Here is a 144,179-nt window from a genome sequence, read left to right as displayed (position 1 = left end):
TGAGAGTTGGAGAACTTGTAAGAATAAACTAAGTGTATCTTGCACTGCATGATGGAAATGTACAAGTTTGACACTGCTTAGAGGTGGTGGAAACTTCAAGAAGTTGGGCCTAGGACTGGCAGAGTGGCTCAGGTGGTAGAGCACCTGCCTAGAAAGTGTAAGATCCCAAGTTTAAACCACAGTACCACCAAAGAAAAAAGAAGAAACTGGGTCTAGAGTGAGGTCTTTAGTTATTGGAGGCATGACCTCAACAGGGATTGCTGAGCCCTAGCCATTTCCTCTTCTCTTTTACTTCCTGGTAAGTGAAACAGGTTTATCCACTAAGTGCTCCAGGCATGATCTGTCCCTCACCCGAAGCAATGGGGCCAACCAGTCTTTACCGAAACATCTAAAACTGAGAAGCAAAATAAACCTTTCCTCTTCATAAGTTGATTGATTCAGGTATTCGCAATAGCAACAGAAAGTGAATACTATATTATCTTCATTTACAAATGAAGCAAAAAGTTCTAATTATCTAAAGTTATAGCCAATAATTGGTAGAGTAACATATGGCAATTAAGTGAGCACAGTATAGAAAAAAATATGTTCTTTTTGGTATAAGAAACTTTGAATCTACCTCCACCAGTTATTACCTATGTATATTTCTGTCAGTCACGTTTAATTTAGTTGCCCTGTTTCCTTCTCTGAAAAATGAGTAATATAATACTTCCAGTACCAAGTTATGAGAGTTAAACTGCAAAATATACATAAAGTGCCTGCAGCATAGAAGGTTCTCAACAAATAGTAGCTAATATTGTCTGTTATTGAGTCATACTTACTGCTAAAAATTGGTTCTCTTTTTAGAGTTACCTGTGAGTTCTAGAATGACTGATTGGCATAATTTTGCTGATCGCAGGACTCTCACACTCTTCCTAAATATCAAAAATATTCCAGTAGGAGTTATTTTGGGTGCCCTTAAAATAAATAAGTCAAATAATGGAGGCAATCACTGAAAAAGAGCCTAATTAATTTACTTTGTGAACTCTTTCTGTAGATGAGCTCATAAAGAGGCTGGGAAGAAAGGAGATCCTGATAAACTAAGTTTGATTGTGTGGAAAGAAGATAATGGTGTTTGGTCAGTCAGCCTCAATATCTTCTATAGAAGAGAGAGCGTCCCAGATGTGATAGGGAAACCCAGGCTGGACTCCTGTGTGTCAGGAAGAACTTGAGTGATGGAAGATCATCCTCAGTGATACAAAGCACTTTTATAGTTTGTCAGATTTAGAGCAAGCAAGTATGTGTTTACACTGCATGGTTACCTGAGCAGAACGTCAGCAAGGCTCTATGGATTTGATTCTGCATTGCTCACCAAAAAGTAGCACTAAATAGAAGTCTAGAATGAAATAAATGAGGCTTGTTTCACTCAATAGAACATTTAAGTTGTAAATAAATTATACAGACTGCTTATTTCATTCTATGAGAATTTACAGTTTAGCAGGTAACCCCAATGGAAGTGACTCTATAGGGTAAAAGCATAATGACTAATACATGAGATGAATTATTTGAGCCACAGTATTTAAGGCTTATTCTTAGTTCATATTCAGGGACATTATTACTAAGACCCTTGTACAGGATCTCATTGAAAGTCATATATTCTGAAGGAGGGAATTGAGTATGTAAATATTGTAGTACTATTTTTATTCCCTTCGGTCTACTTATTCCTAAGTTATCAAATTACTACCACTATTTATGTAACAGATATTGTACTGGATGCTTGTCTCTTATAATCTCATTCTTCACATCAGTTATATGGAACAGATAGAATTATATCCTCATTAATGAAAACAGCAAGGCTCTGAGAAAATAAATAACACATCTAAGGTCACACCACCAGTGATATACTGTGAAGGAATTAACAGACAATAAAATAGCTTGATTTATACTTTAGAAAATCTTGCTGGTGGCCTTCCCAGTGGCTTCCAATTGATCTACAATGTCCCCTGGCTCCAGATTCCTCCTGTGACCTTACCTAACACATCTACTTCTCTCATCTACTCTCTCCAGTTGCCCTGTCTTCTTGACTGCTTCTTAAACAAGCCTTTATCATTCATGCCTTAAGACTTTTTTTAACTGCTGTTCCCATTGCTTAATGGTCCTTCTCCAAGAATTTTGAGGAATGATGAAAAGAAGCCAAACACTGACCACCATACTGGTCAGTTTTATTTTTGTGCTCTTAGAACTTTTTACTTATTAATTTGTTTGCATGTTTATTTCAGATTTCTAGTGTTCTTTTTTGGCTTCTTAGGCTAGGTATTCTGTTTTTGTCTCCTTCTCTTTCAAAATACTAATGCCTAGAATAGGTACTCAATGAATATGTATTAAAGAAGAGGAAAAGTTATAATTTGAACCTAAGTGTCCTTAGATTTCCCTAGTATTGTTGCTTCTTCACTCCCGAGAATGTCTGGCTGAGGATGCTATTAACTAAACCTCATGCTCTTTGACCTTCAGCTACCTAAGGTGATCCCTTTTTTGTTATTTTTGTTGTTAAAATGATGCCTGAGAATTACCTGAGACCCTGATTCTTCTATTACAGGAGGTCATCTCCTAGGAATGATGCTGCTTCATTATCCAGTCCACCATGTAAGTAATAGAAATATTCACTAAAGTTAGCTCTGATATCCAGAAAATACAGGAGTCACTACTATTCTGTAGGTACTTATCTAAGTTTAAACATTTATTAATTAAAATTAAATAGGACTGAAGATTCAGTTTTGACCATGGATTGGAGAAGGCACAGTCTATTTAATAGCCACATGTGTCTAGTGGTTGACATTTTGGACAATGTGTATACTGAATATTTCATCATTGTGGAAAATTCCATTGGACAGCACAGTTTTAAAGAGATAATTGGTAAAGTTTTCAGAGATTTAAATGTGAAATAAAAGACTTTAGTTTCCTCATTAATAGAGTGAAAAGGCTAGACTAACTCTCAGTGGTTCTTTTTGGCTCAAATAAGATCTGAGTCTTATTTATTGCTAAATATAAATTTTATTGCCAAAAGAATAGTGCATGCTCTTTTTCTACCTTTATATTCTCTGCTATTTCCAGGACTCTAGGCCTGTCTATTATTGAAACCCACATAAGCTGGCATTTCTCTAAATAGAATTCTCTTTCATGTTTTAATGGCAAATTAGGTACTCTCTGTCCTTTTTCTTCTTGTCCCAAATTCTCTCCCTGGTGTTGTCTTACTAGGTTCAGCTCAAATTATGACGAGTTAATCTATTCTTGTTAATGGTAATGATGTTGTTTTTGTATCATTTGGGTTTGGGTTTATTTTTGTTTTTTGAGACAGAATCTCACTATTTAGACCAGACTGGCCTTGAACTCATGATATTCCTCCCCAAGTGCTGGAATTACAAGTGTGCACCACCAGGTTAGTGGTTTCTTTTTCTAAAATATGTGTTCTTTACAGTCTTTGAGCACCCAGGCCCATGCCCTGGGTCAATCAAGCATGACTTTGACCTTATATGAAAAAAAAACATTATGAGGATGAACAAGAGGTCAAGGCTGAGCTGCAATGGACTCTATCCAAAAGCAACACTGAAATGATGCAGTAGAGAATGAAGTATAAACATCACGCCATCCAGAGTACTGAAGACTTGAAGGATGCCATGTGAGTAGAGCAAGGCTATCTTTGCCCTGAAGTTGATCACACACAGGAATGTGTGAACAATAACTGTGTCTCCAAGACCTCATGCTATGTATTTAACAAATCCTTGCTGAGTACATGAACAAGCACAAGGCCAGTCACTGCTGGCAAGAAGCACATGTGCTAGAAGGGCTAAAAAATTTGTAGTTGAGAATGACAGACTATAAAGAGGTCTTGAGGAAGAAAAAAGGCTCTTTCTAGAAGGTACAAATGAAGCTTTATAGGTTATGTGACTTTGAGGTTTGGTTTGAAAACTGGCTCTCACTTCAAATCCTGCAGTTCATTGGACACATCAAAATGATTGAGTCCATAATATATGTATCTATCCATACATCACAGTCATTGTGGCTCTGGTATAGGACTTGTAGACTACAAAGTCATCTGTGAAGATGAATAGGGAGAGTTTAAAATGTTAGCATCTGTCATCATGACTTATGGGACAAAGGTTGCTTTGAAAAGACATCTCCCCAGGCCACCCATAAGGTTACAATATGTAGCCAATGCCACATAAAAGTTCTAAAATTTTTTTTCTCACAAACTGTAAGTTTGGAGCCTAACTTCAAGAAGACACAGTACCACAGTATAGAACTGAAACATTTTGCTTAGAGGTTGAGAGACTATGTTTGAGAGAAAGTGTCAGACTAATCCCAGCTTATAATCATTAAAGTTTTACTCAAAAGAATGTGTCCCTGGTTCAGTAGCGTGGCAAAGACCCAGGACAGAGCAATACATTTCTCTTTAGTTTCATTCAGAAATAATGTTTCTTCACCTAAATTCAGTTCTTCCCCTAAATCTTTGAGTGGTATAGCTGCGTAGTTGAAGAACCGCTGCTATGTTCTGTCCCAAAAGGGGTACCAAGTGATACATCTCTGTATCCACAGTAACTTAAAAAGGGTTTTGGAATGACAGATACTAAAAACACCTGCAATAGGTGTTTTGCAAAAAAATTTGGACAATAGAAAAATGGGGCTTTGAGTTGAAATACCTCCTGAAATCCATATCTGTCCTGTGCTTCTAAAATGAGATTTTTTTTCTTCTAATTATTGAAGATTTCAAGTGAAAGTGCCTACTTTTTGATGGTTTGATGGTTTCTTTGGGGTTGGGTAGAAAAGAAGGAAAGAATGTGAAGAAAAATAATGGGCAAACATGATTACTATTTGAAGGCATTTTTGCTTTAAAATTATTTGAACATTATGTAAAGTTTTACTGTATCATACTTTTCCTCTAAATCACCTCAGGGAAGTAGGCCACTACAAAAATTCTAGGGTTCTGTGTTTTTCAAATTGTGAAGGTAGAGCTCTACCTGCTTGATTTCCAAGCTGGATGAGTTAGTTTAGCAGAATCAAGCTCACCTGAGACCCAATTATTGCTTCTGTGTTCTGTAAGAATAAGAATTTGTTTTTTAATATTTCACATTTCCTTACATATGCTAAAGTATTAAGTAGGTGCTTATGGTTAGCAAATTAAGGAGAAAATGGGTAGCTGGTATTAAATGTAAAACAAAATTATCAGTAAAACAAAGGTGGCCTATTTGTCTAATTTGCTCTGGAATTTCTCCACGTCAGCATTGAAAGTATCATGTCTAGTGAAATCCCTAATCCCTGGGCAAAATAGCATGATTGGTCACACAAATTAAAGTTCCCAGTCTCTGGTACTAATCAAGTATTCCTTTTAAAAAAGAAAACATTTTTTAGTATGAAAGAGTTGTATAGGGGGGGTTCATTGTGACATTTTCATATAGGCATATAATGTACCCCCAGTTTTGTTCATTCTATTATTCTCCCCCTTCTTAAAATGGCTTCAAAATGTTTCACTATTCCATATTCATACATATGCAGAGAATATATCAACCATATTCACCTTTCTTTACCCTCTTCTTTATCCTCCCCCTCCCACTAGTACCCTGCCCTAACATGACCTGCTTCACATTCCTATTCTTCATTGTTTAAGTGTCTGTTCACTGTTCAGTGGGGTTCTGCCTTGGCATTTTACCTGTAAATATATTGTACTTAATTCAGTCTAACACCCTTTATTACTCTTCCTTACTCTTTCAATGCATGTACCTACCTTTAAAGATACCTGTTTTAGGTTGGGTGACTTATCAGAATTTCCTCTTAGGAAGAATGAAGTAAAGGAGTAATGGGAATGGGACATGTGGAGAAAACCAGTGAGCAAGGAGTTGTTGTTAGTGCCCATCCTGGATGCTGAGCACAGACTGGGTTTTTTGCAGGATTCCACAAAAACAAAAGGCTGGAGGGGGGGGGGCTTTATTAATCCATTGCTATGTGAGCTGTGTGATGGTTAATCTTGGTTGTTGAGTTGATTGCAATAGATGCCTCAGAAAGATAGAGCACATTTCTGAGTGTGTCTGTGAGGCTGTTTCTAGAGATGACTGGCACATGGTTCAGCAAGCTCCATGGAGAAGATCTGCCCTGAATGTGGGTGGCATTGTCTCATCCATTGGGCTAGGGACTGAATGAAACAAAAGGTTGAAAAAAGGGTAAGCTTGCATATGCTTGGTTTCACTTGAGTGTGTGTGTTTTTGTTTTGCTGCTGCTATCATGCCATCATTAGATTCCAGATTCTTCAAACTTTGAATGCAAACTTGTGCCAGCAACTCTTCAGGGAGCTTCCAGACTTTCAACTTCATATTGGGGCTGCATCATTGGTCCCTCTTGTTCTGAGGTTCCAGCTCTTTGGACTGAACAATTAACTTGTTTTTGCAGCTCTCCATCTTGTAAATGGCCATTATAGGACTATTCAGTTTCTGGTTGTGGAAGCCAATCTAACAGATTCCCTTTTATAATTATATATACAATCTATTGATTCTGTTCTTCCAGAGAACCTTGAGTAATACTGAGTATATTTGTGTAGTGCATTTTAACTACTGAGGACCTTTCTATTTAATAACAGTAGAGCAGAAAAAGCTTTGTTGCATACAAATCCTTTCTTCTAAGAAGTTTAGTGACAGAATAAGAATAGAACAGCCAGCAACCCTGCAGGAGATATAAGCTAGAGAACATATTTCCCTCATTAGAATCCCTAAGAGTGCTATATTATGGGGCAAGGGGGTGGAAGAGGCGCTTTGATAAACTATTCAATTGCATGGGATGCTGGCAGAACACAAGAGCCTAAGGACCACTAAAGAGCAATGGGATGAGTCATTGGGCATCAAGAGGGGTGGATCTGGGATGGATATGAATCTGGGAAAGGAGCTGATGTGGAGAAGACATTCGGAGGGAAGAGAGAATTGTTTCATGTTTTGGAGCTACATAATGAGAGGAAAGGGGAATGAGCAATAGAGCAGAAGACAGTGCTCCTTGGAAGTAGTACAGCCAAGCAACTCTTTAGAGACTCAACATGCCTAAGGGTTTTTAGTTGTTGTTATTTTTTATGACACTGGGGTTTGAACTCAGGGCCTCATGATTGCTAGGCAGGCACTGTTACCACTTAAGCCACACTTTCAGCCCATGCCTAAGGATTTTAAGATAGCTTAGCAATCTTATTTCTTCCATTTCTTATGAAATTGTCAATGAAATATGTATTGTTTATGAAAGATTTAGGGAAAGCAAATGTTTATAGGTATTCAAAGTGATCCTGAGTTCCAAGCGTAGCTTGGCAAAGGATGAGGGAAAATAAACTCCATGTGAATACAGGAGCCAGGGCATCATGGTCAGTAGACAGCTAGATCTGTAGGTTCACAGTGCTTCCTGTGCTTTTCCTATTAAGCCAAACTCAGAGACCCCCTTGCTTTGTATCAACCACTATCTTTAATCCAGGACGGACTTGATGAGCTCTGTGAGTGTTGTTGCCCCACAGGCCCCTTAGGTCTCCTCTTTTCAGGAAGAAGCTGGCAATTAGATTGCAGGAGGCTGCTGAGGCCATGGAGGTGGCCAATGCCAGGAATGCCTCCCTAGAGAGGGCCAGGCACAGACTGCAGCTTGAGCTCGGGGATGTCCTGTCCGACCCTGGGAAGTCCCACTCTGTAGCAACTGCACTGAACCAGAGCAGCAACAGTCTGACAGGGTCCTTGCTGACTGGAATCAGAAGCTCAAGGAGTCCCAGGCTTTGCTGGATGCCTCTCAGAAGGAGGCCCGGGCTCTCAGCACCGAGGTCCTCAAGCTCAAGCATGCCTATGAGGAGAGCTCTGAGGGCCAGGAGACACTGAGGCTAGAGAACAAGAACCTCCAAGGTACTCTCGGCTGGGCTTGCAGTCAAAGCATGCACAATGAGATGGGGACAACCCTGGCTACTTGGCGAGGCTGTCCTCTGCGGGCAGAAAGGCTTAGCATTTTCATAATTTCCACTCATGTTTTAGCTTTTCAAGTGTTATTACTTCATTTTGAGTTTTTTACTACAGATGTTATTTATATTCAATTCATTCTAAAAGTAAGACTAGTTTCATACTTCCAGCAACAATTCCACATCGCAAAGGAAGCCATTGAAGAATGTTTTGAGGAGTGGGTATGGAGGCTCATAGCTGTAATCCCAGCTACTCAGTAGGCTAACATCAGAAGGATTGCAATTTGAGACCATCCCAGGCAAAATAAGACCCCATTTCAACAAATAAGTAAGGCATAGTGACACACCACCAGTTATACAGGAGGATTGCAGTCCCAGGCTAGTCATGGGCAAAAATGCTAGACCCTATCTGAAAAATAACTAAGGCAAAATAAGACTGGTATGGCTCCAGTGGTAGAATGCCTACAGGAAGCCTGAGATCCTTAGTTCAACCCCAGTACTGCCAAAAAAAAAAAAATATTTGATATCCATAGTTTCGCCAAGACTTTCCATACATAATATTCATGTGTATATCTTTTACTTAGATTACATATTGCCCTACACCTTTTTTTATTTATCCATATATTTTAAAATTTAATAAATACTTCCATAATTCATTATGTACAGGTACTGTTCTATGTTCAACTATTCATTTTTCAAGCCTCAGAAAAATCTTGGTGTTACTTTCCTTACCTGAAAAATGGAAATTATACTGGGTCACACAAGGGTAAGTAACTTGTCTGAATTTGCAATCAGGAAGTAGCAGATCTGGGATTTCAGGCCAGACACCTGGGCTCCATCATATACACACTTCACTACTGAACTATGCTATCTTCCAAATACCTTGTGGTTCTTTGCATGCTTATCCATGTGCTTTTAAAAAAGCTATAATGAATATATCCTAATAAAAAATTTTATAATAAAAAAAGCTATAGAGTGTTTCATAATGAGGATGACCAACACTTGTTTAGCTAGACCTTATTCATTTTAGATCTGGTTGTTCATAATTACAGTAATCCTAGATTATATATTTATATGCATATATTTATGCACATGTAAAAAGTTTCAGTGGAATAAATCCCTAGATATGAAATTGCTGTTAGAGGAATGAATTTTAAATTTTGATATACTATATACTGCCAATCAGCAATTCAATGAGGCTGCCTACTTATACTCTGTGCCAATATGATGTGCATAAAAAAGCCCTGGGATGCCTGGAAGCAAGTTCATTACTGTTGGAGGCATAACTGAAACTTCCTCTCTCTGTTGACCTACATCTTCCATGATCAGGACACTAACTGGGCATTTGAGAGATGCTAGAACAGTGCTTAGAAAACTTTACTATGTCCAAATCATCTGGAATGCTTGCTGAAACACAGATGGCTGGGGCCTACCCCAGAGTCTATAATTCTGTAGGTTTGAGATGAGATGAATTTGCATTTCTAGCAAGTTCCCAGATGAGGGCAAATGCCATAGATCTGGGGGCCACACTTGGTCTGGGATGTGGGTTGGGGTTTGGACTTTTTCTGTTCAAGAGCTCTGTAGATGATTGTAAGGTTGCAGAATTGAGGAAAACCTCTTTTCTCCAGGGAACTTCTCTTTTAACAGGGTTTATCCAAGAAGGATTATAATTTCACATAAAAATTCTCATTTAATGTGTCTTTTAAATAATATTTAAAAATTCTTGACTTATCTCATCATAGTCCAGGATCTCAAAATCATAGGAACAGATAAGCTCCCCTTCCTCTAACCTGAGCTACCTGGCCTTATATCATACCTCTCATGTACGAGAGCCATGCTTATTGAAGCCTCAGACCCTAAACAATAACAATACAGTATCAGGTGGCTGAGATTTGTCCCTTCTGAGTTCTTCACTCTTTTAAAGGCCTGTGTTCCTGCAAAACTAGCCAGAATGGTCATGTGCTTGAGCTAAAGCCACTATCTTTCCTAAGCTTAGGATAGGATAGATAAACCTCCTGTTTATCTATCCTATCTGGGTTATGCTTTAGCTGCTGGCAGACAGTGACCTGGTTTAGGCTGTAAGTTCCTGGCCCAGTGTTGAGTAGTAGCTGACACAATGGCAGGCACTGGTGTTGACAGCTAAGCATGTCCACTCAAGTGCAGGGTCTGCATCTGAGAGTACCTCCAGGTAGAACCTGCAAGGCCCTAAGAGGCAGAGCCATCTTGTGAAGTTACACAGACTGTTCAATGCACAAGACTCCAAGAAGCCCCATCCTCACCATCTGTTAAGACATTTTTCTGGCAGATGGCAAAAGAATATGTTGAAGAAGGGATGCCTTTTTCTAATTCTAACAGAGGTCCTCTCTGGGCTAGGAGTGACCTTACCATCAAGTCACCAGGAGCTAAATGATCCCAGTTAGCCTCTAAGAAGAACATGTTGTCCCTGATATCATGGGTCTGAAACTGAGCCCTGTTCTTCCCTCTCTCTCCAGAACAAATTTCCAATCTCATAAACCAGATTAAAAAAGCAACCAAGAACTTAACAGAAATGAAAGAGGCAAGAATGATTGAGCAAGAGAAGACTGAAGCCCAAGCGACCCTGGAAGTAACAGAGGGCTGATCACCAGGGAGGAGAGAAGGTTTTCCCTCAGGCAATGCAGATGATCTGTACTCCAGTATTAACAGCTCAAGCACACCATGACACTTACTCAAGTGATTACTGCATGGGGGCACCATGCCCAATGCTCAGTGTAATAACCCTAGGAAACTTTTACCTCATTTTATGAAGGAGGAGATTGAGGCCGAGAGAACAGGATAGTCACTACTACATGAAAAGTGAAAACAGACACCAGGACTATACTGTTCACTAGTTTATCTCTTACTACTCAAAATGGGAACTTGTCAGAAATTTAGAGTCGAAGCCCTCTCCCTAGCTCTGTTGTATCAGAATCTGCATTTTAACAAGATCCTTGGGGTTTCCTATAGATACTAACATTGGAGAATCACTGGCCTGGGGCAGTCCTGGCCGATAGGAGGGGCTCAATAAATATTTGTCACAAGCTGATAGAGTAAATATCCTCATAGCTCCTCCCTCCTTAAAGAGCCAGACAAAACATTTTTATGCAAAAAAAAAAAAACTTTAGGTAGGTTTTCAAATGAAAATCCAAGTGATGTTCTCCGACATTTGCTTTTGAAAGGTTATGTTTTACAGATTATTGGACAGGAGTGTTTTCAGTGTTATGGATTCAAAGTTCAGGAAAGTTTCTAGCTTTATCCCGTGGTGTGAGCTACTGATTAAAAGAACCCTGAGCAAGACCTTATGCCAAAGAAGAGGGTGAACTAAAAAGGAATTTATCCTGTCATAGTCTTTATGTGGCTAATAGGCCCTATTGTTTCTTCCAGCTGACTTCTGTCTTCTTGATTCAACCTTTGGCTAATCACCCAAACACACTGAAAAACATTTCCTACCTGCACACCAGCCAGTAGAAAAAAAATCATTTCTGAGAAACGCAGAGCAGTCAATTTTGTGTAGAGGCTTTTGGAGGGTGTGGTAATGGAAAACTAGACCCCAAGGACTGCTTTGTACAAGCATTGACCATTGGAGTTACCTCACCACTATAACTCTGTAGGAATCCAACAATGCAGATGTGTCTACATTATACTGGATGCAGTTTTCAAGTGGACAATTCTCAACACAGCTCTTGATTATTTATGTATAAGTGTTTCCTGAGGTATTCTAAATTTTAAACAGAATTACTCTAATTGTCAGTGTGGTGTCCCACAAGGCTGGTTCTTGTACAGTTGGTGAACCTTGTGTTATTTATTTGTTGTCTTTGCTCTCTGGTAATCCAGGCTGGGGGCTTTCTGAAGCTACTATATTAACTAAAAGAAGTAATTTTCTGGTATAAATTTGTACAAAACAATGAGAAATATGAACTACAGGGGCAATTTTGGACCTCTAATGCATGATTTTGTATTAAATCAACCATCAGCCATGTCAAAAATGGGAATGGCATTAATGCCATAACTGTCATACAATGTCGTACCACTAGATGGCAGTGTATTCTAATAGCCTTTTCTCAAGTTTTATATTTTGCCACATCATAAATACTTCATCAGCTTGGACATGTATTTGTAACTTTGGGTTATTTCTTTTCTCAGTGAGCCTTTATGAAAAACCTTATCAGATTTTTAAAGGCATAAACTCAAATTATCCCAGATCACCTTCTCTAAGATTTACTTTCTCAGGGTTAGAGGTAACATTTTCCCCTAAAGAAATTGCAGCATTCCCTCTGAGGAAATTGCTATCCAAGCATTTGCTTTGGGTTTATATTGAAGTTAGTGTTGAGAGAAGAGCAAAGGAGGCTTTATTAAAATTCCCAACATACTTTTTATTTTAAAATTGCTGCTCAGTTTTCCTTTTTTTACCTTTGGCGATATGTTGTTAAACACTCCTCAGAGTAAGCTAAAAAAAATTCCCCTATTTTCAGAAATGTCTAGAGTTAACTAATCAATGGGTTTCATCACACTTGTGAATCCTCTGAATTATTTTTACATCATCAGAATCCTCTGAATTATTTTTTTATTGTTGTCCTGGGGGGGTACATTGTGGCATTTACAAAAGTTCTAAAAATATATCGGATATGTCATATTTGAACTCACTGTCTCCATCATTTTCCTTTAATCCCCCTCCCTCCAACTGTTTTAATTTCTTCTTCTTTTATATACATTTTATCTTTGGAACAGGCTTTAAATATTTCATCAAACTTTCTCTTTTAAGATTGAATCACCTTTATAACATCCTTGACAATAATTCTCTGGTCTGTTCTTAAATACTCAGAGACTCAGGGGAGTTTCCTACCTGTCAAAGCAATTCTCTTGAGGTAATAGTAATAATTAAGGTGATAGTGGCTCACTCTGAGTGTTATGTGTCAACTGCTTGTTAAATTCCTTTATTTGTTCTTTATATGACAGCATTTGGGCACTATCCTGTTGCTTGTTCTCTGAATACATTCAGTTTTTCTTCTTTCCTTCTATGTTTTCCAGAAATAAATACAAAATGCTAGGTAGGAGTTATCACCTTCCTTGTTCTACCTTTGACACTTTTATTGATTCACCACTATGAGGAAATAAGTCAGAAAAAAAATCAAGAGTAATAAATGTAAACATTTAAATATAGTCACAGACAAGATGGAAATTTTCTGTTCTAAAAAATGTTTTAGAATTCTAGTTCGTGAGACCTAAGAATGTCAAAACTGTAAATGAAATGGCCAGTGAAAGCAGTCACTTGTCTTTCATCCAGTTCCAATTTTAGGAACCTGATTTGAACCTACATCTCTCCTAGCAAATCTAATGAGCGCTACACTAGTGACATACATTTTGAGGGGAAAAAATGAAAATTTTGTCCAAAAGGGCATTTTATCTCATGCTTTTTATTTATACATTTCAGAGAGCTCTGGCACATAATGAAAGCAAGATTTTTGTTGCTGTTGTTGCCAGCTTGAAAGAAACTTTCAGAGAAAGAAAAAAGAAATAGAAAAATTTAGTCATTTAAGGTTATTTTGATGAACCACATTACATGTTTCAGAATCCTTAAATAAACAGAACTCATGTTTGATTGCTTTTATGACCCCTTGCAGAACATTACCAAGGAACTCAATCTCACTATGTACTAGGATCTTCTATTAAATGCACCATTATTAATATAAAGGAATGCCCATACCAAGTTACTGACAGCTTTTATGATTTCCTTATACTTGAGTAGCTTCATCTCTCATATGACACTCAATGTAACACACCACAAAACAAGTGTATACATAAGGGCTCTATATAATAAGTCTTTTTCTTGGACATTTAAGAAACTGACTGATAATACTGGACCATGGACAAAAGGACTAAAAATTTGGTTCTGTACATTAAAATTAATATCATATCTGGGATAAGTATTCAATGTTCCTGCCTATTGGTTTGGAGAGAGCAGAGCCAAGAGCTAAGCTGCTTGTGAATCCCTCTTGAAACAGCTGAGTATTAGTACTCAGGCAATTGAATCTTTCTTTACCTTCATGACAACAAGCTGATGGCTTTAGACATTCTGCTTCTTAGCTTCTCAGGGAAGTAAGGGGATAAATGCATCTCCACATATCTTGGAAGTCGTTGAGGAACGTCAGCTGATGTTGGCAAAGTGCTTCACGCTCTATACATCAAAAGCACAATTATAAACACATGGAATTCACAATAAGCATATTATCCACTTGATCACTTCCATTAAGTCAGAGCCACATATCAGAAAAGAAATGAGTGTGAGGTTCAATTGGCAACACTTTCGGTGTGTTTATTAAACAATTAAACAGCAGCAACAGCAACAACAAAAACCCTATTAACCTATTCAATTGAACTGGCCTCTTCCACGTAGCCTATGTTTAGCCAAAATTCCCACAAGGTCAATATTTAATGAGCATGTCAAGCCAAATTTGGTTGTCTGTGTGCTTTGAGTTACCTTAGTGCATACTCTCTGGCACTTTCATAGAACTGACTGTGGCGAGGAAATCTGGTCTACTTAAGAGGATCTGAATCAGTGTCTAAAAGAATTTTTTGATGAAAGGCAAAAGTATTGAGCCTTGATGTTTGTCCTACTTCCTTCCATGAGGAACAAAAATGAATGTCTCCTTTTGCAGTTAACAAAAAAAAAAAAAATACTGACTTCAGGTTACATCAAACCTTCAGGTTACATCAAACCTATGGCTATAAATAAACCCAGCTGAGGAAAAATGAATCCTCGGAGAGTCTGTGTCTCGTCAGGTACATCTGAATGTCGTAGAACAGTTCCTCAATTATAATTATCTTAGTGCAAAGGAAGTCGGAGATCCAAACAGCTGAGGTTAAGAGAAAAAAGAACTGAAGAGTATGAAATGTGATGGGCTAGAAAAAGAAGGGGTGGCCAGAGGCATGGGGATGAGCTCTGTGCAAGTTTTAGTTAATGACTCATAGTAACTATAATAAGTACATCCAGAAAGGAAAGATGAGCATATCTTACAAAATATCACACTTTCCATTCCAGACCCTGTCTGCTCTGTGTGAGTACAGATTGTAGCAAATGCCATGGTTTAATCTGATGGTTAATTCAGGGCTAGGAGGAAATAAAGCAGAATGTCAGGGGAAAATATGTGCAAGCATAAAATTCTTTTTTTTTTAAAGTGCTGGGTATTGAACCCACAACCTCATGAATACTGGGCAAGCACTCTACCACTATGTCACATTCCCAGTCCAACAAGCATAAAATGAATCAAGTATAAACCAAGTAAATCATAGACCTCAAGGAAAATGTTGCCCATGGACAAGAAGAGGTTCAAGTCCATGTCCATACAAATCATGGGCAGCTCCACAGAAACTGAAGCAGTCTGCTAAGACAGGACCCAGCAAGTTGAAGGGAAAAAGAAAGTAGACGAGAGCACCTCACAGGACAAGGCCAAACCTTGATAGTGCAGGACACTGTGTAACTCACTCAACTCACTCTCCTGGTCCAGTTCACTCTCAATGTGGTGAGGACTAATCCTGAGTGAGCCCAGCCTGGAGGACTGTTGGTGGTGAAAAGCCTGAGCAAGTAATGTATGTGTGAGCTAGTTCACTTATTGACAAATATTTGAGAACTTAATGTTGACAATGTATTCTAGTCAAGACTTCTCTACTTTTATGGATGATTCAGCTATCTTATATCTTTATTTCTACAAATGTTGTTATTGGCATAGCCAGAGGGAGGGAATTGACAGGGAATCACTGATGGTGGGGGAAGCAGGAGCTTTCTGCACTGATCTTGATCTCTATCCTTGACACAGTAAGGAGCCCAGCTTCAAAGTCAACTGGTGTGGATGATTGCCATATAAGTGAAGCTCTCCCACCAAGACTGGCTGAGAACAGATTGACAAGTTGTATTAGCTACTATTACTGTTGCTGTGACCAAATACCTGACAGAAACAACTTAATGGGGGAAAGATTCATTTCGGCTCACAGTTTTAGAGCTGTCAGTATATCACCACAGGGAGAGAATAGAAAAACAGAGAAATTCACATCATGGCAGCCAGGAAGCAGAAAAAAAGAAATCAATGGTGAAGCCAGGACAAGATACAGACCTCAAGGATGTACCTCCTGTGATCTACTCCCCAACTCTGCCCCACCTCCTACCTTCCACCACCTCCCAATAATACCACGAAATTATGAATCCATCACAGGATTAATCCACTCATTATGTCGAACCCTCATAACTGAATCATCTATGGAAATGCTATCACACAGTGGCATGCTTTACAAATTCCTTAGGCATCTCTCAATCCAGTCAAGTTGACAATGAAGATTAACCATCATACAGGTAAATCCTGACTCTTCAGGGACCAGCAGCTATTCCAACTATTCCACAAAATGCTGAAATGGGTGAGAGTCAGCACACTGTTCCAAAGCCATGGATTTGCCTGGTCTGTATTCTGCTCTCCCCAGCTACAGCCAAGAAAAGGCATTTGCAAATGAGACACTGAAATTCTTCATTCTGTCAGGATGTATTTGTTTGTTTTGGTTGGAAAACTTTTTGTGTAATGGGTCAGATAGTAAATATTTTCAGATATGTGGGACAGGTGGTCTCTGTGACAACCACTCAGTTGTAGTGGTTACAACTACAATTGTAGCTACAATTATAGCATAAAAGCAGCCATTGAAAATAAAAAATCAAATATGTGTGGTGTGATTTGGCACACAGCCCATGGTTTGCACATCCTGGTAATCAGCCTCAGGTATGTAGTGATATCCCATCATCTTTTTCTTTCAAAAAGCCCACTCCTCTGAACTCAATTATGTCAAACATTGCCACATTGTTTCAATTTATAGGCATCATTTGACTTAAGTTTTTGTCAGAGTCTCTGCCAGAAGAATATGATTAAATCTCTTCCTATTTCTAAGAAAAATATTTTTCATGTGGTATTTAATATAGAAAAATACTCTTAATTATTTGAGGTCAAATCCTATGTATTTTGAATTGAGAAGTCTCTCATATTTTGTGTTGGATGAGAAACATTACAAGAAAACTATGACTTATTGAGCTATCAGTTTAAAATTATTAGCTTTTCAAACTTTCAAGTTTTAATGCTGTTGTTTTTGTTGTTTTCATTTGGTTTCTTTCTCACATTAACAGAACAGAAAAGAATATCTTACTATATTGTCCTTGGTCCTGAGTGTTTCATTTGTCTTTGAAAACCTATACTTGAGAGAATTCTCATTTTAAAGATTTCTTGATTCTACATGCAATGTGTTGATTTGTAATACATTGCATTCTCCAGGACTGAATCATTTCCATTCCTCATAAAAAAATTTTGACTTGTCTTCAGGCATTCATGAAGGTTCATAGACAATTGTGGGGAAACTAGTATTTGAAACATTCTGTTTGTCTGCTATAGTAGAATGTATGTTTGTACAGAGGATTTTGACACTAGGCTCAGGATAGTTTAGCCTTCTTGTGTAGAAAATGTTAAATGTGATGAAAATGAGGGTTTCTCCAAAGAAAGATAAAGAAAACTACTACTGTTGAGTCTGAACATCACTATATGAGTTTTCAAGGGTTGCCAGCACAAAATATACAGGCTGGGTGCTTACACAACACAAATTAATTTCCTCACAGTTCTGGGGACTATAAATCTGAGTGGAGGAGTTGGCAGGTTTGATTTCTCCTGAGGCTTCTGTCCTTGGCTGGAAGACAGATGGTTGCCTTCTTGCTGTGTCCCCACATGATCTTTCATCTGTATCTTTCTCTTCTTACGAGGACACCAGTGTCATTGGATTAGGGCCTAACCATAACAGCCTCATTTTATCTCTATTGCCTCTTTCAAAGCCCTGTCTCCAAATACAGTCATATTCTGAGGTTCTGGGCTTGAAGCTTGGCATGTGAATTTGGTAAACACATAATTCAATCTATTACAGTCCCAATTAAGTTATATATTTGTGGGCCTATAGGATTCAGATCTTGGAGCTGAACAAAAGGCCAGGTACCTAAGGATAGGTATGAAAGGTCAACCTCAGCTTGTGGGTGCTAGGAAGATATGGTTGGTAGAGGAATGGTGCTAACCTTGGACTATGGAACCAGAAAGACTTACTTTTCATGCATATCAGTAATTGCTTCTGAGACCTCTCCCTGCATAAGAGAAAGGTGGTCATGAAAAGTGAACCTCAAAAAAAAAAAAAAAAGAAAAGAAAAGAAAAGTGAGCCTCCCACCTGTGACCCACGTGCAAACTCTGACCATATTTCTACTCACCTGCAGGCTGTGTGATTTCAGGATCAATTTAGGCTAATGATAATTCAATGTGGTATCTAATTCTGACCCAAGGTAAATATACTTTTATTGCTTGTTATGACTCTATAAGGAAGAAGGATAGGAGGACTCCTCACCCCTCTCTTCCATCTTATCTGTGCAGCTCCAGGGAACTGTTTCACAGGTTGAGTTAATAGGCCAGGTATAGTGATACTGTTGAATTGTCCTTATGAACAACATCAAATCTTGATGATAAAACCATAGAAGTTTATTTTCTCCCAAGTCAGGGTCCAATATGAGGCAGAATTGAAAGTGAAACACTATTTGAAATAATTCCAGAAGCTGTCTTCCTTCTACCTAGTGATGACATGTCAGGTTCCTATAATTAAAATTTTGTATGTCCTAGACCTAGAATAGTCACTTCACTAAGGCCCCAGTCCATCATCCAGAATTCAGTCATGCTATCTCCAACTACATGGGGAAATAAAAATTGAAATAGTTTCCCTCAGCTTTTTCACTGCATTCCTAAACACATAGCTATTGTTTGAGGTTCTATTACTTTCCAAATATGAAAAGCTTCAGTACAGTACTTTTGTCTTATAGAGAATATTAAAATAATTTAATAATCTGTAGCAATTGGTTTCTCAAACTCTTACAGAGAGATAACCATGCTATTGTAGGAAAGTTAATGTCTATAGGCCATTAAAGCAGTATTGCTACATTTTCAGACAACACTTGTTACAACCTTGCTAGCTCTGTTCTGCCTTGTTTAGACATTTTTCACCAGCAAAAAATAATATAAAAAGCCAAGTTCTGGTGGCTCACACCTGTAATCCTAGCTACTTAGGATCAGGAGGATTATAGTTTGAGGCCAGCCTGTGCAAATGTTTCATGAGATCCCCATCTCCAAAATAAGTAGAGCAAAATGGACTGGAGGTGTGACTGAAACACTAGAGCACTCGATTGCAAGCACAAAATCTTGAATTCAAACCTCAGTCTCTCTCTCTCTCTCTCTCTCTCCCAGAAATTCAGGTTTTTTTCTTTAGATAATCCTGTAGGGAATTTCAGATGAGGCTAAGGCTGTCCCACAGGAACCTTGAAAAGATTGTTTCTTCAAATAAAACCATAAGAGGATGGGAAATATTAAATCACAGGAGAAGAAAAGATAAGTAATCAGAGAGTAGCATTGAATCAGCTGCACACAATCAAATCCTTAAATAACAAAACAACTAAATAATAGGAATTACCACATACCTATCAATATTAACACTGAATGTTAATGGACTCAATTACCCCATCAAAAGACACTGTTTGGCAAACTGAATTAAAAAGGAAGATCTGACAATCCGTTGTTTATAAGAGACCCATCTTATTGACAGAAACAAACACTGACATAGGGTGAAAGGCTAGAAGAAGATTTACCAATCTAATGGCCACTGATAACAGGTGGGAATGGCAATGCTTATATTTGACAAAGTGGACTCTAAACTTACATTAGTCAAAAGAGACAAAAAAAGATCACTTCATACAATAAAAGGAGCAACACATCAAGAGAAAATTACAATTTACAACTTATATGCACCCAATGTCAGTGTACCCAACTTCATTAAATGTATACTAAAAGACTTAAAATCACATATAAACCCCAACACATTGGTAGTGAGAGACTTTAATATCCCTCTATCACCAATAGATAGGTCATCCAGACCAAAAAAAGTCAACAAAGAAATCCTAGCACTAAATGACACCATTGATCAAATGGACCTGACAGATTTCTACACAATATTCCACCTGGAAACAGCACACTATATACTCTTCTCAGCAGCCCATGGAACTTTCTCTAAAGTAGACCATATCTTAAGACACAAAGCAAGTCTCAACAAATATAAGAAAATAGAAATAACTCCATGCATACTGTCTGATCACACCACAATAAAACTAGAACTAAACAATAAAAGCAACAGCAGAAAACATGCAAACAATTGAAGGTTGAACAGTACATTGCTCAATGATCAGTAGGTCATAGAAGAAATAAAGGAGGAAATCCAAAAGTTTCTGGAATTTAATGAAAATGAAGACACATCTGTCAGTACCTATGGGACACAGCAAAGGCAGTCCTAAGAGGAAAGTTTAAAGCCATGAGTACATATATTAAAAAAACACAGAAAGTTCTCAAATAAATGACCTCATGCTACATCTCAAACTCCTAGAAAAACAAGAACAAGCTAAACCCAAAACAAGCAGAAGGAAAGAAATAATAAAATAATTGCCAAAATCAATGAACTTGGGACCAAAAAAAAAAAAAAAACATATAAAGAATCAACAAAACAAAAACTGGCTCTTTGAAAGAATAAACAAAATTGACAAACCCTTGGCAAATCTGACTAAAATGAGGAGGGAAAAGACTTAAAGTAGTAAAATCAGCAATGAAAAATGGGAGATACTAACAAGCACTAAGGAAATCCAGGGAATCATCAGGGACTACTTTGAGAACCTATATTCAAATAAATTGGAAAAAATCTAGAAGAAATGAACAAGTTTAGAGATACATATGACCATCCAAAACTGAACCAAGAGAATATTAATCACCTAAACAGATCTATAACGCACAATGAAATTGAAGCAGCAATAAAAAATCTCCAAAAAAGGAAAAGTACAGGATCTGATGGATTCTCTGCTGAATTCTACCAAACCTTTAAATAAAAACTAATACCAACACCCCTTAAACTTTTTCAGGAAATAGAAAGGGAAGGAACACTGCTTAACTCATTTTGTGAAGCCAGTGTTACATTCATCTCAAAACCAGATAAGGACACATCCAAAAAGGAGACATACAGGTCAGTTTTCTTAATGAATATTGATGCAAAAATCCTCAATAAAATAATGGCAAACCAAATCCAACAACATATAGGAAAGATCATTCACCATGACCAAGTCAGTTTCATCCCAGGGATGCAAGGATGGTTCAAATACTCAAATCATTACATTAACACAAACAAAGACAAAAATCCACTTCATCATCTCAATAGATGCAGAAAAAGCCTTCGATATGATTCAACAACATTTCAAGATAAAAGTTGTGATAAATCTAGGAATAGAAGGAACGTACCTCAACTTAATCTGGGCTATATATGATATAGCCAACATCATACTTAATAGGGAAAAACTGAAACCATTTCCCCTAAAATCAGGAAGGAGATAAGAGTGTCCACTCTCCCCATTCCTATTCAACAAAGTTCTGGAATTCCTACCCAGAGTAATAAGGCAAGAAGAAGAAATAAAAGGAATATGAACAGGTAAAGAAGTCAAATTATCCCTATTTGCAGATGACATGATCTTATACCTAAAAGTCCTGAAAAACTCCACAAAAAAACTTCTAGACACCATAAGCAGCTTCAGCAAAGTAGCATGATACAAAATCAATTTACAAAAATCAGTAAAATCTATACATCAACAATGAACAGAATGAGAAAAAATATAGGAGAACAATTCCATTTATAATCGCTTCAACATAAAGCAAATACCTAGGAATAAACTTAACAAAGGATGTGAATGACCTCTACAAGGAGAACTACAAACCATTGAAGAAAGAAATTGAAGAAGACCACAAAAGATGGAAAGATCTCCCATGTTCATGGATTGGTAGAATCAACACAGTAAAAGTAGTTATACTACCAAAAGCAATCTATATGTTCAACACGATTCCCATCAAAATCTCAATGACACTCATCACACATATTGACAAATCAACCGTAAAGTTCATTTAGAAACACAAAAGACCATGAATAGCCAAGGCAATACTCAACAAAACAAGCAATGCTGGAGGTGTCACAATACCTGACTTCTGACAATACTACAGAGCCATAGCAATAAAAACAGCATGGCACTGGAACAAAAACAGATATAAAGACCAATGGAACAGAATAGAGGACTTGGATATGAATCCACACAGCTATGTCCACCTAATTTTTAACAATGGTGCCCAAAACATGTGATGGAGAAAAGACAGCTTCTTCAACAAATGTTGCTGGGAAAACTGGATTTCTGCCTGCAGAAAACTGAAACTAGATCCATGCTTGTCACCCTGTACTAGTATCAACTCAAAGTGGATTAAGACCTTAGTGTCAGACCTGAAACCTTGAAGTTAGGACAGGAAAAAGCAAGGAATACACTGGAAGCAATAGCCATAGGCAAGGACTTCCTTAGTAAAACTCAAATTGCTCAGCAAATAAGAGACAGGATCAACAAATGGGACTACATGAAATACAAAAGCTTCTGCATAACAAAAGAAATGGTGAATTGAGGAGGCTGCCCACAGGATGGAGAGAAAATATTTGCCAGCTATATATCTGACAAGGGATTGGTAACCATAATATACACGACACTCAAAAAACTAAACTCCCCCAAAATCAACAACACAATAAAGAAATGGGCAACTGAACTGAACAGAATTTTTCAAAGAAAGAAGTCCAAATGGCTAAAAACACATGAAAAAAATGCTCACCATCCCTGGCCACAAAGGAAATGCAAATCAAACCCACACTAAGATTCCACTTTACTCCTGCTAGAATAGCTACCATCAAGAACACCAACAAGAACAAATGTTGGCAAGGATGCAGGGAAAAAGGAAACCTCATAACTGCTAATGGGAATGTAAGCTAGTAAAACCACTATAAACAATATAGAGACTCCTTAAAAAACTAAAAATAGATCTTCCATATGATCCAGCAATATCACTCCTAGGGATATACCCAAAGGAATATAAGTCAGATCATTACAAAGGCACCTGCACACCCATGTTTATTGCAGCACTATTCATAATAGCTAAGCTATGGAAACAGCCAAGATCTCCCACTACTGACCAATGGATTAAGGAAATGTGGTATTTATACACAATGGAATTTTACTCAGCCACAAAGAAGAGTGAAATTTTTTCATTCACACATAAATGGACGGAACTAGAGAATGTCGTCTTAAGTGAAGTTAGTCGGCTCAGAAGGCTGAAAGCCACATGTTCTCCTCATATGAAGATTATAGACCTAAAAAATGCAGCAATATTATGGGACACGGGTCACACTAAGGGGAGACCATGCACAGGAGGAATAGGGTAAGGGAAGAAAACCAAAAACTTGAATGTGGTTGATGTGCTGGTTGTACAGGAATAAATATAGAAATCTTAAACTGGCCAGGGCCACCATGGGAAGAGGACTAAGGAGGAGTGAAGAGCACTGGTAGAGATGAACCAATTGGGGTTGTAATACATATATGCATGGAAACAACACAAGGAATCTCCCTATATAGCTATCTTTATCTCAAACTAGCAAAAACACCATGTTTCTCTTATTATCTTTTATGGTTTTTCTTCTACAAAATCAGAGAACAAGAGGGTAGAACAGGTTCTGCTTGGGGAAGGGTGGGGGTTGGCACCATTGGGGGAGAAGATGGCAGGGAAAGGTGTAGGAGGATTAATATGGTACAAATAATATATACACATGTATATGAATGCAAAAATTGTATCTGTTGAAACTGTTGTAGGAATCAGCTGAACTGGGGGTTGAAAGAGAGCAGTGGAGGAAGTGAATTCAAGTATGATATATTTGATACATTGTTAAAATCTTTATAAATGCTACAATGTATCCGTGATGCAACACAACAATAATAAAAAGTTGTTTGTTTTTTTTTAAAAAAGATTGTTTCTTCCTTGATTTAGGGGTTGGAAATTAGTCTGCAAATCTTACTAGTCTGTTATGGAGGACACAGATTTCACTATCCTACCACTCATCCACTATGTTTTAAAATGAAAAAACCCTTTAGACTCACACAATTTGAAAGTGTCTACCAAAGGCCCATATGTTGAAGGCTTAGTCACGAGCTCTGAAACTACTAGGAGCTAATGGACTCTTTAGGAGGTGAGGCCTAGTGTCAAGAAATTAGGTCACTATGGGTGTGTCCCTGAAGCAGATATTGGGATCCTAGCTCTTTGCTCTCTCTCTCATTCCATTTCCAAGCTGCTTTGAGATGAGCGACTCATGTGCCACACTCCTGTTGTGATGCACTGTGTGTGCTACCACACTTCAAAAGCAACAGGGTCAAGTGACCATGGACTGAAACGTCTCAGACAGTGAATCAAAATAAGCCTCTCTTCCTTATCAGTTGGCATATCTCAGATATTTGTTACAGTGATGGAAAGCTAACACAAAAAGTGTTAAATCAAAAAAAAAAATCACCCCTTAAAACCAGGAGTAGGGTTATTGCTATAACTATACATGTTGATGTGGTTCTGAAGCCTTGAGAATTGGTTGTAGAAGGAATTTTAAAGAGTTCAGAGAAGCAGACTAGAGAAAGTGTAGAGTGCTATAAGGGGAGCTTAACAGGTGATTCCAGTGAGGGTTCAGAAGACTAGGACACTGATAGGAATATGGAGGACAGTTGATATTGTATTGATAAGAATTCAGATGGGAGTAAGAACTCTACTGTGAATTGAGCTATGGGACATCCTCTGCACTGTGGAAGGAAACTTGACTTCATTTTGTCCATGCTCTGAGACTTTGTGGGAGACTGAGTTTAAGGTGACACACTAATTATGCTAGTGGATGAGATTTCAAGACAGCACAGAATTCAGGCTATGGATTGAGTTTTACTAGCTGCCTTTAGCTAGATTCACAGTGAAATTGGGGGCAAAAAGCAGAGCAAAAAGAGTTTTAAACTTGTAGTTGGGCCAAAAAAAGAAGCATGGTTAAAGTTTCAGCCAAAGAGGGTGCAGTTGCTAAACAGATTAGCACCATTTTAAAGAATCTAACTGCTTTGTACCAGGACAATAGGAAAGATGCTGTGAAGGAATTTCAGAATCAGCAAGACTCCATCCATTGCAGGCTCAAAGATTTAAGTGTTAACTTGTTTCAAAGTCATTCCTTTGAGAAGAGAGCCCTGGAACACACTGTTCTACACAGGGCCACCTACTGAGTTATTTCCCTGGGATTTGTTTCTGTATGTTCAGCTTTCCAAATACTCCAAAGCCACAGGGGTTGATTCAAGTAGGCCAGTATGGCTCACACTTGCAAACAGATCTTGGCATATTTAAGTGATGCAGGTTTTGCAGGTATGCAAATGTTAAGAGTTATAGGGTCAGGGAGGCTTCCACTGAGATTTCAATGGAAAGCCTGGGAGGACAGGCAGTGTGTAGTAGAGTACAAGTCCTCACAAGTAGCCCCTGGCACGGCCATGTTTGAAGTGATGAGAGTGAAGCCGAAGCTGCAGTGGAGACCGCAGAAAGTTAAAGATGCTAAATCGTGGAATGCCTGCCAAGGTAGGTTGCAGGCCAAGGAGTAAAGCCAGGGCAGGAGAGAGACTGCATAGGCTGCAACCAGCAAGGTCAAGGATGAGAGCTGTAAAAGTCCTTCAGAGCTCATGTCATGCCACCTCGGGTCCCAAATGCCTGAGCTACAGGGTTTAGTTTGCCCTGATATTTTCTGATCTTTCTTTTGTCTAATTCCCCTAACTATTTCCCTATTCCTTGGGTTTTTGTTTTGTTTTGTTTTTCATTTTAATAGGTGCTCACATCTAAGAGTTTGCCTTGAGTCACTGAGGAGACTTTGGATTTAGACTTTTGAGCAATGCTGGAAGTGTTAAGGTTATTGGGACTCTGCAAGATGAACTAAATACATTTTGGATAATGAGAAGAATATAAACCTTTGAGGACAAGTATGGAATGCTATGGCTATAAGGGTTTCCTCTTAAAAGCCCGTAGGTTAAAGGCTTAGACTGAAACCTCTGCAACTGGGAACCAAAATAATCCTTTCTTCCTTATAAATTGATTTATCTCAGATATTTGTTACAGCAATGGAAAGCTGACTAACAACTCATTTTGATAATAACCTAGAATTTCTCTTGAATTTTAATTTTTTCCATTTCCTAAACTGCTGTGAACACAACAGATGATTTTTCTTTATTTGGGTGCATGATATTTTCTTCCTAAATGTTATCTAAAATTAGAAGGAAAAAGCAGTGTGCTAGTGACTCCCTGAAATCTAGTCTAGATTCTGAAGTTAAGAGCAGAATTGAGGCTACCAGGCTGAAGAAGAGAATGGAAGGGACTTCAAACATATGGAACTCCAGTTTTCTATGCTAATAGGCCAGTGCCAAAACCAACAAAATCCCTGAGCCAGCTTCAGAATCAAATGAGGGTATTTGTACTGCAATATAGAGTATAATTGGAATGCTTCTGCCTACAATACCAAAGCAACTGATTCCATTGAACAATATAAAAGTGAGGACAAAAAATCTCATCCTTCAAGAGACTTGGACCATGCTCACTTTCAAATAAGTGGAGCTTTGCTCAGAGCATGCATGCATAGTGCACATCCCACATTGAAATCAGGGAGGTATGCATTCCAGACCCATATTTTCACTTGTAGTACATTCCAGTACAGCTGGATGACAACACACACCTGAACAATGACTTAAAAAAACAAATGGCTGTCGCTGAGTAGTGCAACTCTCTTCTTCAGTCTGAATTGAGGTCCTTGCAAGAGCAGGTTGAGCGTGCTTACAGGCTGGCAGATTCCTGGAATCCACAGAAAGAATCCATTTTTTCCATATAAACATGGGGCCCATAAATACTCTACATTAGCTGATTCAGTTGATTGAAGGCTGTGGATCCCGCACTTAAGTCAGCCATAGACCATGCCTGGTTGCCATGTCAAGTTTTAGGTAACACAAGAAACACAGGGAGAGCCCGTGCAGCAGAGCATGGTCATTCCCTTCATTACCAAGTACGTTAGATTCCCAGATGCTGTAACTAAGCACCACAAACTAGGTGGCCCTAAACTACAGGTACTTATTCTCATAGTCTTTGATACTGGACATCCAAAATCGAGGTGTCCACTAGAGAAGCCCCTCTGAAACCTGGAGGATAATATCTCCTTGCCTCTTCTTATCTTCTGGTGGCTTTCTGGCAAACTTCAGTGTTCCTTGGCTTATTGATTTATCAGTCCAGTCCCTTGCCTTTACATGACATTCTTACTGTGTTTCCACATCATCTTCTCTCTGCGTCTATCTCTGTTCAAATTTCCTTTTTTAATAGGCATACCAGCCATAATTTTTTTTTTGTGGTACTCGGGTTTGAACTCAGGGCCTCATGCCTACTAGGCAAACACTCTACCACTTGAGCCACTCTGCCAGCCCAAGAACACAAGTTATATTGGACAGAGCTCACCTTAGTAAAATCATTTTTAATTTGGTTACTTCTTTCAAGATCCTATTTCTAAATAGCATTACACACTGAGAGAAGAGGTTAGAAGCTCAACCCCTAGAACTTTTTTCTGAGATACAGTTCAACCAATAGCACTAGACCTGCTGCTGGAAGAATGGACTGAGAAGGCATCCACAGCTAGAATGTTGCGGAAGGAGGGATAAACAATTTCTCCAGTTCTAGAAACACTTTTTTGCTTCTCCTCTTCTCTCTAAGCCACTTGTACTCCTAGTAGCTCCTGTCCAGAGCCAGGAATCTCTAACAATTCAGAATGGTACTGACAGATATATTGAGCTGTCAAAACTCTTGCTTCTCATGTAAGGTTATGTTAAGTGCCATGGAGCAAAATTCATATTTCCTTCACCATTCTTCTGGAATCAAGAGAAGTCTCAGAGGCTAGAATGAATGTCTGTAGCAAATGTATCACACACTAAGCATTTTCAGGACACCTACCATAACTTGGGAAGGTAAGCCTGGTATAGATACACACTGTCTCCACTCTCCTCAAACTGTGAAGACCTAAGTGGCAATTGTAACACTGCTGTGAGTATAAAGACAGAGGAAGCACACCCTCCCTAAAGATCTTAGACTTAGGCAGATTTATACTGTTCTTCATCTGAGTTGTGGAAGACATGGAAGATGTCAGCAAGGTAGAGATAAGTTTCATAGAAGAGACATGGGGAGAGAGAAAATTCAGAATTTTAAGGAAAATTCACGCACAAGGTAGGTAGGAGAGTTGAGCAGAAAGGATGCTAAGAGATAGGCAGAGCCAGGTCACCAGGAACCTTGAGTCTTAAGACTGATGGATTTGAATTCTACCTACAGATAATGAGGATTCACTAAAGACTTTTGAATAACTGACAATGCAGTTATTAGATTCATATTTTTTTAATTTTATATGGTGATTGTTACGAAGGATAAATTAAAGGGACAGACTACTATACTGAGGGTGTTGAGAAACATCTGTGGGGCCATTTTGGTTGCACAGTGACTGGGAAGTGCCACTGGCATTTAGTGGGCAGAGTCTAGAGAAACTAAAACTCCTTTCAGGTGTCAGAAAATCCCATATCACAAAGAATTGCTATTCCCAGAATGCAGCTGTGCCCCAACTAAGAAATACTACATCAAAGACTATGTAAACAAGAAATGTGCCTGCTGAAAGGTGTTGTAATTCCTTTGTGTCCACTCTGACTTTTGTGTCCATGTGCATGTCACATTTGGGTGCCATGGGTAAAAAACAAATAGGCTATAAATTATGCATAACTCCAAACAGGCTAACTCACTGAAATATTATCTTTCTCCCCCAAAGAAAGCTTATCTAGATGTAATGAGAGAAAGAAAGGGAGAGAGATCAGCTAGAGGAAAAGGCACCCGCAGGGGGAAACAAGAATCAAAAAAGTGCTCAGCTGCTGCCCCTGATCCCACAACACTATGACCCACACTGGTCTATGTGATATTATATCTCTCTCAAAGACCTCTTAGAACAAGCATATGAGGCCAAACTTATCTTTGGCTGAGGACATGTGCTCCCTTTTCAAACCTGAGCAGTGACAACATAGAAGGCCCACTGCAGGACACTCAATAACTTGCTTCCTCCTAAAAAAAGTACCAATCAGAGAGGTATTCAACTTGCAAAGGTTTTAAACATTATATCCCTAGTAGATTTTAAGTAATTCCATGTACAAACAAATCAGTGCTTCTACCTGTCACTTCCGTTACAAAGAATGTTCCTATGGTGTTATATGCAGTGAGCATCCAGGAAACACTCCAGGTAAACACAGTTACCTCTCCCACATTACCCCAGGGTGATGGAAACCCTGGGGTGCACAAGCCCTGACTCCATAGATTGGGGGGCAGTCTTGATGATGCTTACTGCCGTGGAAGAGGCAGGCAGAGCCTGTGAGGCTGGAATGTCTTTCTTTCTTCCTCCAACACTTAATCCTGACCCTGAAAGAGGCCCTAGTTAGAGGAAAGTGAAGGGATAATATGAAAGAAAGGAGAAATAAAAGGTAGAATGCTGTGCCTTTTATATATGCTCCCTGTGCTAAGGTTTCACACCCTCAGAAAAGCTGTGCTTCAAACACAGAGCAGATGCAGCAAAGGGAGCTTTGGCCTCCAGTGTCACAACTCAGGAAGGAAAGAATTAGGGCAGCTCCAGCAATAGAACACAAAGCATCCTCCATTTAATGGGGTCCTAAGGCAGGGGGTGAGGCTTTCCTGAACTACTTTGCCCACCTCCTCCTCACTGTAGAGTAAGCAGGAAGGCAAATGGACAAAGACGAAGAATTGTTTTTCTTCCTGGAGCAGCATGCTGGAAAATGTGACTTTTATTCCCCAAGCCCCTTCTCCCTAGATGGATGTAGGTGACTCTGGGACACTTGTTTCTACCATATTAAAAAGTAGGAAAACATTCCTCAACAAGTTAAAAACCAACCCACATTTGGGCTCTTGGTTACCTGGGACGCTTTTCTCCTTTCTGATTCAGGCTGCCATCATCTTCCTCCTGATGCTCTAAAGAGATGAAATCCCTTCCATCCAAAAGCCACCTAGGGTTGGAAGCCTTGCTTAACTGACTATGACTGATTATGATCAAATTGGCTCCTGACTAGAGCTGCCTCTTGTGTGTCCTGACAGACCAGCTTGCATTAGCATTGCTGGTTTCAAGATGTCTAACAGCAATGCTACCTTTCCTTAGAACACAAGCCTCCTTAGCCAGAAGAAGAAACTGGAGGTTGATGTTATCAGATGCAGAGAGAAGCTGAAGGAGTGAGTGGTGCAGCAGTGTCAAAAGGCAGAAGAGAAGGCCAAGAGGGCAGTCACTGAGGTGGGTGTGTTGACTGCCTGCTGGGTCCTGCCTCTCAGAGGCAGGAATCCATCTGCAGCCCATAAAGTTTCCATTGATTCCCTATGTGATCAGCCAGGGCTGGTTGACCTCTGAGCCTCTGTGTTCTCAGCTTGAACAATTAGGCCAATTAGCTCCTCTCTTCCAACCCATCCTGCCAATGAAAAGGAGCAGTTGAATTGCTATAAGTAGAATATTGTAGATACAAAAGGTTTTTTTTCCTTAAGTTTAGACATTTTCCATTTGTAAATCAATACATCTATTGTCTAGAAACAATTCTTCCTGTGTTTCCTTGCAAATATCTATTTTCCTAGGGCCTATAATGATTTTTTGATGATGATTCAAAAAGAGAGCTTAAGTCGCTTATGTTTTACACCCCATATTGCTGCTTGAGTAGCAAAATCAGGTTGTTAAAGAAGTGTTAAGGGGCTGGTGGATCTCTTATTTTCAAATTTAAAATTGTTGATGGCAGTGCTTATCATAAGTGATACTAAGCTCAGGGTTGGCTGCCAGCCTCAATGTACTCTGTGAGAACTGGGAAAAGGCCACTCTATGGGCATCTCTTGTGGGCAGATGCAGCACTTCTTTCAAAGGTAACACTGACAGAAAGTTTTTGTGGAGGGAGTGTGGAGGGTGAGGTGCATGTGTGGAGGACCCAGCACTGCTGATCATAGCACTTGCCAAGTGGGTTAAGGGCTTGATTTCAATCTCTGCTCTGCTCTTCAAATGGCATCTGCTGAGCACATCAAATGTGTAACCACGGGCAGCAGCCCCAACCCAGCTGTGTGAAGGGAAGTGAATCCACTTTTTAAAAAGAATGCGTGAGCTGGAGATATGGGGCTGATTTTGCACTGATTATTGTAAAATTCAAAAGTAGTAAATAGCCTGCATCCATATTTGCTCACATTGTTTAGCATTTGGTTGGTTAAAACACAACCTTTGCACCAAATCCAAGTTAGAAGATCATTGTAGAATTCAGTCTTCCGCTAGAGAAACAGGTGTATAATACAGTCAATTTTCATCCAGGCAGATACTTCTGCTGTCTGATATAAGTGAGGTGTATGAAAGCTTGGAGATGTTTGGTGACCAAGGAGAAAATAAAATGCATAACATTTATGAAAACCCTCATAGGCAGAAAAGAATAAAAAAGAGTCACAAATTCTGAAGATGCTATCTGCTTAACCTTGCTGTTTTAAGATTTTCTTTTGTAAATTTTATTTTTGTAATATGATTGTTGTACTGGGGGTACTGCAAAAGTGCTTACAATATATCTTAGATTTTCATACATGAGTACATAATATTTCCAATGTTGAAAAGTGAACCTACTTCCTCTTCGTCCACCCTCCAGTACTACAAGAGTTGCTCTGAGCTACAACCCCACATAGCAGAGCCCACAGTGGCCTCTGTAGTTCATTCTTTGCTTCACTCTCTACATAAATTCTTCTACTTAAATTATGCAGATGGTTGGTAACCTACTAGACAGAGAAACTTTGGCTAAAAGGAGTGTGTTCTGACATCAATTGCTCTAAGAGATTAATGAAACAGTTCTTAATAATTGTACAGAGATCCTAAGCCCTTGTACACAGAGCCAAAGCCAAGAGCCTTCACGGTGAGCCTTCCTCGTGCCAGAGTACTGGCTCAGAGGGCATCGGTTACTGCCAAATTCCTGGATCTTAAACTTGTTTCCATTAGTGCATTACAGAATATAGAAGTGAAATGTGGAAATAGTCTTAGTAGGTATGCCTCCATGCCATTCCTGTGTATCACAAGACTTTAGTTACTTTATCTAATAATAAATGATGGCTCTGTACTTTATTCAATCAAAAGCCATTGCTTCAGTTAGTCATCTTTCTTTCCACACAGGTGTTGTGTCATAATGTTTGTATGGTACTTCATCTTTGGTCTGTTCTACCATGACTCACTCTAATCTCTCCTGTGCTGCTGATGTCTCTATTATCTCATTGTTCAAAAACTTTAGAGTGGTTGAGTTTTTGAAGGAAAGCATGGTGAGAAGAGATTAAATACACACAAGCAGAGCATGGTATCTAGTCAAACCAGGAACTGAAACACATTGGCAGAAATTGAAGATCGATTGACTGCTGAACTAGCTCTGACCCTTCCTGTCTTTTATAGGCAGCAAACCTGGCAGAAGAATTGAAGAGGGAACAAGACATCAATGCCCACTTGGACAGGATAAGAAAGAATATGGATCAGACAATAAAAGTCTTACAAAAAGGACTGGATGAAGCTGAAAGAGACTGCCCTCCTGGGCAGGAAAGCAAATACAGAAACTAGAATCTAGGGTAGGAGTTTGCCTGGGTAATTATGGGGGCTTGACAACCCCCAAATCAAAGCCATCTTGTGCTGGAAAGTAACAGCAGACAATCCCCTATCACCCTCTTCACTTTTGCTAATAGCACTTTCAGATGTCTGAGAGCATCTGATCTAAATATTTCCATTCATTGCTGCTTGACTTTGGCAGATAGGACTTTTCTTGGCCTGGATGAAATGTGCCTTCCCTCTTACTGCCAAGTGGGGGTGAATCTCCTCCCACCTCTCCACCTCCAGCTCTAACTCTCCACAGGTAGGGTGGTCCTCTGTATCCAAACACACCCTTGCAGTCTTGCTTCTGTGCTTTTGCTCCTGTCATTTTCTCTACTGAGAATACTGATTTCCTAACAGCCAAAGAAAGGAGAGAGAAACAAACCCATGATCCAGTGCAGATATAGCAAGAGCTGACAGAAGTGATGCAGAATCTGCCTTTAGGGAGCTAAAAACACATTGGAAGACTTGTCTTTAAAATGGGATTTTAAAAGTTATTATACCAATTTCTTTTCTTTCTTTTTTCTTTTCTTTTTTTTAGGGGGGGCATGCTAGGTTTGAATTCAGAGCCTGGGCCTTGCTAAGCAATCACTCTATCACATGATCCATGTACCCACTTCCTTTTATTGCTTTAGTTTGTTTTTCAGGTAGGGTCTTGTGCTTTTGTCAAGACTGGCCTCAGACTGCAATCCTCCTACCTCCATCTCTGCATAACTGGGTTTATAGGTGTGAACCACCATGCCCAAACTGTTTTTTTGAGATCAGATATCACTAATGTTTTGTCAAGACTGGACTCAAACTGCTATCCTCCTATCTCTGCCTCCTGAGCAGCTGGGATTACAGGCATATGCCCCCATGCCTAGCCCAAATTATTAAATCAATTTCAAGGTACACTGCATATGGGATAAATGCTACAAAGAAGGAAAGAATAATATTTTCTAAAAAGACTAGCCAATTGGGATTATATAGTTGAAAACAACGTGTGAAAAATAATGTATCACCTTTCCACATCTATGGTACACCCATAAGATGGAATACCATGGCATATTTATGTCACAATCATACTGTAGAATACTAATGCACACTTGTAATACATTCATACTATTATGCTGATTAAAAAGGAATGAGAAAATGTTAAAGAATATGTCCTGGAGGTCATAACTTGGACACCTAGAAGTATGATGGAAAAAACAGAAGGCAATGTGGAGAACATATTCCATTTTAGACAAGAAAATGGGGAAATATGGGCATGTGTGAACACTTGGTTGTATTTTCAAGAAGAAATATAAATATCCATATAGATATAAGTATTTATATTATTATAAACATTATAAATGTTGAATTTATATATTTTTACATAGAATATTTATATTTTTATAAATCTATTTATAATCAATAAAAATGGCTAACTTAGCAGAACAGAAATAAAATTAGACCTGCTGAAAGCACCCTATTTAGTTGTTTTGATTGCATAATAATATAAATCTTTTAGATGCTTCAAAGTGTAAAAAGCTTAAGTCAAAGAACAAAACACTAGAATCTTTAAAATTTTAGCACCAATTGAAGCAAATGAAGCTTACTATATGTCAAATCAAGAGCATAAAACATACACAAAAAGGAATTATTCCCGGTGGCTTTTAGGCACAGTGCTTTGTCTGTATGTTTTTTATGTTATATATTTTAAGGATTTAAAAAAAAAAAGTAAATTGTGTTTCTATTTCAAAACAATATTATCTTATAAAACTAATAGAATTATTTATTCAACAACATATATTCCAGACTTTAGTGTGTAAGAAAGGCACTCAGGTATAAAAATCAAAGAATTATGTCATTCATTTTTCCCCTAAAAATATAGGAATGATATTGCTATTTCAAACTCTAATTTAAGACTGGATAATTATCTAGAACCAGTGATACCTCAATGACAATGGTCTTCTACATAATCAATTGATACTAAGGAATTATGGTTAAGTATCTTAAAAATATAATCAAAATACCATTGTCTTAGTCAATTTTTTCCATTGCTGCTACAAAATTCCTGAGATCACATAAATTATGTAGAATAGAAGTTCGATTGGCTCATGATTCTACAGAATGAGAAATTGAAATAACATGTCCTAGCTTGTTCTTGGCACATGAAGTGGGCCTTCTTGCAGATCACAGCAAAGTGGAGGGTATTCCATGGTGAGATGGACCAACAATGATAGTTTAGATTTCTCTCCTCTTCTTAGTAAGCCACTAATACCATCATGGGGACCTCACCCTCATGACATCATTTAACCCTGGGTATCTCCAAATACCATTAGCATATGAATTTGGAATTTAAGTTTCCAGCACATAAACTTTTGGGGGACGCATTCAAGCCATACCAGCCATCATTACCTGTTAGAATTACATTTTAAAAAGTGTTTACAGGTGAAATTAAATGACATCTAGGATTTGCCTTAGTAAATCTGTTTTTTACCTTGAGGTAACTTAATCACTTTTAAATACAAAACAAAAAAGACCCCTTAAAAACTACTTTAAAATAGTAAAGATGATGGTTTCGGCTCACATTCCAACAAACAGAACTAGTGTGTTCAGTTCCCAGAGGACAGATGTCCAGAGGGATTTCTATTAATGAGTTTCATTTCCAAGGAACCTGCACACATACAGACACTCCCTCCTCATCTAACCTCTCCGAAGAGGAATCTGGTTCAAGTGGCTGGAAGAAGGTGAGAATAAGAGGTGGGGTCAGCGTACCTGGCATATTCATATTTCAGGGCATCGGGCTTCACAGTTTTAAAATGGTGGTCAGGGAGGGCTCATGGAGAAGGTGGCTTTGGGTCAAAAAGAAAGCATGGAATGGGGCACAAATCTGGGAGAAGAGTCCCTCAGCAATAGTCTGCTGCCTCCCATACCAACTCCTTGACCCCTTTCCTGCCTATTTCTCTCCATAGCACTTGACATCATCAAACATATTTTGTATTTTACTTTGCTTGGTTTGTCTGCTTCTTTTCATGAAAAAAAATGCTTACACAGGGAAGAGATTTTTGTCTGTTTTGGTCACAGCTTTATACCTAGTGTGGTGCAGAGTAGGCACCTTGTTGAATGGATGTTTTATATAGCTCTTCCACAAAGAAGGGCTATAGGGCTAAGTGTGACATGTACGTGACAGAGACTCAGGGTCTGATTTCTTTGGTGTCTGAACTGAACATGAAGAAGAAACTTAAGATCAAGAGTGTATTGGCTGAATCTTCCATGGTTGCAACATGCAGCCCACTCTTTACATCCATGCTATGCACATATGTGAGTATGGGTGCAGTTTTGTAATGCAAGAAGAGAAGCTTGTCCCTCTGGGAAGTATCAGCCTTTGATATCCTTTAGTGTCCTTTTATGAGCTCACATAGTTCAACCATGAGAGTTTTCCCAGAGATGTTGCCCTGCTTAGTCACTATCAGGAAGAAAGAGAGCATATCTTCCCTGGACTATTCCACTGTACTTCAGATGTTTGTGCAACTGGAAAATAACAATGGCAGCCTTGTTACTAGCATGTGGCTAATATCATGGTTAGGTAGCACATGCAGGAACTGGAAAGTGAACTGGATGGGGAGCTGCATCGCAAAGCAGAGGCCCAGGGGAAACTCGCGAACTGGAACAAGGCATCACAGAGCTGACCCATTTGGTACTCCAGGAAACCATGCCCTGTGTATGTGTGGCTGGGCTCTATCCTTCAGCAGTGTGGTCCTTCCAGCCTGAAATGGCCTCTGGGACCCTGCAGTTCTCTTGGAACCTTTGATTATCCTAAGCAGTTGACACAGAGTCCCCTCCCAGGGCTCCTGTGTTATCAGTGATTTGGGTCTGTCCCTTTTCAGAGCTTGCTTAGAACAAAGTGTGAACGGGCAAATGCAATTAGAAGTGAAAGCTATTTATACCATGCTTATTTTTTCACACATAGCATTTTCAGTGCTTTCAGAAAGATGCCTTCCTGTGAGAGGCTGAGTGAGAACAACGTGCAAATAAAGTGTGTGATGGAGCTGAGGATGGCCACCCCCAGCTGATAACATAGGCAATGCTGGCTAATTGAATCAAGGGATAGTTCCACTCCTGTTTTCTGGTTGCACACATACTAAAGGCCACTGAGGACTCTATTCCTGATGCCAGGTGGAAACAGCAATTACTAAGGAGAGGTTGCTGAGGTTTTCTGGATCTAAGCTATGGATTTAACATTGGTCACAAGGAAATAATTGGTGGGAAGATTTTTTTATAAGTAACTAATGAACCCTTAAAGTGTCAGCTGTGCTCTGACTTTATGGCCTTTCTTCCCTTTTCTTTCTAGTGGAGTACATAGACTCTCTGATGGCAGGGGTATTCTCTTGCCCGCACTCTAAAGTCTAGTTCCTCCTTACACACAGCAGGTGTGCGTATTTCAGTTGTTGAACACAGATGCAGAGAGTCACTTTCTAACCCGCTCTCAAAGAACCAGTAGAGCTTCTCCCAGTGCAAAGGCAAACATTTTAGCTGACCACTTTTACAGCTCTTTGACAGTACCAATGCATCTGCAGGTTCTGATTCTGGTTCCTAAGGCTGTTGTAACAGATGTCAAAGTCTTCCTTCTTTGCAGCAGGAGGCATGGTATCGAAAAGAAAGCAGAGTACTTCTGAAGCATCATCGTGGGCTAATTAAGATGAAATGAGTCACTTGCACAGCTTTTATTACTGAATAAGTGGTTCTTTCTCTAAAATGAGTTTGTCTGACACATCTTGCGACCTTATGAGGTATATCAAAGCCACTGAAGAGTGAGCCTATGGTGTGTGCAGCTAAGTAAGTAAACACCTGCAAACATGAAAGTTTGCTATTCTCTTTTTCTGAGGAGGGTGGGGAAGCCACCCATGTTGAGGGTGTTGCTTGTTAATAATTCCTAGTTTTCTTTTAGTTTCCTATTGATTATTCATATTATTTTCTCCTTTAAAAACTTCATTATAGAAAAATATCAAAACTACAATTTGGGGAGTTTCATTCTCCCAAGGAATGCAATGTTGTCCTATTTTGGCTTTCCTTTGTCCTCATTGCAATATTTCTCATGTACTAGTGAAAGGTACATTTCCTAATTCCTTCCAAGTGTCTGCACAATGCTTGGAGTAGGTCCATTCAATTATGCAATGATTTTCCACCACAGATCACATAATACCTACTGATCACTTACTTTATAGAAGATACTAGACTGGACTCTGCAAGTTGAAAGAGACTTTAGAAGGCCCTCCACAGTTCTTGATACTAATACCTGGTTCAGAAATATTCCAGGTCTACGCTAAGTCAATTCAGTCCATCCTCTTCTAATATCACAATGTCCCCCCAACTATAAGGCAGGGTTTTGGGATAGCCTATTCAATAGGTGACATTTGAAAAATGTCACCTGGAAAAAAATACAAAGACGGCTTTCTTTTCCTAGTAAATTCCTCTGGGAAGATTCTGCAACTGTACACTGAAAAGGGAATCAAGTGTGACCTAGCAATAGTTCTGTGACTTCTCTCCCCTGCATATTTTTCTTCTTTATGTCCATCTGGCACTTGGAAACTCATCCTGCTATCTCTCAGGAGTGTGTAAAAAGAGGGCTATAAAACAAAGAAGATAAGGAACTTGTAATTCTTATAGAAGGTAAAGACAGTTTCTGTGCCTCCTACCAGTCTTCACTGTTGATTGCATCCTCTATTCAGGAATCTGTATGTAGATATTATTTACACTTGGCAAATAAATTCCAAAATATAGTGCCTTCATGCTTAGGTGTAGGGAAACAAAATTTGGTCAAGTCACTGGGTTGAGTAGGTTCTCCAGGAACGAGATGCCAGGATAGCATCAGGAGTACCAGAGATTTATCGGAGGTAGCATCTGTGAAAGGTAAAGGGGAGGACCAGCAGGATGGAGCAGAGAAAGTCTTTAGACTGTAATGCAGAGCTGACACTAGTGAAAGGAAAGGATGGCAGGAGGTTGGATAGATACAGCCTTGGACTGCAGGGTAGCTTTGAGTGCATCTCCAGCACAAATATTCCTCAGAAAGGACACCCCTGTTGTGCAGAATAGAAAGACACTAGTTATTCTGCTGTGTCCAGTAATTGCACAGCCTGGAAACTGTGTGGCATAGTGCAAGTGCAGGGGTAGGCTAACAGGAAACAGCACTTCTCACAGCCGAATGGCATGTTCTTTTCTAGAAGGGACATCCAGTGCACAACCATGGCTCCCATAGTTACTTAATGCCTTGGAGCTGAGATGTGAACCTAGGCCTAACATCAAAGGCTTTTCCCTCCCAAGTGGGAGGATTATCACTAAATGAGCACCACTTCTAGATTTTTTTCAGTTTTCTTCTGTCTGACCTCCTTTACCACTTCATTCTCTTTAGTAAATTGTTATTAGCAATTAACTCTGTGCTGATTTAGAAATTACTGCAAACAGAAAAAACCATGAATCTCAGAACTCCAAAGGCTCCATGGAGCACAGATGAGAAACCCTGCCTCACCAGATTGCCTTTCTCTGGCCCAAGCCTGTACTATAATTGAGGCAATGAAAATGGACATACTAACATCGCCATAGTCTGTGGAATTTTCCTCCCTATCATTGCTAATACCCATGCTAGAATTCTAGAAAACTTACCTTTCCAACAGTTCCATTACCAAAAGCCAAGGGCCAATTGGAAAGTTCAAGGTCTTAGTTGTTTTGATTGAAGAGTGATGGTTTCCCATTGCAAAACCGCAGGCAGGGGTAGCTTGGTTGGGATGAAAGGGCTGAAGGTTATATTGAACCAAATGGTTTTTAACTTCCACTTCAGCAAAGGCTGGTAGGGCTGCAATGGGTTCAGCAGAATGGATCTGTCATTGCTCCGAGCTATGTTTACTAATCTCTCAAAACATGAGATAAGTAGAATTAAATTCATTTTACAGTACACAGTTCTCAGATGATATTTAATAAAGTTCCAACCCTTATTTCCTCACATGAAGCCACATGCAATATAGACTGCTGTATACTCCAGATCACTCTCACATGCATACCATGCATTTCAGGCATAGGAGGATAAGAAAAACCTGAACAATATGAAGACTCTTGTGGATAAACTTCAGCTGAAAATGCAGAGTTACAAGCAGCAAGCAGTGGCAGTGGTAAGTGTCAGAGGTAGTTGCAGCCTTGTGGGTTTCCCAGCCATGGTTTTTGGTTAATGCCCTGATCTGGGAGCACAGCTCCTCAGAGATGACCAGCTAGGCTTCATGTCTGCCCTCTGTCTGGTTTTTCTCAAGTTCACACTATCACTCATGGTAAAAATTTATGCTGTTTCTCCCTTGAGGAAGACAGAGTTCTCTCCATCAACCTTGTAGTTCCATCTACACATGTATACTACAAGAAATGAACTAAGGAGGATCAGATTATCATTCAGAGATGGGAAGTTTTGGCATACTCATAACTCTGGGGCCTCCCTCATGCCCAAATCTTGGGTGAACATACTGTCTATTGCTTTTTCCTGATGAGTTTAGACATGATTGTGGACAAAGCCACCACTAGTGAAATGTACTTACCATCTTAGGACTGTATTAGCATCCATAGTCACATGGAATATAGTTGATAAGTACATTTCTTTTGGTTTATGCATAGTATCTAATAAAGGGTTTTGAATTGGTTAATTGAATGATTTGGGCCATTATGTCTAACAATTACTTGGCAACTCACATGATTTTTAAGTCCAGAGCCCTCCATCCAGAGGTAGAATAGGATGTTGAACTGATTACAAACTGTGGTTTGCCCAGCAAATAGCACTACAATCTGTGAAGGCTGTATGAAATGCAGTTGGTGGAAAGTAGCCACAAGGCTCTGAATTTCAGGGACAGCAGTTATACATCTGGGTCATATGCCTGCTACAAAGTTTGAATTTCTATACATAATATCCAAATGTTATATTCCATTCAGTACTCAAAAGTTTAGATTCCTTCACATTTTTCAAGATTTTCATATTTTTCAAGTTTTTGTTCTGTCAGAGCAGAAAGAATTAATTAGGCAGGGATAATAATTTTTTGTATTTATTATTTTTCTAGGCAGTATAGGCCAATTAGTATCTTTCCAAGTATAAGCAAAAGCGACTGAACAAGTGAAGAAAAGGGCAGAGACAGCAAAATCTCAAATTAATAAACTCAAGATGAAAGTGAGAGAGTTTGGAAGAAGAGGTACAACAAATATTGAGCTCTAATTCTTGTAACATTTTGGGTTAGGGCTTAGAACATTGCATGTGGAAGATTCCAAGATGGTGGCTAGAGGTAGGAAGCAGAAAGCGACCCTCCTATAGTGAAATCTTGGAGAGACGCTGGAGACACACTTTGCAGGCATAATCACTGAGAAAAGGCATAACTTTGACCCCTCCACATCTCCAGCCGGTGCAGAGAATCTCCACTTCACGTTAAACAGAGAAACGAGGAGGGCCCCCAGGGCTGCCAGTGGCCGGCGCCCATATGGCGTGGGAAGACACGGACCAGGTGAGCTTCGTGGTACCGCGATAGCCCCACAGACAAGCCTGGGCCAGAGCAGCATAGCCCCCTGGACAGACTGACCTCCACCCGGGAAAAAAAGAGAAACTGAGTAATAAGCAATAAGAACAGTTAAGACACGTTGGAAAGAGGGTGGGGTGCCCTGAGCGCTGAAGATTGGGGGAAGGGAATCCTTCCCAGGACTGTAAATAAACAAGCCAGGCCGGGCCAGAGAGCCTCTGGCGGGAGCGGGGCGCACGCCCAGCAACCAGGAGCGGGGAAGCTTGTGAGAGGAGGGAAGACCCACTTCCCACGTGAACTGTAAACAAACATGGCAGCCAGCAGGAGCAGCAGCACCGCCCAGTAAGCAGGAGCAGGAAAGCTGCTGAAAGTGGCAGTGGGAGGAAGACTTCAGAGGAGAGGGGAGAGGACCCACCTCCCACATGAACTGTAAATAAACACGAAGGCCTGACAACACGGGGCAGTGTCACCTTTCCCAGTGCTTGGAAAGGGGAAAGCCTGTAGCAGAGGCTCCCACACAGGAGAACTCTGAACAAACAAAGCCTGTGGGACCAGGTGAGTGCTAGCTCACCCCAGAGATCTGCATAAATAACACCGCCAGCTACAGGCTGAGAGCAGCAGGCAGGCAAGCCACAGTTGCAGATACCATTCTCAGAACTGTCTCCAGACGCTTTTTTTTCTTTTTCTCCCTACCTTTGATGAGAGAACAACCAAATTACACCTGCAAGCCGAAAAACTTACTGAAACTGTATTGCATTTGAACTGGGGACACTTGGGGGGGCTTTTGTGTGTGTGTGTGTGTGTGTGTGTGTGTGTGTAGTTTTGTTGTACTTCATGCATACCCTTTGATGAGACAACTACAGAACAACATCTGAGGCACCAACTCCAGGACTGGAGATTGAGACAGACACCCAAATTATTAAGACTAAAACTGCATTGCATATAAACTTGGAAGTTTTTTGGGTTTTTTTTTTTTTAATTTTCTATTTTCCATTTTATTTTAATTCATTTTTATATATAGATATTACTTTCATTTACTTATATTTTATTTTTTTATCTTTGATTTTCAGTCCTCTCTCTGTCTCTCTAATGTCTGTTCAGCTTACTGTCGATTAGTACACTAACACTCCCTGTTTATACCTTTGAAACTCTCTTGTCTGATACCTTATTCTGCTTTCTCCCTCTTGTCTGTATATTTGTTTTCCCCTTTTCTTTAACTTCTTGCTTTCCATCTCAGCTCACTCTTCCATTCTAAATATTACCATTGTTATTATTACAAGCTAGAAAATACTTAATTACACACAGTACAGGGACAGTAACAACACCAAAGACAATGACGGGAAGACAGAAAAAACAGGGAAACCAGTTTCCCCACAGCAAAAAATTAGTACAGGAACCAGAGGGGAATGAAGAGAACAGAAACTTAGATCCAGACTCCAACAAAATGAAGATAAACTATGCCAAAGGACCCAATGAAGCCCACAAGAATAATTTAAAAGAAGACATACTACAAGTACTCAATGAGAATTTTATAGAGATGATACTGGATAGGGTCAACCAAAATGTACAGGAGACACTCAAGAAATTCCAAGACAATAAAAATAGAGAATTTGAAAAAGCAAAAGAAGAAATAAAGGAAACCATAGAAGCACTGTATAAACACCAAAGTGAAAGAGAGAACACAATGAATAAATGGATAAATGAACTCAGAACAAAAATAGACAACAATAAAGAAGAAAACTGCCAGGATATGGAAAACCTCAGAAAAAAGAATGAAACAGAACTGCAAAACAAAATGGAAGGCCAATCCAGCAGAATAGAACAAACAGAAGACAGAATCTCAGAACTTGAAGATGAAATGGTAATTAAAGGAAAAACTGAAGAACTATTAATTAAACGACTCGAGACCTGGGAAAAGAAAATGCAAGAACTCACTGACTCCATCAAAAGACCAAACTTGAGAATCATGGGCATCGAAGAAGGAGAAGAGGTGCAAGCGAAAGGAGTGCGTAATATATTCAACAAAATAATAACGGAAAATTTCCCAAATCTAGAGAAAGATATTCCCATACAAATGCAAGAGGCCTCCAGGACACCAAACAGACCAGATCAAAATAGAACTACTCCACGACATATCATCATTAAAACAACAAGTTTAGAAACTAAGGAAAGAATATTGAAGGCTGCAAGAGAGAAAAAACAAGTAACATACAAAGGTAAACCCATCAAAATCACAGCAGACTTCTCAACAGAAACATTAAAAGCAAGAATAGCGTGGGGTGAGATCTTCCAGGTGTTGAATGAAAATAACTTCAACCCCAGGATACTCTACCCAGCAAAGCTATCATTCAAAATAGATGGAGCAATAAAAGTCTTCCATGATAAGCAGAAACTAAAACAATATGTGACCACAAAGCCACCATTACAAAAGATTCTGCAAGGGATCCTGCACACAGAAAGTGACACCCAACTTAACCATGAAAAGGCAGGCAGCACCAAACCACAGGATAAGAAAAAGCAAGACAGTAGAGAGTAACATCAAGTTAGGTACACACAATCAAACCTTCAAATAACTAAGACAACTAAATGGCAGGAATCACCACATACCTATCAGTACTAACACTTAATGTTAATGGACTTAATTCACCCATCAAAAGACACCGTTTGACAAAATGGATTAAAAAAGAAGATCCAACAATTTGTTGCTTACAGGAGACTCATCTCACCGACAGAAATAAGCATATGCTTAGGATGAAAGGCTGGAAGGAGATTTACCAAGCCAATGGCCCCCGAAAACAAGCAGGAGTAGCAATACTTATCTCTGACAAAGTAGACTTCAAACCTACATTGATCAAACGAGATAAAGAAGGACATTCCATACTAACAAAAGGGGAAACAGACCAAAAGGAAATAATAATCATCAATCTGTACACACCCAATGTCAACGCACCCAATTTCATCAAACATACCCTGAAGGACCTAAAAGCATATATAAATGCCAACACAGTGGTTGTGGGAGACTTTAACACTCCATTATCATCAATAGATAGGTCATCCAAACAAAAACTCAATAAAGAAATCCAACATCTAAAATATGCAATAGATCAAGTGGACCTAGTAGATGTCTACAGAACATTTCATCCAACCTCTACACAATATACATTCTTCTCAGCAGCCCATGGAACCTTCTTCAAAATAGATCAAGCCTCAGCAAATATAAGAAAATAGAAATAATACCATGCATACCATCAGACCACAATGCAGTAAAAGTAGAACTCAACAACAAAAGTAAAGACAAAAAACATGCAAACAGCTGGAAACTAAATAACTCATTACTTAATGAAGAGTGGATCATCGATGCAATAAAAGAGGAAATTAAAAAGTTCCTGGAAGTCAATGAAAATGAAAACACAACCTACCGGAACCTATGGGACACAGCTAAGGCAGTCTTGAGAGGAAAGTTTATAGCCATGAGTGCATATATTAAAAAGATTGAAAGATCCCAAATCAATGACCTAATGATACATCTCAAACTCCTAGAAAAACAAGAACAAGCAAATCCCAAAACAAATAGAAGGAGAGAAATAATAAAAATAAGAGCTGAAATCAACGAAATAGAAACCGAAAAAAACCATACAAAGAATTAATGAAACAAAAAGTTGGTTCTTTGAAAAAATAAACAAGATCGATAGACCCCTGGCAAACCTGACTAAAATGAGGAGAGAAAAAACCCAAATTAGTAGAATTAGGAATGCAAAAGGGGAGATAGCAACAAACACCATGGAAGTCCAGGAAATCATCAGAGACTACTTTGAGAACCTATATTCAAATAAATTTGAAAATCTAAAAGAAATGGACAGCTTTCTAGATACATATGTTCATCCAAAACTGAACCAAGAGGAAATTAATCACCTGAATAGACCTATGACACAAAATGAAATTGAAGCAGCAATCAAGAGTCTCCCCAAAAAGACAAGTCCAGAACCTGATGGATTCTCTGCTGAATTCTATCAGACCTTTAAAGAAGAACTGATACCAACCCTCCTTAAACTGTTCCATGAAATAGAAAGGGAAGGAAAACTGCCAAACACATTTTATGAAGCCAGTATTACAATTATCCCAAAACCAGGCAAAGACACCTCCAAAAAGTAGAACTATAGGCCAATCTCCTTAATGAACATTGATGCAAAAATCCTCAATAAAATAATGGCAAACCGAATTCAGCAACACATCCAAAACATTATTCACCACGACCAAGTAGGCTTCATCCCAGGGATGCAGGGGTGGTTCAACATACGAAAATCAATAAACGTAATAAACCACATTAACAGAAGCAAAGACAAAAACCACTTGATCATCTCAATAGATGCAGAAAAAGCCTTTGATAAGATCCAACATCATTTCATGATAAAAGCTCTAAGAAAACTAGGAATAGAAGGAAAGTTCCTCAACATTATAAAAGCTATATATGACAAACCTACAGCCAGCATTATACTTAACGGAGAAAAATTGAAACCATTCCCTCTAAAATCAGGAACCAGACAAGGATGCCCACTATCTCCACTCCTATTCAACATAGTACTGGAATTCCTAGCCAGAGCAATTAGGCAAGAAGAAGGAATAAAAGGAATACAAATAGGTAAAGAAACTGTCAAAATATCCCTATTTGCAGACAACATGATCCTATACCTTAAAGACCCAAAAAACTCTACTCAGAAGCTTCTAGACATCATCAATAGCTATAGCAAGGTAGCAGGATATAAAATCAACATAGAAAAATCATTAGCATTTCTATACACTAATAATGAACAAACTGAAAAAGAATATATGAAAACAATTCCATTTACAATAGCCTCAAACAAAATCAAATATCTAGGTGTAAACCTAACAAAAGATGTGAAAGTCCTCTACAAGGAAAACTATACACTTCTGAAGAAAGAGTTGAGGAAGACTATAGAAAGTGGAGAGATCTCCCATTCTCATGGATTGGTAGAATCAACATAGTAAAAATGTCGATACTCCCCAAAGTAATCTACATGTTTAATGCAATTCCCATCAAAATTCCAATGACATTCATTAAAGAGATTGAAAAATCTACTGTTAAATTTATATGGAAACACAAGAGGCCACGAATAGCCAAGGCAATACTCAGTCAAAAGAACAATGCAGGAGGTATCACAATACCTGACTTCAAACTATATTACAAAGCAATAACAATAAAAACAGCATGGTACTGGCACAAAAACAGACATGAAGACCAGTGGAACAGACTAGAAGATCCAGGTATGAAGCCACACAACTATAACCAACTTATCTTTGACAAAGGAGCTAAAAATATACGATGGAGAAATAGCAGCCTCTTCAACAAAAACTGCTGGGAAAACTGGTTAGTAGTCTGCAAAAAAACTGAAACTAGATCCATGTATATCACCCTAGAGCAAGATTAACTCAAAATGGATCAAGGACCTTAATATCAGACCCCAAACTCTTAAGTTGATACAAGAAAGAGTAGGAAATACTCTGGAGTTAGTAGGTATAGGTAAGAACTTTCTCAATGAAACCCCAGCAGCACAGCAACTAAGAGATAGCATAGATAAATGGGACCTCATAAAACTAAAAAGCTTCTGCTCATCAAAAGAAATGGTCTCTAAATTGAAGAGAACACCCACAGAATGGGAGAAAATATTTGCCAACTATACATCAGACAAAGGACTGATAACCAGAATATACAGGGAACTTAAAAAACTAAATTCTCCCAAAACTAATGAACCAATAAAGAAATGGGCATGTGAACTAAATAGAACTTTCTCAAAAGAAGAAATTCAAATGGCCAGAAAACACATGAAAAAATGCTCACCTAGCAATAAAGGAAATGCAAATTAAAACCACACTAAGATTCCACCTCACCCCTGTTAGAATAGCCATCATCAGCAACACCACCAACAACAGGTGTTGGCGAGGATGCGGGGAAAAAGGAACCCTCTTACACTGTTGGTGGGAATGTAGACTAGTACAACCACTCTGGAAAAAAATCTGGAGGCTACTTAAAAAGCTGGACATCGATCTACCATTTGATCCAGCAATACCATTCTTGGGGATATACCCAAAAGACTGTTACTCCAGAGGCACCTGCACACCCATGTTTATTGCGGCACTATTCACAATAGCCAAGTTATGGAAACAGCCAAGATGTCCCACCACTGACGAATGGATTAAGAAAATGTGGTATCTATACACAATGGAATTTTATGCAGCCATGAAGAAGAACGAAATGTTATCATTCACTGGTAAATGGATGGACTTGGAGAACATCATTCTGAGTGAGGTTAGCCTGGCTCAAAAAACCAAAAATCGTATGTTCTCCCTCATATGTGGACATTAGATCAAGGGGAAACACAACAAGGGGATTGGACTATGAGCACATGATAAAAGCGAGAGCACACAAGGGAGGGATGAGGATAGGTAAGACACATAAAAAACTAGCTAGCATTTGTTGCCCTTAACGCAGAGAAACTAAAGCAGATACCTTAAAGCAACTGAGGCCAATAAGAAAAGGGGAACAGGTACTAGAGAAAAGGTTAGATCAAAAAGAATTAACCTAGAAGGTAACACCCACGCACAGGAAATCAATGTGAGCCAATGCCCTGTATAGCTATCCTTATCTCAACCAGCAAAAACCCTTGTTCCTTCCTGTTATTGCTTATACTCTCTCTACAACAAAATTAGAAATAAGGGCAAAATAGGTTCTGCTGGGTATTGGGGGGAGAGAAGAAGGGGGCGGAGTGGGTGGTAAGGGAGGGTGTGGGGGCAGTGGGGAGAAATGAACCACTCCTTGTATGCACATATGAATAATAAAAGAAAAATGAAAAAAAAAACAGATTTAAACAAGAAAAAAAAAAAAGAAAACAAATAGAGCTGGATAGGGAAAGAAACTTGATGTACAACAAGAAGGGCCAAGTTCACGTTAGAAACTACAAATTTAGAGTGGCACTGATCCAAGAGCTCATGTGACTCCTTTGATCGCTCTGGGCAGCCTCAGGGAAGGGAAAGTGCAGCATGGATCTAAGGCTGGGTTGCAAGTAAGTTCAATAAATGGGCAGTGGGCATGAGAGTTAGGGGGAAAAGAAGAAACATAGCTGGAGTAAGGGATCAAGTGTGATGGGGAAGCAAGGGAAGACAAGGGGAGTTCACAGATGGGATCATGTAGAGCCATCAGCAGACTGGCCCATATGGGGTCAAAGTCACTTTGTCACTATCAAGTGGCTGCATGGTCAGAAAATATCTATCCCATCCAGAAAGTGAGCAATGGAGGTGGGGCTGAGGAAAAAGTATCTGTCTTTAAAAAATAGGGAACTTATCATGGAAAAACTGTACTTCAGCATGGACTGTAATGTACTATATTCTATATGGACTTCGGGCCATTTAGAAATTATAAATAGATTTTATCCAATGTAAAAAAAAAAACCAAGAATCATGTCAGTAGTCAAAATTCATAAACAGATAAAAAGTTATCTTTAGGAAGGGGATACCCATTTCTAGAGATATTCAAGGACAGATTGGAATGTCATGGGGAAGGAGGGATCAGAGGAGGAGAGTGGGGCCTGTGGGATGGACATGCCTCAGAGGAGGCAGGAGCCCAGAGGCAGATGGGAGATGGGGAAGGCTCCCCCTCACTTCAGCCACACAGAGCTACACTGACTTGACTGGACTTCTGTGTAATGTTTTAATAGTGTTTTTGTGTAAGTAAATATTCATACAAATAAAAAAAAAAAAGAACATTGCATGTGAAATGGACCATATAAAAAGAAATCTGTTTTTCTCTTTAAAACCTTTTTTTAAAGCTCAAATCAAAACCTTCCCCTATTTACTAAATATTTCTTCTCCAACTAGTATGGAACTGCTATGCATCTGGGTGGGAAGCAGGCTCTATTGTCACTTCTCAAATGCTTAATTCTATGTTAAGGACAGGCTCTGAGCTTTGGACCTTCAATTGTGTAGAAAATTTGGGAGCTCTTGGAACAAAGAAGATATTGTAAAGCACAAATGGATCTTCCGAAAATTCTCAGTATACTCTTTCCATGGTACACCACAACATGACTTTGTCCCATGTCAATATCCAGTGCAAGATGTTTGAAAATGGGGTAATGAAGCAGAACAAGGAAACAAGAGTCCTGCTCTTTATTCCTAGTACTTCCATAAAGCACAGAGAAAGGACCTTTCTATGTCTCTGTGGTTCAGAGACACAGAGTTAGTTAAAGGCTATTTTGATGCAATAGTAGAGGACAGTGACCTAATTTTATGGAAAAAATGGCAGTGACAATGAACTCTGAACTGAATGTTGGCAGGGCAGGAAAGTCTCTGCTTCTTATTTTTTTCCCAGGAACATAGTTTGTAAAATCTGGCTTTAGGAGAAATTAAAAAGAGATTTGGTGATGTGATGTTAGCTACCCTTCATAGGATCCCCATAAAGCACTTAGAATAGTTTCCAGCAGATGGGCACCAACTTTTCATTTTCAAAATTGAGGGCATGCTTTCCTACTTAAGATAAATAAATTGCTAGTAGCCCTGAAAGGTAAATTGATAGACTTGCCAATAATAAATACTACTTTAAGGGAGGTCACACAATCTGTCTTGAAAGAGAGACTAAAGGTTGGTTCTATTGAATACACTTGGTTCTAAATATGAGAAGCATGCATCATTTGTGGCTCCAGATGATTCCTATTGATCTAAAGTTGCTGCCTAAAGAATAAGTCCTATATGGAGTTCAAACCAGTTAAGTGGTTACAATGCTGACCATGACTTGACAAGTGTTATGACACTAAATTTGGGGTCTTCTATGCAGAGCCTTCCCAACAATGCCATATAAGTACTTGTTTAGGAAAGTAACACTCTGGTGTAGAAATTCCTGGGGCCTACAAAACACATGCCATGCATTTGATTTTGTCAGTTATTTTCACAAATAAATAAAATGAGTGAAGCTGAAATTGTGTCTGGAAGGTCAGAGATGAGCAGGAAAACCTTCCTTGGCAGCACAGTGACTAATTGTTTCCCATTCACAAAAGAAGAGCCTGAGAAACCTTCAGCCATCATAAGCACAAGGAAAATGTTTTCTGATAGAATTGTGTGTGTCAGGGCTGCGGCACAAATTGGTGACATGGCTGTAGAATCTTTTCCTTCATAGGGGAAAGGAAAGCAGGAAATGGAGAGTGACCCAGCATGTCTTTGGGGTGAACTACCAGTGCCTGCTCTCTGTAATGCAGATAATTGCCTCAATTCCCTGCCTCCCTTTGAAGCTAATGAAGAGTTGGCCTGTTTACCACTGGAAAGGACTTGGCATGCGTCTGGGCATATGTTCCATTGGTGAAAGTCAAGGGAATTTTACAGAACATACTGCCATTCTGTTTTTCAGGTTTGTGAATAAGAAGCAGTTTCTTCTTATAAAGGACAATGACTGGAGAAGTAAAAGGAGGGTGCAAATTTATGGCCAAAAACTTAAGTTTAATTTGAAAGAAACATTTCTAGAATACACATTTATATGGTGTGAAAAGCAGTTTAAACAAGGTTATTAGAAAAATGTAAAATTTATTGGAATATCATTGCTTCCAAGATTATTTAAGATTTGATGCATGCGTGCAAATAAACTACCTTCTACTATTTCACAGGAAAGATTAGATCTCTATAAGGAATCTTGTAAATTGTTAAAAGACTGAATATTTATTCTTTTATTCACATTGTCTTTTAATGCATGGAACTCATAAAAGGCTTCATTAATTATGCTCCATGTGGACTGGAGCTTGTTGGTTAATGATTATTACTGATTTTAGTTAACTTTGCTTAATTCATCCATACATCCATAAGTCTGTATTTTTAGCCATTATGGTGGGAGTTGATAAAATTTTCCCTTGGCACTATAATATAGATATAGCCATAGTTAGGCACTCTGAGTTTACAGGTTAAAGCTTCCTATTTGACACACATTTTGGCTACATACTAGTGTGGATTTTAACCACTGATACAGTGTTTCATACAAGACCTTCAGTGACAGGTGGTGTGCAGGCTTTGTACTGTGGCAATGTAGCAGAGTAGGAGGGACATGTTCCAGAATTCCTCCCTGAATGGTTCTGGATTGAAGTCAGTCACAAGAAAAATTTGCACCATATTTGGTAGGCAAGCGTGAATGAGCAGATGTTTATTTTATGCTCATAAGATCAGCAAATGCCCCCAGGCACTTTGTCAGACCAAATATATTACCAGACCTCCCCCCACCCCGAAAAAACAATGAGCTAGCAAAGATCAGTGACTGTTGTCTGGACTCATAGCTCTTCCATGCCAGTCTCTATAAGCTTTGCAGAGTCCTGACCAGGCATGCGTGCAGCTCCAAGGCAACCAGCACCAGCTTCTCCTGCAAAGCACCCACAGACTTGCCATGGAAGCCATGAGTGATGACTGCTGTTCCCAGTTTGACTTTATGGACTCACCTTCATCTTCACTCTCCTCACTCCACGTCCAGCTCTCCTTCCTGACCACTGGAGCAGCCAACCTTCAGCCACTTCAGGCTTGACACCCACAATTATGTAATTATATGCATCCATATAATAAATTCTATTCTCTGTTATTCTTAGTGGTTCTGCCTCTCCGATCAACCCCAACTCACATAGAAGATGCTAAGATTAATTCAGGGGCCCAGCAGTATCAAAGAACCAAGGTCCTTTCCAGTCTGATATCCTGAATATGTAGACTTTGGGCTTTAAATTTGTCCCCCTCAGTGTTGTAAGAGGATTACAACAGTTCTGAGCACTCTTCACTCACACAATATCCTGTGCCTCCTTAAAATCAAGAAATCCCTTCCAGAATTCCTCAGGAATACTTTTCCTCCTAGCCCAATGACCAGATTTCTTCATGTGCCTGTGCTGAGCCAATCTTATGGTAAGAGGACAGGAATGGCCAAGGTTGGCACAGACAGATCAAGGCTGATCTTCCTGAATGTCAGGGTCACTCCAAGCATGGGAACATGTCTGAGAGTTTTGAGAGGATAGTGCACAGTCACTGAATGATCTACCAAGATGTTTGTCATGCTGCATCTACAGCAGTGGGCTCCTTACCATTGATCTCAGTTCAGTGAAAAGATGCTAAATGTTTAACATATAACTTTTCTAAGTTGTTTCTTTCTGGAATAATAAAACTGAGCACTCCATTTTCTCCCTGCATAAAATTTATATAGAAATTCAAATTTATCAGAAGACTAATTAACAACACACCAACTGAGCCAGAAGAGTTTATCAAATTTTCTTTATGGCTAGGGTCACTCAGCTATATAAGCCTAATGATGCCAGTTGTAACTCATCTCCATACATGTCAGTTCTTGAATCGATAGAGCCCTTTTCTCAAAGCAATATTGTAGACATTGACATTTTAATCTTTGGGATCCCTGAAACTCACTCTACTAAATCAAGTTGGTTATGTTAAAATAAGAATTTAGATAAAAATACGATATGATATCACATCAAATAAATTGTCTTGGTTCCAGACCCTGGTTTTTCATCCTTTTCACTAAATTGACTTCTGCTCCTACTTGCTCTCACCATTATCAGTTGATCAGATTTTGAATCAGCTCCCAGTAGTACAATTCTTCTGAGTTCTTGGTAGAAACTCACTACAGCCTCTTGGGCTGACAGCGACAGGAATGTAAGCTGATGAGACAATTACTTCCTAAGTTGAATTGGAATCTTTCAAATCCAGGCATTTGTCATCTTAATGCAGGTGGCAGGCCAGTGAATGATGCTTATGCGTTAAAGAATGAATATAATACTGGATGTCTTCATCTGTTTTTTGCTACTATAATAGAATTCCTGACTGTGGGTAATTTTTAAAGAAAAGACTTTATTTCTTACAGTTGTGGAGTTTGGGGAGTCTAATATAAAGGAGTTGTCATCTGGTGAGAGCCTTTTTGATCATCCCATTGTAGATGGCAAAAGGGTGAGACAGGGCCAAAATCACTTTTAGGAGAGCAGTGTAGGTAGACCACTTATGGCATAATTACCTTATTAGGTCCCATTTCTCAACACTTTTGAATTAGCAATTATGTTTTTAATATATAAATTTGTTCAAACCACTGGTAAAGAGAGTGGTTAAGTTTTTGCTTTGGTAGAACTGTCAAATCTGACAAGCCATTGCCTGGGATTGCAGTGACGAAAGATGAGATGACATCAGTGGATACTAAGGAAGCTTGTCAGTCTCTCTTCATTTCCTGACTGCTGAAGTTTTCAAAGTCTAGAACAAAAAAAATAGATGATAAGTCTGTTGTTCTACAAAAGACTATAACAAAAAAAAAAAATGGATAAGTCTTGTTCAAGTCAGAATAACCATTTTTAAGTATTTTATGATAGTAGTGGTTCAGGAGTGAGAAAAATGGGATGAGGTGCTTTAACCTAACACTTATGATGATTTTTGTATTCATAGATTTATGAGACAGTTATAAAATAAGTTGCTACACAGTCTGAGTCGAGTCATATCTGTTTGTTTTAATCTGCCTGCTAGATGTTCTTGGGTTTCTGCAGTAGAAAAACAAGTTTACCTCATTTCCAGCCTTTATTTATATTCTGATTAGTGGAACATACAAGTAATAAAATGTATGCAGTAAAAATGAAATATGCAATCAAACTACACTTTTTTGTGAATTATTGGTTATCAAGGGACCTAGAAGTGGCTGGAAGAGAATGGAAGGTCAGCAATCTGAATCTGGGTAGAAACTATAGTTTTCTTTTCTCCATTTTAACTGTGTCTGTGTTTCTTTCCACTTCAGTACAATTCCATATTTCTTTGTGTGTGTGTGTTTGTGTGTGTGTGTGTGTGTGTGTGTAGTACTGGGGCTTGAACTCAAGGCCTTCACCTTGAGCCACTCTACCAGTTCTATTTTTATGAACAGTTTTTCAAGATAGGGTCTCATGAACTATTTTCCCTGGCTGGCTTCAAACCATGATCCTCCTGATGTCTGCCCCCTGAGTAGCTAAGATTACAGGCATGAGCCACAGGTGCCAAGCTTTTTCTGCTATATTGTCCTTTGACCCTTCCTACCTTTTTCTAAGTATTATATGATGATATGAAAATTAGTAAAAACTTCAATTCCTTTATATGATAGCATCTTTATCCTGTAAGGAGTTTAATAAAGAAAATGATACCTTACCAAGTTTTCCTCTGGGTTAGCACCATTGCCAAGTCTCTCATCATGACAGATACAACATATTCCTACACAGAAAAAAAGAGAACAAAAAAATTCTCTTTGCAAAAATTCAAATGCTCTCTTTTTCCTATCTCAATGTAATTATGTTATGAGAATCACCTTAGTTATTTCCCTTTTCAGATCTTTATTCCAACAAGCAACATTAAAAATGCATTCACTATACAAACATGGCATCAGAAACAGCAATGAATTCTTAGGATTGATTCAGGTTCAATAAACACAGGCCGCAGATCCACAACATTTTTCTCTCTAGAGTTGTTGACAAGGTTTCCACCAGCCACTAACAATGGGAAAGTCGTGGCTAGGGAGGGGCTGAGAGTGGCGGTGAGGGAACAAAGGACAGAATGCCATTTCTCAAGGGAAGTTTTCTTTCTGGCCTTGTAAAATCTTACCCTTTTATACATATCTTAGACAGACGGCACTTTAAATAATAGAAAAAAGGAATCCAAAAACAAAAGTTACGAGCCACAGGGTATGAAACTATAGCCAGGGACCGGGAGGTAGACTAAGCTAGGTTTTGTGGGATTTAGTATAATAGCACCAAATATATTTTCAGCCCACCTAACTGCAGAACCATAGAACACTATTTTTTTTTTTAATTTTATTAACTGGCCAAAATCCTGACATAGTTTCTGCTCAGGTCTTCTAACTGCTCTTCAGGAACCAGACTGGATTGGGTTCCATCAGCACAGCATCTGTTCCTTCTACTTGAGTTGGAGATTAGAGAGAAGGAAGAGTTAAATCAGGTATTCATTCTCCCAACTCCTTTCCTGTAAGGTTGCCTTGGTCTGGCTGTGTCCTTTCACTGAAGGTCTCCAACAAGGCAGTGATATTTTCATTATGTGTCCTTCCAGTTTTGGGAACTGCTTCCTTTCCTGTCACCTCAAGTGTAGGTTTGCTTGTGATTCAAGTATGGGTAACTCTAGGAGAATACATTTTCCTCTGTGCTTTGTTTATACAGTTTTGATTGTTTCACATGTTTCATGTTGGGACCTGACTTAGGCAGACTCCCAATGTAAAAACTCATTCTTGAGCAGTATATGGCACCCCTCTTTTAACCTAGTCTAATTCCAAGCATCAATACATTAGGTCAGGGGCTATGTTTGGGGACAAGCCAGACTACCTAGGACCTTCCATCTCTTTCTGTTTCTGACCAATTGAGGGATAGGAGTAATAAGTAAGGGGACCAGCCTGCCTATTAGTACAAATGGTCACAGGGTCAGAATGGGTGAACTCTTCTTCCTTGTCACTGTTAAAATTTTATTCTCAGTAATGGGTTCTCTGTAACCCAAATTACCTAACTTCAGTGGGGGGCAACAGGCAAATATAAACCCAAGGAACACATGGAAAGGACATGGGATCGATCACAACCTCTCTGAAAACCCAGGATCTTTGCAGGGGAGTGAGAAATGAGGGAGAGTTTCTGGGGGTCTAGGGTGCTGAGATGTGAGATGGTCACATAAACCTGCTGTACATGTCTATTTGGCACTTGAGCAAAATTCCTGGATTTTATTTAATTTTGAAAGAAATATTTTGAAAAAATTCTATTTCTTGGAATGTGGAAATCAAATATGGAGATAATTCAGATTTCAGTTTTGTCCATATTCCTTCCAGCTAAGAATGTATTCACTAATGTAAAGTATTTTAAGGAGTCTTGTGACCATAGCATCTTCAGTTATTTTAAATTACTATAAGGAATATAAGTTTGTTATATAAAATTTAGAAAAATTTTTCCAATAAGTAAAATAAAACAGTCCATAAGGATATTGCAGTTTGGAAAGCACTGACCATAAAATAAGCTCAGAGTAGGAGACAATGAAGCCCAGGAACTGAAAGAAATACCTAGGTGAGGTGTGAGGATGGGGGAACCAATGGCCTAATTGCTACAAAGACAACTTTTCAAAGATTTCTCTTATTCCCTTCCAGTTATTTTTCAGTTCAGGGTGATTAGATTATTCTGTTTATAATTTAAGCCAAATTAATTTATTTGAGAAAAGACACCAGTGATTTTCAATTAATTAAACTAATTCCTCTATTAGTGATTGAAAATAGTAGGTAAACTGGAAATGACTACAGTGAAATGCTTTGTATATATTTTGATGTGCCTCTGATCATTTGCTCAAGATAAATTTTTAGAAGTAGCATAGTTAGGAGAAAATGCAGGAACATTTTCAGGATTTTGAGAAATTTTACAAGTGATTCTAACATCCATTTACATATATAGCAGCAGCATAGGTGTGTGTTTCTATATTATCTTTAATACACAAGACATGGAACTCCCAAGGGTAGAGCCAAATTCTCCATATTACCTCTGCTGACATTGGAGCATCTTTGTGATATACATATAATAGACAAAATCAGTAAAAGCAAAATTGAAACAGTTGAAACAATTATTATCCAAAGAGCTATTCCATGTCGTAGTCCTAAATAAAACAAAGAAACAAAGTCTGTGAATTGAAGGAAAATTTACCAAATAAGAAAAGAAAAATTGTAGGTAGGTGGGTAGGTGTAAAGGATGTTTACTATTTTTAAATCTAGTTATTTCTGCATGCCAGACAGGAGGCAGAATTCATATGAAAACACTTCATGTAATGCAAAAGCCGTTTAAAACAAAGCCAAGAGTCTAGACTGGATGGGAGAGTTTTCTGTAAGCATAAATTTCCCCCATTCTCAGTGTCTATGTTATGGAGAACCTATAGACACTGTGCTATTAACCAGTCTGGGACTTAGTCAAGCTGGCATTCAGTTGAGAAGAGTCTAAAAACTTGAAAGACAATGAGTCTATTCTGGATTTTAAGTTTCTATTATTTTTATTGTAATAAGAGGATTAACATATTTTTAGAAATGAAAAATTGGATCTATGAATTAGTCTCAGCCAAGTATAGGGAAAACTTGCAGTCCAGTAGTGACTTAAACCATGAAGGAAAAGTGCACTCTACCAGTGGTTTGTCCTAGGGGAACAGGGATAAGTTCAAGGTGATACTAGAAACAACAGGTGATCACTGGGTTAATAGTGCTTGGAGCTCCCTCAGGAAAAACCAGAGGAGCCTGAACTTCTCACATCTTGGTCTGGACTAGAATTGTAATTAGTGTTAAAGGAAGTAGGGATTCCTGAAGGCAGAAATGCAGAAATGTTAGATTACCAAAGTCAGACTCTGATAATCTTGTGATCAATATTCTATCATGCAGTAAGAATTATTAGAGCACAAAGGCTAATTCAGAGTGGAACATGGTTATGAGTTATTCTTTAAAATGAATATCTATTTACATAACAGACATCAGTTTGTATGAACATACTGTTATTAATTAATAAATTAATGACTCCTATTTGTGTCATTGTGAAATTCTACTCTCTTTTAAAGAAGGAGAGATTAAGTAGAGATGTTAGAGTGACTTTCTAAAGTGTTTCCATAAACATTTTTCCCTCCTGAAGAAAATACTGCATGGTCTTGCTTCTTCTTATTTTATCTGTGACCCTCAATTCCTAAAACAGTAAGGAGATACCCTCAAAAATGCATATTAATTCAGTGACAAAATTTAGAAAGGATTATTAAACCATTTACTTCAATGCAACTATTATTGAGAAAATCTAAACTAGCAATCCTAAGCACCCCCAGACTGGGCTTCCTTTTCATATGCTGTGGTATCTCCCAGCAAGGCAAAAAATGGAAAATTGCAATTTAGAATAGGCAAAAAATGGAAAATTGCAATTTAGAATAGAAAACTAAGTTTCCTTGAAAGGCTAATGTGTGTGGTACCACAACTCTTCACCCTCTCCTCTGTCCAGAAGGGGTGGCTCTTGTTACAAGCCTCGTGGCCAGGATTTACTTGAGAAGGAGAGGTTATGAAAGCCTCTTTTCTTTAACAGAGATGGAACTCTGTTAAAGTGTGAACTGAAAACTAGATCTCTGGTTAGGTAAAAGGAGTGTGTGTGGTTTTCAGACAGATTCTTCCTGATTATTTTTCTACACTACAAAATGAAGCAATGGATTTAAAAAATAAAATATAGGCTTAACTGTATTTTACATAAAATTGACACTCTTATTTTGGAGAGAAGTAGGAGCTTTGGATGCATCCTTAGTTTTTCATTCTGTACCATTAAAGTGGCACCTCTGCAAAGGGAATGTTATCACCAGTGTCTAGAAGCTTCTGTTTGAAGACCACATAACCCAAGGACAAATCTGTGCTCTCATCGCCAATCTCACTACATAGAGTCATGAAATCTGTTCAAATCTGTTATTCCTTGTAATTTTTATTACTAGAATGATGAAAAAATTCCTAAAACATATGTTCTACTGACTCAAATGTCTTTATTAAGGAAAGAAAGAGAGCTGCAAGAGTCTCCCAGGAGGCCAAGTTGATATCTTAAGGATAAAGAGACCAAACAGCTCACCTAGAGAGCTAACTTTATGGTACACATTCCATAACTCTCTGGTTAATAAACTACAAGCATAACAAATAATGAATTTTGGTGTTGTTCATGGTAAAAATTGAGCTGAATTAAGCATACATTTTGTATGTGAAATGTACTGTGGTGACTATTACATGCACGTTAACAAACAATGCTGTGTTTTCCAGCATCTATCCAGACCTCAGTCCTAACTCCTCACTGTGCCTACAGCGTCAGCTCCCAAACCTTATTCCTAAAGTACATATTAAGCAGAGCAGTGAACAGGAGTTGAAGATGCTCAGCCCATAGTGGGTTTCCCTCCATTTCTGAAGTTCTGAAACCATGAAAAGGAAAACTTGTGGAAATAGTTTTTTGATATAAAACTTTTGTGGGATCAAAGGACGGAGAGTTGTCCACCATCCTGACGAAAAATATCCCTGTAGCTATTTTGAGAAATACTAAAGTATTCTTTAAAAGTCAACCTAGCTTCCCTTTTTGATAGTCACAAACTTCTACTGCTATAGCCAAACCCATTATCCAATGCCACTTGTAACTTACCTACATGCAATCTGTGGATGGTGAGTAAAGTATATTTGCTTGAAGAAACAATGCACAAATATTCCCCACTATCTGAAGGAGTAAGATCTGTCAAAGTCATAGAGAAGTCACTCTGATTTACCAGCTCTTTGTTCCATGAGAATCGAGGTTCATTAATTATTGTATTTTGTGAGGAGCTCAGATACCAAGCCAAGTCATGGGAAGTCTGACTTTCTACTCTGGACCAAGTGACACTGAAGTCTTGATTTTGTAGAAGAGAACTGATGATAACTTGACATGAAAGTGAAATCTGTTCACTTTGCATTTTGTAAAAGCCATCTAACAACAGAACAGGAAAGGAAATATCAATGAAGATAAAATTGTCAAATGAATTTTCCAAGTTACACTTAGGAAGAAATGAAAATGATTATTGATATCTTTAGAAATACTGTTTTGAACAATGATTAGGTAGTTGTGCTGTAGAGTTTCATAAAAGAAAATACTGGAATGGTTTCAGTTTCCCACCAAAAGTTGGTTTAGGACTTCAAGGAGGACTAAGCCAGGGCCAGCTATGGAGGTAATGCGCCTGGATTTTTAACTCCTGCAACCTGACAGTAGCACTCTGGAATGGTGTTACCTGTTAATATGCTTTTAATTCACAGTTATTCTAATGACCTTCAAATACTGTTGCTCCTCAGGGCTCCCTTCCTGTTACTCTACATACTCCGCACTGGTCTCTCTTACTTTTATGGTATCAAACACTTCTCTCTATATCCAGATAAAGCCTCTTTTCCTGCACATAAATCATGTACTTCCAATTGTATACAGTACCTGAGCTGTCTTAGAAGAGAGACTCTGCAGGATATTCTCAGCCTGCCCCTGTAGCTCCAGATCCATCTTGTCCTTCCTATTCTATATCTTTCTGTAGGCTGACCTCTATGGTCTTCCATAGTTTATTCTGTCTGGTTCCAGACACACCTACTTTACAGTCTATCCACAGGAGACTGATGCCACATCAAAACTTCTAAAATGAAAATCCAGGATCTCTCTGATGTTTCAAATCCTTCTTTGGTTCTGCCCTATATCCAGAACCCATTTCAATCTCCTTAGAAAAGTGTGGAAGCTCTTTCATCTGTTTTTTGCCTCAACCACTTTCTACTTCCAAAAATCCAGCTAATTTTACTTCTCTGTGATTTTTACCTGCAATGCCTACAGTCTCTGTAGGCCTCCTATAACTTTTAAAATTCTACCAGTATACAAATTCCTTAAGCATATATTCTATAACAACCCCATTCATGCCCAACCATAGTGAACAGAATTAATCACTCCTTTTGTATGCTACATTCCCAGTTTGGATTTATTAATATGTATTTGTCCTAGACGCTGTGGATCCAGAAATAAGTGTGAGTCCCCATTAAGTTGCAATCTGAAAGTGATAAAACTTGTTTTGTAGATCCTTAACAAAACAAAACAGTATTGAGTTGAAGGAAATATTGGTGCTTCAGGATACTCAGTTCTGAGTAATCCTGAGAAATGGCTATTTTCCAAAGAAAATATTTAGAATATTAACATTTTCCACCCTTTCCCATCTTTCTATTGCTGCCTAGTTAATGGCAAATGAGCATCAAGTGACCATGTATTTAACAGTAGAATCAGCCAAAGGTGGTGAATCACTTGCTATTTCTGTATTTTGAGAATGTAAAACCCCGTTGAAGGGAAAGCTAAAAAAGAGTTGACAATCTCTGCTTTTCCATATAAAGGATATTTACAGAAAAGTTTTGCTATGCTTCTAACAAATATAAAACAATCACTTCCCTTGGAATTGGATAGGGAGGTGTCAAATTACATTCTTTTCCATTTGACATTTTCTTAAATAGGTTAGAGGTACAGAGTTTGGGTTTGTTCAAGTAATTAAAAAGGAGGTGGGTAAAAAAACTGATTATCCTGGGATAAAGGTGTTGAGTAAAGATTAATTGACATACTACATAAAGGGGCTAAGCCACAAGCAATAATAATGGTTAAATTTTAGTTAATTTGTTGTATAGTTGGAGAGAATCAGAGGTTGTGATCTGCATAGAGATAAGTATTGTTTTCTTCTCCTCTGACTTTGCACTATAAAGTGTACTGCAGGTAGAAAATCCTGTTTGGAGGAAGGACCACAGAGAAATACAGTAATATGCAAGGATAGATTTGCTGCTTTACATTTCACAGATATTTTCACTCAATTCTTAAACACCTGGATAGACGTGAATTACTTCAATTTTTCAGTGGGGAACTAATGCTTAGAATTAAAAATGACTGCTGGTAATTCAGCCCATAAGGATTAGCACTGCCACAGGAGGATTTTCTTCCTTTCTTTCTTTGTAGATCAATCCCCAGTACCTCCCAGCCTCTGACATAGTACTTGTACACAGAAAGTCCTAAGGAGCCTACCTGCTAGTGTCCATCGTCCTATCCACGTTTGATTCAGCAATGAATTTTCAATAGCACATTCATAAGATGAATTTGATTCTGTAATATTTATTGTACTGTTGATATGAAAAGGACCCAAATATCCAATTTCTTCAGTTTTGCTTTCAGGGACAAAAGTGTTGTCCCTTTTCCATGTGATATGTGGACGAGGATAAACACTTGGCATACTGCATACCAGGAAGCTGCTTGTGTTCCTCTTTTCATACATCATTACGGGTGTGTGAAAAGCTATGCAGGAGAAAAAGGGGACCAAGAAGAACTGTCACCATTAGCTTTTTTTAGGCTATCTGTGCAGAACATTTTTTAATACCTATGAAATGAAAAGTTAAAGTTTTATGAGCAAAACTGGGCAGTTACTGAAAGGAAAAATAAAACAAAACAAAAATGCTATCGAACCTTATCCAGGAAAAAAATTTTAAAAAGAGCATGCATGAATACACAGCAAATAGCATCTCTAGTCTCTAGAAATATGGCTGACAAATCTAATGGCTTTAGTGACCAAGAAAAATGGGGCCAAAATCTATAAACTAGAATTCATGCAGCAATCTGAACTGCTATTTGACTCTTTGTTTACACATAATTATTAGATTTCATAATTACAAAGAAGCTGAATGAGGAAGAAGGAGCAAATGCCAGATAAAACAATTCACTATAAGATACACCACAAAACATATACTATGTATCATAACATTAAGTATTGCGGTATAGAGGCACACTTTGTAGATATCATGAATTCAATTCCAGACCACTGGGATACAGCAAATTATACAATATGGCAAGTCATATGAAATTTTTGGCTTCCCAGTGCATAAAAAGTTATTTTTCCACTATACCTATAGCCTTTCAAGTGTGCAATAGCATTTGTTTTTGCTTTGCTCTGTTTTGTTTTGTTTTGAGACAGGGTCTTACCATGTAGTCCAAGCTGACCTCAAACTTGTGATCCTTCTGTCTCAAACTCTCAAGTGCTGGGATTATAGGCCTGAGCTACCACAGCCAGCTCTGCAATAGCATTATGTCTAAAACTGTAACATCTTAACTTTAAACTCTTTCTGAACTTGCTGGTAATCATCCGAGTCATCAGTTTGTGGAGGGGCTCACCTCAACATTGACAGCTGCTGACTGAGCAGGGTGGTGGTAATGAAGGACAGGGTGACTGTGGTTATTTCTTAGCATAAGACCACAATCAAGTTGATTCTTCCTTTCAAGAAAAATTTCCCTACAGAACCTGACACTTTTTGCCAGCATTTTAGCCATACTAGAACTTCTTTCAAAATTATAGTCAGTCCTCTCAAAACTGCCACAGCTTTATCAACTCAGTTTCTGTAATACTCTAAATCCTTTGTTGTCACTTCAACCATGTTCACAGCATCTTCACCAGGAATGGAATCCATCTTTAAGAAATCAGGTTTTTTTCTCATGCACAAGAAGCAACTCTCCAACCAGTAAAGTTTTATCATGAAAATGCGGTAATACAGTAACATTTTCAAGCTCCACTTCTAATTCTAGTTCTCTTGCTATATTCATGACATCTGCAGTTACTTCATCCACTGAAGTTTTGGATCCCTCAAAGTCATCCATGAACGTTGGAACCAACTTCTTCCACACCCCTATTAATATTGATATTTTGACCTTTTCTTATGAATCACAAATGCTCTTAATAGCATCTAGAATGGTGGTTCCTTTCCAGAAAGTTTTCAGTTTAATTTTCCCAGAATTACTAGGTATGGCAGCTATAATTTTACACAATGTATTTTTACAAGAAGACTTGTGACTTTAACTTACCCCCTGATCCATGGTCTGCCAAATGGATATTGGGTTAGCAGGCATGAAAATATTAATGTCATAGCACATCTCCATCAGAACTCTTGGGTGACCAGATGAATTGTCAATGAGCAGTAATATTTTGAGATGAATCTTTATATTGTAAGCGGCTCTCAACAGTGTGCTCAAAATATTCATAAACCATGTTGTACACATAAAGTGCCATTCCCCTATTTTTGGTTATTCCATTTGGGGAGCACAGGAAGAGTAGATTTAGTATAATTCTTAGGATAATTCTAGGATCTTTGGAATAATGAATGAGAATTGGCTTCAACTTCAAGTCATTGGCTGCATTTTCCCTAACAAGAGAATCAGCCTGGCCTTTGAAGTTTTGTACCCACACATTGACTTCTTCTCTCTATCTATAAAAGTCTTAATTTCCCTGGAGAACTTTTCCTTCACATTCACAACCAAGCTACCTATTTGACACAGAGGTGAAACTTTTGGCTTGTCTTTGCTTTTGACATGCCTTCCCCACTAATTATTTCTAGCTAAAGAAAGTGATTCCTCGAATTTGAATGCTTGGAGTCCATTGCAGGGTTATTAACTGTTCTAATTTTAAGATTTTTAAGACACAAGGAAGTTGGAGACCCAAGGAGAGAAAGAGAGAGAAAAATGGGATGCCAGTGGGTGGGAATAGTCAAGGTATACAGGCAATTTACTGATTAAGTTTAACATCTTATATTCACATGGTTTGCAGCACCCCAAAACAATTACAATAGTAATATCAAAGATTACTGATTAAAAGTTTAAAATATTGTGAGAATTATCAAAATTGTGCCACAGAGACGAAACGTGAGCACATCCTATTAAGAAAAGTGGTGCCATTAGACTTACTTACTGGACTCAGCGTATTTTAACAAATTGCCACAAACCTGCAATTTGTTACAAGCACAATATCTACAAATAATAATTAGGTGAAATGCAACATAAGACAGTGTGCCAGTAATCTGCTAAAATAATGATCAGCAGCCTGACCATTAACAGACCATCTCATCAAGAATTCTTGTTAGTCTGATTAATTAGAAGTACTCCATCTTTGTGTTTCAATTACTTTCTTTAGTTTTAATTGAACACCTGAACTGATTCAAAATGAGTGATGAGAATTGGGAATAGTTAATATATTAATTAGTTTTAGATATATAGTTACTGCAAAGAGGAAAAAAACATACAATATAAATAATAACCTGATATTTATTATAGAAAAATGTAATTTAAGTTAAAAATTCAATAATTTTAGAGAACATATTGGCAGAAATTATTAGAATTGATAGTATTCAGTACTGATAGGACTGAAAGAAAAATGGATACTCTTATGCTGCTACCACTACCATAATAAACATTACTCTGGTAATTTTATCCAGATGCTTTCCCAAGATTAAATGTAACTACAAAGATGTTACTACAATGTAATGAAAAACACTAGGAATGCCTGAATATCCACAACCAGTAGAATTGTGTTATCAGTCATACACTGATGCATCATATACAGTGCATTAAAAAATAATGAAGTAGATTTATAGTGAAAGGAAGTAAGTTAGGAAGAGAATGTTTCAGAAATGACATCAAGTGATATCATTAAGTTTTACTAAAATTTACATGCATACTTACCTCCCACCTTTAGCACCACTTTGTTTGTGATATATTTAGTTGTTGTTCCCACATAACAAGTATAAATTCCTTCATCCAGAAGACTTAATCTACTGACAGACAGAGAGGCATTCCCATTGTGAATCTCGCTGTGGAAAAGGGATGTCCTATTTGCATATCTTGGATCTTGTGTTTCCAGGTGGTCTGTGCCTTTGTAATAACTGTGAACATTGTTTTTATCTTTAATGTTCCAGTGAATTACAATTTCAGGCCCACTCTCAAATGAGCAAGGGAGAATTATATCTTCATCACATCTTCCGATAACAATTTTCTCATTCATAATACTAGAGTAACTGAAGCCTGAAAAGAATGTATCTAAAATCAAGAACAGAGATGTTATGAAGAGGATTAGTGATGGTGCTTGTCAAGGATTATATTAGCACTATGTGAAAGAAGATATCTAGCTTAGCAGCCTTATTAACAGATCACATCATCAAGAATCTCAGGCTGTCTGATTATTAGAAACAAGCCATGAAACTCTGTGTTTGAGTTTCTTCCATTTTAACTGAGTATCTGTTTGAGTCAATTTAACTGTGAGAATTGGCAACAAACTAAATTATAGATACACTAGTTTCCTATCTACTTGATCAATAGTCTGTCTCCCTTCCAGTGCTGGCAGAGAGTACTGGAAATTATGTATAAAAGAGTTCTGCTGGTTTTTGTTCCGGAAAAACATTCCCTTTCAATACCTACTATAACAATAAACTCATTTAACTAGCTAGCTAGGGCCAGAACACCCTAAAAGAATGTAGCAAACTCAGCTTGTCTGGATCAGGAGATACTTGGAGCATGTAGAAGGCAATGCTGGTTTCAATAATGTTAGGAATATCTGGATGGATGCTAGTTTCTATCAGGAGAGGACATAGGCAAGGGGAGTCTAAAAGGAAAAATGAAGTGACTTGTTTAATTGGACTTTAGGACCACAGTCAAGATTCCCTATAAGTCAGTCAACACAGATTTAAGGAATATTATTCTGGATAGAAATGTGTAATTCTAATTCTCTTAATTAACTTGGTTTTGATGTTTTATTGTCAGTTTCAGTTTATTTCAAAAAGCAGATGAATTCAACACATTAAGGCTTTTACAAAGAAAATATCCTCGATGTCTTTGAAAATGGTATCCAGATTCTTTGATCAATTCACAACAAATTTTAAGTAAATCTTGTTTTTCTCTTTGAATTGTAAGATGTTAAGATGTGAAAGGGAGGAGAGTAGTTCAAGTGGTAGAGTGTCTGCCTAGCAAGGGTGAGGTCCTGAGTTCAAACCCTAGTACCAAAAAAAAAAAAAAAAAAGATGGGAAGGACCTTATTTTATGGACAATGGAGTAAACCTTTGGATCTTCACCAAGGCTACCCAAGATGGAAGAAATGGATGCTCACTTAGCTTTGTGGCTCTGCCACAAAATATTTTTTTTTTGCCTACTCACTCTTCTGGGGCTCTTCCCATCCTGCCACATTCTACCTCTCTTCCTCAAAGATTTAGTTTTTCTGTGGAGAGATAAAGGTATATGATATCATGCTGAGAGAAAGACATACCTTTGCATGGGAAAGAAAAGGAATGACTGCTGTTTATTTTTATTGCTCTACCATACCCCTCTACTATTTCCCTGAATAACTTAAAATGCCTACCATAGAATCTAGCAAAGCTGATAATGCCTTCTTTCAAGTGCTAGGCACCATGCTTCCACTTTAAAAAATCAATCAATCTTGCCTTTCTAGTAATTCTATTTCTAGTAGGAGATAACATATTAGAAAGAGCCTAAACCAGAGTGGACAGGAGAAAAGATGATTTTTAATTTTCACACAGACTTCTAGATTTTGTTTCTTATGAATTGATCATTTATGAAAGTTCACAATACTATGACTATAGATGAAATACACATTGAATTTCCTTATCCAAAAGTTCTTGGAATAAGAAATATTATGGATTTTTTCAGTCACAATATTTACATATACATAATGAGAAAACTTGGGGCTGGGATCCATGTTAAAACAAAAATTCACTTATATTTCACATACATATACACATAGCCTGAAGGTAATTTTATACAGTATTTCTAGTAAGCCTATGTTTGACTACAACATGTTACATGAGGTCAGATGTGGAATTTTTCATTTGTGGGATCATGTCAGCACTTAAAACATTTCAGATTTTGGAGCATTTTGGATCCCAGGTTACAGATGCATGATCTATAGCCAAAGTTCACTTTGTGTTCATATTTCTATCCAATGATATAAATAAGTATTATAAAAGTTACCTTGAAATCCACTGAGAGACAGTAGGAGAGTGGGGCAAAAAAACAGCACTGCCCATACCTTCATGTCTTGTGAAGGTCATATTATTGTGCTGTCAAAGAGAAAAAAGGAATGTATGCTATGGATTTTAAATGCAAAAAAAGAATTGGAAATGAATTACAGTGTCTTTTTTAGGAAATTAAACTATTGTACATTCACACAAATAATTTCTCAGAAGCCATTAAACATGATAAGTTCGAAGTCCAATGACAAGTTCTTAATGTGTTGCAAGACAGAAATAAGACTAAAACTTTTACATGCATGGCCTCCTTCTTTAAAGATACATGTTTTTGCATATAAAACACACACAGGATCTGTCACTAAATATACACTTAGATGTTAGCTCTGAAGAGCAGGTTTCACAACCGGACCAGTGCTTGCTATATGATAGATGCTGAAAAATAGGCATCAAATGAATAAAGATTTTCACTGAATCCACTTTGAGTCTTTAGATAATAGCTGTCATTTATTAAGCTTTCTACAGTAGACATCTATTGCTTTTGTAGTAAAATATACTAAAACTAATTCAATTCAATATTAAGTACAATGATATTAACTTTGGTGTTATTTACAATCACATAAAAAACAGCTGAAACCTGTAAACATATTCATAAATGTCCAGTACTAATGCAAATCATAAGGCAAACATTAAATCCATGGTTGACTAAGAGGTTTTTAACAAACAAAAAAAGAGCAAATACAGATGGCAAAACATATACACAATATAGTTGCAAGTAAAATATAACTGACTTTCTTTGATGAGAGGATAACAGTTAATTTTACTTTTCAAGAGATAACTTGTTTAATAAATAGCATAAAAATTTGTTTTAAAATTGCTAAAAAAATTTAAGGAAATCAGTTGACAGTTCTACAACTCAAAAAACATATTCTAAATTTGGTGTGTGGTATGAGATTTTAGAATGATTAAACTATTCTAAAAAGTAAAATTAGACACCTTCATCATTATATATCCTGGTGAATTAATAATTCATAGTTTCATTTTTACATTATACATTTTAAATTATAGATATATCTACATAAATTGAAAAAGCAACAAAAATAAACATTAAAATATAAATTAGGAAAACATCTGAATATAACAAAGTTATCACTCTAATAGCTTCCATTCCTCTCAGAAAAATAACTAAAGTATTCAGTAAAGTGAGAGATGTTGTAAAATTATCTTAGTTATCAAAATAAGACCTTTATGCAACAAAATTAGAAATAAGGGCAAAATAGTTTCTGCTGGGTATTGAGGGGGAGGGGGAGAGGGAGGGGGCGGGGTGGGTGGTAAGGGAGGGGGTGGGGGCAGGGGGGAGAAATGAACCAAGCCTTGTATGCACATATGAATAATAAAAGAAAAAGGGAAAAAAAAATAAATAAATAATAAAAAAAATTTAAAAATTAAAAAAATAAGACCTTTATAGTTCTTCCTAGAGATGAACTTGCATGTGTAATGTATGAAAGAATATGTATTGAACGGGAAGATTATAAGCAGTTGGTAAACTCATATTTCTACTATGAAAACATAAAAACATTGCCTTCATAGACCAAAGAAAAATTAAATTTAATTCCAGCATCTTTCCAAGCAAAAATTAACTAAAATTCACCTTGCTTAAGGGACAGTCCTTATCCACTCTCCTACCATAGGTTCACTTTCCCATGCCCCAGAATGACTCCAGTATTTGCTACCTTCCCCCCTCATTCTCTTTTCTAATCTCCCCTTTAGCTGATAGTAATGCTTTATTTATTAGTTTTGGTTAGTTACAGATGCTCTCTCATTCTCTTACCACCAATTCAATTAACCCATTAACAGCTGTGCCTACTCTTTCTTTGCTCTCCTGCTGCTCTTGGCCAAGGCCAAACCCTTCACTGTGTCCTGAATTCCACACTTTTTAAATTCAAGAAACATGTCTCTGCAATGAAATCATCTCTATACTCTCTACACTCTGTATCTCATCTCTTCAGTAGAACAGTTCCATAAATATAAATAGTCCAATATTGCTCATCTTAAGGACATGAGAGAAAAAAAAATTCCTACATGACATATCCCACACTGCCTATGTCAATCTCACTAAGATCTTCCACATTGCCAAAAACAATGACATCATTTGTAACCAAACTCAACCTCAGGTTAGCATTCAACACAACTGACTGCTCTGCTCTTTTTTTTTTTTGAGGAACAGTACATTCTCCTAGTTTTTCCTTTCTCAATGCTACTCCTCCTTAGTCCTTTATTGTTTCTCCTCTGCTTGCTCTATTTATATGGAAATATGGAATGTTCCCAGGCATTATACATTCTTTATACTCTTGCCTGCACTCTCTATGTGAGTTCCTTTATTCCATGGCTTTGTATTCCAAGGATTCTCAAATTTATCTACATTCAACTGCTCATTTGTGTTGATCTAGAGATATCTCAAAGTCAATACAAGCCTTTAAATTCTGATTCATTCCCTTTTTTCATTGTTCTGTGCCCTACTCCAAACAAAACAGCAAACATTACCATGTTCCTCCTCCATGTTTCATCTTAATAACTGATACTACATTCTTTTAGTTGTTTAAGCCAGAAACTTAACCACGATTCTTCCATCCCTTCAAGCTCCATATCAAATTCATTAACTTGTATTTTATTTGTTCACATCTCTCCAACTCTACTGTCACCATGTTGCTATAAAACCACTATCATCTCTTACATGGATACCTAAAAACAGACGTCTGGCTCATTACCCTTTTTCTACTCTTGCCTCCTTCTAGTGCACTGACAACACCACAATCAAGAGACATATTTTTAAAACACGTAAGTCATTCTATGACATATCTTATTAAATTCCTGCAGTAATTTCCAACCACACTCAGAGTAAGAGCTAAATTCTTAACCCTAACATACCTAGTTTTGCAAACTCTGGCTACTTGCTTCTTCAGCCTTTCCCACGGAGGTCCACAACATGTGTTCCCAAAAATGCGTGAACACAAGTGCTTATGTTCAAGGGTCAGCATGTACAGGAACTAAAAATTGGGTCCTTGAGTCTATGTAATTCATGTATTTTGAACCAAATGACAAATTACAGTAACCCACTTATCATCTGACATAAAATACTATGAAAAAAAACACACTCAACCTCTTCTACACAAAGGCTTAATTTAGTGCTGTAGAAATAATTTCAGCATTCAGCTAAGTGAGGCAGTTAATGAGCATTTAGCCCTATTTTTATGCATTTTATTTTTAGACGTTTATTTTTTTCCCCAACAGCAACAGAAAGCTTCTACCTTGTATTAAACTGAAGTTATCCAACTTGCAATCAACATGCTTACAATAGGGTTCAAATGTTAGAAGCATCTTGTTCTGGTACATTTTGGCTAGACTCCAGATGTGAAGGAGAAAGGCAAAGAGAGGCAACTTCTGTAATGAACATAGCAAAAAAGAAATCCAGATGCTAAAACTAATCAGACAGAAGAGAAAACTAAGGCCATTTCTGAAAGCAAAAACTTAAGTATAATGTAGCAGTTACCCTTATTCTCTTCTTAATAGCTATAGACAAACTGCCGGAAGCCATAGTACTAATTGTGACAACAATGAAACACATCACTTGTGGTTGTGTCAGATGCCTGCACCTGCACTTCAGTAAAATAAGGCTAATGTCCTGGCCTGATAACTGGTGATTTCTAGCTGGCTAAAGCTATAGAACCAGTCAATTATCTTTTTTCCAAAAAAGAATGTTTCATATCACTCACACTGCTGTGCCAGCTCAATGTTCTAAATTCCTTTGAGGAAAAGAAGATTTGAGGATGCTATGTTGTCTTCTGTATTGTATTTAAATTTATTACCTCTTCACAGTGTTTATGGCACTATGCCAATTTGTGAAAGAAATGGGAACAGAAGGAAAACTCTGTATGTAGCATCCTGGGGATTTCTCTTTAGCATCCACTTAGATTTTAATAGGATTGACTTTGTTTAGACAGAAAAAGAACACAAGAACACTGTTAGGATTAGCTTTTCTTTACTCAGATTATCTCCCCTGATGTTTTACAGCAAAATTCCACCATTTGGGGCAATTCATATATTGGGTGAAAGTTTGAATCTCTAGGGGGTACCATATTTGCCTTAGGCTCCATTTACTTTAGTTTTTTTTTTTTCTTTTGTTTTGGAACCAGGCTAAGGGTTTGTGCTAATACATTTGCAGGGAAGTAGAGAAGTGGAGAGGTACAATTACAACAAGAATGAAAGAAAAGGGGAGTAAAACAAGGAAGAACAGAAAGCAGATGCAAGGTGGTAATGGCCTTGCTGAAAACCAGAACAGAAAATAGCCACTTGCTCAGCCACAAGCTCTAAGAACCTCAGCACCTCAAAACAATCCATCAGAAGAAAGGACTAAAAAGAATATACCTGTAGGTTCCCCCAACTGGTTAAGGTTTTTCTATGGTCAAAGTAGCTCCTATTTTCTTCCTGGTTATACACCAGGCCTCTTGGGACATCTGCTATGGAAGCTAGAAGCCATGGTCTACTGCATGGCATTTCAATTATATGACATTTTATATTTGAGTCTAGAAATATAGAGCAGGGAAGCCACAGTCCCTGTGAGTTTGTTTGGATAATGTTCAAACTTTGCAGGTGCTGCAGCTCCCACTGCGGAGGGTATAATGAAGGACTTGCTGAACTGGCCTTCCTAGGGCAGTCTAGGTCAGATGATAAGATTTGAAAATGTACTAATAGCATTGGGCCTTGGCTTCCCTCCATCTCCATACCAACCCAACCAGTTGAGAGCCCTAGAGATAGGTAAGGCTAAGAACATCTATGGTGGTTCCTTTACTGGGTCCATTAAAAGTAGCTGTTTTTAAAATGTCACTTGCTGAATTTCTGATGTTTTACTAATTAGCAGATAATTGATCACCTGCCCAGATTCTCTACAATTGCTTTAAATCAGTTCATTTTTCATGCATGCATTCTGCTCACATAACAGCATCTTTCTTCCAGGACTATGCTCAAACGATGGAAGCTGTTGTTCTAAAGGTTACTTTCCTTCACCGCTGCCTGGTGGCTTCAAGGCAAGAAGCAGTCTGTGGTCCAGAGCTCCCCTGAGTTCAGGCAGAGCCATTACCCGAAGCTATTTCCCTGCCTAGCTTCTTTCTCTGCTTCATTCTGCTGCCTGCACTTTCTTACAGGTTTCTTATTATTTGCCTTTAGAACCTTATTTCTGTTGGGGCTGGTCCCCTAGAAGTAGGAAACCATTGCACAGGAAAGGTCCAGAGAACTGTTCATGCCTCCAACTACCATTTTCCAGCTCAAACTCTAATCATGAAGTGTTTCTGTTGCAGAAAGGGTAGATTATATATAACAATCCTCAGTAGTACACTATATAGAAAGGAGTAGAGCCAAGCAGAATGGGATTTGTTTTGTATTTTTGTTTTTAGTAAGAATATTGCAAAGCCAAAAAAAAGTGCCAGACAAAATAAACTGCCAGAGTTAACAAGGCAAATAAAAGGCATTTGTCAAGCACATAAAAGTCAAGACCAATTGAACAAGACTCCATTAGGGAAGTATTGAGTATGTGTAGCAACAGTACCAAGGACTTCTCAAAAATAGTCACCTCTCCCTGTATAAAACATATTGATATTGTCCAGAACCCACCAAATGTCTCTGGGAAACCAGGATGTTGTGTCTATACACTTCTACTCCCACATCTACTGTTATCATTAAATTATTTAACAAAATGCATGTAATTAATTAAATGGGAAAGCAAGAACAAACTTGATGTTTCTGCAACAATTAAGTTGAATAAGATGGATGCTTTGGAGAGGCTTTTATTTATATAAGCAAATCACAAAAAAGGAGGGGCAAAAATCTGCTTTTGGATTAGGTATGAGAGAGATAGTGGTAAAAGACTGAAAACAAATTGTAAAAGTCCAGAAGGAGTTGAACTCCTTTGTAACAAATTGAATGTGAAGTCCTTTGGCTATTTTTAAGGAACAAAAAGTGAAAATATGGGTTGGTTCATTATAGATTTAGGTAGTACAATAAAGATCATTCAGAAAAATCAAACAGTAGACAGATTCTTAGAACAAGATCTTAACTTTGCCCATACCAAAAACCTAGAAAATGGATGAATGGATATGGTTTAGGTTTACAAAATTTTAAATTTAATTTAGGTACTTAATTTTTTTTAATAAGACCAACCACTGGGCCTGATTGTGTCAGATGTAAGGATGTCAAATAAAGTAATGAAAGAAACAGTTAGCTCTCATCACAGACAACGTGAGACAAAGTTTCTGTAACATAGAGAAGGATCAGTAGTATGTTGACATCAAATAATCTGGACTGCACTGAAATAGAAAGTTTCCATTGTTCATTTAGGTTTATTCCCTAACTCTGGCAGAGAATTTCATCCTATACCAGTTAAGATTATTACATATAGCCTGCTGAATAGTGCTATATTCAGTATTCTTCATCCTCCAGTATACTAATCATTCCAGTTTAATCCCTGTGTCATCCTTTCAAATCCAGAAGTAAAGAACCCTTCCTTCTATCTACATATCAAGGTACTGGGGTGAGCGACCTATAACTGAATATCAGAATCAAGGATGTGGTGTAAAGAATTTTTAGGAGACTCATTCCTAGATTCATATACACTTAGAGCTTTTATTAAGTGATACTTTATAATAGGTTACTTCTGCCTATGTATACTTGAATTAGTGGCTTTCTATCCTCAGAATTTAAAGGTATTGCTAACCCAACTGGCTGGTACATAAGAAAAGAAAAACTGCTGGTCTAGTTCAGTTAATTATTTCTGAAGTACAGTGGTTATCATGTTTGCTTGTACCAATGAAGTTTCTACAGAGCTCAGAGTCAATTCTGCCAAATAACTTTTGTTTATAAAGCTCCATTGTTTCAGCCCTGAGTTCTATGCACAATTCATTCCTAAATTAGAATCAGGAAAAAAATTGAAACACCTCAAATTTATCCTGACCTCCAAGGAAACAAGATTACGTTTTTCTTTGTATCATACTCCACACTGTCATCCAGCAAGCTTAACATCTTTTCTGTCATTACAAATATACAATCTGAACATCACCTATGGGTCATAAACTCTACAGGAATGAGTCAGACAGTCTTTAATCTCAAGAAACTCAGTCTAGCAGCAAAAGACAGGTGGATTACGTAAACAAATAAATCATAATACAGAGACACTGGCAGCAATAAGGGCTCCCACTAGTTTCTATTACAAAGCAAAGAAAAAACACTGGAAACTGTTGGGGGCAGGATGCTCAGTGAAGCTTTTCAAAGCATCAGTGTTGAAGGACAAGGAGAAATAGGCGCACAAGGAAGAACAGAAGGAAACGGAGGAGGGTAGATATCCTAGACAGAAAATAGTACAAAGATATAGCAGCAAGAGAACATAAATCCTATGTAATATAAAACCAAGCAGTCCATGTGGAACAGAAAGTTCTGGAAGACGTACAAGGGGTGGATCGTGACCATTCTTATAAGCCATACTATGCAAAGAGAAAGCTAATGATGATGCAAGATTTGTATTTTAGAAAGATCACACCAGTGAGATTTTAGTGGTTGAATAAAATGAGTCAGCCTATAAGCATCAGCTAGGAATGCAACAGGAAACCATTTATTTTATTTTATTTTATCATTTTTACTTGCATGTGTATACATTATTTGGGCCACAGAAAATCATTTTAAAGCAGACATAATCACGAGGAATGAATAAAATGTGAAAGGACAATGTGGCAGATCCCAGTACCATTTCCCTACTTTCTTTTGAGGGAACGCCTTCTTTTCCCCAGCCCCTTACAGGATGTGACTAAAACTGCAACTGAGAAAGTATCCCAGGAAAGGTCAGATGGCCATGACTGGGTCAGGGTTGGATTAGGAAGAAGAGTATGTGGGCATATGACTATTATAAAGTGGCATTGGGTCTGGTGTGAGACATAGAAGCCAGTCAGAACTTCCAAAATTTCTTGTAATTTGGAAGTCCACCGACTAACCATGTTAATATAACTCCTGAATGTTGGACTCTAACTCCAGTGTCTGTAGGAAAGTAGAGCCAGTCTCTTTCACTGTTTGTCTCCAAAAGAAACTACTGAAATTAAACTGAAAAAAATCCTATTATTTTAGCACTGTTTTGAACAATGGAATATAAATGAGGTCTGCTGAGAGGATTTCTGTGGAAATTTGTTTCCTTATAAGTAAGATAGATCCAAGAGCAAGACTTGATGGCAAACTCTTATCTCTATTTTCTAAGCATTGATTTAATGCCTGTCACAACAACCTTACAGTTGTGAGGAAATGAGTGTGAGGGTTAAAAAGTCAGCATGACAAAGATGAAAGAGCAGAAATATGGAAAGAATCTGGGTTAGTAATGACATTGTTGAGTTCCTGCTCATACCAGTTCTAGATGCCCCACCCATGGTCTGTTAACTAAGTAATGCATTTAAATTACTTTAAATTCAGTCTTCAAATGTCTCCAAACATTCCAAAGTGACACAAAATGAAAATAATTGATGAAGAAAAATAATGGATGAAGAGTTGCTGACACTGGAACTAGATTCTGGTTTTTGTCTATACAAACAAATCACAGACAAAAGTAATCTCTTTCCCTATAACAACAAAACACCGCAAGAAACCATGTTATCTTTTCACAGAGTAAAGAGACATGCATGTGCTTTGTAAGTACAGCAATAACATTTAAGTTCACAAAGCTACAAACATTAGTTATGAGCCATTGGAGTTTTGTAGTTAGTTTAATGTGCTTTATGCTTTGTATAAAAGAGTTCTAACAGCAAAACCACATTTACCTTAAAATTTCTGTTTCCTTTTAGTGCCAATATTAAAAGAAAAACACTGATTTTCAACTGAGGCATCATTATGCAAAGATGGAAGATTTCTATCACACAAGAAAAGAGTTTTGCTAGCTATGTGACTCTTCCAGACCCTGTTTCCTTATTTCTTTCCAAGAAAGAAAATGAGTAAATCCTTATTTTCATGGGGATTTCAAAAATAAGTCTATAAAGCAATAAGGTAACTTCATAGAATATAGTTGGTACTTGACTATAAAAAGAATGAATTTGACATTTAATAACACATAATTGTGTGTACTTCAATGCCATAAATTGAGTGTAGAACTTACAAAGTTAAGACTATAGAAAGGACAATAAAATAGCTTTAAGTTGTTGTATGCAAAAACCATAAGTTTGACTCATTTGGACATATGTCCAGATAAAAACATATGTTTTGATCTGTTCATACAAATGAAGCTGCCCAGATGCACAAGTTTGGGCAAGCTCCACTCAGTTCTTTTTGTTTTGAAAGTTAGAGATTCTATGGAGTTTTCTGGATTTAGTAAAGGCACTGGAAAACTCAGGCAGAGGGAGATGGAAAAGTGAGAAAGATCCACCAGTGGTGAGTGATGCATGGGACAAGAAGATTTTTTTATGAAAGGCATCTTTTTCCATGCCTCCATATGCTCAGGACAGAGTTCCAGATCCAGCATGATTCACTGCTCTTAATGATGATCCTGCTTCTCCTTAGAATATTTTACTATTGAATGGTCAGCTATCACTTTTTTTGAAACATATAGATTCTCTCATCTTTTCTCTTAATCAAACCTATCTTCTGATAACTCCTCCCTGTCTCAATTATATCCCCTTCTATCTTTCCCTACTCTTTAGCCTTCTCCTGATACCCACTGAAAGAGGCTCTATCTCATACCTACAAACACAATGAATAACATTCCTTGACCCTGTGGTTACTTCCAGTTATGATCCTAAATCCCAACTACCTTTTCCTTCTGATTCTTATCTGGCACCACATCTCTATCCACTACTCACTACATATTGATTACTGAATATCTTCTTAGGATAGCACCTAAGTGCAGAAGGAATATAGTAGAAATGCCACAGAGCAGAGTTCTTAAATGATCATATAAAGATGGGAATGAGGCACATAACATCATCTGCCCAATGGAGATCAGCCCTCAACCAAGAAGGACTTTGCACTGTGGGGAACTGATAAACTGTACATTTCCAGCAATCCCCATTAATGCCATAGACAAAGGATGTATTTGCTCTGGAGAAACCCTCAACCTTAACAGGCCCTGACCCCGGTTTGGGAAACTGCCAAAGGACTCCACCTTCTTGCACTGCCACGGAGAAATAGCCCAGCCATTTGCCTTCCCCATTCCAACATACTCCTGAACAGTGTTGAGACTCCAACTACACACAGTCTTGCAAAGCAACTGGTGACTCTGCCTAATCTTCACAGACACCTGAGTAGCCAGGTGAATCTGCTCAGCCATAGCCCCAAGAAGCAGTGAGATAGCTCACTTTGAGCAGCTTGGCTAACCAAGATCTTGTAAAGAAGCAGGATGATACACTCTGGGAGTTTTCTGCCCTGTAAATTCTCTTGTGAAGGACACATTACAAATGACACTACAAAAATACAAAAGATCATTGAATCAATGAATTGGAAAACATTGAAATAAATAACTTTCTGGACACATATAACCTGCTAAAATTGTGACATAAAAACATAAAAAAACCTGAAAAAAAACAATAACAAATACAACATTGAATCAATAATAAAAAGTACCCCCCCCCAAAAAAAAAGTCTGGGACTATATGGCTTTACTTCTGGATTTTACTAAACTTCTAAAGAACTATTACTAATCCTTAAACAATTCCAAAAAACTTGAAAAGGAGGGAATTCTTCCAAAGTCATTCAAACCAGATAAGAATACAGCAAAACAAAGAAAACTATAAACCTATATCCCTGACAATATAGATGCAAAATTTCCCAACAAAATACTAGCAAACTAAATCTAACAGTACACAAAAAGGTCATATGACCAAATAGGATTTATCCAAACATATAAGGATCATTCAATATATGTCATACATCACTTAACAGAATAAAGGACAAAACCTATGATTATCTCAATAAAGGCAGAAATATATTGAATAAAATTCAATACCCTGTCAAGATGAAAACTCATAACAAATTAGGTGTAGAAGGAGTGTACCTCAACACAATAAAGGCTGTGTATGAAAAACCCACAGCTAATACCATACAGAGTAAGAAAAAGCTGAAAGCATTTCTTCTAGATCTGGGTGTATGATGTCAACTATCACCATTTTTACTTAACGTACTACCAGAAGTCTTAGCCAGAACAATTAGGCAATAGAAAGGGTATCCAAACAGGAAAGGAGAAATTCAAATTATCCCTGTTGGCAGATGACATGACTTTATATATAGAATAATGTAACAAATCCACCAAAAAAAAAACTGTCAAAATTGATAAATTTAGTTAAGTGCAGAAGACAAAATCAACATACAAAAATGCGTTAGCATTCTGTCACTATAAAAAATACCTGAGATAGTTAACACATAGATTAAAGATTTATTTTTGTCACAGTTTAGAGATTCTAGTTCATGGTTGGTTGACCCCATGGCATTGTGCCTGAATGGCACATCTTGGTGGGAGCAGATGGCAGAACGAAACTGACCCTCTCATACCTCAGGAGAAAAAGAGACAGAGAAAGAACAAGACCCAGGTCACACAATACCTTTGAAGGTATTGCTCTCAATGACATAAAGACTTCTTACTAAGCCCTATCTTTTCAAGGTTCCATCATCTCCCAGAAGCACCTGGACTAGGCCTTTAAAATGTAGGTATTTGAAGTACATTTCATACCAAAACTACAGCAAAAAGTCAATACCACCAATAATGAAGTTGCTGGTTTTCTGATAAAGAAATCAAGAAGATTTATTCACAATAGCACTTAAAAAAAAAACTTAGTAAACACTTTAAGCAAGGAAGTCAATGAAATGAAAATTACAAAATACTGATGAAAAAAGTTGAACAGGATACCAAAAAAAGGAAAAGCAACCCTTTTTCATGGATCAGAAGAATCAGTATTATTAAAATGTCCATATTACCAAAAGTTATTTAAAGATTCAATGCATCCCCACAAAATATCAATGACATTCTTCACAGAACTAGAAAAGCAATCCTAAAATTCAGACAGAATCACAAAAGACCCCAAAACCTCCCTGAGCAAAAAAGAATAAGCAACTGTGATGCATAATACCTGACCTCAAAACATACTATAAAGCTACAGTAGCTAAAACAGTATGGTACTGGAATCAAAAGCAGCATGTATACGAATGGAACAGAATAGAGAACCCAGAAATAAATCTATTCATCTACAGTCACTTGATCTTTCACAAAGGTGGCAAAAACATGCATTGGAGAAAAAAATACTCTCTTCAAAAAATGAAAGTAGGAAAACTGAATTTCCACATGCAGAAAAATGAAACTAGACACCTCCCTGTCATCATATACAAAAGTCAACTCACAGTGGATCAAAGGCATAAATTTAAGAACTTAAATTATGAAACTGCTAGAATAAAATGTAGGTGAAACACTATAAGATGTCAGAATAAGCAATGATTTTCTTGGATACGACATTATCAGGCAAAACCCAAAATAGACAAATGGATTTATATCAAAATAAGCTTCTGTAGACTGAAGAAAACAATCACAATCAATAATGATGAGACAACGTGAAGAATATGAGAAAATATTTGCAAACTTCTCATCCAACAAGACATTAATATCCAGACTGTATAACTAAGGAACTCAACTCAAACAACCTATCTTACCTTCTCCCCTATCATGGCAACATTTTGAGTCTCTAATGACACAACTGACAAGTCAATGAAATTCTTGAGCATCACATGGGAGTTTTTCAGTCACTTCTGTCTGTCCCCAAAATGTGTGTGTGTGTGTGTGTGTGTGTGTGTGTGTGTGTGTGTGTGTGTGTGTGTGTGTATGCATAATGTGTGTGCATAGAGCTGGGGCGGGGGAGAGAACTGGCAGATCAGATGAAAGTACTAAATAAATAAGATGGATGAAAGAACCATGGTGAACTGTTTTCTAGGAAGTTCTATCTGCTTAAAAAAACTACACTTTTCTCTTCTTGCTTTTTGCTGTTTATTATCCCTTTGAATAGTATGAGCAGCTAGCTCTTCAGAGCTCTAAGCATATAGTAATATATGCACTATATATAATATAGCATATATAAATATGCTGTAATTCTAAGCACAATCATGTGGACTATTCTAATTTCCATTTTTAGACAAAGACTCAGGGATTTAGAGAGGTTAAGTAACTTGTTCAAGGTCACAATCAGTAAATGGTGGTCAGGAATTTACATCAGGCTCACGGCTCTGAGGCCTTCTATTAACCACTCTACCATGAAACTTCACATATGAAACAGTGATTCATCACTCGAAAGCAGTTTTTCCAAGAACCATCTGGTGAGAAGCAGATGGTTACTTCCACTGCAGATACCATCACTTTGTGAATCTTGACCCTTCTCAGAGTCTTAGCCTGGTTCAAGAAGTTATTTTGTCTTGACAAGTAGATAATAGTGACTGTAAAATCATGTGGTTTCACAGTCATAACTACTGTCACATTGGGAAAGAGGTTAGTGCAACAATTCCAAAATAGTACCTCTGCTTCCTCTTGCTCAGCTCTCCTATACACATTCCATTAAGTATTAATAATAGGCCCTTTCATTTTCAAAAGTGTCCTAGTTTATGTGATAAATTATTTGATCACTCTGTTAACATACTATTGCCATCTTAGTCTTCTTCAAATGCTGATTTCCACATGGAATCCATTGGCTCAAAAATCTAGAACTCCTTATGAATGTAGGGGACATTTCTGTGTGCCCAGCAATCTTGCATTCAGGTCAACCCTCCTTCCCCATTTCATTTCATTCCAGGGGGACCATTAGTCATCACTGATCATAATGTTCTGGATAAGTAGTCCAGCATGGATAATCAAGACAAACCATTCAAGGGTTGGGGGTGAGGACACAAGTGATTGAATAAAGACCAGACCACTAATGAACATTGTACATGGTCTCTTTCTGTAGTAGCAATTATTCTTGACAGAAAGAAATAAATCAATGGTGAGTAGTGAGTGCTTGATGGAAGATACAAGTGCATCAGAGTCACTATAAGAGCCTTCCAATAAGCCTGTCCTCACAACTGGGTTCCCACACTGTAATTCAATTCTATAAACTACTCTGGTATCTTTCCATTTTATATATGCTAACAAAATCATTTTTTGTTTAATCCGATTTGAATTTGGCTTCTATGACTTGCACATAAAAATATCCTGATATTTTATGCCCCCAAAACTCACCTTCAATGATATGCAAAGATATGAAAAAATGTAAATAATGCCCCATTTCTAACCTGGAAGAAAGTCAAAGACATATGTAGACAGATGCCTACAAAGTGAATATCCTTTATCCAAAATACTTTATACCTGGTGCTTTGAGTTTCAAATTTTCTTTAGATTTTGAATATAAAGATATACATAATGAGCTATCTTGGGGATGGGACCCAAGTTCAAACGTAAAATTCATTTATATTTCATATATACTTTATATACATATTCCAAAAGTATTTTATACAATAGTTCTAGAAATTTTGTGCATGGAGCCAAGTTCCATGATGTGAAATTTTCCACTTGTCGCATCAGATTTTTAGATTCAGGATACTCAAAGCCCACTTCTTCACATATGTTCACACTTACATATGTGTGTATATAATACATTTAATATTCAATTCTTGAAAAGATAGCTGGAGATAGTCATGTCATTGGTAATAGCAAACACTGATTTTCAACTTTCTGGAAAGTAATCTGGTGGTATCAAATGCTTTTAAAATTATAAGATCCTTTGTTTCATTTAAGGTGAGTTTAGTGAGAAGCAACAAATGGATTTAGGACTGAAAATAGAAGGACATTTATTAGAAGGTCCTGGAGAACTCCAGAACTAAAGGAAGAGCAACCAAGCGTCAAAAATAACAGCTGCCCAGGCAAGTTTAGGAAAGTCAGTAATAGGAACCCTGGAGACTTCCTGGGTTCATACGGTCCTACTCAGTTCCAATCAACTTCTACCTGGGTAGGTCTCTCTTCTACTTTCAAAATTTCCTGGAGAGACCAAGCTTGGTTAATACTTCTACCCTTGGGAAAGGCAGCCATGGTTGGTATATCAACTGATTAGAGGAGGGAAAAAGAAGGCAGCAAAGATATAAGCTGCAGAGTCAACTTAGTATATTTCTATACATTGATCTTTGGCTACCCAACACATACACACATACACAACACACATACACACACACACACACACACACACACACACACTTCTTATTGTCAAAGATTCCTCCACCACTACCACCCAAATACTATGAAAAATAGCAAGCTTGCTCAGTTTCTTCACACAGGGAAGTAGCCAGCACACACAGCTGCTGCATCCAGAAGAAAATACTTCACAAAGCCACTTCACATCAAGATCAGTGCTTCTCTAACTGTCTGTAAAGAGACAATAAAATTTTGTTTCTAATATGTCATGGACAAATTCATTGAGAAAATGCAATAAAAATTAATTACTAGAAAAAAATAAAATTAATATTAAATGCCATCCTCAATTTTTATTATTACATACAAAAAGCACAGAAATTTTAATACCAGTTTGACAGAGTCATTTTAAATAAACTTCATTTCTATACTTCTCTCATCATAAACCAATCATAAAGAGCTCATCACTGGCACCAGCCTGCAGATCCTCTCCATGACTTTGAACAGTGATGTTCTTGATGATAGTCATTCCTGCCCCATTTCTGCTTTAACCAATTGTCCAAAAGGCATACAGTACCCCCACCAATATACTTTATGTATAATATGGAGACAAAAGAAGACATTTTGTTGTAAGTTATGGTATATCAAGCAAGGAAATTGTCTTTTTTCTGCCATTTATGCCTAAGCTAGAGCTAATATTTATGTCTTCCTTTTTCTATTACCATTCTAGAGTATTCTTACCATTTACCAGGCCCTCAGCCATTTCCCTGATAGAGTAACTGATTCTTGGCCTGTGTCAAATTCTTATTGGTCTTGTCCATAAAGGACCATAAGTCTTCCATTAGCTGCTGCTGCTGAGCACATCAGAAAAAGAAAGTCTATCATATTCCTCCTGTATCTAGTTATACAGGATAATTGCATCTCCTCTGCCTAAGCAGGATCAGTCACTCCAGTGAACACTGAATCCCACTTTCTGCCATTTATCCCCATGCCTGAAGAGCCCAAATGAAGTTTTATCTACCAATTCAGAAGAGGCACACTTATTCCACGATGAAAGCATTTCTCTTTTGGGTACTAATGAGAGATGAGTGACACCTGAGTAAAAATTTTTACACCTGAGTAAAAATTTTGAGAGTAGGTTAATTAGTTGGAACAGTTGGACACATCAGTTCCTCTTCACTTCTTGGTTCCTAGATCCTTATCATCTAACTAAGAGGAAACAGTGCCTTAATTTTGAGACTTGGTGCAAAGGCTCACAAGTGTTCTGCAAAGCAGCTATGTCATCAGGTGAAAGAAGACACCCTGTAAAGTTGTAGGACTGAGTCTTTGGAGGCCATTCCTCTGCATTATAGGGCTAACTGCTTCATTGATAGGGAAGATAAAACAGTGAATTTCATTTGAATTAGTCCATTAACTTCATTCTTTGCTTTGACCAAGGAACTCCTTTCACAGTCAGTTTGGGTGGGATAACAAGATGGCACATGAAGCATTCAGAAAGTCTGCAGTTGATAATTCAGACAGAGGCACTGTCAGGCGGAATAAAGAAACAGGAATGCTATCCCCTACATAATGGGAACAATTAAATTACTCCAACAAGAAGCTGGCTTATGACCATATCAAAGATATGGGCAGGTCTAGAGGCCAACATATTGAACTCAGATATTGTTGCATTGTGTTTTTCTTTGATGAGAGTCTAAAAAAAGCCTCTTTTCCTACTTCTGTGGCTGCTTTTTCCATATTTCATTTGAATTTTCATCAGAAAATCCCCACTGCAATCAGGTGAATGGGCATTAATGTAGACAGGTCAGCACAGCTTCCTTTCCATGCTTGCTCGGGGCTCCAGGCCCATCATGCTCTTAATGCATTCCATGCTTATATCCATCTTTTCCATAATTCTGCAGTCAGCCTTCTTTTGTTTCTTTAATTAACATGTCCAAGAACTGATATGAAGCCTATATTTAAGCCTCATTTTCATCCAAGCAAAGTTACAATGAGATATACTATTCAACATCCTACCTATTTGGAGGGTTTTTCCTCCTCCATTCATTATTCTTCATAATTAGCCTAGAGGTATATGTCTGGGGACAAGAGTCCAAAGTCAGCTAGTGGCAGGTATTATCTTAAAAAGCCACCTTTGTAGTCAACAGTTTCTAAGAGGGACTCTACAGGAGGCCATAAGCACAGGTTGAAGAAGGAACAGCACCATAGTAGGTTCAGTGAGCATTTAAGCAATCTGCTCATGCAACTATTTGTTCCATGGGGGCTTGATGGAATGCTGCCAAGGCATGTTCAGCATAGTTCATATTTTGTTATTGATCCTGAATCCCTGACCACAGAATTTCAGACTCAAGGATTTTCATGAACTTCGTGTTAACTGATTCAGTTGTATCTGAGGGAGCAGTCTTTCTCCAAAATCTAGGAGTTTTTATTGTAAGTCTCCTATTAGAATTGTCACAGACATCATTCAGTATACGGATCTGCCTTAGTCACTGTATTAATTTGCTCCAAGGAGAAGACAACATATGGGACAGCAAATGCAGTGAGAATACTACCTGATTAAGTAATGATGTGTTGGGCAGCTTTTCTGGCACTAGCTGTTTTTCCACAACTCAAGCTCCTTATAAGCAGACCTATCAGTGTTCTAGTTCATTGAGGAACCTCACCCCTGGAATCTCATAGCATCACTTCCAGCTTGGAAGTGACTTATACATGTTACCTGGGTTCGTCATCATCTTCTGCTTTATTTCCCAGCTCTTCTGTCACATTCTTCCCTGCATTAAATTCCATCTCTTAGAAATACTTGAAATGAATGATTTTTTCCTGGATACATTATACCTATGGGCCACTATACATAACTGACATTCATTAGAGCTCCACGGAACTATAATTAACAGATTTTTTTTCTCTGAGTATATACTCTTGACAACGTTTAGAATCTCAAATTACTCCCTTACATATGTAATAGATACATATACGCATGTATGTATGTACATACACAAACATAGTAGTAGGAGACCAAATGGGAAGTTATTGATTTGCTCTTCAAACAAGTTTATCAAAATAATACCACATTCTAGGTTATTTTCAAAGTATTGAAGGATGCGTTTATGGATATTCATACATTATTCCCAATTAGTTTCTTAGTTTGGCTAGTATACAATGACTAAACTCATAGGATGAAAGTTTTTCTTTTATTTCAAAAGGTAAAAATAAAACAACACACAGACTTTAAAGACTGGCTCAAGACTGGCTCAATTTAATTCCCAAAGATTATATGTTTAATCTGAGCTGGAGATTTCTGCTTATTTGACCATTCCCTGAAGTGAATACTGAACTGCCTTTGGAGCTGACTACACCCAGCTGGAGCTGCAATCACTTGCCTTCAGCATTACTCTGCCTAACTCTGCTAGTTTAGGATCCATTTAATTGCACCTTCCCACCTGCAGTCCTAGCCTATGTGCATTTTAAAGGATTCTGAAGCCTGCCTCAGCAATCCATGTCTCATGAGAAAGAATACTCTTCTGGGCTATAAAACAGAACAGAATGAGAGGCAAGTAGGTAGGTCAGATACACATTGTGCATGCATGTGTGCACATACACACACACATGCAACCAAATATTTCTGTCTTATAGTCTTTGTGAGCCAGAAAGATGCTAGCACAATAGAAGGTAAGGAAGTCACTGTTGCCTAATATAGGGTAGTATTCAGCAATGGTCTATACTCACCAGGCCATCAAACTTGAAATTAAAGCTGGATGCCTAGACTGACTCATTGAATGCAAACTACCTGGCTAGTGCCTGTAGTAGCCCACTTATAGTAGGGCCCTTAATGATCACTCCTACCTCCTGGTATTCAGACCCTTACGTAGTCCTCTCCCACTCTGCAGCATGGTTGATCTGTATGACTACCAGCAAAGAGCAGAATTTATAATATGTTGCTTCTGAGGTTAGGTTATAAAAGAAACTGTGACTTCCATTTTTATTTCTATCACTCTATAATCACTTGCCCTTGGAGAAGCCAGGCACCATGCTGGGTGAACAGCCCTATGGAGAGACCCACATGAAAAGGAACTAAATCCTCCTACTAATTCACATGAATGAACTCAGTCCCTTCAGATAATTATAGTCCTGGCCAATACCTTAAGCACAACCCCATGAGAGACTCCAAGCCAGAATCATCCAGCTAAGCTATTCCTAGATTTCTGTCCTTAAGGAGCTGTATGAGATAAATGTTTACTCTTTTCAGCTGAGTTTTAAATTGTTATGCAGCAATAAATAACAATGTTAGTCAGCTTTCTATCTTTGTGGAAAAACAACCTGTGAAAATCAACTTAAAGGAAGAGCAGTTTATTTTGGTTCATGATTTCAGAGGTTTTAGTCCATGGTCACTTGGCCACATTGCTTTTGGGTCTGTAGAGAGGCAGAACATTATGGTGGGCAGTGCATAGAGGAGGAAGTCCATTCACCTCATGGTTGCAGGGAAACAGAGAGAAAAGAGGCCAGGGTCCCAATATCCACTTCAAGAGCACACCCCCAGTGACTCACTTCCTTTCACTAGGCCTCACTTGTAAAGTTGCACCACTTCCAGACAGTAGCACAGGCTGGCAACCAAGCCTTTAGCACATGGCCTTTAGATCAAACTACAAACTAACTAATCAACTCCTGACCCAGGCATGACTGAGGAGGAGTGAACAATGCCCATGTCCCTCTTCCCTCGCAACATGGAGAGGCACAAGTATGATGGAAGTTAATGGACCAACAAATAGAGAGGCAGAGATCAAAAGTAGATTGAGTGCAAGGGCAGCAGAGAACCTCCATACTTAAGCTTCTGAATCCAGTTAAGTACGAATTAGGGCTATGCCTGTTGCTTCAAGTAGCATGAATAAATACTCCCCCCCCTCATTTAAGTTCAGTGGTTTCAATCTTCCTTCCCCGCCCCCTCCTTTAAGTTCAGAGCCTTGAAAGTATGTTTAGATCTGCTGAAACATCTGGGCCCTCTCTCTAACTACAGCAAGCATGAATTTATGCTAACATGCAATGTAGCCAAGCCAAAGATAATAATTTGTTCCTTTTTCCCTTCTTGATAGCTATGATTAAGTTGGTTTGGATCTGATTTCTGTCACTTTCAATGAAGAGTTTCTGACTTATAAATACCTCTATAGAACCAGTTTCATGCCTTGCTCCATTTTCTTTTATGACATCTTTCTCTCCAAGGTCATATTGGCTGATACTGAATCACATGTTAGGCCACTTTTCTGTTTCCCTAGAAAATAAGTTCTGCTTACTTGTGCTTCTAAGAAAGCTCCTATGGCGTTTTCTCCCAGGGAAGCCTTAACACATTGAGAATATAGCAATTTGACTAAATGATCTCCATTTATTCCAGGGTAAATTTCCTCTACAGTGTATGTAGTTTTGCTTCCTAACTTAGGTAATCAAATACTCTCTAGGTACTGAGCCAACTGTTCATGCTGAAACAGTCTAAGAAGTCATTGTGAAAAGAAACACAATAAACAAATCCTGCACATGAATCATGCAAAAATTCTGAGTTCTAAGATGTGATTTCCCCATACTTGCTCTCAGTGCAAAAGAGTCTTCAGAGAGTCCACACTTAGCCCACAACTCTCCCTCCTCCAGATTCTGAATGGTAGCAATGAGTTAACACAAAGTAGGATCCGTCCCACTGAGTTCTTATCCCTTCATAACAAACACTACTGTCATTTTCTCCTAAACACCTCAGTACCAATACCACAGTAACACATAGGTAATATATTTTAAAATTCATAATCACTAGACAAAGTAAAAAATGCCACTCCTAACAGCCTCATTCATGTAATTCCAAAATTTATTATTTCCCAGATTATAACAACTAACACCTAAATTCACTTTAACAGCATCATCTTACCAACTCAATTTCTCTAAGCTATCCTGATGACCATCCATAAAACTTAGCCCTGAGAAAAACTCAAGTAGAATAATTCTGTTAATAGTATTTTCCCCTTAAATTCAAAACATCCAGAGAACTCAGAGTAATTGGCCTAAATATTGACATATATTTTTCCTCTTGAAGAATGTTCTTGCTCTATCATAATGTACCAGATAAGAAGACAATGCAGCCAGACTACTTGCAATCAAACTTCAAGTTGTGCCATTTAAACTTATGTGCCGTTGGCCAAGTTACCCAAATCCTCTCTGCCTCAGTTTCACATCTGTAAAGCAAAGATAATAGTAATATCCACCTAACAATCATTGTAAGGATTACCTTAGTGAAATATGAAAAGCAATTAAGGTATTGTCTGGAATAGAGTAAGAATTAAATAAATAGCTTCACAGATCACATTGAAACTTGATTGTTTATCTCCTGATGTACCATAGGAGGTGCTCTATAGATTTTAGTATTATTCTAAAGAGGTGTCACCATCACATCTTGTATGGAGTTGGTATTCTCCATGCTCTATGAGTAAAATTTGTTTGACGTAACTTCAGAGTATGAGTGCACTGGATGACTAACAAAATGAAATATAAATACTCTTTGTAAGATGTCCCAATCTGAAAAAATTATTTCTACATTTTTGCAAACACAATGTGACATATCATAAAAAAATAACCACGTACTCAGTGACAAGAAAACAACTAAATGGACAGAAATAACTGAAAATAAGTCTCAGAAATACTTCAAATGTTGGGAGTTTTAGACATAGACTTTAAAATAACCACACTTATTTTGTTCAAAGAGACAAAACAAGATAAGAGAATTTTGGCAGTGCAAAAATAACAGTAATGAAGGAGTAAACAGGCTGCTAGCCTTGAGATAATAGTTGAAATTAACAACAAATGGATAAGTTGGTTAACCAGCTGGAAAGTCAGTTAACAAGAATAAGCTGCCTGGATACTGATTGATCAAAAAGAACTATTCAAAACAAAGCAAAGAGAAATAAAATGACATAACATTAGAAAGGAAGATAAGAAATAAAGAATACAGTAAGAAAATATAAGATAAGTGACATTCTAGGAAAAAGACAAAGAGAACCTGGAAAAATTATTTGAATAATGGCTGAAATTTTTCCAAAACTGAAAAACATTGAATTGCAGATTCAAGAAGCTAGCAAACCTCAAATAGGATAAAGAGAAAATTACCAGATATTTCATGGTAAAGTGTTACAAGTGAAAGAAAAGAAAATTTTAAAGTAACCAGAAGGAACAAGAAAAAAACAGATCACCATCAAAAGAGCAAATGTTTTCAGATACCTGCTTTTAGCAGAGATAATAGAAGTCAAAAACAAGAGAATAACATCTTCTAAGTGCTAAAAGAAAATAATTTCAACTCAAAATTATAACTTTGAAATGATAACTCCCAACCTAAAATTTTAACAAAAGCATAATTTAAAAATAAAGTGAAGTCCAGTCATGATGATGCATGCCTGTCATACCAACTACTTGGGAGGCAGAGATTGAGAGGATCATGGTTTAAGGCCAGCCCATGCAAAAAAGTGAACAAGACCAAACTCAACCAACAAGTAGACCGACCTTGGTGGTACTTGTCTGTGATCTCAGTTGTTTAGGAGAATCTTTGCCCAAGGTTGACCTCAAGGAAAAAACATGAGACATAATCTCACAGATAACTAACGCAAAAAGGATTGGGGGTGTGACTTAACTAGTAGAATATCTTCCTATCAAGTATGAGGCCCTGAGTTCAAAGCCCAGTACTGCCAAAAAATTAAGTGAAATAATTTTCAGAGACACAAAAGAGAAAATTTGTATCCAGTAGATCTGCATTAAAAGCAACCCTAAAAGGCATATTTTTCCAGCAGAAGGAAAAAGATACCAGATAGGAGCTCAGATTCAGGAAGAAAGAAAAGGCAACAAAAAGGTAAATATGGGACAAATTTAAATAAGTAGACTAATCATAATAACAGTAATAAGATTTACATATGGACATTTCAAATAAAAATTGAGCACATTAATTGAGCACATAATTAATTGAGCATATCATATTTCAATATGAATTAAAGACAGAGTTAAAGAATGTAACAAAATGGCCTTAAAAGTTTAAAGGAGGCCATAAAAAATTGGTTTCTAAAAGGAACTTAAGGCCCTTTCCTTGTCCATGAAGAGGTAAAATACCAATTAATATAAGGTTGTAAGAACCAATGACATACTAATAATACTGAGGCTGCCAGTCAAAGAATCATAGAAGAATATATAGCTTTTAATAGAGTAAAGAAAAAAATAGAATAATAAAGTTGTAACAATGTCCAGAAAGAAGAAAATCTGGGCTGGGGATGGGGGAACAGAATAAGTAGGACAAATAGAAAGCACTAAGTCAGAAACAAACTAATTTGAGTTACATGATTTGAGTTACCTAAAATCGTAAAAACAGGCAAAATTGAACTATAATGTTTAAGGACACATACTTAAGTAGTAACAAAAGAAAACAAGTGAGGGATTACCACAGAGAGTAGGCAGTGGACCCCACTGAGGGAGACAGAGATGGCAGTTCACTTGGAGCAGACCTAAAGGAACTCTATGAAATCTTTGGAATGTCCTACTGCTGAGCTAACCAGGTGGTTACCCAATGGACTTGTGAATTGTGTTAATTTATTTAGCTATGTTTATTGTAAGCACTTCTCTGTATTTATTATATTTTCACAAAAAGTAATAAAAGTGTAAGGGAGATCTAAATGTGCTGATATGGTATAGTCTTCAGAAATGCACACTTAAATAAGCAACAGTACAGCAGAAATAGTTTATTCCCAGTACTTCTTAAAAGCCCACATACTCAACTATATGCTAGCATTTACACGGATAAATTTTCAAGACACACATAATAAATTTAGTCTGGCTCACAGTAAGAGCAGAGACTAGAACTCTGCTGTTTATTGCAGAGCAGAACTAATTTTCATCTCTAAGGTTTTTATTGTGAAAATAACTTTAGAATCGTATTTCAATAATAAAAGTAACTTTCACACGTCTATAAATTAACTGAAAATAAAGTAGACTCACCAATTGAAGAAATAATTGTTTTCAATCAAACTACTGCATTTTATTCTAAATTTTAGTCTGGCATTTTTCACTAAGAATTATAAATCATTGCTAAATTTGTCCAAAAAAATGTATCAAATTTTTTATAACCAAGAAGAGAAGAAAAGTAGTGGCTTTTATTTTAAACAGATAACCCATGAATTGATTATCTTTCCATTTCCCTCACAGAAATGGAGCACAGACAGGTAGAGATAATTCATTTTCACTTCAACTTGTTTCTAGAACAGTGGTGGGGTTCACATCTGGATTACAATAGAGTAGAACTAAAAACAGGAAGCAAATTTAGGGTGAACCAAATAGCCAAATTTAAGAAACAGTCACAAATCATGAAATTGTACATTAGTCTTTTAGTGATATGAATAGTAGATTAGATCAGAATCCAACAATATGGATCAAATAAGATGTTGGAGCAATTAGAACTAAATATAGTGTATATTTCAAGAATTTAGCAATAATGGAATGATAATGCCCATTCTTGACAAGGTATTAAGAAATGAGCTCACTAATAATTTCTGGGTTAAGAAATCAGCTTGAACATGCCTCTAATTTTGTTTCTCATCTCCTTGTATCATTATAAAACCTTTGAAAATTTTTTTTAAAAAACATACAAAGCAGAAAAACAGGAAAGGCAAAAAAAAAAAATCACCAAGATTTTGGAAGCTAGAGAAAGATGGGCAAGTACTAACTGACTTAGAAGACCCATGAAAGCTAATCTGTAACTAGTCCTAGAGAATCAACCAATACCAGCTCACTCAAAGGGATGGGAACTAACTGTAGAGCTAGGGCTGGGGATAGGGGGCATAAAAGGAAAATTAAGACAAGAAAGTTTCTTGAGAAAACATTTTCTTGTAGCCATCCAATACAGGTGGGGTAGACACCCTTCCAATTAATAGGTAGCATGTCCTGACTAATAGTGCCATACACACCAGAGGTAAGGGGGGAAAAAATGTTCTCCCTCATATGTGGACATTAGATCAAGGGCAAACACAACAATGGGATTGGACTTTGAGCACATGATAAAAGCGAGAGCAAACAAGGGAGGGGTGAGGATAGGTAAGACACCTAAAAAATTAGCTAGCATTTATTGCCCTTAACGCAGAGAAACTAAAGCAGATACCTTAAAAGCAACTGAGGCCAATAGGAAAAGGGGAACAGGAACTAGAGAAAAGGTTAGATCAAAAAGAATTAACCTAGAAGGTAACACTCACGCACAGGAAATCAATGTGAGTCAATGCCCTGTATAGCTATCCTTATCTCAACCAGCAAAAACCCTTGTTCCTTCCTATTATTCCTTATACTCTCTCTACAACAAAATTAGAAATAAGGGCAAAATAGTTTCTGCTGGGTATTGAGGGGGTGGGAGGAAGAGGGAGGGGGCATAGTGGGTGGTAAGGGAGGGGGTGGGGGCAGGGGGGAGAAATGACCCAAGCCTTGTATGCACATATGAATAATAAAGGAAAAAAAAATCACATCATGGAATTTCCTAGGCAAATCTGGACAGCATCCAAGCTGGTCTGAAATTGGCTTGAGTGCCTCCAAAAAGAATGACAGCTATTAACTCGCGTATTCAATAGGAGGTGGGACTAGAGAAGAGTTCGTCCCCATGTGGTTTGAACTTTGCTGTGCCAAGGGAAGGAGTCCAGTAGCTTTTTACCAGTAGCCTAAATATGGAATGGACTAGGAAGAAGGAGGTGGACTTGAAAGCTCCCAAAAGTCAAAGATTTTTTTAAATGGTGCCAGAATCTTTTATGCTATTAAAGAAGAAATAGTTACTTACATTATTTCCTAGGTTCCCACCTCCACTCCACTCTTCTGAGCAATTATGTCTCCTCACTCTGGAAAAAATCTGGAAGCCTGCTCCCTAGAGAAACTAAAATCAGGAATGTCAGGACTAATGATCCAGTCACAGATTAGAGCTGGGGTAGGGGAAGAATCAAGTAAAGAAATATATATATAGTGCTGAATGAGAGAACCATGCCACTCCCCTGTTTATGTGCTCTAGAGCTAACTCTGGTGATAAGCATGGTCCATAGTCCCAGCTCTCAGAGGTGCTACGGGCTTTTTAGATCCACAAATTTTAATATTAAGTAGACACTCAGTGATTACCAGATACCCTGAGGAAAGTTCCTATCAGAGAAGATAGAAATTAAGATAAAATAATCTTCACCAGAAGACATTTTGAATTAAATAAATAATGTACAGGGTAGGAAATCAACAATAAAATAAAATCATTAAATGAAATAAAATTCATTGACATATCCAGAAAGATAAGAAAATGCTGCATTTATGAAGAGGAACTGGATACCAAAAAATTATCAGAAGAGATGTCTTGGAATTGGAAACCTAAGAGCAGAAGTAAAGTCACTAGAAGGATTAGAAAATAAGTAGACATTACCTAGACAGTCAAATAACACACAGATAGAAAGTGGGAGAAAAAGAGATAAGAAAATCTGTAAACAACTCTAAAAAGCAAGAGGTAGGGGAAAAAATGAGAAGAGAAGAAAATAGCAGAAAAAAATCTAAATTTTTCTAAAATTATAGAAAAATTTCCAGAACAGGAAGTAAGTCACTATTACTAGGGGTAAGGGGAGACCTTAGTGAATACAAGTAGTGGATTATAACACTCACACAAGATATTCCATTCTGAAATTTCAGAACACAGGGGTGGGGGGGAGTCCACTACAAAAGATCCTATCAGCTTCCAGAAAGAAAATATAGATCAGAAAGGATCAGAAACCCTAATGCTTTTACAACTCATAACTTGCAAGCAATAAGACAATTCAATAGTATCCAAAATTCTAAAGGAAAATTACTTATAACCTAGAAATATAATCAAACTCAAATATTATGAGGGAAGAATGCACTTTCAGACATTGTCTCAAAACAATATTCCATGTCCCCTTTTTCAAAAACTTATGGAAAAATGTGCTCTACCAAAATGGAAGTATAAACCAAGAGAGGCATGATACAGCAACAGGAGTTTCACATGGGAGAGGGGTGAATCGACTCCCAGAAAGACAGAACAGATGTTCTTAGCTAGAAATTGGACCAGTAGGAGCAGTAGGAGTCTAGACAAATACGCTGCAGGCTGTTATGACCATTTCTTAAAACACCTAGGCAAATTCTCGGGAGAGGCTGGCTCAAACACAAAGTTGAGATCTTGACAACTGGCTGATAAATTTCCTGCTTTATTCCAGGTCCGGCTGCCTAAATCAGCTGTGTACATTTATTTTATCCTACCAAAGTGTTCTGCTTTGACCTACTACTGAGAGCTGGAACAAGGCCCTCATGAGCTTAGAAGCAAGAAACCCAGAACAATCCATTCCACTCCCACAGATCATGTGCTTGGTACTTGGTTTATACCATAGTCTTTTCAAATTCATAGACCATGGAGAGCCTCAAATTTCCTAGAACCCAACTCATGTCCTCTCCTTCTTAATATCCAAGGTCTTATAAACTCCCAGGAGGCAGAATCCTAAGACCTCAACGCTATTGACTTCATCTTGTCCTGGAAGTCTTTACCTCTCAGTGGTGACCATAACCTCTGCACGCAACTAACTGTGCATTTGTATCCTTGCTTTTTTAATTCTAAACACTATTTAGGAATATAGATATGCACATTATCATTAAACTACCAAACCATGAAGAAACTCAAGAAGCCAGGTGTGGTGTACATGCCAGTGTTCCTAGCACATGGGAGGCAGAAGCAGAAGGATCACAAGTCAGAGACCAGCCTAAACTATATAGTGATTTCGGTGACATCTGGAACTACAAGGGCTGTGGATGCAGATTAGTGGTAGAGTACTTGCCTAGCATGCTCAGGATCCTGGGTTCAATCCCCAGCATGGGGGGAAAATAATTTTAACTCTAAAACTGTAAATTCTAGACTAGAGTCTAAAAGATTCTACCAACCTACTTCCAGGAAGAAAAAGCAGATCAAAAAGGATTAGCAATCATAATGTCTTTAGGCCATGGGAGGGCAGGCCCAAGGAGGGATAGCAAGAGGAGCATACACAGGAGAATTCTAAATTCCATTCCATAACCTTGGTGGAAGACCCAAAAGTTGTTTGTTTTATTGATTTTTGGATTGTGCATTTTTATTTTACACATAACTTCAAATTCATAAAATACAGGAAAAAATTAACCTACTCACATAGTAATGGTTGGAATATAAATTGGAAACAACTTGCTAAATAACTTGGCAACAAATACCAAAATCCTTAAAACTGGCCATCCTTTTTTATCATTATCATACATCAATACTTCAAGGAGGTGTATTGTGATAACTCCAAAGATGCATACAGTGTACATTAAACAAGTTCTCTTTCATTATATTCCATCAACTCACTCCATCCCTCCCTTTTTCAAGCAGTATTAGTAGGTTTCATCATTCTTTATGGCTGACCAATACTCCATTGTGTATATATACCACATTTTCTTTACCCATTCATTGGTTGTTGGGACCTAGACTGACTTCACAATAGCTTGGCTATTGTGAATAATGCTGCAATAAACACAGGTGTGCAGGTCTCTCTTTCATATGTTGATTCATACTCCTGTGGTTATATGTCCAAAAGTGGTATAGCAGGGTCACAGATAGGTCTATTTCTAGTTTTTTAAGGAGCTTCCATACTGATTTTGGTAGGGTTCTTTCCCCCAGCATCCTCACCAGCATTTGTTTTTGTTTACTTGGTGATAGTCATTCTGACTGTGTTGAGATAGATTCACAGTGTAGTTCTGATTCACATTTCCTTTATGACTAAAGATGTTGAATACTTCATGTATTTGTTAGTCATTTGTACTCTTTCTAAGAACTGTCTGTTCAATTCGTTTTTTGGACATGATTTTGACCTGATAATTCCACTTTTAGAAAATATTCTATGAAAAGTTGGACAATGTACAAAGTATACAGAAAGACTTTGCAAAGTCTGAAAGTAACCATTAAAAATAGAATCCCCAAACACCCAATTCTGCAGAATTAATGTGCATGAATTGTCCATTTTGCCACCTATAGATGCTGTTCACTGACACATAAAGTTCACATTATACCATACTTTAAAATACTTACTCATAGATGATATAATGTATGCATGCACTGGATTTAATCTACTCCCCAGCAATGATTGGTTAGTATTTGAAGAACCCTATACAGAACATGCATTCCAAGACTCTGTGCTCTAGAAGCAGGCAGTTCAAGGATAATTAACTCTATCAGTTTTGAAGGATTTGCTAAATAGCTTAAGAGATGCTCAAAATATTTTTAATTGGTAAAATGCACAAGCACATCTGTTTTTGCATAAACAGAAGTATAATAGAAGCCCATACTCCCCCAATAGTTATCACTAGCATATTTCAATGTTTGTCACTAGCAAATTTGTCATGCAAAGAACTTTCTAATACCACATCATCAAATTTACATAAGTAGCAACTTCTTATGGTCACTTGCTAAGTATATGTGTTACTTGGGGTCCTTCTGAGAAGCAGGTGGATTTCTGTAGGAGATTTTTTGAGAGAACTCCATGACAGAAAGGGGAGAAGAGCTGGAGAAGGAAAGGAGAAACTTCAGAGTATGAGGAAAGTCTAACACAAGTAAAGGAAATAGGGAAAGAAAGAGGACCAGTGGGAAATATCTCATATAACATTGGGATTCCAAGAAAGCTCTATCTAGACCAAAGGAGAGGCCGTATTGCAAAGTCCTGGGGTAGTTAGAGGGAGAAGCTATGAGGGAATTCCTACTGAGGAATTGCATTTTGCAATGAAAGGCCTGTGAACACCACCAACCATGCTCAGGGACCAGGGGTAGGCAGTCCTGGGAACAATGACCCCAGTACAAATGAGGCATGGATCCAAAAGCTCAAAAACTAGCCCTGTGGGAGGCTGCAGTATTTTCATGGCTGCCATAGTATGTGTGGCACATTTCAGACTAACACAAACAACTTAGAAGAGAGATCAGATTGTGAGTGCCCTTACCAATAATCTAATCACCAGAAACAACAGATAACTATTAAAAAAGAATCTGCTGATTATTAAACAGCCCAATTAGCTTAACTCTAGTTAAGCTTAACTTATGTATATGTGTATATATATTTATAAATATTATATATAATAGTTATATACTATATGATGTATTAGCATATAACAGTTGTACAGGGTGATACATTGTGATATTTGCATATGTGTTTATAATATATATTAGACTTAGCCCTTCCATTATTCTCCCTCTTCCCCACTCCCTCTCTTCTTAGAACAATTTCAACAGGTTTCATTTTTCTATTTTCATATATGAATACAGAATACATCCACTATATTCACTCTCATTCACCCTTTCCTAATGCTCATCCCTCCCAGCTGATCCTCACTCCTGGAAAAGATCTATTTTACTCTCCTGGTCTTAACTTTTTAAATGTATATTAATGTTCCAAGAGTTTTTGCCTTGGTACTTCAGGACTGTATATATCATGCTTTAACCAAATTAACTCCTTCTGTTACTTACTCTTTCTCTAGCACCATGCTTCCCTAATATTCAACAGCTTGCATTATGCTACATTATATTATATTCATAAATAGATGGATGGTGTCAATATTTTTTATTCTCTAATATTTTCTTTCCTTCTACCACATCCTGTACTCCCCTCAGACAGACAGACTCACTAATACAATTTTGTTCTCTCTCTCAAATACATAATTATGTGTATATATATATGTATATATAGGCATATAGATATAAGTATATATATAATAAGTATATCTATATAAGATCATACCTGCATCTATTTTTATATTTATAGATTTAATTTATACATCTAGTTTCCAGATATGAGGGAAAACATGCAACTTTTGACTCTTTGAGCCTTGCTTACTTCACTCAACATGATGTTCTACAATTCCATCCATTTACCTGCAAACAACAGAATTCTTATTTAGGGCCAAATAAAACTCCATTGTATATATATATATACCACATTTTCTTAATCCATTCATCAGATATGGGACACTTGGGCTATTTTCAAAGTTTGGCTATTGTAAATAGTGCAGCAGTAAATATGGGTATGCAAGTGGCTCTATCTTATCCTGGAGAGCATTCTTTGGATATATGCCAAGAAGTGGTATCATTGGATTGTATGGTAACTCTATTTTTAGTTTTTGAGGGACCTCCACATTGTTTTCCATAACAGTTGCACTAATTTTACATTCCCACCTCCAGTGTGGAAATGTTACTTTTCCCCACATCCTCACCAGGATTTGTTGCTGCTTGTGTTATTGATGATAATCATTTTGACTGGGATGAGGTGGAATCTCAATGTCATTTAGTTGAGTAGGTTGGAATTTCAATGAATACAGCATGATCCACCACCCCCAACAGTCAAATACATGACATGGTGGGGGTAACAACAGTATTTTACAAGTTACCAGGACAATTTTTTAAAGAGAATTTGCCTCTTTTCCACCCAAGCCCTCAGGCTCTAAATCCCACATCCAACCATACCATCAAAGCATTTTCCTAAGCTACTATAAGAAATAAACAGGACTTTGGGGTATGGGAAGAAAATAAGCAAAACGGAAAAGACAGAGAAAAGGCGTAGCAACAAGGTAGTCCCTGGCCAAGGACTTAACTCTGCCTGTGAGTGATACCGTATGTTTTGGGGCAGAAAGAGAAAAGCTGTTTGTCAAGTGGAGATAAGGAAATATCTACAAGATGAAAGAAATGAGAAATAATAGACTATGTTGACCAAGTCAAATATACTTGGTCAAAAAAATTTCTACTTCTAAGAGATGTAGAAGTCTTAGGGCATGCAGAAGTCACTTCTCATGTGACTTGAGGTGGTAATACAAGTTAGTTTGAAGTAGATTGCAAGAGGAAAGTTTAACATAACTGATGTGTTAGTTAAAAATTTACACAGACACAATATATACATGGGTAGAAAATATTTGACAGCATGAATAAAATGTTAGTATTGTTTCTTTATGTAATAGGATTTTGTCTTTTTTCTTCTCTGTTTTCTAATTTTTCTTTAATGAACATGAATTGGCAAAATATAAAAAAATTGGGGGAAAAAATGGAAGAATTTAGGTAAATTCTTATTTCCAGGAATTAGATTTGAACATTAGCTAAGTAAAAACTTTTTAGCACAGTTTCCAACATAATTGGTTAATTATGAGGGAACTTTCTAGAGCAGGTCAATTTACCCTTCAACCTTGGATTCATTTACAACTAATTCATCTTGGTAGCCATATTTAGGAGACCATGTTATTTCAAGTAGAATTTTTAGCGAGGATCTTTTCTATAGCCATTGATAATGTCAAGCTATATACCTTCCCCAAAAAATCCTTTGACCAAAATCATTTCTACTTTGCTTTATAGGGAAGCCGGAAGAAAAATATTGCCCCAGTAAGGACTAAATTGAAAATTGGCCATGGTGAAAGTTTATAATTACATTAAGAAGCAATCTCTACATATCCTAGGCTGCTTCACCTTCTTACAGACTTATTGGGATGCTATTGGCAAACTTATGATCTATTTAGGTAAAATAATATAATGCCTACCCAGTGACTGGGACATAAAGGTATTCCCTTCCCTCACTACTACTCACTCCTCCACTTGCCAGCTTAATTTCTAAAATACATAGATCTGTCATTTAACAGCAACAGCTGGCTCTTTAGACCACTTACTAGAGGATAATGATGGACAGTTTTATCCTTTAAGCAAATACCTGACTAAGGAAATGTCACGGAGATCCTAACTGCATTCTGTATATGTATTCCCACAATCTTAAGCTATATCTTGAAATTTGACCACTGAAAGGATGTCTGCTTCTACCAGCCAATAGCTTCTTATAAATTAAAAAAAAAATTCTTCTTATTCTAGACAAATTCTGTCCTCTATCCAGGTACATGATGGTGACAGGAACCAAGAGAGGATTTCAATTCCCATTCACTCCATGATCTGGGTACCTTAGGACATTGTTTGGCCGAATAATTGTCTGAGGTAATCACAGTTTATTTGCTTAGAAGACCTTGCTTTAGTCCCAGGAGGAAATCCTGTCACTAGATCATGTGTCAGCTCTAAACCTGAACTATCCTCATGTCTCTCCAGTCATGCTTGTTAAGGGTCTTCATAGATGACTGTTTTCCCAGCTTTTTATATTTCTTGGATCAGTTAAATTAAAAAAAAAAAAAAAAGGTTTGGGGGAACTGACCTAGAATTGTCAAGTTTTATTTGAAAAACAAAATAGAATGTAAACTATATAATTTACTAAGCATAGTAATTTCTGAAGAAAGAGCCAGTAAAAAAGGCCCACATTTTAATTTTGATAAAAAGCTAAATCAGCACATGGTGCACTGCTGACCTGACCTAGCCATCACCATCACTGCCTGACTTCACTGCCCCGCCTCCCCAACACACACACACACACACACACACACACATACCGTCCCCAGGCACACTAGCTCTCTGTCAGGTGCCCAGCTGCTTCTGTTTTCTTAAACTGGCTGATGGCTAATGTTTCTCAGGTCCCAGACTAGTGAGTCAGGGAAGAATAATAAGACAGAGACATTTCAGTAAATTTTAGAACAAATACAATTTCCATAAATGATACAAAGAGAAGTATAATGGGTTATATATCAGTAGGTTTGGTATTTATCACATCTGTTAGATTGTGAGTTTCATGAGAAGATCATTTTTACCTGCATAGTTTTGTAACACAGGATCAGATTACATAATGGGTGCTTAAATATTTGTTAAATGGATTAAACCAGTATCATTCATATGATATTTGCTATGAGAAACCTGAGTTTTAAACCAGAGTAATTTTTTCTCATCTTTTAAATATTCAAGATTATATGAGTTGTTTCTTCCTCAGCCCCGTTTCTAACAGCCTTAGATATAGGTTTATATTCCATCACAGCAACTATGTTGACTTTTCTGGTTGAACTATTTACTTTGTTTCCCCTTTCATCTTTTTTTCTTTATTTTTATCCTTTATTATAAGCTGTTCAAAGCTATTTCAAATTCCTTTTCAGAAAGATGCAAGGTATAAATAAATAAATAAATAAATATCTAATAATGCAATAGTTCACTTGTTCCTGAAATAAAATGCTGGCATTTCAAATGTTCCTTATTGTAAAGGTTAGATGATTAAATATATTCCTTTTCTGCTTCCTCAGATTACTCAAATAAACATCAACCACATGCAAACCACACAAACAGATCAGGTTTCTGAACAGAGGTAGTTTTAAGGGACAGGCAGGTATTTGAAATCAAGAGAAAGGAAAACACAGGTATAGCATTCTGGTTTAAAAAACAAACAACCTTAAGAAAACCACCACATGTACATATGCTTATAATATGCCCTTTCAAAATACCAGAAAAATCCAGCTTCCAGCTGAGGTACTTTCCAAGGATTTTGGGGAAGCATCAAGATTCATTGCTCCATGAAGTTTATGTAAATCTGCTTTTAACATTCTCAACAGGTCAGATGGTGTTCTCTAATTTGGTAAATAATAATTAAAATTGAAGAATTTTAAATATAAGACATAACAATTAAATATAAAACATAATAATTAAAATATAAATTAAGCTTCAAACTCTGCATTGTTTCCTTAAAAAGAGGATTTAACACAAAAACATCCAGAGGCTAATGATCCCTAATCAACTCAATTACTCATCTAAAATATATCACCTCTACTGTCTGGTAACGCTTTGTTATCCTGAAGAAAATCCAAAAGGGAAAGTTTTCACCATGACAAATCATCTTAATTTATCTTGCTCACAAACCCAAACACATTAGAATCCTCAAAGTAGAAAGCTTTTTGGAGTCCTAGCCAGCCTCATCCTCTCAAGTGTATGACAAACTGCAGTGGAAGCTAAAGGACTGCCAAGGGCCATGCAGAGGGCGAGGATCAACTGATCAAGAGTCAAGTGACAAAGGAGAGGTTAACAGCTCTGAGAAGAAAACAGATCTGGTCCCTGGGTGTTCACTTAAGCTACATGAGCCTTGCTATATTCTATGTAATAAGGAGTCATCTCTCTGTCATCTCTGAGTTTTCTCCAATTGCCAATGTCCTTGTCTCCAAAGTCACAGAGCACACTCAATCAGTATGCTCAACATTTTTTATAAAATACCTATGGCTCAATTTAGAACTCAAGGCTTTGATGAGGGCAGGGAACGTACTCCTATCACACCTTGAATCTCATCTAATTCTACAAAATGAGAGCCTCTAATAAAAGGCTTAATGTGAGCACAAAAGGACCATTTTCAACCCATCTGGGAAAATAAAGGCACTTACTCTTTTGAAGAGCTAAAAATAAATTTTAACATAAAGTCTGGTGTCTTTTTTGGTAGCACAGCAACTTTTGTATTCAGATGAGTAGTGGGGAAAAAGTTCCAACTCAGAGTGGAGGTCTACTTTTACAGTGGGGACACCTGAGACTTTGTCATCCATACCAGCTGGTGTTTTACTGGGAGGTGGGTGAGAGCAGGAGCTCTGGAGTTAGGCCTGGTTTTGACTCCCAGTTTTAATATTTACTAGATGACTGACAATAATCTGTGAACTGCTTCCTTGACTATAAAATGTAGATTTAGGGAAGTGGTGAATGCAAATAGTACCTTTAATCCTTATCACGTCTGATGAAGTAAAATGCCTTATGGTATCATAAGTACACAAATATATATTCACATTCTATCACCCTCTGATTACCTTCTACTGCCTTTATAGCTTGCCTTCTGACACAGGGAGGTTGCAGTAGACAGGGAGAAAGGCACATATAGCCACGCCCAGTTCCAAGCCAGAGCAAATACCTCTGCTTTGTGCTGCTATAAGAAAATCTGAGAATGGGCACTTAATGGGAGAAGAAGCTTATTTAGCTTGCAGTTTTGGAGGCTGTAAGTCCCATCTGTTTGGCCTCTGGTGAAGGCTCTCTGGCTGTGTCACAATATGGTAGATGGCAGAACATGCAAGTACAGTGAGTAGTACTTACACACAGCAAGGAAGGAAGCAAGAGGAGCCAGGTTTGCTGTTTTATATCAACCTGCTGTCATGGAAGCTAATCCATTTCCTGCAGGACTTAACCAATTCCAAGAGACCAGTATTCATCTCTTCACAAGGAAGTCATAACCTAACAACTTTCTATTGGGCCTCACCTCCTAAAAGTCCCACCAACTTTCAATACCATTATATTGGAGGACCAAGCTTCCAGGACATGAACCATTCCAAACCTAGTGCCCCCAACAATATGCTACTTGAAAACTGAGGAGCAGTGAATGATAGGAACAGATTTGTAAGGGGACACACTCCACAAAAAGGGCCAAAGGCAAGCCTAAGGATATGGGAGTGAAGTGAAAAATAGTTATTTTTTTATGGGACAACATAGGACCATGGATTTCCTTTGTTCATGTGACAAGAGTATCACAGGAATACAGAATTCAGTTTTGTGCTTCTTCCCTTAGCCTCCTTTATTTCTTTTTTCCCTTAACCTATTTTCTTTACCAAGAACTGTTAAAGGCACACTTGTTAATTCAAGAGTTTTATAGCCAACTTGTTAGTGTTGTAGGCACAAAGATAAAAATCAGCCTGTGCCCACACAGTCAGGTTCAGCAGAAGTAAAGGTCTACACAATTACACTGTATCTAGGCATCTACTAGACTCACACTAGGGGAAATGGACCCTCAGAAGAGAAGGTGATGCCTCCTGTGTAATATCTTTCAGAGATAACTAAATTGTTCAAATTAAGGAGGATTTAGTTGGAGTCTGAAGAGAAGTCATCATAATCATGCAAAGAGGTATGATAAGAAGTCAATTCCTGAACCTATTCAATTTCCATACCAGTAAACTAAGACTGACTTACCTAAGGTCACAGAGATGAATAGGTATGTGGCAGAGTCAGAACTGACTGCGAATCAAGTCTTTCCACTATCTGTGGCTTACCCTCTACACAGAAGTAGAATCCACACAGGTGTTCACATCACATGTGTGGACCCCACCTATATGTGTCCTGTATGGACACATGTTATGCATGACTTCAACCTACCTGGCCTCTTCTTACTCTAGCCATATTGTAGCAACATATTCTGAAAAGGATCTAGCCAGCTGGTGGCAGATTGAGGCACCTTGCCTTGTGACCCTACCATCGCCTAGAGCATTCTAAAACAGAGACTGAGAAAGCCACAGAAACACTCTCAGCAATCGCCTCCCAACACATCACACATAACCCTGAATCACAGAAAAGGACCCCTAAGAGGATAGATAAATGATCCCTCTCCCATTGAAAGGCTCTGAAACATTTCCTAATGTTCCTCCAAAAACCCTACATGATTGAATAGTCATTGGTAGTGGTGACTTAGTCAATAATGCATCTCTGTGTTGATCTTTCATTTCTTGTTTTACTCTTCCTAAATTACAATCCTATTCATAGTACCACAAGATTACCTGCACTAACTTTATTCCAAAAACAGAGAACTATGCATGATTCAAATTTGAAAAAGGCTGTCATTATGTAGTTATCTCTCAGTTTCTACATCTAGTTTTAGATCACACTTGCATTTCTAATCACTGTTCAGGTTATTTGTGCTAATGAAAACTCTTGGGGCTCCATGCTTGACTGGTAAGAAGCACACTATCTTCTTTTTGCCTTAAAAATCTAACCTCTCCAGACTTTCTTAATCTTGATAAGGCTCTATTTCTCCTCATTTCTAAAACTTTAAACCTTCCAGCAGGGGCTGGCTGCAGAGGTGCTTTCCTGTCATCCCAACTACTGAGAAGGTAGAGATAGAAATATGGCAATTCTAGACAAGTCCAGGCAAAAAGTTAGCAAGACTCCATTCTCCACAAACAAGCTGGGCATTGTGGTGAATACCTGTCATCCCAGCTATGCAGGAGCAGATAGGTAGGACGATTGCAGTCCAAGACCAACTCTGGCCAAAAGTGTGAGACCCTATCAAAAAAATAACCAAAGTAAAAAAGGGCTGGTGGCACAGCTCAAGTGGTAGAGCACCTGCCTACCAGACCCTGACTTAAAACTCTACTATTGCAGAAAAAAAGAAAAGAAAGAAAGAAAAGAAAAAAATATACAACTGTTCATTCCTCCTGGATATTCAGTAGTTGCTTCTTTCATTCTCACCATCACCAGTCTCATTGTTTGGGAACTGAAGCTCACAACTTCCTTTTCACCCTCTCACCAAATTAATGACTTTTCTCCTCTACCTCTATAAACATACTCATAGTTCAGGTTCCCTAGAAGTAGAACCAGAGATGGAGATTACCTTTCGACTGCATCACTGAGAAGGAGCTTTCAAGAGAAAGTTGTAAAGAAACAAGGAAGTGGTACAAAGAAAGGAAAGAAGCCTAGCAACAAAGCCTGGCTAAAATTTCTAGTAATACAGGGAGCAGTGGGCCCTAAGTGGTACCATAGTCTTGTTCATTCTTGCAGCAAGGGGCTTTTCACTTCTTTAAATCAGTCAGTGTTGGCTATGAACCGTCCATATGTGGGAAGGTATAGTTTCCAAGGCATTTCAGTTCAAGGGCAAGTCTCTGGAGAGGAGTGCATCCATTAGTCATTAGAAGTAAGTCAATTTCTAATTTTTAAAATAAATTATCTACAGAAAATTGGCCACATGGGTGATGGCTAGTAAGCAATCAGGGTAAGTGAGACAATCAGTGATTAGTAATAACCAGAAACTGTCACCGCCCATGAGGCTGGAAGAACAATGGAAGAAGGTGGTAGTAACATTCAGGGCTGTCTTTTCCATGCTAGAACTACTGAGGGGAATGCAGAAGCCTTTGCCAGGACCCCTCAACAAGTAAAAATGGGTGAAAGGACCTGGCTTCTCTCATCGTCTCCACTGCAGACTTCCAGTTTTCTTCCTGTGCCTCCTATTAGCCAACCTATACAGAAGCCAGAAGGAAAAGGAGCCTGGAGAATGTGACTCCCTGAAATGTGCAGCAGAGTGAGGAAGGGCAGAAAGAACAAGAGCCGGCAGGCAGGTACTGACACAACCATTATGCTGCATCTGTTCCCTTCTGTTCCTAGCAAGTTATATGATTATCCAAGCAACCTTGTGTCATCCATTTTCTTTGCCATTATATAAAATTAACTATTTTGGAGCCCTATATATCTCTTTAGATTAAAATAGAAGTAATCAAATTTATGCCACATCCGCTTAATGCAATCAATTTTATATATGCCATGTGTTGCTTCTCTGGCTCAGATCCTAGTTCTCAAACTGTGCAAAAGACCAATCTTGAAAGCTGTACTCCTTCTGATGCCCATTCCCAGCCTGAAATTAGAACTAGGCAAAGGGATAAGTGAAAGAGAGGATTTTGAAAACAGCATCAAGAATTGAGTTCCATTCTATTTTTAATTTTGGCACAGGCTAACTGGGCAGAATGCTTCTTTCAATTTCTATTGTCTTCCTTATCTATCTGAGTAAATAATACTTACTGTTTGATATTACTTGATATTTTCAAGATGTTAATCACTTTAAATGTTTTGCCAGGCACTGAATAACATAATTGAGCATTAACCATAGGTCCAAGCTTAGTTGGCTCATTTCCATGTGTCTAATTATTATTTGTCAATTTTCATCAGTACATGAGATTACTCCAGAGACAATTCAGTCCATCCCAAGTCCATCAGTTGTTAAGTTTAACAAACTGATACAGGTTTATTAGGAAACAGAGAAAGACAACCCTCCCAAGGATTGTTCTCTACAACTTGCAAATCACATGGCTTGGAGAAAAAACAACTACCATAGGTTTGCCATGAGTAGAATAATTTCACAAGTATCTAAACACTATGTGCAGACACCCACCCCTGTTTCCATTTGGCAAAGTAAAAAATCTATGCAACTGAATTCTGTATGTGTTCTCTGTATTTCTTTAAAACAATCTGTAAGCAGGGCATTGTGTATATGCCTGTAATCCCAACTACTCAAGGGAGGGTAGAACGGGGATTGTGAATTTGAGATCAGCCTGAGCAAAGGTTAGCATGACTGTATTTCAAAAAAACAAAAAATGCAAACAAAAGGGTTAGGGTTGTGGCTCAAATAGTAGAGCACTTGCCTATCCTGCACAAGGCCCTGGATTCAATTTCCAGTATTTGAAAAAAAAAAAAAACTCCAAAGTTTATAGGTTATAATCCTCTACCAAATCTATAGTGCATTTTGGTGAGTGGTAAAAGTTTATGGAATAAGTAGTATTTTATGTAAGTATCTTAGCACACAGTTGTCAAAACTTCATTTGTGCTAAAGATAATAACTGAATATGCCTGTTTTTAAATATTGCATTAAAAAAAGTTTTTGTTTCAGTGAATTTACTTCCTTGAGTAAATAACAGAGTCCAATGTGATACCAAGTACTTACATGTCTCCCAAACCCACATTTTAATGGTCTCTCTCATTTTCAAATCAGTCTTAAGATGCACCAGAAGGGCATCCAGTTCTATATCTGCTGAGATGAGAAATCAAATCCATACTCATAAGAAACAACTGAACTCGTTCTCAATGCTGAGATGACTGAGATACAGCTCACTCTCAGTGATTAATTTTTGATTATCAGAATTCAGATCATTATACTATAAAAATTTCTCTTGATAATCTAAATGTATTACTCTGATTTGCCAAGAAATTTCAAAAGAAATTAACAATTAAAGTCAGCTGATTTTTTCCAATAAGAGGGGAACAATATGTCATTAACTTCAACAGAATATGATTAATGAAAATAATGCAAGTGTATTGACTGATTCTTTTGGTGAATTTTTCATTCTTCATGTATTTTTCCCCTAAAGGAAATTTGTAGAATATATAACTGCTTCCTATCCATGTAATATTTTTCTAAAAATAAATATTAAAAGTGGATAAGGTATCTCCTATTAATTTAGCTAGAATTTCTCAAGAAAATATATTTTCTCCATTTTAGGTTAATATAATTCCACTAATGGAAATTTGGGACATTATGGAGTGGGAAAAGTTAGAAAGTCTTATTTTTTTAAAGAGGAGATAACGTCAAAAAAACAAAGGCATCAACTTTAAAGAGTCCCTAATGGCCAAAGCTGGAAATTTTAAGCATGAAAATAAATTATATGGGATTATAAACCAAAGAATTTTTTAAATTCATGTGTACATATGGACATAAATGATTTGAGTGAATAACTTTTTCTTACTAAATAATTCCATATACTTTAAATACAAACCCTTTCATCAGGTGGAGCTTAGTTACTCACTTCCAATGACAAGAGTATAGAAGAGGGAAAACAGTACTTCACAGTGGAAAAACCTGGCAGACATTACTTTAAGTCAGTGATCAAGACTGACAATATCCATGATAAGGCATGTGCTGCTACCACGCATCCCCTACACCCAGGGGCTGCATCTGGATCCATCACTACCCTTGTGTCATGGGCATGGCTGATCTCAGCTGACACTCAGTTCATTATCATCCAGTCAGTGACTGAGCCTAGTGGCAATGCTAGTGAGGGCCTCCTTCTGGTGGAATGTGCAACTTCTCTACAGGGTGTCTTTGGTTAAAGTCTCCTCAATGATCCTGCCAAAATCTATTGTAGTCTGAGGTCAATTTTGTCCATTTCTTCCCATTACTCTCCTTTAACAACATAGTTGGAAAGTTCTGCTTATTTCACTTTCCTCTTTTTCAGCCTTCATAAGAATTTCTCTCACTCAAATCTGTTGCCCATCCTATCCCATCTTGTTTTTGGCTAGCACAATCACAGCATATTATCTACTTTAACACCATTAGATTCGGTTTAAATATTTTGTCTATTTTCCTGAATGAAAAGGTTTCTATTTTTCTCCTGTTAAATTCCTGTATTCTCCTGCAGTCACCTCAACATGTAACTGTAGACATGGTCTTTGGTTCTTAGAGACTCCTTTACGACATTCCAGATGTTTGCATATATTATGTTTTAAAATTTGTATCTGAGAAATTAAAGCTTTTTTATTTTGTGATAACTTTACATTTTAAAAAAAAGTTGCAAGAATATGATAAAATTCTGTTTACTTTTCCAGTTTCCCCTATGTTAATTTGTAAAATGTTTCATTCATTTGCAAAAACTTTTTTAAAAAGTAGCAATGGTGCAATACTATTAACTACACTATAGATTTTTCCCCTAATTTTTATTCCAGGGTTCAACCCAGAATACCACAATGAATTTAGTAATTATAGTTTTTTAGTCTTCTCTAAACTACAAGGCTCTTAGGATTTCCTTTTTTGTTGTTGTTGTTGTTTTTGTGTGTGACCTGTACAATTTTGAGGTATAATGGTCAGGTGATTTGTAGACCAACTGTGGCTTTGGTTTGCATTTTTCTCATGAACAAAATGAAGTTCTGAGAGTTCTGCGGCATAATAGCACATAGATGCAGTGACAGCTGACACTGGGGTTGTCGGTCTGGAGTTGAGTGAAACACGAGACTCAGCATCCTTAGCTATCAACAAAGGGGCTAGCAGCACCAGAAGGAAATATTTCTATCAAGTGAACTTCTTTCCTCCTTGTCCTTTGACTTCAGGACCCTGTTGCATAACCTCTTCTCCAAAAAATAAAGTTAGGCAAAGGTACTACCTTAAAGTCACAGTTGCTTTTGACCTTAGAAAAATCCCTTGTGTCAAGGAAATACTTAAGGAAGTGACTGCAACTTGAATTGGGAACAAGGAAAAGACTAATTTGAAAAGTTTTTTTACTTCTTTTGGACAGAAGAGAATATCTTTAATTGTCAGAATCAACCTATCATTTGTCCCCTCAACAAATCAAATTTCAAATTGGCAGGGAAAAAAAGTGGAAGAGATGTCTCAACATACTGTCAGTAAAAACAAAAAAGGAGGGAAGAAGATAGGTTGAACCCTAGATAGTAAAATAATTTATAAGTTTCCATTTATTCTAGTAGTTACTATTTTAGATCTGCGATTGACTAAATAATTAACCATACTCATACAGTAAAAACAGAAAATGTACTGAAATAGTGTATCCTCTAATCTCATTTATGCACCATGAAAAGGTCAGAATAAATCTTCATAATATTCTTAATATTTATTTCTCGATTAGAAATACCAGATCTATGTAGTTAATAAGTATGTATTCTGTATTAGACAGTGACTATAAATAGCAACATGGAAATCAAATCTTAGATCCTTACTTGTGCTATTTCCTAAACCCTTAACACATCTCAACTTCCCTCTGAAATGAGAATTCCAGCCCAGTACCTCAGCTCAGTTGTGTGGATTAAACTAGCTTTACCTTTTATAATGTATAAACATACAGACTACAGAGCTCATGGGATGTGTTCAGAAATAAAAGTCACTCAAACTAAATTAAGAGAAATAATAGAAGAAGGGTGAAGGTAGGAGACCCAGAGAAATAGGTAATAAAATATATTGCTCGGTTCTAAGAACGCAGAAGTGCAAGGTGATCTGGAGGATGATGGACTTGGTGGAGACAGAATCTTTTCCCTTACAGGAAAAGATTGCATGACTTGACCAGAGTGAAATTACCGAGGGCCTCCCTCAAAATTCCAAACAAGAAAGAGGGGCAATTCAGTCCCTTAAATCAACCTAAAAAAGAAAATAGGAACGTAAGAGACAAGACTTGGCAGAAATGGGGACAGAGGAGGGAAATACGGCGCACCTCAGGTTGTAAGGGAGGAAAGTATGAGAAAAGAATTTTTAGTCGAATAGGAGGGTACCTTAAGAAAAAAATGACTGCAAGAAGATAACTCTAGAAGAACAACAGATGTGCTCAGACTCATCAGAAAAAGAGAGATAAAGGTGGGAAAACAAAGCTTATGTATACTTGGTATTCAATCAACTTTTTCTACAGTCTCTGCTCTGGAATTCACAGGCAAGACAAAAGGATGGTAAAAAGAAGAGGTAAAAAGCCCTTCAAAGACAGTTTTCAGAACATGCAACAGTAAAACCACAAGTAGGTACATGAATTAGAAATGTAGTCTACAAAGCATGCTTAGGATATAAAGTTGCTTTGCAAATAAAATAAAAAGCTAAACTCAATGGGGGAAATTGGTTTGGAGGGCCTAGGTCTCTTCACACTCACAAGACTAGCTGCAAGATCAGACAACACAAATTAGAAGACATACTTGTGGATGTTCAACCAAGCCCCTCCTTTCTTTAATAAATCCTGGAACTGGTTTAGACAACAATGGAAGTTTTCTGAGAAGCATAACCCAGGCTTCCAGGAGCCTCTGGCCTACTTGATCCAGGACTCATTTCTCCAGGTCCCAAGTTTCTACTTTGCCCCCCTATGGGTTTTACTCCATAAACAGCTGGTTTCTCTCATGACAATGAAATAGCTGCAGACATTTCAAGCCTGACATCCACACACAACCAAACTGAGATGAAAACAGGAGTTCTACCAGTACTACTTGCCAAGAAGAGAATATTGTCTCCTGAAGCCCCAGCCAACCACTTTTGCATGTTGTTGGCTCACCTGGGTTATGTTCCCTTTTCACCCTTCAGTATGGCTCCCCCATTCCAGAAGTGGTCTTTCTGAGATCACAATTTTAATAAATTGCTTGCACCTGAATCCCTGACTCATCAAAGTCTTGTGGTAGAATCCTCCCTGTGATATAAAGGAATGCACTGAAATTCCAGGGCAAGTTGTTCTTAAAGCCTCCTAAGCTGCTCCTTCCCACCCTGCCTGCCATCTCCTAGGCTGGCACTTATGCTGTGAACCAGGCACTTGCTTGCTCATCTCACAAACTCTTTCTCAAGTCCCTGTTCTGTTTTTCCTGTGACCCATCCAACCTCCCACTTCTGCTCCTCTCAAGTCTCCTTCACCATGTCCTCTGAAAACATCACCCCACAATATACTGCCTTTTATCAATAACCTACTCAGATTTCTGCTGCCTTCCTGCCTCAGTTAAAACCTGATTCTTTTCCTAAAGCACCATTTCTCTTTTTCCTTTTTCTTAAGAAGAGCTGTTCATTTCCCCATCTTCCTTCCACATTGGAATGTGGGAATAAAGCTGGCAATCTCTTCATAAAACAGTGCTCTCTCCGAATCATCATTTCTGTATCTTAAGGGCCTCTGCATCTCACTGTCAGAATCCTAACTTCTTCTGAAGTGACTCTTGCTCTGACAAAACAGCATACCTAGGGAGCAGCAATTGTTTATAAGCAGGATGGGGTGCATATGGTTGGATTCAACTATTCTTTGTTCCTCTTTTATGTCAGAAATATTTTTAATGAGTGCCTTCTGCAGTCATCTGTCTTGGCTTTCCTATGCCCATCCCTATTCTGTCATCTATTACTAGATCCTGAACAGAAAATCTGAAACTCTATGAGGAGAAAGTCAAGAATGCCAAAACTAGTTCCTTTTCCTCCACTAAGCATAGTATTTTTGTAGATTGACTCCTCATCACTCAGAAATTTTAAACTAGAAATCTCAAACCTCATCACCTATCTCAAACACAAAATATCCTACCTGACAGAACCCCTTATCATTTCAATACTCTTCTCCCTTCTCCCTTCCCACCCCACTAAAAATCTTAAGATTTCCAAGCTTAGAGTCCATCCATTACCTCCATTTTGACTTAGGTCTTTTATTCCTGGGATTTTTTAATTTAAAATGGTTTAACTCTTTGAGCTCATTTTTTAAAAAATCAACCAAATAGTTCTTTCCCTTATTATCAAGTTGATCATGATAACTATAGAGCTGCTAACTTAGTGTACATGTAATTAGATTAGTAATAACAAATTTTCAATTTGTAGATTTCTAAGAGCAATTTTCAACAACTAAATGTGATTATTTTAGAAAAAATGATGTTAAACCTTGCTGCCCACTAGCCATAAATATTATCAAAGTCAGACTTACTAACAGTGACTTTGTACAACTGACAGTACATTCTAGTGAGTACAATTAGCAGGTAGAGGATGGGACAAAAAGACAAGGCAAAAGATTTTGTCTGTGAGGTGTTCTCTGTGAGGCATGTAATCTAGATGAATTTAGATAAGAAGGACCCCATTTATCAGAGATGATGTGTAAGGCAGAGGCTGGGTGGTCATAGATATCTACCTGCAACAGAAAGTATTCAAAGACAGAAAGCCCTGAGCATTCACTTGCCTATTTCCAGATTGCATTTTAATAGCTTTTCGCTTATCACTTGAACTCTAAGTGACTGGTAAGGAGTGACATACCATTACAGACTGTAAGATTCCAAGATCAAGAGCTAAGGAAGAACACCCCCCATTTTTCCGAACTTAAAAGTGAACCTCTGAGGGGAAATTTAGCATTTTCTACAGAGAAAAAAAATTCTGAAGCTAAGCTATTATAAATTGTAACTGCTAATTTCACCCCAATCTCCAATAGAGTGGGATGCAATAGATTGTCACAGAGACTTCATAGAAATGAACATCTAGAGAAAAGAAAGCCCCCAAAAGTAAAGGCTGTGCTCAAGAAAGATACACACATAACGTTTGAAGTTGGTGGGGCAAAAGAGGCCCTAAAATATATGCTGGTAACTTTAGTTTGTGCTAAATTAAAGAGATTTTGAACATTTAATTCTGCAACTGAATTCCAATGAAAGGTATATATGTTTTAGAAAAATAGTATTATATTGGGAAAAATCTCAAAGTTAGATAAAACTGGAACTGCAGGGATTTTAAAGACATGTTTATGGCTTCAGTGACATTGCATCCTGGACTTTTGTTTTGGTTTTATTTTTATGGAGGTCTGTTCATAGCTCTAGAGAGTGAATAGCCAATAGCCAGTCTTACCTGAGAGAAGACTAAGGTGGACAGGATTCTTCCTTAGTGCACAATTAGACTTTTTCAGGACTTAAAGTAAGTCAGGAGGTAACTGAGTTCTTTGGCAGTCTTTACCTGTGCTGTATAGCCTCTCAGATACTCCTGCCCACTAGAATGGGGAAAGATTCACATATCTGTAGTAGGAAGTCAGTTACACTGGTTCATTGAAAATCTCCAAGAGATTGCTGTTGCAAACAGCTCAGAAGAAAATTCCACTCAGGCAAATCTTGGAATTTAGTAAGAGGAAAAACCCCTTCTTTAATGTCTTACTTTACCACATATGCTTGATTACTGGTCAGAACAAGGAAGACCATCAGGATTTTAATTAATGTGCACAATATTCAGGCAGCTGAATAGTTTTAGTCTGAACATTAAATCCAAGAACTGCTTCCTGCCCCAGCTCAGACCAAGGCCAACTACAGAGCAGGCTGGTGGGCCACATGGGGACAAAGGCAGAGCCTTTATTCACAGACTTTATTAATGAATCACCAAACTTTTAGGGCACTCAGCATTATGATAGAGGAAATTATTTGTCTTTTGCATATATATTCTAAAATAATAATAATAGTAATGATCAATATTTATTTATTTATTGAACACTTTTTACACACCAAGTACCTTACTAAGTACTTTAATATATTTAAGGAAACTATGGCTCAGAGAAAAATACACAACTGATTAATTATGGGGCAGGTATTCATACCAAAGATTATTTGATTCTGTAAACTATGATCTTGACCTCTACACCTTATTGTATCTTTAAATTAAAATATGTTGATAAATGTGTCATATACCACCAGCTTACTTTTCTGGACAGAAATTATTTCCTCCAAGTTTCTAGGAAGTGGGGAAACCCAAATCTGCCTTGTCAGATACCAGTAACACAAAACAAAGAACCTAAATTATCTTCTGGTATTTATTTCTAATATCCAAAGTCCCAGACAATAGAAACTTAATAATTATTAAATTTTAACATTTTTAATCCTTCTTTAGATATTAAAATGAGATAAATGTAATAACTTTCCCTTGAGAGATTAGAAATAGCTAGGAGACTTCTAAGTTTCTTATTCTAGAATTCAGAAATAATTTGATTCTTCTGCTAAAAAAAAAAATCATTACTACATTCCTCTTCCTACCACTACCCACACCCTCATTCACCACAGAGGAGAAGTTCTTTCCTTGGGGCAGCTAAGAAGCTACTGTAGTGTAACTAATTGAAAAATTACAAAAATATACCCTCAGAGATAGGAAATCGCAACATACTTTTCAAAACAAACATTCCTCAGTCTTCTTTTGCTATCTTATTAGAACATTAAGACTTTTCCTCACTTTTGTTAAGTTCTTTTATTTAAAATGTATCAGGAGGATCTTTCAAGGCAAATTTTTATTCAGTATTTGCTTTGTACATATGCCCTACACATATTTGCACTAAGTTGATTTAAAAGACCAGTCACAATTTTTTAATAGAAAAATAAAATGTCAAGTGAAAACAATATATATTTGACTCAATCATGTCAAACTTTGAATTTTAGGTATAAACAACTTAGAAAGAAATACTTACCTTATTTAGAAATCCTACCTTCTAGTCAAGTGCTAAGTAGTCCATAAGGATAAACATTGAATTCAGACATGACAAGGAGTGAGAATGATAATAGTACTGGTCTCTGAGAGTAAGTCTAAAGAAAGTTAATTATTTAGCTATAGCACATCAAAGAAACCTATAATGGAACCCAGGATGCCCTCCTTCAAACTAAGCTCCACCCAAATATGAGTCAGTACATATTTTAAAGTCCAAAAATCAAAGATGATAAAGATAATAGTGTTACAGCTGCACTAATTTATGGCAGTATTTTTCTCTGGTTTCTATGTCCTGTGATATCTTGTGTGCCAACCTTCACCATCACATAACACAGGCAACTTCCTAGGGTGGGATGCTGTATAAACTTCATGCTCATAGAAAACCTGGTTAGCTTGCTGTAGAGTGGTAAAGAAAATTGTGCATCTGGTTGAAGTGGGTGCTGACCGTTTTATAAGAAGGAACTAGAACAAGTCAAAGTTCATCTACACCCATAATTCTTATCTCAGTCTTGGTTGATAAATAAACCGAAGCTTAACAGCTTTAGAGAAAAACCTTTGTGAAGACTTCTCTGAACTCTATGGGGAAGGTTTAGCAGTGTTTCCTTTATGCTATCATATCACTTATTTTTTATTACAATTATTTTCTGTCTCTCTTTCCCTCCCTCTCTCCCTCATTCCCTCCCCCTCTCCCTCATATGCACTTCTATACAGTAGATATTCACTAACTTCTGTTTCTCAACTATACCACTGTGCTTACCACAACCATGTACCAGCATGCTGTAGAAGGTTAATATTTGTTTGTTGAATGTACAGGAGCAAAAGTTACAAAGTGAACAAAAAAGGATGAGAACTATAAACGGGACACCAGAAACTGGGTCGGAAGTCTCAGAGCCCCTCCAAAAAACCCTAGTCACCCATTCCAACTTTTATCATTCTCTTATAGACGCTCTTGTGAAATAAGATCAAACTGGAACTTCCTTGAAAGATACAGGCAATTCCAGCTTTCACCTCTGAATCCCCAGAGCCATGTAGTTTCTAGTACATCACAGGCACTCAAATGTTAGTTTAGGAAAATAGCTAAGATCCTAAAGTATTAAAGCATATGCACGGGGTGGGGAATAGACCTTCATGGAATCTCAAAATTGAAGAACTAGATATTCTTTGAAGATTTTTGAAGTTTCAGGATGAAATGCCATATGCATACAGAGGTACTTGTTATGCCAAGATTGTTCAGACTAAAGGTAAAAATAGATCTAAGGTTTTTGAAATATCAGTGGTTGAGAGATACAGGATGTTCCAAGGTTTATGTCACAGAGAAAGTTACTATAAAATCTATTCCAACATTGAAGATTAGATCAGCAGGTTCAGGTATGAATGTTTCCCTTTCAATGCATCTGTCACTACCATTCTAGGATGAGATACCTGAAAGAAAGTAGGATGGACCATTAGGACCCTACCTGAAGGAATGCTATAGCACCACAGCTTACAGAATTTCCATTGTTAGCATCGTTAAACACTGATATTTGTTACTATTTCAAATGCCAGTTTTGGTTCTCCACTGTAAAATCTCTCCATGTCTTCAAGTTGCTGGGAGGAGAAATAGCATATAAAATTTTGTTAGCCCTGATTATATCCATCATACCTGTGCATCTACACTAAGGCTTAGAAGAGAATTTGGAGTAGCATTGGCATTTAACATGCATTAAAATTTCAAAATCTCTGAAGAATTAAAACTGTCATATAACTTAAGGATGGGAGAGTAGCTACTGGATGACTCCTCAAAGATCAGACAGGGTTGAAATTAATAATGCAAGTGTAGTCTTTAAATTGTCAAAACACTGCAGAAGAAAGTAAATTTGAACTTTACAATTGAGAAATGGAACCATGACTAAAATGTAGATCTTAAATTGATCTAAGGAAGACCAGGCATTATAGTCTTCATATATTAAGCATATGATCAACCAGGTCAATAGACATTTATTTCTAGCAAGAAACAGTTTCCTGGTATTCCAGCTGATGAAAAAATTTATCTTTAAGATCCACACATTTATTTTTCCAAGATGCTAATTGTCATAAATTATGTACGTCCTCTGTTCTTGTCCATTGTTGGTATGAAACTACCACATCAGTGCAGAGGTTCCCATGTCTTCTATATGCACTTTTTTTCTTGAACATGGGGCCTCATGCTTGCTAGGCAAGCATTCTTTCATTGAGCCAAGCCTGCACCCCTTTTCCTTTTAGTTTGTTTTTCAAGTAGGTCCCACACTTTTGCTCAGATTGGCCTCAGACCACAATTCTCCTACCTCCACTTCCCAAGTAGCTGCAACTATAGGTGCAAATCACCACACTCTCTACCTTCTACATGCTTTCCATAACCTCTTCTTGGCTCTCTGTTTTCTGGTATGTCTCAGGACTGCAATAGCTTCAACAACTTTCCAGTTTGCAGTGAGTTATCCTTCAAATTGTTGCAAAGTGCTATCTTAATGATCGCAGACAAAGATAGGCCCTCTTTTAGGATGAGGAAACGGCAAAAATTGGACAAATTTTGCACCTACTGAATGACTGTCGAAGTTGGGCTTTATATTAGACATCTTCCGGCTCCTCTCACAGCTCCTCAGTTCTTTTTGCTCTACCCATTGTTGAATCAACCAGCTCCACACAAATATTCTCTACAGTACCTCATCTCAGCTGTATTGTGTGTCTGCCATGCTTGTTGTGCCAGGGATTCTCTGCTTCTTAGTGAAACTCCTGAGAAAGATAAAAATCAATATCCTCCTGTGTTAATATTAGCCTGTAGAGTCAGGTTATTCACCTATTCTATATCTCTGATTGACGATCCTGAGAGGTACTCTACATGGTCTTTTAAAGTATTCCCACATGGACTAGATAGCAACTTTCCTATGGGGATGGCCTATTAAAGAACATACCATTGGATTAATTCTCCTTCCTTTGATCTCCTTCCTTATTCCTTGTGTTCACTTTCCAAAAGAATGTACTTACATGAAAGGTGTATCTCAGGCTCTGCTTCTTAAGAGAACCTCATTTAAAATAGGATACAAACACAGTCTTTCAATTTTATGGGTCCATTTTTCTTATTACTCTATTAATCACCAGACCTGAAATTCAATACTCATCATTTTTTCCATTTCAAATTGCAAACAAAGGTTAAAGATTTAATATTTGAATACCAAACATAATCTCTTCATGCTCTATATTCTTTGCTTAATAGTGGGGAATTGTAGTTACCTTTAAGGTAATGATTGTTTAAGAAGGATGCATATGTAAAAACTAAGAAAAACACATAAGTTGATCTTCTGTAGATGACTTTAGAGAGCTGGAAGTAGCTATCTTTACCCAGTGACATTTCAGTCTATAAATCTTCCTGACTGGCTCCTTTCCATCCTATGCTTTCTGAAAAGAAGTAAAATTGTTATTCTTTTGGCTTCTTATTTTAGATATATTGATGGCTTATTTTAAACACCCTCACTGAATAAAGAAAGCATAATTAACTCTTTATAGATCTGAGGTTTATAATAGCAATGATATCAATATTTACCAGTTATATATTCACATATGTATTGATGGAGGTTTGCCTTTCAAGAATTTATAGATGGAAAATGGCTACTTACATTTGTTTGCTTCTGGCACAAAAGAACATTGAGAAACAAATTAATGAATCCTCTAAATTGAAATACCATATTGCTGTCAGCTTACTAGCACCAGATTAAGAAAAACCAGCTGCTAAATATCAAGCTAGTCTTGGTTCAGAAAGAAAAAAATCTAACCATACATAGTAGTTGGAAGGTAATAATTCTATTCAATTTGTGAAACCTATCAGATCAGTTGGTCATATCACTTCTGATATAAGAAACAAGTAACACTTTATAATATTTGACATGTGCCAGAAATGAGTATGACTTATCACTAAAGATTGAGATGTAATGTATTAAGTTATAAATCTGAAGAAAAGAAACTAAGTTTCTGGCTCTTAGGGATATTACCTAAAGTGTTTATCACTGTGGAACAATGGATTGAGTTTATTCCATGACTTTCCTAAAGATCATATATATAATTTATATAGAGTAGCCAAGTGCATTTCTCTCAAAGCATAAAATAGAGATATCTGTATCAGTTACTTTTCTATAAACTGAACACAGAATTATCCATGGGATTAATAACTTGATAAAGTTATCAAAGAACACTTGATTTTAGGTTGTTGGAGCATAAAAAATAGGAGATCATTTCAGTTGAAAAAAATAGAGTGAAAGTTGTTTCTATAATTGCTTTTAATTCTTCAGAAAAAAATGTGTACAGTTAGTTTTTACAAAATAGTGCTTGCCTCTTTTCTTCTTTGGCTACCTGAGGATCAGTCATAAACAACACAATAGCTAAGAGGACCAGAAAGTACATGACCAACTGACTACTTCAAAGGAAACAAATGGCCACTGATGGCCTTTATCTTAGGAAGGTAACAGTACCCAAGACAGAAATTTGTAAAAATTACTAGCGGAATTGTACAAGACCACACCAGATATCATCTTTGTATTTGGATTCAGAACCCATTTTGGTGGTGGCAATACAATTGATTTTGGCATGATTTATATTTCTTGGGTTATGCAAAGAAAATGAATCTAAACATACACTTGCAAGAAAGAACACTGCCCTCATGACAAAAAAAAAAAAAAGCCTCAAGGAAATAGCGAAAGGAATGGAAGAACAAAATGAAGAATGTCACAGAGACTGGAAAGGCCAATATCGGTGCTGGCAAGGAGCAGAAGTAAAGACTCCACAATGATTTTATCTTCTGTGAATGTGTGAAACTTTTCATGAGACAATTAACTACAAAAACTTTTTAAATAAATTGTAGTTAAAGCTCTGTGCAATGTGCTTTTTAGTCAGAAAAAATATTATTGTTTCTACAAGCCTATTCCTTAACTTTTATATCACACTAGAATGTAATATGGATACATTATCATGGTTTTCCCAGTCTCCAATATTATTAACAAAATTTAATTGCTATTTACATGACTATCTCAGTAAAAGCAAAGTTATGATAGTACTTTAATCAATTTGCTTAAAATCCTATATACCAACTTGGCAATAATTACTAGAAGTATATATTCATAAAAGAGTCAAGAGTTTATAAGAGAGAGAACAATGATTGAAGAATAGTAGACATTACAAATGGCTATGACTACTAGTCACCTTTAATACTGCAGATGAACAATAGGAGACAACAGGATCAAACAGGAACAACAATAGAAGAATATCTTTCAAGCCCATAATAAGGCTAAAGTGTCAACTAGTGGCAGACAGGGTGGACTTTATTGGATATGCATTATGAAGTCTTCATTCTTTAGGAAATTACATACTTGCTTTGGAAACAGGGCAATTATATGAAATGTTAATGAATACTTTCAGACCAAGAAGTGTCAAAATAGCAAAGTGGGATTGGATTTTATGAGAAGGTTAATTTCTCAAGTCAGCATATAAAGCAAAACACAAAGTCAAATTACCTCTGAAAATTCCTAATGAAAATAGCTTACCACATAAGAAACAGACAGAAGCATCCTAAGTCCAACAAACAGTTTTTAATTTTTGAATTTTTAAATCATGATACCCAATGTGGTTGGCTTACATTTAGGGGCTTTGTGCTATCAAAAATATCTACTTAAAAGAAATGTGTGCTTAATCACTATGAAAATGTTTCTATCAAAATTACTCAGTCTGACTTTTAGAAAGTCATAGAACACCATGTTGTGTCAATTGCCTTTAAGATTCCCGAGGTCTTTTTACTTACAGATTAAAACTACAACGCTGGGTCATGCCTTACTCTAAACCATGGGTCTATAAGAAAGGGTCATTACGATGTGGAAGGAAGCATCCAGGAAGTATTGAATCACAATAAAGAAAATCAGAAAACATTATGGAAGACTGCCGTTTGACCTATCACTACTCAGACTCTAGGTCAGCACCCTCGTCACTCTTCTGAGTCTGAAGTCATAGTTTGAATAATTGACTTGGCCTCAGAGTTGAAGGTCCTCTGACACAGAACTAGGTCAAAAGTTTGGGTCAGTTTTGAGTACAAGTAAGTGTTAGCAACAGATTTGCATTTGAAACTCAGAATCACTTTTTTTAATAAAAAACTTACTTTGAAATCATGGAAGATTCACATGCACTTGTAATATAACACAAGATCTTCAAGGGCAAACACAACAAGGGGATTGGACTTTGAGCACATGATAAAAGCGAGAGCACACAAGGGAGGGGTGAGGATAGGTAAGACACCTAAAAAACTAGCTAGCATTTGTTGCCCTGAACGCAGAGAAACTAAAGCAGATACCTTAAATGCAACTGAGGCCAATAGGAAAAGGGGAACAGGTACTAGAGAAAAGGTTAGATCAAAAAGAATTAACCTAGAAGGTAACACCCACGCACAGGAAATCAATGTGAGTCAATACCCTGTATAGCTATCCTTACCTCAACCAGCAAAAACCCTTGTCCCTTCCTATTATTGCTTATACTCTCTCTACAACAAAATTAGAAATAAGGGCAAAATAGTTTCTGCTGGGTATTGAGGGGGTGGGGGGAGAGGGAGGGGGTGGAGTGGGTGGTAAGGGAGGGGGTGGGGGCAGTGGGGAGAAATGAACCAAGCCTTGTATGCACATATGAATAATAAAAGAAAAAATATATATAACACAAGATCTCATGTACCCTTTACTCAGTTTCCCTGGAAGGTAATACCTTGCAAAACTACAGTGTTTCATAACTAGTACATCTAGTTTGTGAGGGCTGCCGTAACAAAGAACTAGAGCTGACTGGCTTAAACAACAGAAATGTATTTTCTCACATTTCTGGATGCTAGAAGTCCAAGATTGGGTGTCAGTTAGATTGTTTCTTCTGAGGCCTCTCTCCTGGCTTGTAGATCATCATTTTTTTCTCCTTGTGTCTTTACAATATTGTCCCAATATATGTTCGTGTCTATATTACCTCCCCTTCCAAGGAAAACAAATTATGGCTCACGCTCATAATAAGGACCTCATTTTAACCTAATTACCTCTGTAAAGACCCTATTCCCAAAAATGATCACATTCTGGGCTACTGGGGTTTAGGATTTTAACATTTAAATTGGGCAGCGGGTGGAGGATGGGGACAATTTAGCCCATAATAACAAGGATATTGATAGTGATGCAGCCAAAATACAGAACAATCTATCATCACAAATATTCCTCAAATTGACTTTGACTAGTCACACCAACCTCATTCCCTCACTCACTCAAACTCTGGCAATCATACACCTGTTCCTCATGTTTATAATTGTATCATTTCAACAATGTCTTACAAATGGTTTCACATTTATAAAAACTTTATAACTCAGCATACATCTCTGCTGATTCATCCAGTTGTTGTGTTTGGATAGTTCATTTACTTTTATTGCTAAGTGGTATTCCACGGTGTACCACTGTTTATTTAATTATATACCCATTTCAGGGCATTGGATTATTTTCAGTTTTGAATTATTATGAATAGAGCTGCCATAAATATCTATGTACAGGTTTCTGAGCAAACATAAGCTTTTATTTTTCTGGGACAAATGCCCAGGAGTTGAATTGCTGGGATGTTTAGTGTTTTTTAAAAAGTGCCAAACTGTTTTCCAGAATATCTATACTATTTATATTTCAACCAGCAACATGAGTGATCCACAAGTAATATGAATGAAGTATTTTCTCTAAATTCTTACCAGCATTTGATAGTCACTTTTTTAATTTTAGTCATTCTGATAAGTGTGTAGTGATATCGCATTGTGGTTTTAATTGCAAATTAAATGTTGAACATCTTTTCAGTGGCTTATTTGCCATCTGTATATACTCTTGGTTAAGGTGTCTGTTCATATCTTTTGCCCATTTTCTAATTAAATTGTCTTTGCACTGTTGAGTGTTGAAGATACTTTATATATTTCAGATTTCATACTTTGGAAGATAAATAATTTGCAAATATTTTTTCTCACTCTATACCTTATCTTTACATTCATTCAACAGAGAATTTTTGCAGAGCAAAAGCTGTTAGTTTTCGAGACTCTGGATCTTACTTTAACATTGTATTTTAACTGACTTTTTTCTGACACAGCTTCAGCAAGGGCAGAGCAGGGAGGCATTTCATGACTATAAAGTGGAGGTGAAAGTCCGGGCTCTCCACACAGTCTCTACTGACACTCTGGAAAGGACAGAGTTCTTGTTACTGTCTAGGAAGCATCAAAGTTCAAGATCTCTTCAGCAGGAGGGTATGGTTTTGCATTACAGCCTCCTAAAGGCAAAAGACTAAGCTCCCCACCAGTTTCTCTGGATGTTTAAGTGGTGTAGAGAAGTTATTGTCTAAAACTTTCCATGCTAAGTTCCCCTTTCTTATCATTTTATTAGAGAAAGATAGCTTTTGTTAGGTCCTTTTTGATCTATGTCAATTGGCATTTCCAGATTGCTGGCCTCTTTAGCTCCAGCTCTGGGAAATGTGAGGCTAACAGAAAACCCAGGAACTCTCTTCTCCACCATGTCACTCCTTGGGTTTTAGGGCTCCTAGCCTGTTGGCCTTTTTTCTGCCCTTCAGAGTTGTATATTTTTTTCATGTGCCCAAGTTTTTTGTTTTGCTTAGTAGAAAGTCTAGAGCAAGTACTTTAGCTTGATCCTTGCAGAAGTGGAAATCCTCACTGACAGTTTCATTGATTTTGGTTAAGTTAACTACCCTTTCTATACTACAGTTTCCTTGTCTGTGAATCAAGGAAAACATCAACCTCACAGGGTGGTACAGAAGATTAAACAATAATCCATGTAAACTGTTTGACTCATAGTAGACACTGAAATCCTGGACTGCTTCTCTTTGAAGTAAGACTATACTATCACACATTCAAGTGTGTATTACAAAGCACTTCTGAATCTTCTAGTTCTATAGAAGGTCACTATCTTTAAGATCTTTATAACTTCTCGATACTATGAGGAAATCCCAGACTCCCCCCCTTAAAATTGGCAATTTTGGTCTGTATAGACAAATGTGATTTCCTTACAAAGCCCTAGCACATAGCAGACACTCAAATGCATCATTCTGTGATGATCAGACATGTTCCTCTGTGAGAATGTACTTTGTTTCTACATATTGTAATTGGACTCTTATGCTCAGAAATATAGGCCTGCCATCTGCAGATGAGTCAGACAGATGCTCACATTCTTTTCTCCTGTTCATCTGGAGAAGCCAAGTTTACTTTCACTTTGCATCCAGAGGATGTCACATTGAAACTATTTAATTCTTTTGGACTTGTTTAAAAGATCTCCTGGAGGACAAGAGGAGGACAAGGGTCATATTTATTTAATGTTGTCACCCTAGCACTTAGCTCATTGATAATAAGCATTTATTGAGTGAAAGGACTTTTAAAAATAAAAAATCAAAAAGAGTTCCCACAGCATTTATGGAAAGTGTTGCCACCTTATGAGTGCTTGGGTTGAGTGTTCTGAGGGAGAAGACACTCAAGATAAGGGAGCCACTGGCGACATAACTGGGTTTAGTAAGAGGTGGAAGGGAGCACTTGGCTAAGGTCAGTGGAAATTTTTTAGTGCTTCAGTGTCTTTCACAGGAATAATAAGGTGAATGAGAACCTTAGAAATGTTTGTTTCCTCTTTCTGATGGGTTGAATGATGGCTTAAGTTTTCAAAATAGCCTAGGAATTTTACTCTGGGGAGTAATAAAAAGAAACATGAAGGCTCTAGAAACTAAATAAAATATGAGTCATCCAGAAAGGGATGAAATTTTTGTTACTATCAAGGTTATATTAGATAACAATGGCAAACAGCAAGTTTGCTTTGAGAAGAAAAAAAATGCCCCTTGGTGACAAATAGATTTTTGGACTATGTTACTTTTTTCCCTTTCCTCAACTGAAAGCTTCTCTCATAGAACTATTTTGGGGCATATTAGTTAAAATAAGTTTTATTTAAAGTACTAAGTTACCAAAATATACAATCTTATTTTCCAGTAAGAAACAGTTGGAAAAAATGGCATTTCATGAAAAGCATAGTTTTCAATATTTATACCTCTAGAAAAATAGTAGATTAAATATCCTAAGCAATCTCTCTAAACTAAATATGAGAATAAATAGAAATACAAAATACATCTTTTATAAAATATCAATAAGATTGTGCAAAATTAGGAAATACAAAAATTTCTCCAAATTATTTAAAATCAGGAGCTCAACAAGCATGTACCAAATAACTCTCTTGACTTGTGAGTGTCTGCGAATCTCTGGAGACTTGAGCTTCTTGTGTGCCAAAATGAAGAAGAACTAAATCCTATGGCTCATTCAATTTGGAAATCTAATAGAGATCCTTGCATAAAACTGACTGGTTTAGGATGAAAGAAAAAAAAGTTGTCAGGAAAAGATGAAATCAAAGAAACATTCATTCTCAAACAGTTGTAGGTATTGCAAAAAAAAAAGTAATCCTTCCTTGAGAACACATGATTATGAACTAGTCCTCAGGTATGCTGTATAAATTCAAGGTACCTATGTGGCCCAACAAAATCTCAAGCACAGAATTTAATTTGAAATTGTTCTGGATTAGTCATACCCCCAGGCTACTGAGAAAAGAAAATATCAATCCTCTCTAAGTAAACAAAATGCAGGAGAAAAGCTCTAAGGATCTACATATAAATTTGCAACAAGTTTGAGCATCTCTACACACGTATCAAAATACAAATCACAAAATAATAATGAAAACTTACAATGAGTAAAGAACAGCAGAAGTAAATCCACAAAGATTTCATATCAGAATAAAAAGCAATACGTTTAAAGAAAAGAGATCCTTGAAAGCAAGCTGGAAATAGGAGATTTTAATGGAGAACCAAGAGACTTAAAACACAATCATATGGAATGTGCATGAAAGAAAAATACAATGCATTGAATGTGAAATTTGAGTACAAATTAAAAAGCTGATTTATTTATTTTTGTTCTGTCTGTCCTGGAAACTTCCAAAAAACACCCAAGAAGATTGATACACATATATAAAAGAAAAGACAAAAGACATGGAGACTTGAATGAAAAGTTTAACACAGTCTATACTATTCAGGTTGCAAAAGTACCTGAGTAGTTGCAGAAGGGGTAGATTGTGACTGATAGTTGTTTATAATTATTAAAAAGCAAAGACTTCTGAGAATTCCAAGACAGTTAAAGCCATACACCTCACGAGTGTTGAGGAAAAGTTAGATTATAAAAGTAGTCAGAGAGAAATGAAAGATAATGTGCAAAAGACAATTTGTATGGTGGCTGAACTCTTAAGAGCAACAAGGAAGGCAGAAGACAGTGAGAAGATATATTTAAAGTAAGAAGAAAAGATAACTTGTCAATCTATACCTAGAGATATGCTCAAGAAAGGAGGCATTAAAGCTTTTTTATAACTAGGGGGACTTTGCCATGCAAACTATAATGTTATTCAACCAATGTAATAATCCCAGATAAAGGGGTGCCTATCTGTTGCCCATAGCTAAGCAAATATATGAAAGTTCAAAAGTGGAGATGTCCCTTTACAAAAGAGCGTGTAGTGATGAGTGTAGTAGGTTGACAGGCCATAGTACCTTCTAGATCTTTCACTGAGTGTGAGCCCAAAATAACCCTTCTCAGCTCCCAGCCAATAACTTAGAACCACAGGGAAACTAGAATTCAGTTATTCCTGGCCAATGCAAACTTTCTACGATAGATAATCTTTGCTTGGTATTTCTCTGTTCTGGCTGACCAAAGCTCTCAAAACTGTATCTCAGTCTCTTGCTATCTACCCTATCCCCGTAACTTTCCTGTTTTCTTTCTTAGGGGTCAGACCTGCATTGTCTGAAGGATTTCCCTATTCTTGCTCTTTCCACTTTATGTTTCACAAGCACTATATGCAATAAGACTGATGCTATTTCTATTTCTGGATTCATGACTACTTCCTAGAAGACACAACCTAACACAATTGCTACTTTGAATGGCCCAGGAAAGCAATCAGTTGCCAGTTTTGGCAACTGGCTCACTTATGAGGAAACACTACTCCCTGACATATGGAAGAGGCCCAATTGCTAACAATTTCACTTATTAGTAGTGAAGGGATACTCTTGCCAATGGGACAATTCAGGCATTTAAAAATAATTAAGAGTAACAATAGAGACATAAAAAGTAGAATTGGTTTATGACTGAGAAATGGCATTGATGAACTAACTACAGCGTAAATAAGATACTGTAAAGCAATTTAAAAGTTTTTAAAAACAGGCCAGGCATGGTGATACATACCTATAATCCCAGCTACTAGGAAGGCAGAGATAGAAAGAGCACAGTCCAAAGCCAGCTGTGGCAAAAGGGTGAGATTATCAAAAAAACAAACTAAAAGCAAAAGGACTAGGGTGTAGATCAAGTGGTAGAGTACAAGAGTGAGGCTCTGAATTCAATTCCCAGTACTGCCAAAAAAAAAAAAAAAAAAACTTGAAAACCAAGTGTGGGAGCTATAAGGCCTGTTTGTAGCTTACAAAGAGATCCTTCCATTCTTCAGAAGAATAGGAAAGGAGGCACAACTAAGAGACAAACTCCAAGTCTGACAATTACACTGGGAAGGTTCAGTGACTATTAAAAGCTAGACAAGACTGGATCCACTATGTTAAGTACAAAGCCCTATTTGGGGAAATATGGCAGGAGGTGTCTGGATGGGACTCCATGAGGGCTATGGCTCTGAAGACATCTTAAACTAGAGCCTAAAAAGGCTGCCCAGTCCTCCCCATTGACAGATAACTTTGACCTCATGCAGGAAGACACTTATATTTATTTATTTATTAGCTTTTTGATGCAGAATTTTGGTATGTGTCCTTGGACTTGTTATGTAACCTAGGTTGGCCTCAAACTTATGATTCTCCTGCCTCAGCCTCCCAAGTGCTGAGATTGCAGGCATGTACCACCACATGCAGTCAAGAAGACATTTGTAAAAGGCTCTTCCTCATAAGGCATTGGGTTCATACCTCATCAAATGCCTTAGTTTGTCACTTGGATTTTAGGCTGATAACTAGGGTTAAATAACAGCATAAACCAGTTGGGAATGATAGCCTTATTATTGAGATGATATTATCTCTCAGGGAAACTAAAAATTCACTGGCCAGTATGGTCAGGGGCAAGGTGAATATCCTTGTAATAGATTGTTCTTTAACTGGACATTTCATTGTTCTCATTTAACCCAAATCATCTGGGAAAGCAAATGATCCTTAACAGATTTGGAGAGTTACAACTATTAGAAATCTTACAATGGGTTCTCCAGAGAACCCACAGGTCAACTGCTGACTTCAAGCAATTAACTGCATGAAGTTCACCTTTTCCCCAAATCTGAGCAAGATATCCAGAGCCATTAATTTCCACACTCTCTATGACCCAAAGATTGGGCAAATAGGGAAAATAGATAGCCTGAAGCCCCAAGGGGATGCTGAATGCTCAATGCAGCTACTATAGACCACTTGAAAGAATTTCTGTTTATCCCACAGTTACTGTGCTAAGATAATAACTTCTCTCTGAGAAATGGTTGGCAAAAGTCTTTCTGAAGAGCCCAAAGTCATTCCAAGAATGTAGTCTTTCTGGAAATTAGACTAAAAGATAAAATACAAGTGCCCTTTAAATCCAATTTTTACAGAACTTCAAAAAAAAAGCCCCAAAAGAACTGTGCAACAGGACCTGAAAAAACCCATCATGAGATTGGTGTACTTACACTTTCTTGATAGCTGTTTCCAACTTTGGGATTCCTGTCCTTTTTAGCCCTAAGAATTCCATGATGTCCAACCTGGTTTATACTATATGTACTAGCCTGACTCAATCTTTGTACAGCTCTGTTGTGACATGTGTCTGCAGGGGACTGAAAAACTACCAGGCAAAAGCCACAGAACGACCAAAGGCATACAGACTAGGACTCCTCAAAATGGTAACATGCTTTTTCCCAGCATTATTATGTATAGCTACGAATAAGAGTTTAACCCAAAGGTATCCATGATTGCTGCTACCTTTTAGCAAAAACAATAATAGCATCAATATCAAAACCCACAAAGCATTAAAAGAACCAAATAAACAGTTACAGATATTATCAAAATTTGAGGGTATCTTATCCCATAGATCTTTATCACGACAAGTGTAAAGGCAATTTTAAATTTTATTTTTATAATTGCACTTTTGATATGTTTTTAAAAGTCAAATGTTTCCAATAATCAGAATTGATTTTCCTGACTTTTTTTTTCACATCCTAAATAGTGTTAACTTTTTCCTAACCAAGTAAACTTCGAATGTATCTTTCTGTGGATTTGGTAGTTCAGGATTGTTTTCAAAAGTAGCCAGTTTTCAACATTTACAAAAACTAACTGTGCTAGTCAGCTTTCCATCACTGAGACAAAATATCCGAGGTAACTTAAATGAAGGAAAGCTTTATTTTGTCTTATAGTTTCAGAGGTTTCTGTCCCTGGTCACGTGACTTTTGAGTTTGTGGTGATATGGAACATCAAGGAAAGGAACATGAAATGAAGCAGAGCTATTCACTTCATGATGGCCAAAAACCAAGAAAGATGGGGATCTCAATATCTCCTTTAACAGCCTCTTCCCACTGACCTTCTGCATGGCCCCAACTCCAAAGGCTCTACCATTTTCTAACAGCCCCACAGGCTGCCAAACAAGGCTTTCCACATGAGCCTTTCGAAACTGTAACATTTATTTGAATAACTAAGTATTTAAAAGTACATCTTACCTGTCTTGTAAAATGTGGTTAAAAATAATTGGGGATTCTGAAATAACTTTATCTCTTCTCAGAGGTTTGGATATACATGAGGATAAAGGGGTACAAAAGCTGAATCCACACTCTAAAAGACATACTAAATTAGTAGTATGCAAACTTGATACCACAAAATGACAATGACAGAGAAATGTATACTTATTACCTCTAATATTCACTGGTGGTTGTTCAAACATTTTTGTGAGCCAGGTATAGATTTAAAATCCATATTAGAAAGAAGATAATGAAGACCCTTTTTATATAACCAATTTCATCTTAGCTCTTGAGATTCATTCCTACTCAACAACAGAAAAAGTAGTCCAATTCAATAATTATTTCCAGCCAAGTTCAAAATTGTTTAATCTCATTCCTGTTTAAAGATCATTTTACAGTGTTTCTCCTCATGCCTTGAGTTTCTCAGAAGTGGTATTTGGTCAGTGTGGGGAGAAAGGATCAATCCCTATCTTTTCTGGAAACCTCTACCTCACTATTGGTGCCTGGGGGTTTTGTCTTTTAGCACAAATATTGAACAGCAAGGAGACACCATCATATGGTGTCCACTGTTGCCCCTTGTCTCCCTGTGGCTTCCCAGTAATCATACTCCTATGGCGATCTGACTGAATTCCATTGTGCTAGGTATTGTAGTTCCCCAAAAGATTAAAAGATTAGTCCCTAGAGTGGTGCTATTGGGAGATGGTGGAACCTGTAGAGGTAGGTCCTAGTGAAAGGTCTCAGAGACTGTAGGAGCCCAGTCCCCTTCTCATTGTCTTTGGCTTCCTGATATTAAGGTAAGTGGTTTTTCTCTGTCACACACTCCTGGCATGATGTGCTGCCTCACCACAGGCCCAAAGCAATGAAGCCACTTAGTCATAGACTGCAAATCTCAAAAACTGTGAGCCAAAATATTCTTTTGTTCTTTTGAGTTGATAATCTCAGTTATATGTTGCAGTAATAGAAAACTGACTAACATATCAAGGGTAGACAAACTATGGCCCAAGGCCAAATATGGTCTATACCCTAATTTTGTATAACTGAGGAACTAAGAAAGTTGTAAAGGGTTGAGGAGGAGGAAGAGAAGGAGGAGGACGAAGAAGAAGTACAGGGAGGAGGAGGAGCAGAAAGAGGAGGAGGAAGAGGAAAGGGATAAGAGAAGAAGAGAGGAAGGGAGGGGAAGAAAAGAGGAAGAAAGTCAGAGATTATATATGCACTGTCTATAGAGGCTGATGTATTTGCAAACTTGCCCTTTAGAGAAAAATCTTTGTAACCCTGCCCTACATGCAGAGCCTATGAGCTGGCCCACATTTCCTTTTGATGCTGTTGCTTCTGTCCATCTGGAGTTCTGTGGAGTTTTTACTCTTGTACCCAATGATTACTTGTAAGCCACCTGGATTCAGGGGAGCTTGAGCTAATTGCTGGACCTAATTAGGGATCAACTAATTAAGAAATTTCTAGGCTATCCAAACTTCTTTGCATTTCTACCCACCCCCTGTGTCCTGGCAGAGCTTCATAAAGGGAAGCTAAATAAGAAGCTGGCTCCTTGCCCCTAAGCTCCACTCTCTAGAGTAGAACAGCAGCATTAATTTCTCTTATTCCCAAAACTTCGTACCCTCATACATCAATATCAAAAATTACTCAAGAATCCTTTCAAAGGAAAACCCATCAAGCTTCTACTAACCTCAATAATTCCTTGAAATTTTTTGATAATGCAAGTATCGTTTGACAAGAGACAGTATTACCAAGATACCCATCTATTCTTAATATTAGTATGAAAGGATCTGGCAAGAAAGGAAATCATATGAGGAATTTTCTCAAGATTGCTATAATTTTAGCAAGGAAGAAAAGAGATGTTAGTGTATTCGTTTTTTAGATACCAATTCTTTCAATTCTGATATTCATTGTGTTATTTTAATATGTTATATTGAAGTAACTGACCTAGAATATCTGGCCTTTTGAGAAAGTAAATCAATTAATTGCCTTCTCCTTCTGACTCAGTGACACAGAAAAAGATAGTCCAGTACACAACCATCCTGAAGAGAAGAATACCTAGATCATGTTACAAGTAAGTACTCAGAAATGAGGGTGTTACCACAACTAAAATTTCAAATTGTTTGCTATTGACCTAGGAGATAGGTGGCAGGAAAATATATTTTGGAGCCTAGAGGAATAGCAATTTATGTCATAGAGTAGTGAAACATTTGGTAAAACTGTCATTTGTGACATCTTGAGGATAGACAATGTATGTGTTTGATGAACTTGCATCTGTGAGGGAAAAGGTTAATAAAGAGAAAATTAGTAACAATTGACTATATTTGCTAATCAACAAGAAATCAGTTAACTCAGGTAAGAGTTGGCTGGCTTGCAAGTAAGAATGAAAGGGAGAAGGGAAAGCCCAGAACACTGGGGATGTAAAGGGTCAGGAGCAACACTACTTCTCATACCCAGCTAGTAAAAGATAAAAATGAAGAGGCTTTTGAACAACAAAATGCTTATTAGAATTTAATTTTACAGAAAGAACCAAATCAAAGCATAAATCTTATGAATGATCAGTCATTTGAGAACACAGATACACTTTGTTACAAGCACCCACAACATCTATTCAAGAGGACAATATGGCTCAGTGAAAAAAAAAAGGCTATTATTCTCCTACCAAAACTTTGTAAGCTTGATGGGTACTTAAGGTAGCCCAAAAATTGTGAAAATAATTGTATACAATTCTATTGGCACAGGCTGCTGCTTAGACTCAAACAGGTGAGAACCCAATTACGGTTGAAGCTATAGTCCAAAGAACCATAAGACTAGCTGAATGCCAGTGGCTCATGCCTATAATTCTAAGTCCTTGGGAGGCTGAGATTGGGAAGATTATGGTTCGAGGTCAGTAAAAACAAATAGTTCCCAAGAACCTCATCTTCAAAATAAGCAGAGCAAAATGGACTAGAGGCATGGTTCAAGCATGAAGGCCTGAGTTCAAACCCCAGTCCCACCAAAAAAAAAAAGAACCAGAAGATTAGACCAAAATTTGGTGACTATTTGAAATTGAAAATGATAGTTGGGCTTCAAAGCACAAGCTGATAAAGCTTTTCAACTCTTAATGAAGGCATAATCTACAGTGTTTTCCTCTAGTATAGCATAGGAAGATAATGAAGAAGGAAGACATTTCTCAGGGGTGAAGCTGAGGGCATTTGGGAAACAATAGAGCATCAAATCCATCCCAGGAAGTAACACTGAGCCCTAATTAGTACTATCTCCCAACTTCAAGTTAAGGATACCTCGCAACCTCTTCCACAGTGGCTGATTTTAGAATTGCTGCATTCCATTGGTCTAGCATCTCATTCATTCCCATCTGAGAAGATTGCTCATTGCAATTATACTTTCCTTACTCCTCCAGTGTATACTGGACACGTGACGTTAATAATCTGTTCTCTTTGTTCATAGGTTTCCAAATAATGAAGAACCATACCTGTTCTGATATAAGGAATTCTATTTGTCACTTAGATGCTGGGGCTTTGAATTTGATGCACTGACTAGAAGTGACTTTTGAGTTATGTTTCAAGAAAAAATAACTATGTTTCACTTACAGGAAGGAAAGTAGTGACATGCATATTTGGTGCCCAGAAAAGCAAATGTTAGTGCTTTTTGTTGACTATTTGCCTCTGTATGTTTTCTAAAAAAATGGTAAGATTGTACTTCCTGGCACTTAGAAAGATGGATAAAATCTCATGACCACTCCTGGACAATGAGTTGTGGATAAAACCTATTACTTTCAGAACAACCATTTAATTGTTGACTCTAGCACCTCCAGAATTCTCTCTGTTAGAAATGAAAGAGACCTAAAAGAGGCAGAGAGACAGTTAAAACACCAGCACAAGCTTTATTGTTCAGACAGGAGCCCTGTGAAGGGGGGCCCCTGCAAGACAGCTTTAGCCCACTGCCGTACACAGGCTTGGGCTATATATAGGGGCTAGTGGAAAAGTACTAGGAAGGTCACAAAGGAATACCGTTGCTGGGCAACCAAGAAAGATAAGTTGTGGTTAAGTCACTGTCTGCTCAACTATCCTGTACCCAACAGAGACAAAGGTTAACAGCTGTCCCTTTGTCAGTCTTTGGGGTTTCTAGTAAGCTACCTGCAAGGGGGAGAGGGGGTCTGGTCCTAACATAGCTATCCTCACTGTTAACACCAACACTCTCTCCTTTTGTCTTTTTCTTTTTTTTATTCATATGTGCATACAAGGCTTGGGTCATTTCTCCCCCCTGCCCCCACCCCCTCCCTTACCACCCACTCCACTCCCTCCCTGTCCCCCCACCCCCTCAATACACATCAGAAACTATTTTGCCGTTATCTCTAATTTTGTTGTAGAGAGAGTATAAGCCATAATAGGAAGGAACAAGGGTTTTTGCTGGTTGAGATAAGGATAGCTATACAGGGAGTTGACTCACATTAATTTCCTGTGCGTGTGTGTTACCTTCTAGGTTAATTCTTTTTGATCTAACCTTTTCTCTAGTTCCTGGTCCCCTTTTCCTATTGGCCTCAGTTGCTTTTAAAGTATCTGCTTTAGTTTCTCTGCATTAAGGGCAACAAATGCTAACTAATTTTTTAGGTGTCTTACCTATCCTCACCCCTCCCTTGTGTGCTAAAGCTTTTATCATGTGCTCAAAGTCCAATCCCCTTGTTGTGTCCACATATGAGGGAGAACATACGATTTTTGGTCTTTTGGGCCAGGCTAACCTCACTCACAATGATGTTCTCCAATTCCATCCATTTACTAGTGAATGATAACATTTCGTTCTTCTTCATGGCTGCATAAAATTCCATTGTGTATAGATACCACATTTTCTTAATCCATTCGTCAGTGGTGGGGCATCTTGGCTGTTTCCATAACTTGGCTATTGTGAATAGTGCCACAATAAATATGGGTGTGCAGGTGCCTCTGGAGTAACCTGTGTCACAGTCTTTTGGGTATATCCCCAAGAGTGGTATTGCTGGATCAAGTGGTAGATCAATGTCTAGCTTTTTAAGTAGCCTCCAAATTTTTTTCCAGAGTGGTTGTACTTGTTTACATTCCCACCAACAGTGTAAGAGGGTTCCTTTTTCCCCACGTCCTCGCCAACACCTGTTGTTGGTGGTGTTGCTAATGATGGCTATTCTAACAGGGGTGAGGTGGAATCTTAGTGTGCTTTTAATTTGCATTTCCTTTATTGCTAGAGATGGTGAGCATTTTTTCATGTGTTTTTTGGCCATTTGAATTTCTTCTTTTGAGAAAGTTCTGTTTAGTTCACTTGCCCATTTCTTTATTGGTTCATTAGTTTTGGGAGAATTTAGTTTTTTAAGTTCCCTATATATTCTAGTTATCAGTCCTTTGTCAGATGTGTAGCTGGCAAATATTTTCTCCCACACTGTGGGTGTTCTCTTCAGTTTAGGGACCATTTCTTTTGAAGAGCAGAAGCTTTTTAGTTTTATGAGGTCCCATTTATCTATGCTATCTCTTAGTTGCTGTGCTGCTGGGGTTTCGTTGAGAAAGTTCTTACCTATACCTGCTAACTCCAGAGTATTTCCTACTCTTTCCTGTATCAACTTTAGAGTTTGTGGTCTGATATTTAGATCCTTGATCCATTTTGAGTTAATCTTGGTATAGGGTGATATACATGGATATACATGGATATACATGGATCTAGTTTTCAGTTTTTTGCAGACTGCTAACCAGTTTTCCCAGCAGTTTTTGTTGAAGAGGCTGCTATTTCTCCATCGCATATTTTTAGCTCCTTTGTCAAAGACAAGTTGGTTATAGTTGTGTGGCTTCATATCCGGGTCCTCTATTCTGTTCCACTGGTCTTCATGTCTGTTTTTGTGCCAGTACCATCTGTTTTTATTGTTATTGCTTTGTAATATAGTTTGAAGTCAGGTATTGTGATATCTCCTGCATTGTTCTTTTGACTGAGTATTGCCTTGGCTATTCGTGGCTTCCTATGTTTCCATATAAATTTAACGGTAGATTTTCTCCATGTCTTTAATGAATGTCATTGGAATTTTGATGGGAATTGCATTAAACATGTAGATTACTTTTAGGAGTATCGACATTTTTACTATGTTGATTCTACCAATCCATGAGCATGGGAGATCTCTCCAATTTCTATAGTCTTCCTCAATCTCTTTCTTCAGAAGTGTATAGTTTTCCTTGTAGAGGTCTTTCACATCTTTTGTTAGGTTTACACCTAGGTATTTGATTTTGTTTGAGGCTATTGTAAATGGAATTGTTTTCATACATTCTTTTTCTGTTTGCTCATTGTTAGTGTATAGAAATGCTAATGATTTTTCTATGTTGATTTTGTAACCTGCTACCTTGCTATAGCTATTGATGATGTCTAGAAGCTTCTGAGTAGAGTTTTTTGGGTCTTTAAGGTATAGGATCATGTCATCTGCAAATAGGGATATTTTGACAGTTTCTATACCTAATTGTATTCCTTTTATTCCTTCTTCTTGCCTAATTGCTCTGGCTATGAATTCCAGTACTATGTTGAATAGGAGTGGAGATAGTGGGCATCCTTGTCTGGTTCCTGATTTTAGAGGGAATGGTTTCAGGTTTTCTCCATTAAGTATAATGCTGGCTATAGGTTTGTCATATATAGCTTTATAATGTTGAGGTACTTTCCTTCTATTCCTAGTTTTCTTAGAGCATTTATCATGAAATGGTGTTGGATCTTATCAAAGGCTTTTTCTGCATCTATTGAGATGATCAAGTGGTTTTTGTCTTTGCTTCTGTTAATGTGATTTATTACATTTATTGATTTTCGTATGTTGAACCACCCCTGCATCCCTGGGATGATGCCTACTTGGTCGTGGGGAATAATCTTTTTGATGTGTTGTTGAATTCAGTTTGCCATTATTTTGTTGAGGATTTTTGCGTCAATGTTCATTAAGGAGATTGGCCTATAGTTCTCCTTTTTGGAGGTGTCTTTGCCTGGTTTTGGGATAAATGTAATACTGGCTTCATAAAATGTGTTTGGCAGTTTTCCTTCCCTTTCTATTTATGGAACAGTTTAAGGAGGGTTAGTATCAGTTCTTCTTTAAAGGTCTGATAGAATTCAGCAGAGAATCCATCAGGTCCTGGACTTTTCTTTTTGGGGAGACTCTTGATTGCTGCTTCAATTTCATTTTGTGTTATAAGTCTATTCAGGTGATTAATTTCCTCTTGGTTCAGTTTTGGATGATCATATGTATCTAGAAATCTGTCCATTTCTTTAAGATTTTCAAATTTATTTGAATATAGGTTCTCAAAGTAGTCTCTGATGATTTCCTGGACTTCCATGGTGTTTGTTGTTATCTCCCCTTTTGCATTTCTAATTCTACTAATTTGGGTTTTTTCTCTCCTCATTTTAGTCAGGTTTGCCAGGGGTCTATCGATCTTGTTTATTTTTTCAAAGAACCAACTTTTTGTTTCATTAATTCTTTGTATGGTTTTTTTCGGTTTCTATTTCATTGATTTCAGCTCTTAATTTTATTATTTCTCTCCTATTTGTTTTGGGATTTGCTTGTTCTTGTTTTTCTAGGAGTTTGAGATGTATCATTAGGTCATTGATTTGGGATCTTTCAGTCTTTTTAATATATGCACTCATGGCTATAAACTTTCCTCTCAGGACTGCCTTTGCTGTGTCCCATAGGTTCTGGTAGGTTGTGTTTTCATTGTCATTGACTTCCAGGAACTTTTTAATTTCCTCTTTTATTTTATTGATGATCCATTCTTCATTAAGTAATGAGTTATTTAGTTTCTAGCTGTTTGCATATTTTTTGTCTTTACTTTTGTTGTTGAGTTCTACTTTTACTGCATTGTGGTCAGATAGTATGCACGGTATAATTTCTATTTTCTTATATTCGCTGAGACTTGCTTTGTGCCCTAGGATATGATCTATTTTGGAGAAGGTTCCATGGGCTGCTGAGAAGAATGTATATAGTGTAGAGGTTGGATGAAATGTTCTGTAGACATCAACTAGGTCCACTTGATCTATTGCATATGTTAGACCTTGGATTTCTTTACTGATTTTTTTGTTTGGATGACCTATCTATTGATGATAATGGGGTGTTAAAGTCTCCCGCAACCACTGTGTTGGCGTTTATATATGCTTTTAGGTCTTTCAGGGTATGTTTGATGAAATTGGGTGCATTGACATTGGATGCATGCAAGTTGATAATTATTATTTCCTTTTGGTCTATTTCCCCTTTTATTAGTATGGAATGTCTTTCTTTATCTCATTTGATCAATGTAGGTTTGAAGTCTACTTTGTCAGAGATAAGTATTGTTACTCCTGCCTGTTTTCGGGGGCCAATGGCTTGGTAAATCTTTTCCAGCCTTTCATCCTTAGCCTATGCTTATTTCTGTCGGTGAGATGGGTCTACTGTAAGCAACAAATTGTTGGATCTTCCTTTTTAATCCATTTTTGTCAAGCAGTGCCTTTTGATGGGTGAATTAAGTCCATTGACATTAAGCGTTAGTACTGATAGGTATGTGGTGATTCCTGTCATTTAGTTGTCTTAGTTGTTTGAAGGTTTGATTGTGTGTACCTAAGTTGAGGTTACTCTCTACTGTCTTGCTTTTTCTTTTCCTGTGGTTTGGTGCTGCCTGTCTTTTCATGGTTAAGTTGGGTTTCACTTTCTGTGTGCAGAATCCCTTGAAGAATCCTTTGTAGTGGTGGCTTTGTGGTCACATATTGTTTTAGTTTCTGCTTATCATGGAAGACTTTTATTGCTCCATCTATTTTGAATGATAGTTTTGCTGGGTAGAGTATCCTGGGGTTGAAGTTATTTTCATTCAGTGCCTGGAAGATCTCACTCCATGCTCTTCTTGCTTTTAATGTTTCTGTTAAGAAGTCTGCTGTGATTTTGATGGGTTTACCTTTGTATGTTACTTGTTTTTTCTCTCTTACAGCCTTCACAATATTCTTTCCTTAGTTTCTGAACTTGTTGCTTTAATGGTGATATGTCGTGGGATAGTTCTATTTTGATCTGGTCTGTTTGGTGTCCTGGAGGCCTCTTGCATCTGTATGGGAATATCTTTCTCTAGATTTGGGAAATTTTCCGTTATTATTTTGTTAAATATATTACGCATTCCCTTCACTTGCACCTCTTCTCCTTCTTCGATGCCCATGATTGTCAAGTTTGGTCTTTTGATGGAGTCGGTGAGTTCTTGCATTTTCTTTTCACTGGCCTTGAGTTGTTTAATTATAGTTCTTCAGTTTTTCCTTTAATTACATTTCATCTTCAAGTTCTGAGATTCTGTCTTTTGTTTGTTCTATTCTGCTGGATTGGCCTTCCATTTTGTTTTGCAGTTCTGTTTCATTCTTTTTTCTGAGGTTTTCCATATCCTGGCTGTTTTCTTCTTTATTGTTGTCTATTTTTGTCCTGAGTTCATTTATCTGTTTATTAAACACTTTGGTGTTTGTACAGTGCTTCTATGGTTTCCTTTATTTCTTCTTTTGCTTTTTCAAATTCTCTATTTTTGTTGTCTTGGAATTTCTTGAGTGTCTCCTGTACATTTTGGTTGACCCTATCCAGTATCATCTCTATAAAATTCTCATTGAGTACCTGTAGTTCGTCTTCTTTTAAATTATTCTTGTGGGCTTCATTGGGTCCTTTGGCATAGTTTATCTTCATTTTGTTGGAGTCTGGATCTGAGTACCTGTTTTCTTCATTCCCCTCTGGTTCCTGTACTAATTTTTTGCTGTGGGAAAACTGGTTTCCCTGTTTTTTCTGTCTTCCCATCATTGTCTTTGGTGTTGTTACTGTCCCTGTACTGTGTGCAATTAAGTATTTTCTAGCTTATAATAATAACAATGGTAATATTTAGAATGGAAGGGTGAGCTGAGATGGAAAGCAAGAAGTTAAAGAAAAGAGAAAAACAAATACACATACTGGAAGGAGAAAACAGAACAATGTATCAGACAAGAAGTTTTCAAAGGTATAAACAGGAAACTTTAGTGTACTAATCGAGAGTAAGCTGAACAGACATTAGAGAGACAGAGAGAGGATTGAAAATCAAAACTTAAAAAAAAAGAATAAAAATACAAAATAAGTAAATGAAAGAAAAATCTATATATAAAAATGTATTAAAATAAAATGAAAAAATAGAAAATTTAAAAAAACCAAAAAACCAAAAAACCTCCAAGTTCAAATGCAATGACGTTTAGCCTTAATAATTTGGGTGCCTGTCTCAGTCTCCAATTCTGGAGATGGTGCCTCAGATGTTGTTCTGTAGTTGTCTCATCAAAGGGGATGCATAAAGTAGAACAAAACTATACACACACACGCACAAAAAAAACCCCACCAAGTGTCCCAAGTTCAAATGCAAATGCAGTAAGTTTTTCAGCTTGCAGGTGTAATTTGGTTGTTCTCTCATCAAAGGTAGGGAGACAAAGAAAAAAAAAGAGTCTGGAGACAGTTCTGAGAATGGTTTCTGCAACTGTGGCTTGCCTGCCTGCTGCTGTCAGCCTGCTGTTGCTGGAGGCATTATTTATGCAGATCTCAGGGGTGAGCTTAGCCCTCACCTGGCTCTGCAGGCTTTGTCTGCTCAGATTTCTCCTCTGCGTGAGCCTCTGCTACAAGCTTTTTCCTTCCCAAGCACTGGGAAAGGTGACACTGCACCCACGTTCTCAGGTCTGCGTGTTTATTTACAGTTCATGTGGGAGGTGGGTCTTCCCCCCTCTCCTGTGCAGTTTTCCTCCCACCTCCACTTTCACAAGCTTTCCTGCTCCTGATACTGGGCGGTGCTGCTGTTCCTGCGAGCCGCCATGTTTGTTTACAGCTCACGTGGGAAGTGGATCTTCCCTCCTCTCCTGTGGAGTTTTCCTCCCTCCACCATTCTCGCAAGCTCTCCCACTCCTGGTTGCTGGGCATGCACCCCCACTCCTGCCAGAGGCTCTCCTGCCAGAGGCTCTCCGGCCAGACTGGCTTGTTTATTTACAGTCCCGGGAAGGATTCCCTTCCCCCAATCTTCGGCACTCAGTGCACCCCACCCTCTTTCTCGCGTGTCTTTATTGTTCTTATTGCTTATTAGTCAGTTTCTCTTTTTTCCCCGGGTGGGGGTCGGTCTGTCCAGGGGGCTATGCTGCTCTGGCCCAGGCTTGTCTGTGGGGGAACCGTGGTACCGCGAAGCTCACCTGGTCCGCGTCTTCCCAAGCCACCTGGGCACCGGCGACTGGCGGCCCAGGGGCCCTCCTGGTTTCTCTGTTTAACCTGAAGTGGAGATTCTCTGCACCGGCTGGAGGTGTGGAGGGGTCAAAGTTATTCCTCTTCTCAGTGATTATGCCTGCAAAGTGTGTCTCCAGCGTCTCTCCAAGATTTCACTATAGGAGGCTCGCTTTCTGCTTCCTCCCTCTAGCCACCATCTTGGAATCCACTCTTCCTTTTGTCTTGCAACCAACACTGTTTAAGGTGATAGCTTATCCATCAGTCCTTGAGGGACGATGACAAGCAGAACATCTCTGTTCATTCAGGGTTGACATGCTCATTTCTCACTCAGGCATGCAGCATGCTTTAAGCTACAAAGATTTGGATGTTGCTACTGCCCCATAATCTAATCAATATGGACTGATAAAAGATCAAGTGAGGATTGTGGAGGGAAAGGTCATGAGTGCAGTTTTCTTCTTGCTATGAATCACCAAAAATTATAGAATTATGGACTTCTAATTATAAGGACTGGATACTACAGGTGCTTAAATTTGGTTCTCTAAGATACTTGTAGGATGTAAAATTGATAATAGATAAGTATCTAAAATGTTGGACAGAAACTTCATTAAAAAATGTGCCAAGTATTTATCAACAGGCTATTTATGGAAAAGAAAACCCAAAGGCTAACAAAAATATATAATTCCCAAACTCATCAGCATTCACATAAATGTAAATTAGGAAAAGATATCACTTTATACCTATCAGCCTGGAAATAGAAAGCCAGATAATTGTTAAGAGTTGGCAAGAAGGTGGAGATAAGGGATTTCCCAAGAATAGGGGGCAGAGTGGGTGGTAAGGGAGGGGGTGGGGGAAGGGGGGAGAAATGACCCAAGCATTGTATGCACATATGAATAATAAAATTTAAAAAAAAAAAAGAATAGATGATTGGAAAGTTGACTATTGCAGACTTTCCAGAGGGCAATTTTGTCACTAGATAGTCAAATTAAAAATCCTTAAAACTAATGTGGGTATAAAAGGTATAAAATAGAATAAAACACTGAAACAAAACATTTCCATAAATTAATAGATGTATGCAGAACAATACACATCTTATGAGTATATAAAATAATTAACATTAAATCACCTAGAATGTTTGCCAATGTCAACAGAGTGCATAGAAGAACAGGATAATGGAAATAATAAAAGCCTTAATGATAATGAGACACAAATTGATTACCATCACCATCTGCACTAGAGCTCTCCCTCAAAATAAGTTATTCATTTCTCTCCTCATCTCAGCCAAAAATGGGTTATAGCTAGGAAGCAAATAACTTTTTTTAGTAGTTGTTATAGGGCCAAATATTTTAAGCCATAGAAAGAAACCCTGAGAAATCCACAAATTCTTGAACACAAGTAAATAAATGCCAATGACCTTAATGCATTGATTTTACAACCTTTAAATAGTCGTATGCTGATAAATATTTAATAATTGCTTTGGGGATGAGATGAGTATGGCTATATTTGTAGGATTTGTTGGTGTCTGTGATGAAAATATTCCCATAATGACTATTTAAGCTATTGATAATTTAACTAACAGATAGCAGAACTCCTAAAATTTAACAATAGGACCTCATGAGCTTGTGGGAGCATATTCTAGCACATTGACTTTGAATGCCCAGAATTAGAGCAAAAGACCTCCCGACTTAAATATATATCATGCCAAGAGTGACACATAAGCCAAATTATGGACAGGTTTTCTGTCCATAATCTCAGAAAGTAATGTATTTCACTTGCTTGAATCTTTAATCTGAGCTAAAGGGAACTTCTTCCATCATTCAAATTGAAATGTTTCATTAGTGCATAAGTATAGATCTCATTATTTAGTAGAGTTTAGCCACAAATAAACCCTAATCAAAAATCCTGAAACTTAAGTGGTATATTTTGTTTCTACCCTCAGGGAGTAAGGTAAAACTCTTGAGTATTTTTATAATTTAGACAAAGAACCTTAGATCAAGTTAGGAGGTATGGTGCCTGGACCTACTATATCATAAATGTATTTCATTTTCCCTAAAACATACTGATAGCCCTTACCCTGCTTGTCTATTCAATATCATGGATAATTCCAATATCTTCCACTTCCAACATTCAATTTTCACCTTGTTCTTTTTG

The 144,179-nt window shown here is 37.5% G+C and overlaps 1 protein-coding gene across 7 annotated transcripts; it reads right to left on the bottom strand.

Annotated features, from left to right (window-relative positions):
- Positions 1 to 52,991: 52,991 nt before the first annotated feature.
- On the bottom strand, positions 52,992 to 116,160 carry Hhla2 (HHLA2 member of B7 family). Of its 7 annotated transcripts, none has more exons than XM_074072369.1 (9): positions 116,053 to 116,160; positions 93,512 to 93,604; positions 67,498 to 67,586; positions 65,203 to 65,556; positions 61,732 to 61,998; positions 59,320 to 59,637; positions 56,681 to 56,794; positions 54,315 to 54,376; positions 52,992 to 53,401 (listed from the first exon to the last, which is right to left on the bottom strand). In XM_074072369.1, the coding sequence occupies exons 3-9, from the start codon at positions 67,559 to 67,561 to the stop codon at positions 53,372 to 53,374; spliced, it is 1,209 nt and encodes a 402-aa protein (XP_073928470.1). In that variant the 5' UTR covers positions 67,562 to 67,586; positions 93,512 to 93,604; positions 116,053 to 116,160; the 3' UTR covers positions 52,992 to 53,371. The 7 variants fall into 7 exon arrangements, with proteins under 7 accessions (XP_073928470.1, XP_073928473.1, XP_073928474.1 ...); XM_074072372.1 differs by lacking the exon at positions 93,512 to 93,604 and adding an exon at positions 82,861 to 82,929 and having other exon boundaries at positions 116,053 to 116,123; XM_074072373.1 differs by having other exon boundaries at positions 116,071 to 116,123.
- Between the last annotated feature and the right edge of the window lie 28,019 nt (positions 116,161 to 144,179).

This window comes from Castor canadensis, chromosome 5 (genome assembly GCF_047511655.1).
Source record: "Castor canadensis chromosome 5, mCasCan1.hap1v2, whole genome shotgun sequence".
Classification (NCBI taxonomy): domain Eukaryota; kingdom Metazoa; phylum Chordata; class Mammalia; order Rodentia; family Castoridae; genus Castor; species Castor canadensis.
Note: the sequence above shows the minus strand (reverse complement) of the source record. Positions and strands in the feature narration are given on the sequence as shown.

What these genes read in the sequence shown, in the direction of transcription:
- Hhla2 (XM_074072369.1), bottom strand. Translation starts at nt 67,561, where the DNA reads ATGAAGGTATGGGCAGTGCTGTTTTTTTGCCCCACTCTCCTACTGTCT. An exon ending in AGTGGTGCTAAAGGTGGGAG is followed by an intron (nt 61,999 to 65,202) that starts GTAAGTATGCAT and finishes TCTCCTGCATAG; the next exon opens with CTTTTCACACACCCGTAATG. An exon ending in CATCCACAGATTGCATGTAG is followed by an intron (nt 56,795 to 59,319) that starts GTAAGTTACAAG and finishes TGTTTTATTTAG; the next exon opens with GACTACGACATGGAATAGCT.